The 107,221-nt window shown below is 36.9% G+C and overlaps 3 protein-coding genes across 6 annotated transcripts; 2 read left to right on the top strand and 1 right to left on the bottom strand.

Annotated features, from left to right (window-relative positions):
* Positions 1-912: 912 nt before the first annotated feature.
* Positions 913-19,649, top strand: LOC136830210 (mitotic-spindle organizing protein 1-like). Of its 4 annotated transcripts, none has more exons than XM_067089505.1 (4): positions 913-1,077; positions 3,571-3,642; positions 13,776-13,886; positions 18,368-19,649. In XM_067089505.1, the coding sequence occupies exons 3-4, from the start codon at positions 13,793-13,795 to the stop codon at positions 18,508-18,510; spliced, it is 237 nt and encodes a 78-aa protein (XP_066945606.1). In that variant the 5' UTR covers positions 913-1,077; positions 3,571-3,642; positions 13,776-13,792; the 3' UTR covers positions 18,511-19,649. The 4 variants fall into 4 exon arrangements, with proteins under 4 accessions (XP_066945606.1, XP_066945609.1, XP_066945607.1 ...); XM_067089506.1 differs by lacking the exon at positions 913-1,077 and adding an exon at positions 3,047-3,268; XM_067089508.1 differs by lacking the exon at positions 3,571-3,642 and having other exon boundaries at positions 919-1,077.
* A 3,192-nt stretch (positions 19,650-22,841) lies between these two features.
* Positions 22,842-62,596, top strand: LOC136830213 (DBH-like monooxygenase protein 1). Its single transcript, XM_067089510.1, has 17 exons — positions 22,842-23,030; positions 26,640-27,450; positions 29,822-30,005; positions 30,399-30,509; positions 31,293-31,439; positions 33,498-33,668; positions 34,013-34,099; positions 36,605-36,797; positions 39,519-39,623; positions 40,834-40,994; positions 41,263-41,380; positions 42,669-42,793; positions 44,306-44,454; positions 51,152-51,272; positions 51,411-51,553; positions 51,670-51,761; positions 61,407-62,596. The coding sequence occupies exons 3-14, from the start codon at positions 29,823-29,825 to the stop codon at positions 51,225-51,227; spliced, it is 1,626 nt and encodes a 541-aa protein (XP_066945611.1). The 5' UTR covers positions 22,842-23,030; positions 26,640-27,450; position 29,822; the 3' UTR covers positions 51,228-51,272; positions 51,411-51,553; positions 51,670-51,761; positions 61,407-62,596.
* On the bottom strand, positions 57,179-92,312 carry LOC136830212 (zinc finger protein on ecdysone puffs-like). Its single transcript, XM_067089509.1, has 17 exons — positions 91,727-92,312; positions 88,424-88,462; positions 87,746-87,811; positions 86,825-86,942; positions 81,566-81,637; positions 81,033-81,301; positions 80,344-80,443; positions 79,895-79,963; positions 78,715-78,816; positions 76,146-76,274; positions 75,598-75,693; positions 74,991-75,051; positions 74,661-74,768; positions 68,061-68,206; positions 66,586-66,822; positions 62,091-62,257; positions 57,179-57,672 (listed from the first exon to the last, which is right to left on the bottom strand). Exons 2-17 carry the CDS (start codon positions 88,459-88,461, stop codon positions 57,504-57,506), a joined length of 1,947 nt encoding a protein of 648 aa, XP_066945610.1. The 5' UTR covers position 88,462; positions 91,727-92,312; the 3' UTR covers positions 57,179-57,503.
* Positions 92,313-107,221: the final 14,909 nt, after the last annotated feature.

Below are 107,221 nucleotides of genomic sequence, written 5' to 3' on the forward strand. Positions count from 1 at the left end.
AACATGTGCAGTTAAAGATTTCATGGGGAACTACACATTATTAGACTCTGCTTTCTTGACATCAGTGCATTTCCTTTATTCTTCTTTTTTTTACGCATCTGGAGTATTGCTTCTCTTGTTTCAAGAAGACATTTAAAAAATTCATATTTATTGACTACCACACCATCGAAAGCAAGACTAGTGACGTTTGCAGAATAAACTAACATGAATTGTGATTTGAGGTGTGGTCCTGTAGGTCTCATTTATGTCCTCATTTACTATCTTAAATTATAATAAATGTCAACAGCGCGTTGATATCGTTCAGTTTCCACCATTATTACGTTTACTACAAATTTAACAAGTTTGTAACATCCCACGTACGAGTATTTTGTGAATATAAATGTGCTTACGGTAGTATATTTCCATAAAGTTACTTATTATATAGCTACAGCTTGTTTATATCAATATATTTTATTTTATAATCAAATATATTTTTTAAATCATTCTTTCATAATAAACAAAATGCCTTACTTTGCACCAAATCTTTTTCTTCTAAAGCTTATTACTTTTAGAGCAAAATTTCTCAATAATATTGATGATGTTCAATATATGCCGTTACTTAAAAGTGTATCAATACATTTACATATCTAATCAGCTTGTATTTATCAACACGTTTTCCGCTATGATAAAATATAGCTCTTAAATAATTCTTTCATAACAATGATACTGTCTTTTGATTTGCACCAAATAATTTTTCTGTTAAAACTTACGACTCTCAGAGTAAAAATTTCGTATTAATAATGATGGTACTGATTAATTTACAAAACATATACCGTTACCCGAAAAATGCACCAACATTTGAAACATCAGAGGAGATGCGCAGATGTGTAAGAGCAGGAATTAATAAGGAATCTTATCTTAATTCCGAAGTCTCCGCTCGATCTCGAAAGAAGAAGAAAGATCGCAAGAATCTGTTTGGGAGAATTTTTTTCACTGTAATCAACGACGCACCTTTGTTATTTTGTTATTGTGAGTCTTGGGAAAGAGGAGGAAGACAAGTAAATATTAACCACTGATCTAGAAGTTATAATTGGACCGGTAAGTGTGGCGTAAGGGTGTCAAATACTGCTAATAGCCCAACGGAAGTTAGAAATAGCCGAACTTACGGTAACGGTAGTAACCTAGTCGAGACACGGTCAAGTCTTCTGTAGAACAATATAATGTATCATATTAACTAAACGTTGCCAGTTCATACAGCTGTTTTTAATTTATATTGGACGATTTTTCATGGGCGTGGCCTAGGGCACGGTAGCCCAATCCACCTTATGTTTTTACGTTTCATTTTACTAGATTATGGGTATATTTGCCCCGTGAATTTGTGCCCATGTAACGAAGTTGTTTTTACACACCTGATGTTGAGGTATTTCCAAGTAATAGCTCCTTACGGACTGTATGGAACGGTTTGGCGAATACGAGACATTAGGGAGCCATAGGCTATGTTCAAGAAGGGTTTGGCCAAAGAAACCTATTGTAGGCTAAAAGGAACCATACTAACCTAACGTACACTAACCTAACCTAGGCTAGTAGGCCATGTTACTTAGCTGGGCTCTTCCCCCCCCAGACCCCCTGGTGAAGGAAACTCCACTTATTACTGAAAGTTCCCCCATAACACGGAACAACATTTATTCTGTGCAATTTTTCATTTAGAGTCGTTGTTAATGAGTTATGGGCGCGTCCCTTGGTCGTCCAAACTACCCTATTATTTGTTTGTCTAATGCTTACTTCCACAGGTATCGCAACACACTACAATGACTGCTCGTGGTAGAGGTGTTAGATTGTGATCTGAATCATTTTGGATTAACACTATCCGATGTGCCAGTCAGAACTTCCCTATATTGATACATGTTACCAAGCCAACATGGAATTACTTAGAGTTCTTTTATTTTAAATGTTACTTTCACTTCTTAGGGATTGTCAAAAGAGATTAATTTGGAGTATCTTTTTATGTTGTTGTCTTATTAATGTTTATCTTGAATTTGTAAAGTCTATTGAGGAACTGGGTCCTACTTTGGTTTCAAGCTTAATTTCACAGTACAGGGTCACACTATTTATGCATGTTTGAAGGAATTTTATTTTCACTATGCAAGGAATTTGTTCAGACCTGCTATGCTTTTTCATCATTTATTGGTACTGACTGTCCCTGACGTCTAAGATCTATTAAACTTGAATTTATTTTAATTGGTACGTAAAACTAATGAAATTTTTAAGAAATACGAGTAAAAAGTATTTAAATTTGCAAAAGAGTGTGATTAGTAAATAGAAGGAACTTGTTGGATATATGTATTTCACAGATGAAAGGATATGGAAAATTTATCATTGAATTGTTTATAAAAAAAATTAAAAAGCAAATGCTTAACTTTATACTGTACCTGACTTCCTATTTGTTTACAATTGTAAGAAACTTAACCTGTTTGTTTGTTGGAGACTTTTAGGTGCTTATACCATATGTAGCACTTTACTCATTTTTTTAAGAATGTTTGTAAGTAAAACCTCCCCCTCTGCAGCTCAGTTTATCTTGTACTTAGTGCACGCATCCTGTTAATTGCTCTGTTATTGTTGTGGTTGATCCACATTTTGAAATGTGCTATTCCTAAGGCTAGCCTTTTTGTGTGCGAACTTCTTACATTTGAGACTTTATTAAAATGAAGGCTAAATGAGTAAGGTTACTCTTCGATCATTTTCTCAACTCGGTAAAAACAAATGTATGAATTAAATTCTTATCAGTATGGATATCAGTAAAAGTGCAATGTGAGTCATGGACCAAGTATTGCGTTGGTTTGGGCAGTGGCTTGCAAAGTCAACATTAACCCGGGTGCAGTGAACAGTTGTTTGTAGTTTTCTCTTACAACTTTCAGGGGATTTCCCACAAAACTTTGAGTCAGAATGGGATCACTGTTCCATCTGATGCTAGCTAATTCTTGTACCAAAAATCTGGTGTCACAGAATAGGTGCTTTTGTACTAAGGCATAATAAAATGAGTTACAGGTAGTCCCTGGTTAACATCAAGGGTTCCGTTCCTGGACGAGCACAGCTAACCGAAAATTGGCAATAACAGCGCTAATAACCTGCTTAATGGCACTGTTAACTGAATATCTGCTCTGCTAACCGGAGATCGGCACTGTTTTGTGGAGATTGGTGCTGCTAACTGGAGATCAGCTCCCAAAAATCCAGTTAACAGCATCGCTAGACAAGTGCTGTAAAACCAGATCGCTGTTAATCAATGCCGCCAGTAAGCAGGGAATGCCTTATCATGCACTTTATTGAAAACTATGCTTGTTATTGAGAGTATGAGTGAAATTTGATTAATTTTGTACTGGGTTAAAATAGCTGCTAATTTTTTGTGCAAGAAATTGGTACAGTATTTATGCTTTTTCTTGGTTGTGCTAATATCCCCTTGTGCAATGACGACTGAATTGTCTCACTAACTTGAGTATTTACAGAAGATTATTTTGTCTAGGTTCTGTGTGAATATTGTTTATTAACTTTACACATGAAAGTACATTCTGACATTCTGGCTTTTATTTTTTTCAGATAACTGGGCAGACAAACAGCAAGACTTGAGAGGAAAAAAATTGAAAGGTCTTCCATCGCAGTTGTGTATTTGTAAGAATCTTTAAATCTTCTTAAATCATGGGTTACAGTCCTTATCAGATCGTCATGGCTTTTATTGTAGCCTTTCTTGCCTTCTGGTTATACATTCTTCATGCTGAAGACTAGCCTGTTGGTCAGGGGGGTAAGGTGGCAACAGTTAGTCCTTTTCTTTCCTATGTTTTCTCTGATGCTTAATGCTGTGAGCTGAATAGCATTTCACACTATGGTAGTTCATTCACTGCTATTTTTGTTTGGTATGTAACCTTTTTTGTTTGTTTGTTTATATATCACCCGCTGTACTTGTACGATAACACACACCTACAAACCATAGTTTCACAGATGTGTAAACTATTGCTGGTTGTGAGAGAGGAGGGTAATAAATTGAAATTCAGAGCCAGTTAAGTGGTTAACAGTTGGAAACCTACCTGCCTGTAGCTATAGTAAATGAGCTGAGAGGGATAGGGATATCTACAATTTCCTTAAGTCCTCAAGTTCTGTACAGTATTGTAATTTGCTCTTGTGTATAAAATTACTACATTAATAGGTACATTAATGGCTACTATGACATTGATTGCAAGTATTATTAATTGTATATCCATGCTCTTGGGTTCTGCCCAAAAGCAAAAAGATTCTAAATTATCAGCTCTATCTACTCTATTGTGGCTTGCACTTTTGGTTGCAAGACCACTAATGCTGTTACTCTTACACTTTGGCCCGTAGGCTTCATTATGACATATCACTGCTTGCAGCAAACTGCCAAGTTTTGTTGAAAGTTTTACAGATCAATGCTGCTCTTTTATCTGGGTTTGGGACTAGCTTGATTGTAAAAACATTTGATAGCTGTTGATGAATGAATGAATCAAGAAAGTTAGGCTATAAAGCCAAGCATTGGGGCATTTTCAGCCATTCAGCACTTACTACAGTGAAAAGATGAGTGGTTGGACAGCACAGTAAACAGACCTATAAAATGATTGAGATAAAATACAAATTCCTGAAGATGGAACTGGGAGAAAAGCCCACAGTCACAATTGCAGTAAGAAGGAATTGAGAGGTTGGACAGTAATATGGAAGAAAGTAAATAGGAATGTTCATAAATTAAAAGGTCAAATGGGTTATAGCTAGGGGCTGAAGGGATGCTGCAAACACCATTTAGTAATGCCAACAGTTTTCATATGAAGTACACTGACAACACATCCTTATACAAGGGATGCTGTTTATGAGCCTCATTTCAGTCTGAAAAGCCAGTGTCTTTTGCTCTTTCTTCTGATGTAACCACAGGTTTTTCTTGGCTTCTCTTCCCATAATCTTTGTTAGATGTGTGTAGATCATTACAGAGGTCCTTCAGTGACCCCTTTGATGATGGTACAATTCAAGAAACACATGAAACGTTGAATGGGACTGATAGAAATTTGGCAAGCTGTTAAGCTTCACAGCCAGTGGAGAGTTGATGAACAAGATAACCAACAGCAAGTGAGGTCAGCTAGACCATTGGTAAAGATAATTTAACAACTAGGGCAGCTGAATAAGGACAGTAAGAGAATCCTATGAGTGGCAGTAGTTCAAGGAGGGACAGTCACATGAAGGTTTTGTGGTATATTTATCAAATATGCTAGGCTCAAACAAGTGTGAGCAGTTCAAAGATGGTATAAAATTGCCTTAACATAGCCCAGTCATTTTTTCGCGAAGAACATCACAATTTCTTGATTGGATTTGATGTGTTTTAGTTTGTTATTAGATTCATTGGTCCTTAAAGTCTGCCATTTGGCAAAGGTAATGGGTTCACCGACAGGAATGTCTTGGTTTTACTCTATAGAGTTGCATGTAAGTTTTACAACCTTTTATGGTGTTGAAGAAAGTCTGGAATGGTTTATATATTAGTTCATCTTGGGGATTTTTATACCTATACCTTGCATGCTATTTGTTTTGTTGTTTGGTTTTTTTATCATTGATGTTATCTATTGTTTTAATCTAGAGGATTTTCCTTGAATGTGTTTAATTAGCTCTTCTTTAGTTAGTTACCTGATCATATAATTTTCTAGTTTAATCATGAAACATATGTTTATAATTCTAGAAACTTGAACCTATTTTCATGCCTATAAACAAAATCCAAATAGATCAAGCTTCGATCTAGTATAAATTTCATTTACCTTTCTGTTTTATCTTGTCCATCTTTAATTCCCCCTGTATGTTGTTTTTGTTGTTATTACTTAGGTTTATTTCTTAGTGAAGGGCTGAAAAAATGCTCTTGTTCATACCAAGGTCACCAACATTTATGGGATTTTTTTCACATTCCTTGCAATGAAGATTTTCTTATTACAGTATTATATTATGGTATTTTTTCCCTTCCGACCTTGCAGCCCTTCGTAAAGGACAAATGAACCACTGTCAAAGGATAAGTGAACCACTGTCGTAGGTAAAAGTAACACTCTAAATGCCTTTGGGGTTGTCAGTCCATCAGGGTCAGACCCAACATTGGGAGCAGAGCTCAACATAATACTCAGTTTTAACACACTTGAATTTTACTGGTGAGGAGTTATGCTACTCTAAGAACAATCAAAACCTTATTCAAGGTCATGAATGGTTCATAACGAAATGTTAGTCCAGGTAGCCGAAGAACAGAGAGAAAAAAAAGCATATGGGAAAAAAGATGAGAATGCGCACTGTATTGGTCAGAGTAGTAAGAGTCAAACTAAAATAATTGCCCTCTGATGCCCCTCATCCCTCATAAACAGAGGCTAAGAATCTTAGGGGGAGACATGTGAGAAATGTTTAACATTAAGGCTTTCCCAACTTTTCAAAAACCACACTTTCAACAGAGACCAGTTTCCTGTTCCTGGCAAAACATGAAAGCATTTAACTAAAGAGACCATGACTTTCTTCTTTGGAGAATAGCTCCCCAGGCTCAGGAAGCACTTTTGGTACTCTGTCAGTAGTTTTACGCATTTTGTGAATGTAATTTCTTTACTACCAGCAGATAAAGCATGTGCAAGAGTTAAGCTTTATACTGTTAGGAAACACTTGCAGTTTTGACTTTTTTTTTGTATTCTTGCATTTGTATACATTTGTCCTTAGCTTGTGTTTATGGAGATAGTTACCTTATATGAATGAATTTGTTGACCAGGTCTTTGATGTGTGTGTGTGTATGTTTCCTCCATGAGTTGGCCTGTAAAGCCAAGAATCATAATTATTTGCTGTTAGGCATGTAGAATTAAGTACAGTAACTTTAAAACATAGGTTATAGTGACTGTTATTATTTAAACAAACAGTGATTGGCAAGCTGGGTACAGATTCTCTAAGGAAATTTACTAGAATAAATTGATTAAGTTTGTAAACCATATTTTAAAGAATGAGACAATTTTTATTTATGCCAAAAATTAATCCTTTAGACCAGCTTTGTGAGTCATGAAATATATGCCCGTGTACCGTTGAAGCTATTAATTCATCCCTGAATTAGCTTTGTCTAGTCTAGTAGACAGTGAATTCTGTGCAGTAGGTTTATTTTGCTCACTCTAGAAGTACTGCCAGTTACAATGTACAGAATTTGTGTTAAGATCCATTGCTGTATTGTATTTACAATGGTTCCAGAATTAGCAGATTTTAAATATCTAACTTCCTGGTAGTTACATATATATAGCTTTATCCCGCCGATTAAATCATGCGCATACGGCAGAAATTCAAAATTCAAATAATCGCGATAGATGGTCAGGTGGCCATACCTGAGCGCCCTCTACCAGGTAACTAGAACCATTCCCAATTGTCCTCAGAAATTCCCTGCCGTCGTTCTATCAACACGTTGGAAATTCGCTCTACTTTGGTTTGCTTTACTACAATTGGTGAAGTACCCATTACTTGTTTGGTTTTTGTTGATGGCTTTCGCTGATTTTGGATCTTCCCTGGATTTTTCGTTTCTCATTGTTAGCCTATCTGTTCGATTTCTGACTGTTACAATTGTTCTTTGTACTTGCTTTTCAAGATGGCTGACCCTGTTGTTAGAATGTGTGTTAGGGATGCAAGAACCGGCTTTCCAAGGCTGCTCTTGATCCCCACACAGTTTGTAAGAAATGCAGAGATCATGTGTGTGCACTTGATGATAGATGCAAGGAGTGTGAAAGTTTGTCCGAGAAAGAGTGGAGAGAGTATGATCGCTATGTGAGGCGATTGGAAAAGGACAGAATTAGGAGAGCTAGATCTTCCAGTGTCCTTTCAGCTAGGTCTTCTGATAGTCAAGTCCTTTCTAACTTGTCTGATACTAATATTCCTGATCCTAACCCTAAGGCTTTAGTACCCGATCCTCCTGCGGAGTCGGGAGTAAGTAATCCGTCTTTAAAGGATATAATGGCTGCTATTTCGGCCATAGGAGTTTCTGTACAATCCCTTTCTTCGGATAGGGAAGTGATGTGGGGGCAGTGCATAGTTTGCAACAAAAGTTCGGTGACAGTGTTAGTGCAGTGGAGGGAGTGCGTCCGTTCGTGTCTGTCACGCTCCTAGCCTAGACCTCTTCCATGCTCCCCAACCCCTGGGAGAAGGAACGTCGACAGGCTAAGGGAGGTGAGGCGTTGAACAACGAGCGGACGTCCCCTCGGCGATCCTGTTGGCGCATCCCAGGGCGCTCCCCTCGCAGGAAAGGCGAGATGAGGGCGTGTTTGTCTTCCTCGGATGACGCAAGACCCAGACGTGGTTGGCGTCAGTCACAAGAGTCTAGACCTATCAAGAGACGCAGGTCCCCTTCCCGCTCCAACAACCCTCTTGCAGCAAATGGAGCTCTCCAGAGAGATTCCTGTCGGAAGAAGACGGCGTTTCTGCGCCTAAACAGAGGCGTAAGACGCATAGCTCGTCGGAGGAAGAAGACGTATACATGACTTCAGTTCACGCTTCTCCCCCTCCCCCAGAATGGGATGTGTCGCAAGCTGCGTCACCACCTCTTCATCAAAAGATCCCAGCTAGAGTCTCCGAAGTTGTGGAAGCTAGTGCAGTGCCATCTGCAGTTGTTTCCCAGCAGCAAGCGGCACCTCAAGTAAAGTTCTTGTCGGAAGTCCAGCAGTCCCTTTGCGTCTCTTTTGACTCTTACAAGTCGCAAGGACTAAGAGAAGAAACACACAAGAAGGAATCTAAGGACGTCAACAGACCCAAGAAGAGGTAAGGCAAGAATCAGAACAACAAGACGCTAACAACCAGCAAGAGGCGCAAACTCGCGGCAAGTTGCAGCGCTCATAGACGCTTCCCGCAACAAGCCGCACGAGTGACGGGAGGAACAAGGATCGCGGCTCCCTCGCAGCAAGTTGGACGCATGCGTGGCCGCAAGCAACACGATTCACACGTTTCCCCCTCTCGTTCGACATCGGAAATAGCGGATCCTTTGGAAGAGATCTCGGAAGAGGAAACTCAAGAAACTCTTCATGCCGCTGATCTGAAAAGACTTCTTACTCTTTTGGCGGACTTATTTCCTAATGATTTTCATCAGGCCGTACCTCGAGTCCTCCCTCCCAATATTTGATGGGTAGACCCCCAGAAGTCTTCCTCATTCAAAAAGACAGTGTTGGCCAAATCAGTGAAGAGCCTTTTTCGACACTGAATGATTGGATTTTTGAAGAAGAAGGAACAAGGAAAGACAACTTTTTCCTTTCCCCGACAAGATTGGCTTCTAGATCCAGCGTGTGGTGCGAGACTGGGAAGCTCTCGGTTTGGGAGTTCCTGCCTCCTCCCAAGGGACTTCTCCAGACTCGTTGACTCTTCACGGAGAACAGCCATGACTAAAGCCAAGGTTCTGTGGTCCACTTCGAGTTGGATCATTTGCTGAAAGGCGTCTTCAGAACTATTGAAGTCTTCAGCTTGATGGACTGGACTCTTGCAGCTCTTGCAGAGGTGTCAGATCAGAAGAATGACAACGCCAAATGCACCTTATTGCCTGTCTCGATAAAGCTGTGAGGGACGGGTCGGTCGAACTTTCTGCCCTTTTCACAGCAGGTGTTATCAAGAAACGAGCTATGTTGTGTTCGTTCGTGTCGTCTGGAGTGACTTTAGCTCAGAAATCTGAACTGTTGTATGCTCCTTATCTAAACAGCTCTTCCCTTCAGAGCTGGTTAAGGACTTATCAGCAGCCCTTGCGCAACAATCAACGCAAGATCTGATCACAAGGACTGCTAGGAAAGTTCTTCCGGCAAACTTTTTAGCCAGGAAGGACAAGGAAGCTCCTCTGCGCAGTCAGCCCTTTCGTGGGAGAGCCCTTTCGAGAGGAAGTCAGAGAATGGCTGCTGGAGGACAACTTCGTAAGAACCCCAAGCAGCAACCCAAATCCAAGAAATGATCACAACAACCTCCAGACACAAGTGGGAGCCAGGTTATCCCACTTTTGGCAAGAGTGGAGCCAAAGGGGAGCGGACGTATGGACAGTCGAGTTTTGAAGGAAGGATACAAGATTCCTTCCTAAGGAAGCCCCTCTTTCACAAGAACCGTTGGAGTTGACAGCTACTTACTCGGGAGCAAAGCAGCAGCTCTTCAAGAACAGGTGACCCAGATGCTATCAAAAGCAGCAATAGAAGAGGTAAAGGACCTCTCGTCAGAGGGTTTTTACAACAGACTTTTTCTGGTACCCAAGAGCTCGGGGTTGGAGACCAGTTCTGGACGTAAGTCCACTGAACAAATCGTAAGCAAAGTCAAGTTTGCCATGGAGACATCTCGTCAGTCCTAGCAGGCACCAAACAGGAAGACTGGATGGTTTCAATAGACCTACAGGACGCGTATTTTCACGTACCAATTCACCCGAACTACAGAAAATATCTGAGGTTTGTGCATCTCGGGACAACCTATCAGTTCAGAGCACTTTGTTTTGGACTAAGCACGGCTCCTTACGTTTTCTCTCGAGTGGCATCGAACGTAGCTCACTGGTTACATCTAAAAAGGGATACGGTTTCGATGTACCTGGACGATTGGCTAATCAGAGCCAGATCGCAAGCAAAGTGTCTGGAGGATCTGCAAGTTACAATGAATTTGACGCAACAATTAGGTCTGGTAGTAAATCTAGCCAAATCGCAGCTAACGCCTTCACAGGACATCATCTACCTGGGGATGAGGATTCAGTCAGTGGTTTTTCGGGCTTTTCCAGCCCGAAACGCATTCTAGATTGCTTAGAAAGGTGAAGCTCTTTCTAGGGAGATGGACCTGTTCGGCGAGGGAGTGGATGAGTCTGCTGGGGACCCTCTCCTCGATCGAACAATTCGTCTCCCTGGGAAGACTACATCTACGTCCACTTCAGTTCCATCTGTCAAGCTATTGGAAAAGAGGCCAAGATCTGGAGACGTGGATTCCGATCCTCTGGGAATCAAAAACATTTGAGTTGGTGGAACGACCCCAAAAAACTTCAAGTGATTCTCGAACTTCAACAAAAGAACCCCGACCTAGTGTTGTATTCAGACGCATCGGACATGGGATGGGGTGCAACGCTGGGGAAGGGCGAGATCTCAGGTCTATGGGAAAACCATCAGAAGAAATGGCATATAAATGTCAAGGAACTGGTGGCCATTCATCTTGCACTAGTCCACTTTCAGGAGAAGGTCCAGAACAAGATTGTACAGGTCAACGCAGACAACACCACAGCGTTGGCCTACATCAGGAAACAGGGTGGCACTGCGTTCGTTTTCCCTTTACGAGGCAGCCAAAGATCTCCTGCTGTGGGCAGAAACGAACAACTTAACTCTGATCACCGCTTCATAGAGGAGAGAAGAACGTCAGAGCGGATCTTCTCAGCAGAGGAAGACAGGTTCTCACGACAGAATGGACCTTACATCACGATGTGTGCAACAGGCTTTGGAATCTGTGGGGAGAACCGTCAATAGACCTCTTTGCGACACAGAGAACGAAGAGGTTACCAGTCTACTGCTCTCCAGTCCCAGACCAGGAAGCAGTGGCGGTGGACGCCTTCCTCATGAATTGGGAGGGACTAGACATGTGCGCTTTTCCTCCATTCAAGATCCTAGACAGAGTCATGAAGAAGTTCAGAGAGTCGAGCGACGCCCGCATGACCCTGATAGCTCCATTTTGGCCCATGAGACCATGGATCACGGAGGTGATGGAGTGGCTAGTAGACACCCCAGATCGTTACCTTGTCGGAACGATCTACTCAGACAGCCACATATAGAGAGATACCATCAAAATCTCCTCGCTCTCAACCTAACTGCCTTTCGACTATCGAAAAACTGGCAAGAGCGAAGGGTTTTTCAAGGAAGCTGCAAGAGCCATCGCGAGAGCGAGGAGAACGTCCACACTCAAGGTGTACCAATCAAAGTGGGACGTTTTCAGGAATGGTGCAGGAAAAACAACATTTCCTCTTCCAGTACCTCTCTAACTCAACTGGCAGATTTTCTTCTGCATTTGAAAACCCAAGAAACCTAGCAGTATCTACCATCAAGGGATACCGCAGCATGCTTGCTTCCGTCTTCCGTCACAGAAATATTGACGTGTCGGGAGACAAGGACCTCACGGATCTCATAAGGTCCTTTGAGACAGTTAAGAGGAAGGACAACCCGACCCCCTCTTGGAACTTGGACGTAGTCTTAAAATTTTTAACCTCGAATAGGTTTGAACCTCTCGACAAGGCTTCATGGAAGGATCTCACTAAGAAGACCCTTTTCCTGGTCGCTTTGGCTACAGCCAAGAGGGTAGGAGAACTACAAGCCTTTAGCAAGAAAGTAGGCTTCAATGGGGAAAATGCAGTATGCTCACTTCAACTTGGTTTTCTCGCTAAAAACGAGAACCCTTCTCAACCATGGCCCAGATCTTTTTCCATACCAGGGCTGTCTCATTTAGTAGGACAGGAAAAAGAGAGGCCTTTGTCCAGTTAGGGCCCTAAAATTTTATCTACAAAGGACCAGAAACATGAGAGGTCAGACAGATCACCTCTGGTGCTCAGTGAAGAAACCTTCGTTACCCTTATCAAAGAATGCACTGGCGTTCTTTATCAAGGACTTAATAAGGGAAGCTCACCAAGAATGTGACGAGAAAAGCTTTCCAATCCTCAAAGTCAAAGCGCACGAGGTAAGAGCGGTGGCAACTTCGATGGCTTATAGACACAACAGGTCTATGAAATCGATTTTGGAAGCGACTTTTTTGGCGAAGCAAATCTATCTTCGCAGATTGTTACCTGAAAGAAGTACAGACCCAATATGAGGATTGCTGTTCCCTGGGTCCGTCACGTTGCCTCCGGCGCCACGTAGTTGGAGAGGGTACTACTGCCTCTACCCTATAACCTTTTTTTTTTGTATTATACCCTTGCCTTTTTCTTGATTTGAACTCACAGGTTGTCTGTGAAGGTTGTTGCAACCTTCCACAGTCTGGGGTTGCAAGTCTAAGTTAGGTTTTATGGAGTGTGTTATTTAGTGATTTTAGTGGGTCAGGTGGTCAGCTCTTTGTCCATGGCTATGCCAGGATAGCAAGGGTGGTGGTCTAGTCATGTTAAGGTCGAGGACCGTGTGACAGCCCCATAGAGACTTTCTACAGCCCCCTGGATGGGTCGCTGGGTCTCTCAAGGAATGCAGGCGAATGAGGCAGGATAATTATGAAGCCAGCTTCCTTATCAGGTAAGAACCAGAGTATGTTTACAGCTAATTTTTAGTGTTTAGTAATTATACGAATTCCCAACGGTGTTTTGGTTCTCTAACCCACCACCAATGGTGTCAATCAGCTATATATATGTAACTACCAGGGGAAGTTAGATATTTAAAAATGGTATTTTCATTATAAAATAAGTTTTTAAATATACTTACCTGGTAGTTACATATATAAAAGGTCCCTCCCTCCTCCCCTCTGAGAACAGGGGCATGGAATTTCTGAGGACAATTGGGAATGGTTCTAGTTACCTGGTAGAGGGCGCTCAGGTATGGCCACCTGACCATCTATCGGCGATTGCCGCGAATTTTGAATTTCTGCCGTGTGTATGACGAATCGGCGGGATAAAGCTATATATGTAACTACCAGGTAAGTATATTTAAAAACTTATTTTATAATGAAAATACCATATTTATGATGAAACCTTTGAAGAATTATCTGCTCTAACAGGATTATAAAATAGAATCACTAGTTTGATGTATAAATTTAAAATAATTTCTATACGGTATGAATGGAACTAAATTGAACATCCTTGTGGCTTTCAGGTGTGTATCCTTAGGGGATGAGAGATTCAACCATGGCAATGGACAATTCTGTTGTTAATGCCAAGGAGACATTCCAAATACTCATGGAAATTTCCAAATTGTTAAATACAGGTATGATTAGTTTGTTCTGGGTTCTTAACATTTAGTTTTTACTCATTGATCTGATTAAAATAGTTAATAATGATTACTAATAATTTCTAATAATTTAAGAGAAAATTATCTCAGTCCTTTGAGTAGTTGCACCAAACTCTTGTCACATTTCATGTATTAACCTGCCATCACAAATAGGCACTGCTAAGTGCCCTTGATAATTGAAATCATGAATGTGAAGTTCTTTCACTGATTATCAGTGTAAGTACTTGGCTCCTCACACCTGAACTCTGTTTAACCCTTAAACGCCTATTGGACGTATCGTACGTCGACCAAAATTGTCTGTTGGGTGCCGAGTGGACGTACCGTACGTCGACTACAAAAAATTTCAACCTTCGGTCAACTTTGACTCAACTGAAATGGTCGAAAAACGCAATTGTAAGCTAAAACGCTTACATTCTAGTAATATTCAATCATGTACCTTCATTTTGCAACAAATTGGAAGTCTCTAGCACAATATTTCGATTTATGGTGAATTTTTGAAAAAACTTTTTCTTACGCACGGGCGTAACTCAGCCGAAAATTTCATAAATTCTTTTCGTCATTTTGTCGTAATTTTTGCACTGTTCTATATTAGCCGTTACATAAAGTTTTATATATAAAAAATGTGCGCAATTTCATGTACAATGCAGCAAAATACAACCCTTGGTTGTAGCTTTTATCAGTTTGGAAATATTTTCATATAAACCCACGATAACTGCCAAAATTTCAACCTTCGGTCAACTTTGACTCGACAGAAATGGTAAAAAATGCAATTTTAAGCTAAAACTCTTACGATCTAGTAATATTCAATCATTTACCTTCATTTTGCAACCGATTGGAAGTCTCTAGCACAATATTTCGATTTATGGTGAATTTTTGAAAAACTTTTTCCTTACGTCCGTGCCAGAAATTCTTTAATCACGTTGTCATAATGTTTGCACTGTTTTATATTAGTCGTTACATAAAGTTTTTATATGGAAATGTGCGCAATTTCATGTAGAATACAACAGAAAATAACTCATGGTTGTAGCTTTTATCAGTTTTGAAATATTTTCATATAAATCACGATAACTGCAAAATTTCAACCTTCGGTCAACTTTAACTCGACCGAAATGGTAAAAAACGCAATTATAAGCTAAAACTCTTACATTCTAGTAATATTCAATCATGTACCTTCATTTTGCAACAAACTGGAAGTCTCTAGCACAATATTTCGATTTATGGTGAATTTCTGAAAAAAAATATTTTTCCTTACGTCTGGCGCTGCAACTCGGCCGAGCATCTCAGAAATTCTTTTAGTCATGTTGTCGTAATGTTTGCATCATTTTACATTAGTCGTTACATAAACTTTTATATATGAAAATGTGCGCAATTTCATGTAGAATACAACAGAAAATAGCTCATGGTTGTAGCTTTATCAGTTTTGAAATATTTTCACATAAATCACGATAACTGCCAAAATTTCAACCTTCGGTCAACTTTAACTCGACCGAAATGGTAAAACGCAATTGTAAGCTAAAACTCTTACATTCTGGTAATATTCAATCGTTTAACTTCATTTTGCAATAAATTGGAAGTCTCTAGCACAATATTTCGATTTATGGTGAATTTAAAAAAAAAAACATTTTCCTTACGTCTGCGCGGTAACTCAGCCGAACATCTCAGAAATTCTTTCGTCTCATTGTTGTAATATTTGCACTGCTTTATATTAGTCGTTACATAAAATTTTATATATGAAAGTGTGCGCAATTTCATGTACAATACAACAAAAAATAACTCATGGTTGTAGCTTTTATCAGTTTTGAAATATTTCCATATAAATCACGATAAATAGCAAAAATTCGACTTTCGGTCAACTTTAACTCAACCGAAATGGTCGAAAACTGCAATTGTAAGCTAAAACACTTACAGTCTAGTAATATTCAATCAATTAGCTTCATTTTTCAACAGATGGGAAGTCTCTAGCACAATATTTCGATTTATGGTGAATTTTTGAAAAAAACATTTTTTTATGTCTGCGCGTTACCAATTCATGGATAATTTTGTGATAATATTTTCTCTGTGTTGCTTTGATCGTTTTAAAATTTGTTATATACCAAAATCATCACAATTTAGTGTACAATACAACTAAAAAAAATTAACTCATTAGCTTTAACCGTTTTGCTTACAGCGCAATTTGTATACAATTATATACAAGTTTTTTTTTTTTGTCATATATTCCAATATTTATATATGATAATGATATTTTTTCATTTCTGATGGTTGCATACTAAACTTCAGGCAATGACAAAAAAATGAGCCAAAATGAACTCTTAATCTAAAAAACTAAGCGTGCTGTGATTTTTTTAAAAAACTTTTTTTCCGCTTCGGCGCTAACTCACCGAATGCCGCTGGCATACGGGAGACGTTTTTGTAAATAGGGCTTCAGCGTTAAAGGGTTAACAAGAAAATTAGCATGTACCATAAAATGACATGCGAGAAGTTGATGTTGGTGGACAGGCATTGTCAGTTTTCAGTGCCTGTTGCCCACACCATCTGTGACAGCAACAACAAGGTGATAATCTTTCTATATTCTGTGTGGATGTAATGTTTTTATAATTTTCTTCATAAGCAGTTACATCAGGTGTTGTTTTCTGCATCCATTATATTCCTCTTAATTTTGTCGAAAATATACAAATGGTGTTTGGTCATAGAGGGTTCATAAGAGATAATATATGCTCTGTTTCTGAACTTTGTATGGTTGGTATGTATTGTGTGTGGAAATATAATGCATAAGCAGTAAGGGGTTACTAATACAGTGTACCTTGTGCTATAATCTGTAAGCAATGTTACAGATTCTTAGATGTGTTCTGTTGAGCTTCAGCTGGGCAGCTTTCTGTCTTACTCATTTATCTGTTCCTTTGACTTCTTCACACTTGGTTGTCCAACTTTTACTCATCCCTCATAACTTTGGCAGCTTAAGTAAATGGAGGGTACTTGTATGCATTGTGAAGGTTTCTGTAGAGCCTCGAATCCCTAAGAATTCAAAAGCTGACAGATGTTGGGATATAATAAAAAGAGCTTGCAAAGGATGGAAAGTTATAATCATTCACAAACAGGAATGTTGCCTTGGTTAGAACAGCTAGAAGATAAACACTTAGAGAGAACAGATGCTTCATTACGCATGCTGAGGAAGACTACTATCAGTTTGGGAGTGACATTGGAGCATATATTAAATCACATCTTTATCCAAGTTTTTTTTTTATACTTGTCAGTCTGATTGGAAGTTAGGAAGCTTTCTGTTTCCTTTGTTCACCTGCTTTCTGTACATGAGTTGAAAAATGGCCTTACTAGATTGTTTCCTGAGCTCCGGTAAAAGTTTTGCTACTTTGAAAGTGGTGGTTTTGTGACAGGTGGTAATGGAAAGTGAGAAAGAGGAGACTGGCAAAGAATTAAGAATGCAAAAAGAATAGGGGGGAAAGAGTAGCTCATTAGTAGTAGATTTGAATGTGAATGTAATATTTTGCCATGCTAATTTTAAAATGAGTATTCACCATACTGACTTTATGGTAGATAAGGCTATTTCATGACATTAAAAAGAAGTTTGGCCATATTGACAAAATATTCATCTTAAGTGTTGATGGTTGATTTTTTAGCCAGAAACTGAGCCCACAGCAGCAAGATTGGCGATACATGACTGACGTGGTCAAAGCAACTGTTCACTGTGCATGTTAGCATGAACTTTTGTACCACTGATCATTCTTCACAGTTCTAGCCCTCTCCCAAAGAACAGTTTCTGTTTTTAGCATACATAAAACTGTGATGTTGCAGCTTTCTATGTTTCTGGCTTGAGGAGTTAAATATTGATACTATAGGTCAGCTCTGAGGAAAAGGTTTTGAAATATTTTTATTAAAGTGACCTGCACATTATATCTTTGATCTCTACTCATAATGGAAAGTTTTTAACAAGTCTGGAACCATATACTGTACAGTATTCCAATTCATATAGCAGGGTAGGGTAATAGTGTAATATTCTTGGTACCAGTGTCTTATCTTTTTCAGTTTCCTGTAAAGGAAAACTATTGAGGTGACTGTGTCTGTTCATCCGCACTTTTCTGTCTGCCCTCTGGTCTTGAAATCTACTGAGGTTTGGGGGCTGTAGATTGTTATGCTGATCATTCACCCTCCAATCATCAGACATAACAAATTGTAGATCTCTAGCCTCACTAATTTTTATTTTATATAAGGTTAAATTTAGCCATAATTGTATTTCTGGCACAGCTATAGGTACCAACAACACAGGCCACCACTGGACCATGGCTAAGTTTCTTGGGCCATGGCAGAAAGTTTCATACAGCATTATACGCTGTACAGAAAACCCGATTTTGCCGAAGAAACTTTGGTGCATTTTTTTTTACTTGTTGTGTCATTCAAATTGATCTAGAGTCAGATTTATATTAACAGTTATTTGTGATTTGCAGGATTGGACGAGACAACGCTGGCACTCTGTGTGCGTTTGTGTGAGAGTGGGGCAAACCCGGAAGCCTTGGCCAAAGTGATTATGGAACTCCAGAGGGTCAAGAAAGAGGAAACGGGACACACCAACGGTCACAGAAGTCAATAGCCGTTGGACTCGAGCATTATTTTGTTGCAAATGGTCATGTTTTTGTACCTGAGGAACTTGAGTGATTGCTTTGAAAAGTTTTTTTTTTTTTTTTATTTTGTATTCTTAATTTGTGGTGCCATACCACTTTCTCATCGGGTAGATTTTTAGATATTTTAATGAGCTGAGTTACCAGGTTTTTCTATGTTTTACATTTGATTTGATTCTCGGTGTGCTGCGTATAGCTTGAATGCAGTTTGATTTAATTTATAATAAGAAGGGGGCAATGACAGGGAAAATGAAAGATTTTATGAATCACCAATTTTGATATTGTCATTTTTTTATTTGCAGTTTTGCTCTTTGATATAATGTAGCTACTTAGAGCTTTCAGCTTAGCTCTTCTCAATGATTTCAGTTTTACTCGTTGTGCATATGCAGGCTTCAACCTATTGCGCTGTATTAAATATCCCATTTTCATACACAGCATTGTTATCTTGTTACAGGAAATTTTTACTCTAAAGGTATACAGTAGAAAATTGGATAGTTGATGAGGCATGTCTATAGTCTGGGGAAAATGAATAAATTGGCCACAGATTTTTTAATTTACCCTTTAATATACCTAATACTTTTGTGCCTTGAGCCACAAGAAATTCTTAAGTGTTATTTATAGTCCAAAAATAACATAAATGTAGATTTTCACCTGTGTACACAGAATTATGTGATAGTATCCTTTTATGTTTGTAACACACATGCTGTTCCTAATCCCCAAGATGAAATTAGCATAGGCAAGAATTATGGCAAATTTTGTTACCATATTTGGAAATGCTGTTCAGCACTTTAGGGGCATATACTTTTTTTTATGCCTCTGGAGTAAAAAAAAAAAATGTTTTATTTAACCTGGAATATTTCTGCTTTGGAGTAAGCCATAGCTTTATATTAAAACCAGAATAAAGTTTCTTGAAAAAGCTCTTGCATCATTGTTGGGAGTGAAAATCAATAACACGAGACTAAACTTAAATTGGTTACCAAAAGAACTGCTTAGAAATCTTTTGGTAATAGCACAGGCCAAAGCTGGTTTTGCTTCTATTGTATAAACATTGTCACTTATATAAATGTTAACTATTTTAAGCTGTATTATATGTAAGACTAATGTGCTCTGAGGGTTTCAGTCACCTAGATTTTTCTTTTTATGATTAATTGAATGAGATTGAGTCATGTTAATAGATGCTTATATGACAGCCCAAATATGTCTCAAGCAATATAGGTGAAAGTTGAGCAAGAATAACAAGAGTGAAATGTTGGGCGATTAGGTGGGAAGAGAACAAAGGGAATGGATGAACAGTTAAAAGATAGAAAGCAGTGGAACTGGTGGTTAAAGAAATGCTGCAGAGAACCTTACAATTGCCAATAGTCTGCTCCCTGGGCATATTGTAAGCTGTAGCCCCAAATTTCGTTGTCATTTATTGACAGGAAAATTGAAGTGGGATGATAAAATATGTACCTGAAAATTAAAGTGGGATGATAAAATATGTACCTATCTGGATAGTGTAGTTTGAAAAGAGTGAAAAGCCACTGTAGGATTGTTGGTGACTTTTGACTTTACTGAGTAAAACACATCCTTTAATTTTTATTGGATGTGTCAAAAACTAGGACCAGCGAATCTGGTAGTCAGGACTTGAAACATCACAATCATCCTAGAAATTTGCTGCTGCCTAAGCTGTGGTTTGATTCATTGTCACCCAAACAGTGATAAGCTCCCCTAAACAGTTACAAAGCTCATAGGAGCCCCATGCATAAAATGTGGTTTTAGGATCCCCAAATTATCTGAGGATCTTTCAAGATGACCATTCCAGTAATTAATTTTTTAAGAATCCATATTTTGGTACAGAACTACAAGGCTGCTGTAGCAAACTAGGTAAACACAATAAAGGACTTTACATATAAATTTTTTTTTAAGTAAGATTAAATCTCAGAATTTCTTCCATGACCATACAATGACCCATTCAGTGGAGGACCTCATCTGTTGGGAGATAAACTGCCAAATTTAAGTAAACTAAACCAACCAGGATTCCCCAGGTAAGGGTGACTGAAAGGGAATCGGCCCAGCACATAACCTTGTGGTCGTCAAAAGGTGTAACATTTCGGTGGACCCATACCACTTTAACTTTTGTGTAAATCATTGCTTGAATACAACCCTAGGAGGGTGGCAGGCCAATGTGGGATGCCTATGAAAAGGTCTGAGGCAACTTGAGTAGAGGGTTCTTTACTGTAAAGTAGGATTGTTTAGTACTGCAGCTCTCAAATAGGTGTTAAGCTCCATCAAAGGGTAAATACAGTACTATCCAAAATCTAATGTTTGACATGCACCTTGAGGGACAGCTGATGAGTGTTCAAGAGAATGTGAAACCATTAGAAGTTAAATGGTATAATCTTAGTGGATCTTGTGAGAAAATGGAGGTTCACAGTGTTTAAAATTAATGTGTACTGACCTTGGACAAATTGCAAAATGACTGAACATTCAACTGAAAAGCTTTCATGTTGTGTCCTGCCTGATGCATCAGTTCTCATTTGTGTTATGACAACTGAAATGCATTTCTTTTGAAAATAATCCATAATCTAGGAAAAATGTAAATTCCCTCTAAGGGAATCAAGAATCAGAAAAATTACTTATTTTTATAACCATGCCATTGCAATCAATCTGTACCTCTGTACTTTTAAGTGCACCTCATGTGGTGCACTATAGGCATTATTTAAGTTTCTTCGAAGAGTCCCTTTGGCTCCTAGCTCCAACCCCTGTCATTCCTTTAACTGTATCTGTGTTCATATTCTCTTTTCTTCCATCCTACTTTCCACCCTCTCCTAACAATCGATTCATAGTGTAACTGCAAGTTTTCCTCCTATACACCTTCAATCCTTTCTACTGTCAGTTTCCGTTAAAGAGCTGAGTAACTTCGTAGGTCCCAGCGCTTTGGCCTTTGGCCTTAGTTTTCTATTCTATTCTGTATGGAAATAGGACAAGTTACAGCACAAATACGTCTACATGAAAACTAAATGTTGTAACGCTCACCATATTTCAGATATCACCATGTGACATGTTAGGGTACTGCTGGGGCTGGTTAACAGGAAGTCTGGTAATCATGAGTGGACTAGTTTGGCAAGTCTTTCATATCACTTAATTAATGAATTCCCATTCTGAGTAATAGCACTGAATGGCTGGAAGAGCTCCAGTAATGTTTGATTGCCTAAATTTCATAATTCATTCACCTATCTACTTAGTGAATTCATGTTTGTTGTTACTGAACAAAGCATTCCATCAGCACTTGCTGTGGTGGTCAAGCCTGTTCAGGCAACTGTCAGTTCCTATCTCTAAACAAGTAAAGCAGTCGATAGTTTGCCCCTAGGTGACTTACAAACGACCGATCTTGTCTTTGAGTCTTCATGTAAAACAGTAGATATTCCAGCATCCCTCAATGTGTTTACATATGCATATAAGCAGAAACACGCACACACACACACACACACACATATATATATATATATATATATATATATATATATATATATTCATTTATATTATATACATGTGCAGGTGTATATATATATATATATATTTTTAATATTCATTTATTTATTTATTTACATGACATGTGCAGGTGTATACTGTATTTCTAAAAGTGTATGTTTACTACATATACTCAGTTTACCACAGCTGAATGTTGGAATTAACATTCATAAATGAACAAGTCCTGAATGAATGTCCCACATTTGCAGTAAAAACTTTTCTATTCTATCTTTAGCAACGTTCCACACAAATTACACAGACAGGCACAAACTTAATAACAGTACCTATTTTGATTACTTCAAAACAAAGAAAGCCTATCATATTGGTGACAACAACTGTTTGAAAAAAATTTTTATCAAGCTCTAATGAACATGCCTGCAGCTTTCATTGCTAGTATCAATAAAACAGGAGCCCAATGGTTGTTTTTATAAATAATCAGAGGTGTTCGTAATTTGAATTTATAATAAAATGTAAATAACGTGCACAAAATGTTGACAGCGATTTAGAGCGCAGTAATGCTTCTAATGAAATGAAATTCGATGAATTTTCATCGAATCAAGATGCACAGTTGCGCTGTGAGCTCAGTCAAGATTTAGTTCATGTTATTTATATTTTATCATGCTTTCCCTTTACGAAAACTTCTGATTAGGGATAAAAATACCATTCTTAATTGATATTAAATTAAACGTTTTAGATTTTTCTTCGGAAACTTTCTCCTTGATTTGCATAAGTTCATGTTTTTCTGGCTCCCTCCGACTTTTTTTTTTTTCTTAGCATAGACTAAGAATGCGAATTCGCTCGAGGGAAGATGGCGGCCAACTTTCCGGCGTTTAGTGTGTAGCCTTTATTCAATTCAACTTTATGCTTTCAACCACACCTGTTTGTCCTTTGCATTCAGACACAGCCATTGCCCATTAGTAGCCAGTCAGGCTGGAACGGAACTCCAGTCATTCGCTGGAGTCTTATGCCTGTAAAGGAGGTAAGTTCATTTATTTCTGTTGTAGATGATTTGAAATGAAACCTACCTTGTGACGTTGTACGCTGGACAATATAAAAGGTTGAACTAAGAAACGATATAGGCCTAACTGCTTCGTTTCCCATGCATTTTCTTTTTGCTACATGGACCTATAATTGAGCTGGTCATTTGAAATTATAATTCCTTGGTTACCTCACCTTTTTGACAAGACTCCAACACGATTTTTATATGGAAAGGCTATTGGTGCTCAGTCATTAGCCAGTAAAATATAAATTCTCCACAAGGGGTAAACAAATCAATGTTTACAAGTGTTCGTTCTTTATACCTGAATTTCTTTCGTTCAAGACTTAAATGATTGTATAACAGAAGATAGCAGTTTATGACAAAATTGATAAATTTTGAGTGTTTATTGTATTTACTATTACAGTTGTTAGTAATTAATAATAAATCACTCCATGAAAATAAAGGTAAAACAGTGGCTCTCATCAGCAGATGAAGAACTTGAAGTAGTTGTGAATACCGATGTGGCCACGGCCTGAACCGTCCACACCGTGGATGTAGCTTAGCAAATAGGGAAGCAAACGGTAAAACAGAAGAGAAATGCCAGTGATTTTGGTGTGAATTAATTTAATTTATAAGAATTCAGGTTGGAAAGAATCATATGACAAAAACGACGTCGGATTATGGACGAAAGCTCGTTGAAACTATCCGAGATTTTACATAAGGATAACCCCTTCTCAGTTACGTAATTTGTGACGATGCACCTTTGAAAAATTAAAGTTAACGCATGTTGAGCATAAAATGTATAACAAATCACGATGGAAAAAGAAAATTTGATTTAAGCTTGAGTTGTCATTTATCATTGACAGAATCCGACTCGCCAAATGATATCAAATGATTCACACACACATATTTTTGATAAAAGTATTAAGCCACAAACATCACCTAATATCGAATTCATAATGCACTGGAGATTACTTAAACCTAAATGGAACTCTAAGTGCATCTTCCCTGGCCAGGTTTCGAACCTTGGTTTGGCACATTGATCGCCAGTAGAATTGGCCTTTCATCTTTCTAGGCCTAACAGAAACGTATGCTTGGTGAAATATTGACGTAGACTTTTTCTGTAGGAATTTTATTTGTACAAATTGATATCAGAATTTCTTTTATGAATACTATTGTTTGAATTGTAGTAGAGCTTAGGAAAATAAAAAAATATAAGCCGAAGCAGGTAGCTTGTAGGGCTTCGAAAATATTCGTATGTTCCAAAACTCTCGTGCGAGTGTTTGAATTATTATTTTGTTTTATATACTTAATAATTCGTAGATCGTCAGATTTGCTTATTTTTTGCATACACATTAACGTACGTATGACGATAGTCTTGTTTCTAACATTATGGCCAAAAGCGACACTATACATGCGTAACGCGACTAAAATTACCAAACAGCCTAATCTCTCTGATCTGACTAGTTGTTAAACAGACCCGTCCTTGTGAATGAAGATTCATATTTTACCATCTGTGACGACTGGTCGGCGTCTTTGTGTCGATTTCTTTGGGATAGATAAGCCATTCCACCATCAGTTCAATGGATGTGTATTTAGTGCTCTACTTTGTTCTTGAATGAAGTTTCAGTCATGTAATTTTGAAAACGTCATAATTTTCGTCTGCGCTATTGTGGATACGTGGAACTCCAAATGATTTTGGACTTTGAGTATGTATTTCGTTTTATGAATTTTATTTTTTTCATATTTATATTGATTTGTTTCAGTTGTTTATGGTATTAATGGTTATTAATTTTATTAGATTTGTTACTTCGATGGATATATACAGTACTTTAGAGTCAAAGGTTTGGAGTAGGGACGGTAGATAGTAGCCTAAAAGTGCCCTCTCAAACCTAACCTAACATAATTGGGATAATTTGGTGCGACGTGTCTTTTGTGGTCCTTGAGAAATTGTATAAGTATTGTGGAATGGGACTCATGATTTTTTCTTACTAAATATTGGGATAGGGCGGTTTGAATGTCGGATGATTATGAAAAGTTGAAATTTCCAAAGACTTGACACAAGCTAGATTTCATTGTAAGATTAGCAAAAGAATGTGTTGATGGTATTTTCTTTTTAACCCTTATACCAATGTTCGGGTGTGTAACAAAAGCCAACAAATTTGTTTAGAAATATACTGTAGAAAATATTTTTGAATTTTCTCCCCAAACCAAACGACGCAGGTTTTAGGTGTAGTTTCTATAACTGATAAAAAGTACCTATGCTGCGGAAAGCTAACAGGAGTTTCGGAAGTACAATAAAGCTAATTAACAATCGCAAATGTCTTAAATACATTAACGTCATCGTTTATGAATCGTTGACTCTGCTTAGTAGCCTCGCTACACCTGAGCTGCAGCTGAGGTTCTTCAAGTATATTTATATCTGAAGGACCTTGGCTGCACGGTCTGCACCATTTGTAGTATTTCGTAGCCACCTGTTTTCCACGTACCTATTTTGGCCGAAAGACCGGGTAAATAAACGGCCACATCTTTTTAAGGCCATATTTAAAGCCAACAAGTGATGGTTGGAAATAAAATGGAGTTTGGGAGGTTGCCATTGTCGAGAAATTTTCGACGACAGTCATTTTGACAAACTGAAGATCTAGGAGATTTCTTAAGTTTGGCATAGAAGGAAACTGAACAAGTCATTGAACCCAGTAATCAGCTTGTTACCGATTTTCACAGGGGAAATGTGCGCAGTGGGAAGTCAGTTGTGTACTCGCTAAATACGTAGAAGTTTTTGTTAGATAATGTTTTCACAATTCATTTCACGGTTGAAAAAGCAGCTGTATTCTTCATACATCTATATCGGATGGATTGTACTTCGAATTACAGCCAAAAGTCCTGTTAAATGGCTGGATATTGGTTTTTAATACCACTGAAATGCTAAAAATGGTATTCATGGTGCCCATACAATTGGTGTATACATATGTATCTGAACAGGCAGACATTTTATAAAACATTAGTACTGGTTGTCTGTACAGCGGATACAAGCTTACTTTATACTCCCCCATTTATTGTACGATTAAATACTTTTTACTGCCTAGTAACAAGTGTTACATGATTGTTATGATGATATGATTGGCAACTTTGCGCTCGTGCACGCATCCGTCAGCACACTTGACCCAGTCGTGTGTGTATACATACTTGCTTATATAAGAATTGGATTACAGAAGTTGTGTAGCGTTACTAGACAGTGTTTTTGTAACAAAAGATACGCTGCCGCAATTCCATTATAGGCTTTTGATAATCGTTCTTCCAGTACTGTCCATCCGGTATTTATATTAACAAAGAAAATTACGGAATTCAAGTCAAGACGTAGTAATTGGTATGTATGCAGGTAGGAGTGACTTCCTCGATAATCTGGATCATTACACAGTTATCCAAGAGTGTTCGTGAAGTGAGACATGGCAACCGTTTCTCTTTAAAAAGGGAGTAAAATAATGCGGGGAAATATTTAGAAAATGTTATCGTTGAGTCAATTTAGAATCTAGGATTGTAATGAAATATAAGTCTTTAGGATTTTTTTTGGGTGGTGTGTGTTTAACGTTCTCGTTTTTTTTTTTTCAGCACAGACGATGACACCTGTGGCCAGTTTGTACTGAAGACAGAGTTTGACAAAATGCTACGTGTGGTGATGGCGACTTAAGTGATTGAATTGAATTGAATATAGAGTTTGGCCAAAGGCCAAGCATTGGGACTTATGAGGTCATTCAACGCTGAAACGGAAATTGACAGCAGAATGTGAAACGAGATACAGTAAAAGGAACGAAATGGGTTGCAGCTAGGGGCCGAAGGCATGCTGCAAAGAACCTTAAGTAATGCCTACAGTAAGCCAAGAGAATGAAGAAATTAGTAATATTTGTTAATATATGGAGAAATTAGCAATATTTTCTAAACAATAAAGATCTTTGAAAAGAAGTGACGGGAGACAAAACTGAAAATAATAATAAAAAAAACCCACAAGGATGCGTAAGGGAATTGAGGAAAAGTAGGCTAACCTACACAATGGCAACGCAGATTGGTCTTTGTAATTGTCAAAAATTGCTAGGTAGTACTACTTCAACCCAACTTGAGTATGGAAACATGGGTAAATGGGGAGGAAGCTCATGATGACTTCACAGAATAAGGTTTATAATTGCAAGATACACGTGATACGCCCCTGAGGCACCCTCTTGTATTGTTTACACATGGCTTGAATCAGTCTATGGTGGGGAGGAAACTTCCGTGGAAGGTTAGCCTATGTCGCTTTTCTGCAACAAACTATGGCCACTTGGTGCCTGGTGTCGATCGCAAAGGTAGGAATACGTGTCTTGAGAAAGGTGATATAGCCAAGGGCTTCAGATGACCTGTTGCTGCTTTCCGAAGCTCCATAGAACAGGTAAGTTTATCGTCATTGTCAAGTAAATCCTGTGGAACTTATACTAACGCACAGTCAGGTACATAGCCTTTGTAATTTTAGCCTCAAAATTCTGACTAAACAGTAATAGTGTGGAAATATACTGTGTAGATGTTTTGTCAGAAATCTCATGTGATTTTTTAAAAGATATATTGAAAAATGTTAGTCTTATTATAAATAAAAAATAAAATTCAGTTGCTGTGGTCTCATACAAAACTCTTAAGACTTGAGATGATTATTTGATGTTAAAATTTAATTTCAGCGACCTGAAATCACATCAAGGCTGCACAAATCGTACTGCAAGAATCTTAGAGAACAGGAAATTATAAAGATTAACGTAACGTAAAAGTTTCAAAACCATAGTATAACCATGAGGATAAGACACATCTACAGTACAAATATATTGTCTCTAACAGTCTACAAAGATCTCCCGCTGTCTTAGATTACGGAAAGCTCAGTCATAAACACTACGATTATAAGATTAATTTTAAGAGCTTGAGAGATGGACAGAGCATAATCACGGTCTGTATTTACGGACACTTGAAGTTTTTTGTGTTTTAAAGTGTCAGTTTTCAATAAGTGTATTTTTAATTCGGTCGTAAAGTTGTACACCCTGTATTCCTAAATTTCAATGTTTTAAAAATCTCAGAATGGGCAGGTAAACTCCGATTATGACTTTACACGATATAATGCTTTTACTGAGTTTCTATATTCATCACTGTGGTCGTCTGTGAAATTACTAAATGGTTCTTATGGCGGCACATAGTCAGCCATGTCACAAATCTATAACTTCTTGTGCTTTAGTAATACATTTAAAAAAAACTAGTTTTTAGGTAACTTCTTTAAGGGTTAGTTAACTGGTATGCACAAAGCTTAAAGGTACAGTATTAGGATTGCAGCGTTTTTCTGTGCAGTATATGCAGATTGAAAGGGCAGACTTACGAAGGAAAGAGGACTGCTGAGAACTGAAGTTTAAAGAACTGCCTTTTAAGTAACGGGAGAATGTCAAGGAAAATAGAATCAGAATTTCGGAGGTTATGTATGGTAAGATAGGACTGATTTTCTTTGGCCATTTACAAGAAGGCAGTTTCTCTTCAGTGACTGGGCAGGAGGACAATTTCTCTTTAACAGCTTAACAGGAGGGCAGTTTTCCACTAGCCACTTGATAGGACGGCAGTTTCATTCCCTTTGGCCACTTGACTGGACGACAGTGTCTTCCTCTTAGTCCACTTCACAGGCAGACTGGTTCTTTCTCTTTGGCATTTGACATGAGGCCAGTCTCTCGAGCCAATTGACAGGATAGTTTCTCCTGAGCCACTTGGCAAAGGGCAGTTTTTCTTTGGTCACTTGACAAGAAGGAAGTTTACCAAACCACTTGACAGGACAGTTTCTCCTGAACCACTTGGCAGAAGGATAGCTTCTCTTGAGGCACTTGACATAGAGCAGTTTTTCTTTGGTCACTTGACAGAAGGACAGTTTCTCTTGAGGCACTTGACATAGAGCAGTTTTTCTTTGGTCAACATGAGGGTACTTTGTCTTTGATCACTTGACAACAGGAAGTTTATTACTTGACAATAGAAAGTTTATTAGGCCTCTTGACAGGACAGTTTCTTTTGAGCCACTTGACAGAAGGACAGTTTCTTTTTAGCCACATGACAAAAGGACAGTTTCTCTTGAGCCACTTGGCAGGAGGACAGTTTCCCTTGAGCCATTTGACAGAAGGACAGTTTCTCTTGAGCCACTTGACAGAAGGACAGTTTCTCTTGAGCCACTTAACAGGAGGGCAGTTCTCTCAGGTTGCTTGCCAAGAGGATAATTTCTCCTTAGCAGTTTGTTATGAAAACACTTTTATCTTTTTCTGTGTAACTACTTGACAGGAAAGCAGTTTCTCTTATTTACATTAAAGGCACACTGAACATTTTTCTTGAATTAAAGATGAAAGTACATATCATGATGGTATCAAATACTACTGGTTGTTAGATTTGTATAATTATATGTCATTACAGTACAGGACTCATAAATAGAGGCTTCCTGTAATGTAGCTCATGAGGCAGAGGGAAAGGTGCAGTCTGCACATTACATTATGTAACTTCGATATATGCTTTCAGCATTTGTGAAATCTTTGGTTGTATAGGGTATTTGCGCTGAAACCATTGAACAGTCTTAATTATATATCAAACCAGTAGAATTCTTTTCTGAAATAAATCATATTCTGTTAATAAATAGCTGGGTATTAAAATGAGTTAACTTCATAGAAAAGAAAAGTATTCATCCAGACTTTTTTCAAATTTTTATATAAAAGGCAAATTTCAATTTAGACTATTTTATAAATTAAATAATCATGAATTTTCAGAATGGTGAAAGTGGATTGCCTTGTAACCACCTTGATGGTGGTGATATCCTTTGTGCATGTTAGAGCCTCACCAACAGGATCTGTTCCTGAAGGAATCACGACTCACCATACAGTGCTTGATACAGAGGCCAACTATGTTCTTTTCTGGACTCCCCGTGATCATGATATTATTTTTGAAGTTCATGTAAGTATAAAAGTTCCTATTTAAATGGTTTTTCTTTGCATGTTTTTACTTTTCAGGGTGAATTATTTTCTCCCGATAAATTATAAATATTGCTTTTCATTATCAATTTTCATGTAAATCTCTACTTACAGGTCAAAAAATTAACTGAATTTTATATATGTTAAAACACATTTGTTCAGAATTACATTTTGCACATCCAAAGCATTAATGATTTCACAAGAAAAAATAAGAACATAACAGCAAGAGGTAGTAGTATTGTGCAGGTAAACAAATTGACAAAAGACAGAATGTTTACTCCCATTCTATGTTTATTAGATGGTGTAAGTAATAAGATAAAAGCATGATTTCCATAATAATCTAAAGTCCATATGCTTTGCATATTGCTTCTTGCAGGTTGCAACCACAGGATATGTTGGACTAGGATTCTCTCCTGGTGGCGGGATGAAAGATGCTGACATTGTCTTGGGATGGGTCAAGGATGATACTGGAGAAGTCGTATTGCATGTGAGCTCTGCTTTTTTTTTTTATTACAAGTCATCCACAAAAATATGGTTTGTTGGAATTCAACAATTCATTTACCAGTGTTTTAATTTTCGATAAATCTTTTAGATACATCTCTGCATTAAACTAGCCTTTTTGAACATCCTAGTCGTATTTCAGGGAGTTTGTACTGTATTTACGTACTTCCTTAATTGCGTTAGATTTTAGAATTATTGGCAGCTATTTCTTTCTGGCAACCGTAGATGGGAACTTTGGAAGATTAGTGGGTGAGTGTGTGTCTTGTAATTTGGGATTTGAGTGGTTAGGTAGGTTGCAAGCACGCTCTCAGTCTGCTGTGTTTACTTCTCTAATTAGGCTGGTTAAGTTAGTTGTGTGGCCATTCTTCCATCATAATAAGGTAAGAGAGCACATTAGTTTCCAACCATAAATATCATTCTACTTCCTTAGTGTCAAATTATGGATGTCAGAGTTATCTATTAGAATCTAAATAACTTACTTGGCATTTGGGCTCCACTATAGCCTATTGCTACTAGTATTAGATTGAGGCTTGTAAGGTTTGGTAATGCAAAGCAGGGATGTTAACTCTACGTCAGTGTTCCTTCAGAAGGGTTTGGCCAACATTAGTGTATAGACACATTGCAGATGATATTAACTATTTCATTTATGTAAGTACTTTCCTTTTAACCCAATTAGGAAAGAACCCAAATAACACACTCTCATTCATGTTCCTTCACTAGATGACTTACGAACAAGCATATCTCATCATTAAATTGCATATGTTCACAGGATCGGTACTCTCCAGGCTATGGAATACCAGTTATTGATAAGTCCCAGGATGTGGAGCTTCTCGGAGGTTATCAGAATGACTCTCATACAGTGCTAAGTTTTAAAAGACCTTGGAACACCTGTGATCATGAAGATTTTAAGATAGCTGTAAGTAAACAAAACAGTTTGTCATTATCAATTAAAAACATCAGAAATATTTTATGTCCGGTTGTCTTCTTTCCTGTGCACTTTCTGCCTGATAGTGCATTTGGTCTACTGTAGGTCTTTAGCTGGGACTTTGTTTTTTTCCTTGATTTTCTGTGACATCCGACAGTTTCTTATCCTTTTGCTTCCAAATCTACTATTTTCAGGACCATCTGTTCCTCGGTTCTTGTCATGTGCCATGAATGATTTAAGTGTTTTTCTGATCTGCTTGTTTTTAGTCACTTACCACATCTCTGCAGTGTCTTCATTTATGATCTTCCCATCTCACTTCAGCTTTAGATAATTCCTTTCAATAATTACACCTTTTCAGCATAGTACTGGACTCATAAATTCATCATGAATAGTTGATGTCATCCTCCAAGTCTAGCTTTCTCTCTGCAATTCATCCAGGCTGTTACTACTCTCTTTCTTGCTCTCTTTTCAGTGACAGCCAAACAGTTCAGTGTGTCCCCAGATAACTAAAACATTTTACCACTGCTAAGGGTTGAACTTTCATTACAGGATCAGCTCTTCCCTCCTTTCCTAAATTGCTGTTAAACGTTCCAAGCATTGTGAGTCTCTTGATTTGTTTTGCATTTTGACCATCTTTGATACTGTCTGTTATATTTCATGCTTGTTACCGAGTTCAAGCCCACTTTTTTCACGGTATAGACTTTATATTTTTTTAATCATGTTTACTTTTCCTTTTTTTATACAGAGGTCTGGTTAAACAAATCATTTATAACTAACTAACTAATTTTTCCTTTTGTTTTATTCTCAGTTACTATATGCTGTGGTTTTTCACTTATAACTACAGTAATCTTGTATCAGTTATATTTTCAGTGTATACTGAAATATACAGTTTCAAGATTCTACTTGGCATTCAAATCCTCTGCATTGTCCTCATCCACTTTGCTTTTCTGAGTATTTTCCCTCCTCCCTCCTATGTGTTGACAGTCTGATTCCATTCTTCCCAAAATCTTCTGGCATTGTACGTTAACTGTTTCATATACTGTAATTGTAAAAGCAACACTGTTATTGTGAGAATTTATGCGTAAGATATTATCATAAAGAAACTCAATCTGTATCTCATCATATTTTGTATGTATCAAGAGGTTTGTAGATATTAATAGTTGTGATTCCTACATAACTACTTTTTTCAATTCGTGAACTAAATTAGGTGACTTGCAATTACGATCAAATGCCAAAATTTTTACAAGAAAGATAGGGATTTATCAAATTAACCAACTGGTGTATAAGAAATACTTCACTTAAATAATTTGGAATATGTCTTCAATGCTACTTCATCACTGGCTGCACTTAAAAACTTATTCCATCAACGGAAATACTAGTATATGTGTTCATTATTTTCTTTATTGACTTATTGACTAAATTTAATTTTGACATAATCCTTTTATTCTGAAATTCTTTTCTTCATAAGTTGCTAGAGAAACTTGAAATTTTGTAGCAGGGCATTAGTTAGATTAATATTGGATTAGCATATTAGTTTTCTGTAAAAGAAAACCATTTACATGGCTATGTCTGTGTGTCCACACTTTTTCTGTCTGCCCACACTTTTTCTGACTGCCCTCAGATCTTAAAAACTACTGAGGCTAGAGGGCTGCAAATTGTTATGTTGATCATCCATCCTCTAATCATCAAATATACCAAATTGCAGCCCCCTAGCCTCAGTAGTTTTAATTTTATTTAAGGTTGAAGTTAGCCATGATCGTACATCTGGCAACGCTATAGGTGCCAACAACACAGGCCACCACCAGGCCATGGCAGAAAGTTTCATGGGCCAGGGCTAAGAGTTTCATGGGCTGTGGCTGAGAGTTTTGGCACATTTTTTACTTTTTTCATTATTACTTTTCCAGGAACTGCAATCATTACAAACATACTTATGCACATTTTGTTTTTGATGTTTGCTCAGAATGTTATGCATTATTTTTCATAATGCTTACTTGCATGATGCCCGCGCCAGTTTTTTGAATGCTATCCACTTTAAACATGACTTTTCAGAATGACACTGTACGAGTTATTTGGTCATATAGCTACAAGGACCCAGAGGGTGAAATGGACATGATGATTCACTACAAGAGGGGAACAAAAAGTATGTACCTGAATGAACCACCTTTCTTGATGCCTGAACTCCCTGATGACGTCAAGACACTTGATATCTTGATCAACAATGTGAGTAAACCATAAATTTAACCCAAAAACACTGAAAGGGAAATTAGGAGTATGGAGTGAATAATTTTTTTGATTATGAAGAACTTTCAAACCTTTCATTAGACTGAGATGGACCTCAAAACAGTATGATGGTTTGCAGAAGAATGACACATTTAGTTTTATTACATTTTGGGCAGATATGTCAGCATATCCACTGATTCCATCAATAGCTTGTGAATATCTAAAGTATCTGAGGCTTTGATACTTACTATTTAAGTGCTATTGTTATCTTTAACTACCTTGGACAGCACATAATACCACAAGAAAGGCAGAGTTGAATTAAATTATAATTGTTTTTATTACAGGTAAGCCTTCCAAATACTATAAACACAGTTTATTGGTGCAAAATTTACAAAATGCCACCCCTAGAGAAGAAAGCTCATATCATTGGGGTAAGTGTCACATACTAATTGTTTACTCCATTTTTCATTGCATAATGCATTCTTACATATACTGTACTATTATGGTGAGAAGAACTCCTCCCATCATCGGAGATCATTAAAGGGGCACCTCTAAATAATTCTCAAAGTGCACTAAACTAGGAATTTAATGTTGTGTATATTTTTTCAAAGATGTTTATATTTGAGGATGTATTTGACCTCCAGAATTTTATCACTTTACAAATCATCACAATCATCAATGTCTTCACTTAGCTGCTTGACATTTCGCTTATGCGTACCTTTTATCCATTATTCTGTTCTCTATCATTGTCAGCACACTGTGGACATTATTAAAGGTTCCTTGCAGCATCCCTTCGGCCCCTAGCTGCAACTCCTTTCATTCCTTTTACTGTACCTCCATTCATATTCTCTTTCTTCCTTCTTAATGCCCACCCTCTCCTAACAGTTGTTTCATAGTGCAGCTGCAAGGTTTTTCTCCTGTTACACCTTTCAGACCTACCTACTTTCAATTTCCCTTCCAGCGTTGAATGGCCTCATAGGTCCCAGTGCATGGCCTTTGGCCTAAACTCTGTATTCCATTCTATCATCGTCTACATCTAATTTCTATAATTGTTCCAATTTTCCCTAAAAAAGATCAGTCCGGCCAGCCATATTTCTTGAAATGACAATGTTTTCAGATTAAATTACATTACTGGAGCATTCAAGTCCTCCTTAAACAAATCTGTTAAAAATTTTTTTGTGCATGGAGAATTAGTAACCATAGGAAGTGCAATAAAGATTCATGCAATTAGAGAGATATTTGTAAAAACAATCATCAACTACCATTCTCAAGAAAGTATGATAGATTTTTTGAGTCATTAAATGTATAATAACAATTCCTCCTTCGATTATGCATAAAGTAGCATGATTATGTATCCAAACGTTTTGCATATACTGTACCCCTGAACATCATAAACAGCATATAATAGAGCATATACGTAAGATGTAAAGGTGTACATTATGCATTCTATGTACAGTAGATGGATTTAAATCTGCTGGTGTGGAATTTACTGCAGGTTCTTCCAATGAAACAACCTTGTTTTCATTACTCAGTACTACATTTTTTTGATAAAAGAATTGTAGTTAAGATTATTATAAACATGCTGACCCACACTACTCAATCCCTGAATGTAGGGAAGTTAGACCAACATGTCTGTAGTAAATGTACAGTTTTCAGCCAACAACATGTATCACAGACTGGAAATGAATCTTTAAAGAAACTTAGTTAGAATCTTCAACTTTTGGAGGTTATACAATAAATAAATTTATAAGATGTAATCTATTAGAAAAGAACTGGTATATTTAATCAAAAACAGATCCTTTGGGCCAGCCCTATAAGAGTTAAGAATGTTAATTCAGTGGTCTTGTTGAAGTATTTATTAAAAATAATAATAATAATCTGTAATAATAAAATCCAAGTGGATCTTTCCTGTTTGTCCACCCTTGGTGGGGGCAGGGTAGGTAGGGAATTGGAAGGATAGGGGAGACATGACACATCCACCCTCCTCCTGCAAACCAGTTTGTCTGCCCCAGGTGGGGGCAAGGTAGGTAGGGGAGACATGACAGGCAGCGCTGGGTTTCAGTTCAGCGTAGCACATGCGCCATCAAGCGTGTAATAATAATAATGATAATGAAAACCAGCAAGCTTCATGCCATGTTTTGATATGGGGTTATTAATGGTTTTATCAAAGTGACAGGTGGTGATGATTTGCTTCAGGCACTAGTTTCTTATTTTTATACAACAAATTGAATGTGACATAATACATCTCACCAAATACCTTGCGGGTACTATACAGTACACTCACTATTATTAAGAACAACAATAAAAATAATTATATTATCTAAACTGCAACGTGTATCGATGTATCTTTTTTGTCTTTTAACAACAGTAGCTTAAAGGGAGATTCTGCATTCAGACTTGCTGTTTTTTTGCATTGATACATGATACAAGGGTCATTATGATGTTACTATCTTTTTGTTATGGTATGAGTACATTGGTACGTATAGTCTGGAAGATACAATGATGATATGTACTGGTTCCAGCTGGTATTTTTTTTTAGCCCACATGCATTAAGACATCACAGTGAAGCACAGATGCAATAATTGATAATAGCATGTACAGTACTAATGCCAAACCATTTGCAGGAAAAAATTACATCTCTGCTCAGATACCGACTGGATTAGCCATGAACTTAATGCTGTACATCATAGATCCTGTATTATGTATTAAAATTATTTTAGTTTTCAAGATTTGATCTGCAGTTTTGCACAGTGGTTAATAACCAACATTTCTGGGAGCTATCAACTAATAATCCTGAATGTTACTTTCTTTGTAATATAGATTCTTGCAATTGACTCCCTAAGAATTAATTTTACTTGTGAGAAAAAAATTACTGGTAATTTTTCATGAATCTTTTGTTTCAATTAAAGAGTTAATTAAATGAAATTTCTTTACAGTTTGTCCCGTTGGTCCAGAAGGAAAATATAGAGCATGTCCATCATATTGTCTTCTATGAGTGCCATTTACCAGAGCCTGAGGTCATGGAACCCTGGCTGGAAGTTGATGGTGCCCAGTGTTACACCAAAAATATGCCTCCCTCATGGAAATACTGCAGAGTTCCTCTTCTAGCATGGGCTGTGGGTTCTGAAGGTAATTATACCTACTACTCCCATTAAGGGAGGTGGAAATATCATGTTCTTTAGTCAGGTACAGTATAATGTAGTATATCCAATCATGGCAGTAGCTGTTTACATAATGAAGTACTGTAGGTTAATGCAAGGTACTACCAGCTAAGGTAGTGTTTTCAACCTTTTTGGTTCAAGGCACATCTAGGTTCTAGTCTAATATGATATATCACGACCCATTAGTGCCAATGACTGGACAGTAATATGTAACTAATTACATATCTTTAAAAAAAATTTATTTGTGGAAAACAACTTTAATATACTGTACAGTAAACCCCCTGTATTCACGGGGAATGGGTACTGCACCCCCTTGTAAATAGCTAAAATCCACAAATACTTAAAACCCCTCTAAAAACACTTAGAACTGCCTATTTTGATAGTTTAAACACAAGAAAAACCCTCTAAAATTGATTATACCTGAGTATTTTAATAGTTTTATCACAAAAAATGCATTTAGTCATGAAAATGTTATGAAAATACAATAATTAGTGAATATTTCTCTGTGAAAAATACCGTGAATGGGTGAATTTTCCGTGAATACTAATGGGTAGATACGTTCCACAGAGAAATCTGCAAATACGTGAGTCCGTGAATCATGAGAACGTGTATTGTATTGTTAATTCAGTAATTTGTTAAACATGAGTTTTTTTTTTATTGGAAATAGAATGCAAGAGAGAGAGTGTCAGAAAAGTGTGTCTTGTCTGGCAACTTGGTGTTGCCCACCTGTGGGCTACATTCTATTGATTAAAAACTACTGAGATAGGACTTAGACTTCATTGTATTAATATTAACAAAAATATAACAGAACTTACTATATATTACACATTGAATACATCCAGTAAGAAAACAAATTTGTAAATCTGTGTTATAAGGGCAATCTGCACCAGCTGAATGGTCAGTTATTGTTGCTATAAGGAGTTGAATCATGAAATGTAGTTTTCAGTTGCTGTCATTACAAATTGCCATTAACAGCTTAGAATAGTTGAATCACTCTGTTTACAAGCACCCTTACACTGAGTCATTTATTAATGACTTTAAAAATAATTTTTTCAGATTGTCTAATCCTCACGTAATTCAAATACAGTAGAGATCATAATGGAAGTTTATTTAAGCTCGGAAAAGTGCTAATGATATTAATCCTATAAGTCTTGCAGACTCACAACTGGTAGTTTCTGCCAAAGATGACAACTCCAGTTTTGCTACAGTAGTTTGAATATTTTTTCCAGATATAATTGTAATATCTTTATAATGTAATTGTAATATCTTTATAATGTTAGTGATCCTTATACAGTATTCTTAAAATTTATCTAAATGTTGCTAATAATTTGTGAATTACAAGCCATTCTTTACCTAATTTTGATGACTGATTTTTAAATGTTTTCAAGAAGGCACAAATCTGTTTTGATTGAGATATCCACCTACTGCAAAGAGTATTGGACATCTGATGAGAAGGGATGACGAATGGTTGGTCAGAAAAGTGGTAGATAAGGAGGTAGCAGGAAGAAAACCAGTTGTGAGGCCCAGGATATCATGGCAAAAGGAGATAGGAGTTTTAGCAGAAGATCGCAGAGCGGATGAATGTTGAGAACTCATTCCATGTCTAACTCTAAGAAAGGAAAAATTTGCATAAAAATGTTTAGGGTGATCTTACTACCAAATTGAGGCTATCATCACCAAAAAACTTGGTTGTTAAATACGGATAGGTATAATTCATCATTGATAATTCATCATTGAACCTCTAAGGTATGGGATGTATTGTTAGATCATTAGTTACTATTTTTCTCTCTTTCACAACATGAATATTTCATTCGTAGCCTTCAATTAAGAATGGTGTTTAGGTAACTGAGGTTATTATATGCTGAGAGATCCCTGTAGATTACTGTGGATAGTATTGTATGCTTCAGTTTGACAGTACGGTAAAATTTTCTGGGCTTTTTAACAATCACTCAAGCAAAATGCAGATAATTTTATACCTGTGACTTATGATTTTGAGAACCAGTCTTAGGTTAAAATGAACATGAGTTCTTGAATGGCATTTATTGTTTGTTATTTATGCTATTAATGAATTACTAGTATTACAATGAAAATTTGTTTTTTTGCATCTTAAACATTTAAGAGTGGTACATACTAGTTCTCTTAATATTTTTCGTACCTCACATTGCAGTACATCTGCAGTATTAGAAATTTTCATCATAAGTGTGGGGTGATGTGTTTTTCTATATTCTGGAATTAGCCTGTAGTAGTATAGGAACATGATAGGGATCTTATTATTCTTCTTTTCTTCTAGTTCTACTTCAGCTTAAACCCCAGTTAGGGTTGCTGCTTTTAATGAGCCTTTTCAGGCTGTTTCCAATGCTCATTGGATGAAGAGTGATGAAAAGTCTCTTAAAAAGATGGTAGGTAGTTGAGCTAGTAAATCAAAGTGTAAGGAAAGAGTTCATTTGGTATCCATTTTTTATTATGACCCTAGCGGCTGACAATAGGAAATTGTTAATGTTAGATTATATTAGATTATAATGTTAGTGTTAGAGTATAAATGTATTATCATGTTCTACATGCCATGCTTGATATTTACACCCATAAACTACTTTATTTTATTATGTAGTAATGATATTAAAAACTGTTTTGTTAGGTCATTATTCTCACTGAATCATTATCATTAATCAGTAATCATAACAATGCTCAGGTGAGATGTATCCGGAACATGTTGGGTTTCCGATAGGGGAGAATCATGGAGGATCTACATATTTTCTTATGGAAATGCATTATGACAATGCCAATCTAAGACAAGGTAAGGAAGAGGTTTTGTTCCCAAATGATTATTTTGATGTAACGATACGTGGTAATGATGGTGAGCTCAACAAAGGCCTTAAGCCACTACCAGGTTTAGTTGTCAGATGTTCATGCTATTTTGTCTACTGTGCTTTGCACTTACTTTGTGTAATTGTAAGCTTGATATTTGTTATACAAAGCTAATACGTCTTGTTTTCTGTTCTCTTATTGTACAGTAATATATATGCTTTCCTATATCTTTTGTTGCTTGATATTTTTAACTAAGTAGATGCAAATTGCCCATTTTGATAGCTTTAGCAAGCAAGCAATGCCCTTTTAGTGTCATTGGTTCCCATATCTCTTGTGAGTGATGTTAATCTGGGTGTATTGAGATTTCCAATGCACAGAAAAAATTTGATTCTGTATAATGACTTCACTTGTAACACTACTAGCAAAAGCTCTTAAGTAACTTAAAACACATGCAAAACAATTTTCCATTTACAGTATCTTAAGTACTGGTTGAATAACTTGTACTAGATTAAAATATGTAATCTATTCATATAATTCTACAAAAGTGTTGTGTAAAATCCAATATAGGGTACGCTTATGGAGCAGGAACCCATATGGGTAAAAGGCAGACTTAAACTTTGGAGATTCCAGGGATATCTCAAAACTCATCTCTAGTAAAGATCACACATTGTTTTCTTAAGGGCGTAGCTGTATATTTCTTTTTACAGTGCTGTAAATTAACTTTTAATGGCACATTGTAGCACTCCTAGTATTGTCTCAGTTTGTTGATGTATATTGTACTTGTAATTTAGTATACAGTAGTATGTTCAAAAATGGAAAGCAACTAAAGTAAACAGTCAAAATAAAGATTTGAAGTTAGCTGAAAATTTTTTATGGATGTCATCATTTAAGGTTGTCAGGTTCTTAAGGATTAAAATTTTTCATGACGGGAAATGATGTCAAAAGAATCTCAGAGAGCTAATCTTAACATTATCAGTTTAGAAATTTGGTTGACATATGATTCTCCCTCAGTTCCCAAATATTTAACAAAATTATCCCATTAAATGTTGAACTTGATGCAGTGACACTACTGTACTGTACTGTAAATTGTAACTAATTCATCGATTCAAAATTCAAGTTTTTGTACTTCTGACGAGTCAGTTACAACACATACCATAATAAGTAGTCAGTTACAGCAAATAATGTAATAAATTTTCCAGATGTGGTTGATAATTCAGGTCTGAGGATTTTTTATACTGAAAAAGTACGTAAATATGATGCTGCCAATGTGGCCGTAGGCCATAATCTGAGCCCTCAAATGATCATCCCTCCAGGACAGACCTGGCTTACAGTTGGTCATTGTGTTAGTGAGTGCACTGAGGTAAGTATACAATATTACAGTAAGTACAGTCCACACTGTGCCATCGTTACTGAAATACCTCCAAGTTGAACTGAAATGAGAAGTAGCTGTTACTCATTTGAAAACTGGTGAAAAATGGAAAATTCGGAGGAAAGTGCTGTATAAACACTAAATACAGCATACTGTAATCATGAAATGCTCATTGACATACTGTATAATGATATAATGAATTGTCTTCATTTGTACTTGGGTGAGGTTCCTGATTAATGCTAGTAAGTTTTAACAACAGATGCTGCCTCCAGAAGGTATAAATGTGTTCCATGGATTGCTGCATTCCCACCTCCTTGGAAGATCCTTAAGACTGCGGCATATTCGAAATGGTCAAGAACTTCCCACAATCTTGGAAGGTAAAGATAAGATTTTTTGAGTTTTTACACAAGATATATCTTGCAAATAATTTCAGTCACATGACAACAAGTTTAACGCAGTTAGCAAATTTTACATACAGTATTTATGGCAGTTTCATACCTTGCACAGAATCCTTTTTAAACTGTTTCACGGCAATTATAACCTCTTAACAAGATTTTTTTTTGTTTCATTTGTTTGTTTGCATGTCTGTTAGGTGGATTACACAAAAAGCTATGTCTGGATTTTTACAAAGATTTTATCGGAAGTTGGTCATTATGACAGGCAATTAGACTTTGAGAGAGATAGGAATATAACTTTTGGAGAGAGGATACCTTCTTGTTGGTGGATGGAGTTGTGGATTGTTCAGCCCTTTTGCAGACGATTCAGGTTTTATAAACCAGTCTTTTGCATCAAGAAAATAAATTATGGTAACCAGACTTGGTAATTTGTGATTAGCAACAGGAGATTGAATTTTGGGAGTAATAAGTATACTGTATAACTTTGCTATAAGGGACATTTTGGAGGGTAGATTGCTCAACCCTGGGAGAAGTTTCGTGATCTCCAAACACTATGTCTTAACATGACATTAAAGTGTCTGGTGTGGCCTCTTGAATATTCAGGAATGTTTTATACACAAAATTATCATCATTTAACAGGAACAATGATTTCACCTAGGACAAACTCAGACATGCATTGAGTTGTTTTTTATATGAATGTTTTTGAAGTGCAGGGCTATTAATATAATTAGGCCTGAATTAGGGTGGAGATGTCAAATTAAAACACTTGTATTTTGTATTTTTATCATATCACTACTATTGATTTTGTTTGTGTTGTGAATATCGGTATTCTAACAAATGAAGCACTACTGTTTAAGGTATCATCTGAAACAATTTGAAACGTTGAGGCCTGCTACAAAATTTCATTCAGCATCCAGGTATGTCATTTGTTTATGGCAACAAGGAGACTTGGGTTTGAGATCAGTGGAGTGCAGTTATTTCAAATTCTTTCACTTAAATACCTGAACCTAATTGCAATCAAAGGAAGCACAGTTTATATAATGGATGTGTAATTTTTTTCATACTGAGACTTTTTATCCCAAAACTAGTAGGCCACCCTATTAAAATGGTCCTGTTCCCACCACCACCTCTATTAAGTGCTAAATACAGTTCCAATATTTTAAAATAATCTCTGTCTACTCTGTAAAACAAAAGTATTACCAAACTCATGCTGAATTAATACTAGATATTATGTAACAATAACAATATATCTGCTAATATTATTTTTCAGATATGAGCTATGACTTTGATTTCCAGCAGAATCGTGTTTTAAAAAAGGAATTGAACATCCTTCCAGGAGACAGCCTGATAATGGAATGTGTTTATGATTCTACTAAAATCAAAACTCCCACTTATGTAAGTTTTGTCCTTCATTTTAATTTCAAGTTTGGTCATCTCTTGACAAAATCTGATGTCAGTGCAGTAAATAAGAAAGTAACTGCTATGTTTCTATTCTTTCAATACATTTACAAGAAAAGTCTTCTAGAGACTTCTGTTGAAAGTCCTCGATACAAAAGAAACCAAAATTAAGATATTAAGTATTAATCAATGATTGGCACTAAAGTTAAGTATACCTTAGTTTTACCAGACCACTGAGCTGATTAACAGCTCTCCTAGGGCTGGCCCGAAGGATTGGACTTATTTTACGTGGCTAAGAACCAATTGGTTACCTAGCAACGGGACCTACAGCTTATTGTGGAATCCGAACCACATTATAGCGAGAAATGAATTTCTATCACCAGAAATAAATTCCTCTAATTCTTCATTAGCCGGCCGGAGACTCGAACTCGGGCCTTGCGAGTGCTAGCCGACAACTCTACCGACTCACCCAATGAGGAACTGCACTGTAAAAGGTTTAAGAGACAATGTACCCACAGCTAAGACACTGAATTCTGATTCTTAAATTGTATGAATATCTTGAGTACAGTTTTTGTAATAGCTGTTCCTGTAGTTAGAAAGTTAACTTTTATTTCTTTGCCAGTGAGATTCTATGTGAAATAATTGTTGATTAATGATAAAACAGGTTTTGACGTAGGAAGAACCTATTTTTGGTAGTCGCTGTTGAGTCCTCAAGGAGGAGTTACCTTCCATGGTCTACTAGAGCTCAGTGGTGACCAAACTAATATCAAAGAATTCTCTTCTAGTTGGTCTTTTTGGCCAGGTATTGCGTCTTAATGATTAACATTATAACACGTGATGGAGTATATAATGGACTCAAAGATAAGAGGGCACTTTCCTTTATCTTCAGCAAAGCTAAACCCAGTTTTTTCAACGTCAAAAGAACCTGCAAGAAAGAGAAGTGGCTATTGCTCATGCGCATCCGCTCTCTTGTTTACAACCGGGCCATCAGTACCCAAATACTTAGCCAGAGTACTCACTTGAAAATTTAGCCTCTCAAACCATTTAATTTAATGAACATCTGATCTAGTTCTGAAAGGATAAGAATTCTCATCATTGATATAAAGAACAGATGGGCAAGTAGCCTAGCCTAATTTACTTAAATTTGTTTTTAATGATTTGAGATCATAAAAAAATAGTTTGTTTCCCCTTCATTTTTATTTGAATCATTGTTTAAGAAAATGCACCACAGGGGTATACTTGAAGTGTGCTTGTGTAATGGACGGTAGGCAGTAATTCCCAAGTTTTGTTGGAGCATACCTTCACCTACAGTGTTACTCTTGACCTTTCATTTGTCCATTTTGTTTGGTCACTGTGTTCCTGGGTGTTCAAATTCTTATACAGTAACTTCAGTTTTTTTTTCTTATTATGAACAAATCCTTCATGTTAGTCTTATGGGTAGCATAATAATAATACACAATTAAATTTATTTTTTTGAAAGAGAGGATTGTATGTATTTTATATTTGCAGGGTGGGTTTTCAACAGAAGAAGAAATGTGTCTAGCTTTCCTGGCATTTTATCCACGAATTGAGTTTGCCATGTGTGGATCACAGCTTCCCATTAAAAGCATCTATGAAAGTGTTGGTTTTGAAGAAATCTACAGTTGGGATGACATGAAGTAAGTATATAATTTTTCAATTTGTAAAAGTATAGGCTGATTTCTTTAGCTTTTAGTTCATTAGCTATGCAGTTTTTCAGCAGCAGCAGAGTACCTCATACCATTCTTATTCATTAAGCATATTGGTAATTATGCCTTAAAAGTTAGGAGTTCTATACTGTACAGGTTTGTGATCTACAGTATTATCAGTAATTCTAAAAGCCAAAAATTTTTGTGGAGGGAGGTATTATTTGCAAATGTCAAACAGTACAGGTATATTTTAAATAATGATGATTTTAAGAAAATTTGCTTTGCTTACTGTATCCAACTGCAGTATATTTCATGGATTACCATCACATTATTGTGTTACATAGTATAAATCATGCAATCATGTGCCATTTGCTTTTGGTAATGTTTACATCTGCAAAATCTCAGCTGAATGAGTACTACAGTAAACCCCCTGTATTTGCGTTCTCATGATTCGCGGACTCATGTATTTGCGGATTTCTTTGTGGAACATATCTACCCATTATTCGCTGAAAATTCGCCCAGTCACGGTATTTTCCACTGAGAAATATTCACTCATTACTGTATTTTCATATAATTTTCATGACTAAATGCACTTTTTGTGATAAAACTATTAAAATACTCGGGTATAAGCATTTTTAGAGGGTTTTTCATGTGTTTAAACTATCAAAATAGACAGTTCTAAGTGTTGGAGGGGTTTTAAGTATTTGTGGATTTTAGCTATTCGCGGGGGGGTTGCATTACGCATCCCCTGTGAATATGGGGGATTTACTCTACTGACATCCTCATTACCATTAGTTGGTAGATAAAACATTACTCAGTGACATCCTCATTGCTATTAGTTGCTAGATGAAACATCATTCAGAGAGACACTTTTCTTGTAAATTAACACACATTGTGTTTAAAAAATGCAAATTATTTTATTTATAAATGCAATAAATTTTAAAAGAAGTCAAGGTGTAATTCTGCTAGTTTCGGACATCACTTTTGTCTAACCAGAATATTTGGCAGCCTGCACATTATTCGTTTTATTCAGTCCCAGCTATAACCTGCAGCCTTAGTCAAGTGGTATTCTTCTTTACGACTACCTTCTCCATTGCATAAAGGATGAATAAGAATGTATTTAATTTTTACATATGGAAGGTACATTGAGAATTCACAAGTTTTTACAGGTTAATAACTTTACTGCAATTCTCAACAAGAATGCTATAGTTACAGTAAATGACATCGGCAATCGGCTGTTTCTCGATTTGGTTGTTTTATTTCAATTGCTATTGTTTATAGCAGTGTATTGTATGAAATACTAAGTGGTTGTTGTTCATAAGAAATAGTAATGAATTATTAGAGCCACAAGTTTGGTAATATTGATTGACTAAACCTATTACTTAGTCAGTTAGTCAACTTGGATGTCATACGTATGCATTACTAATCGAATCTATCGAAAGTGAGACAGGCATAGGAAGCTAGCCTACAATAATCTACCAAAATGAAACTTGCACACTGACAGTAGCCTAGTGTAATCTACTGGAAAAGCAGCTGGCATGATAGCCAATATACAGTACAGTATATATAATGAAATCAAGTTTTGGCGACAAAATTTTGAGAGTTGTATACATAAGGTCAGATGATATGCGAGTATATAGGTTAATTAATGATATTTTGATGCTGTATATTTTAGAGCTTTACAAATGTTTTTGCTGAAAATAAAATGTGTAAGTGTATATATGAACTAAGATTCAGTCCTGAAATAATCTGAAAACCAAAACACAACTGGCCCCAGATAAAGGGTACAGGTTCACAATCTCAGATAAGGAATTGTGAACATGTATCCATTTTGGAAACTGATAGGGGAAATGGTGCAATTGAAAATTTTACACAATTGTATTTCCTTCCCTTTAAAACCTGTTGAATTCCAAATGTAAACTGAATTAGTTTATAGCCCATGTACTTAAGAATAGAAATATACCCTTTTTAATGTTGTAATTTAAATATTGCTAAGTTTAAAGTGATTCAAACTTGAGCTTGTGACAAATTAATCAAATATCTTATTTAAACCTCCCAAAAGATGTTGCTTAGGTACATAAGCACATTACTCTAATGCTTATTTACTGGTACTTGAGCATAAGATTGATTGATTTATGAAATTCAGGTTGTCAAGGCAAGCACTGGGGCTCTTTCAGCCATTCAGCTTTTTTAAGTATGTCAGAGATAGCATTTCATTGTTCTATCCACCAAGATTCCCAATTGTAGAGCTTTCAGAATTTTTTAGTCATGAAATATAAAGATAACACATTCTCCAGCACTAGTTGTCACTCCTTGGATTATGTGTAAGATACTGTACATGTCTTTACATATGTATTGTTTATCACAGAATTATGCATGTACCCTTAAACATGTGAGACAAAGGATCCAGATCTTTATCTGGCTAAGATTTTCAGCAATATCCTCTAATGAAACATACCACTTTTCTTTACTAAATGATTTGAGTTTTCACAACAGAATTGTCTGTAATGTGGTCAGCATTTTAGAGTATTAAAAACATACCACCACAAAATTTTTAATTTTCAGTGACAAAAGTGCTTTAGAAGCCCTCCAAAGTTTTTCTAAAAGTATCTTTGTTCAACAAATAGTTTTCAATAAACAATTTATATGAAGCTCTCAAGTGTTGAAATGCAGTATGTTGTATCCAAGCATGTGTAAGTAGTAAAGAAAATGGAAGATTCAGAGAGCAGCCACAGCAAAACTGACTAGATTGAATATACCTTTAATTATCCCTGTCAGTGACATTTTACTATCGCTAAAACCCATCATACAGTACATGTTAGGTAAAGGCTAGACATTTGGGAATAATGAATGTGACAATAATAAATTAGAGCAGAATAACCAACAGTTAGCATTATGGTGTTATTCATTCCAAAGCGCATACCATTTTTAAGTAAGACTGTCCTGTTTTGAGTTGCTCCTACTCATTTGATCCATGGGCATTAAATTTTGATGTATATCCCATTTGTCGTCAGATGCAGAGAATGCTGGAATTACTGTAAATCCTTAAAAAATATTGTTAGAATCTGCAGCATTTTCAGTGTATCCAGTCATATTAAATTGTTTTGATGTGGTTAAAATACTTAATTATAACTATTTAGCAGTTGCAGTATATTAAAATTAAAATCTAACATACATTAAAAACTAACCCTTCGTATCAGCTCTGTAAAAGTTAGGAATGTGAACTCAATGATCTTGTTAAATTTTTTATTAGTAACATTCATACTGTACATAATTACAATTGCCTTGTATTTTTAAGCCTAAAACAAGACTTTCATGAGCTAAGGCAGTTTGTTGAACTTGAAGGAATACTTTGCTAACAAATACAGTATTTAGAATCTTGATCAGTGTTATGAATGAATATTTTAGCTTGTGAACTCCAGTATTATTTCTTGCTTATTACCATGCCAATATGGAAGTCTTAGGTCAACAATGAAGGTGTTCTTTTTTTGCAACAATGTAGCTTTAATTTGACAATAACATCTGTCTTGGTGTGTCTGCCTATAATAGCCTTTTAAGCAGTATCCATTTTCTTATCATTTGTTAAAAACTCCTGGGAGGGTAATTTAAGATCCCTTCTACATCTGTGCTGTAAAGCTCCTCAGTCATGATTTTTTAATTGCCCTGCTGTTTCCTTTGAGGTTAGAATAACATTTTCTTTGTATCTCCCTTATCTTCTCTTATTTGAAAACTAGATATGTCCATGGTAAGTGCTCTATATAAGAGAGCCCTTTGAACCTTCATCTTTTGTGAAACCATAAAATTTTCCATTCACCGTATTGATTTGTGCTAGTTCATACTAAGAGGGATTCAGGCACTTTAACCCCTTCAGGACTATGTTGTTTTTAAAATGTCCTAAAGGTACGTATTGGTAAGCTATCCAGTGATGTTTCATAAACATTGTTCAATGCAAACATCTCAGAGTAAGATGAAAGTCAGGTTATGCTCATAGAGAGTGTTGAGACATCTGGAATATCCCTTACTTATATTCAGTTCCTCCCAGCTAATTGGCAACTTCAGAGGAATGGAGTTCATTGTACCACAATTCTTTTTGGAGCACACCTCTGTTTTATTATTTTTATATGTTCTTAATTTTTCATGTGTTTTTTCTTACACTTTCCATAATGAGTGATATGAGCATTCAGGTGATGATTATTTGTCTAGTTTAGATATGAGTAGTCTATTAAAACACCCAAATCACAGGTGTTTGGAGAGTTTCAGACAAAAACTAAGAAATTCTTTTAATATGTATTTTGTAATATAATTGATGGTGAAAAATAGTGGCTAAAAGCTGCAGGAGGACAAGACATTGAAGAAATAAATAAATAAACACTGATAACTGCACATGAAGAGAGGGGACCTGGAGAGTTGGAAGATTTTTGTCACATTAAAAAATACGGGATGGACTTTGATGCAAATATTATAAACAGTATGTTTAATTAGATATGCTATGAAATATTGGAGAAGGTGCTGGAGAGGCCCCCCACCAAAAAAAAATGTTAAAATTGACTGTTGTCAGTATGACTTTATGCCAGAAAAAAAAAAAAAATGATCATGTTTAAGGATATGTAGATCTTGAGTTCCTTGTTGGACGAATAGTTCTCGGCTTTGATTCGAGCCTCCGGCCGAAAAAATTAGAGATTTCTGAGAGCTAATGTGGTTTCGGAAAAGCTGTAGGTCCCGTTGCTAGGTAACCAATATGATCAAAATAAAATCCTTCAGGCCAGCCCTATGTTAATCAGCTCAGTGGCCTGGTTAAACTATTTGTTGAGATCTTGAGAAGGCATTTTAATGAGTATCAAGACAAACAATTAGACTATGCAATGTAAAGGTAGTGGATACTAAAGAGACTTGTGCTATAAACACCATATCTATAGTAAAGAAGTGTCAGGTGCATCAGAAGAATTTGGGGTAAATGTTTGTTTCCATCAAGAATAAGCATAAGTCTTTTAATCCTTTAATATACTAATGGAGGAAACTACAGATGATTGCAAAAAGGAAGGCTCTTGAGAGCTGCTTTATGCAGAAGACCAGTATTAACAGTCAGAAGAATGGGTCAAAGAACTGTTAAAAAGATGGAAGAGTGAAATGGAGAAGAGGGAATGAAAGTAAATACAGTATCAGTAAAACAGAAGCATAAGATAACTGGAAATACAGATAGGAAATGAGCAATGTGGATGTTGCAGGAGAGGTTTTGGAGTAAGCTCAATACCATTTATGAAATGTAATGGATGCTACTACAAAAAAGCACAGGATTGCAAAATATGTATGGAGTAAGAGATATTCAATGCATGAAATGCATAAAAGAAACCTGGGAAAAGGGGCACCTCATGTGTGTGAATAGATAGGCCATAGAAGAAGTAGAATACATTTACAATTTTGGGCAGTTACTGAGAAAATGGAGATTTGTAGAGGTTTAACTACAAAATGCTGAGATACATGGCTAGAGTGCAGTGCAAAGGTCATATTACAAGTAAGGAAGTTGCAGAAAGATGTATGTAGAGGTGGGAAAAGCTCAAAGACAGATGTGCTGAGAAGGGGAAAGGAGTAGATTATCCAATAAGCATATAAATATGGGAGTTGCATGACAAGACCACTGGGAGGTCCCAGAAAATCATGAAAGACTTTTGTCAAATTACTGTATATTATGATAAAGGTGATTATAAGTGATATATTATTATAATTGTTATTTTTAGTTTAACCAGACTGCCAAATAAAATTTCTAACTCTCATAGATTAGCCCAAAGGTCTCCTTGTTAAACTGTACATAAATTAAAAGAAAATTTCTAACTACCAGGTGACTGAGAGAAATAAAATGGATATAAACTAATAGATGTGGTTGGAAAAATAAAGTCATGCTGTTAAACTGATACAAAAATTAGGTGTAATTGGTAGACTGTAGTTTTAAAAGTATGATTCTCAACAAGGTGGAAAAAGGGAATGGATAAAAAGTAATGCTGTTAGCAGTGTATTTTCTAAATGAAGTCGCCTATTCAGGTTCAGATCCCCACTGGCATGATCTTAGGTATGACCAGTTTTAAAAATTTGATTCTCATGAATTTAGAAACCTTACTAAAAAGTTCCAGGTAAATATGCAGTTTTCAATGTGTTGTTTTAAGTCTGGATTAGCATAAGAATGAGCATTTCTCAAAGATTATCATCAGGAATCTATCGACAAAAGGTGACAAAGATAATTCTATTTCTGGGGAGGGTTATCATGCACAATACATGTTTTCATTCTCTCCCAGTGATAAACTGATTGAACATTAAATGCTGTTTGCCAACAATCTACTGTTACTGATGCCAGAGTGACCTCTCTCGTAATTTTAGGGCAGGGTCCCGTGAAGGTAAAAATCAATTGCACTCTGGTTTAAATCTCTTGAGAGTCTGTGGAACATTTAACTCAATGGTATCCTCTTAGTCTATTTTTTGCTGATGTTTTTTCATGGTGCTTTATTAAAATAGATTTTTCCTTTGTCAAAATGTGGTTTATGACAATTTTTTTTAGTTTGATAAAAGCCATCAAGACTCCAGTAGTCTGATTCTTATATTTATAATACTCATAAACCAACCCATATAGTAGACATGCACATCACAATTTATCCAGATGTTTTAGCAAATACAATGTAGGTAATACATCTAATTTCAGACCTCCCAAAAAAACAAAAGGGAAAGAGCAGAAAACTTTAAGCTTCCCAACAATACCTCCAAATACGAAGTTTTAAAGATATGGCACGGCTTTAAAATGGTAAAAGCAAAGTCGCCCAAAAGTAAGTCCTTGAAAACATGAATGTATCCATAGTTTGTGATAAATAGTAGTAAGTACTGAAAATTTACAGAGTACAGCAGTGTATGTCTGCATTGAAATTAAATAAATGGGTGCTGTTATATTCTTTTTCATTTTACAGAATATGAAGGAATAACCCTATATGATGTATTTAACAATGCATCATTGTGGCTCGACTCTGAATGGGTAAGCCAGTTGCAGGAAATGGCAGTTTACGGTAAACATGAGGTGCTCTGTGCAAGAGGCTTAAAGAATTTTGTGAAGGTATGTATAAAAAGTAAAGTGCAATTTAATGCTTCTTTAAGATTTTTGTTACAGTTTGTTGAAACATTACAAAAAGCCATAGACTGAAGGAGAACTTTTATTACTTTTATTTTCAGCATCACAACCATACACCATCCATGACTGAGTACCCAGACTTCATTCCTTTAGAAGAGGATAATACAATGTGCAGTTCTCAGTGATAAGTCAGGTAATCAATAGATTCTTAAAATTAAGTTGTCAAAAGTTAATGGACAGTATATACTATTCATAACTGAAGGCTTAAAAGACAATGGTAATCAGTTTCAAGTGTATTGGTACTGTCTTAATAGCTTGCAAGTTAAAAAACATACTGTATTCCCCTTTATAGTGCAATGTTACATTCTGGGCACAAGACAGTTAAGGCTATTGAATTTTTTAGGCTAAGGATATCCTTTTTACTTTTCATGCTTGCTTTCTTCCATAAGCTATGTTAATGGTAGTGTGAAAGAGAATAAAGAAATAATTTTGTTTTTAACATTTTGACAAGCTATTGATTTATGATAATTCTGCAGAGATTAGAATTGGGACTAAAAAAAGCGTCTGAACTTACCAAACATGAAATGTGTATAAGTATCATTCAAAACCTTTCAACACAAATTACAAACCCTGTATTTTGTAAAGAAAAAAAGTTTACAAGAATAAAATGTGCACACTATACATTTAAATGACTCTTGAATAATCCTTCTGAGTGTAAATCTACGTGGAGAAGAATAGATTTATTTTTAGTTTGGGCTGTTATTTGTCATTGACAGCCTGTCTCATACCACAAGAAACAGACAGATATTTTCAACACATGGCTGTTGACCTTCATTTACCTCTGTTATTGAATTTGCTTAGAAAGTTTGAAATACTTAGTTCTGGTTACTTTCACAAGTACAGTGAACTGTACAGTCTTTGGCTTTCTTAGTTGAATTTTTGTGGAAATTAAATAAAATTCATAAGTAAAGGTTTCTTTATGGGTAGTCAAACATTACAGAACATAACATTGTATTCCAGAGTAATGTTTGATACCAATGTCTGACTTCATTTTCCTGTCAGTTGGATCTGTTCAGAGAGAAACCTTTGCACATGGCTTATAAAGGTAGAAAAAGTAGCAAAAACAAATGGTGTGACATCAAGAAAGGTAAATAGCAGAAAAATGCAGTGTGGAATCAAGATTTACAAAGGACAATTGAAGAGAAGAAGAGAGTGTTCAATCTATAGGACAGGATTAAACAGGGAAGTGGACAGGGATGTATACAGGTAGAAGAGACAGAGTACCCAAAGGCAGCAGGCAAGGGCAAAGGTTAAGAGGTGAAAAGATTGGAATCAGAATCTAAATGCAGTAGAGTAAAAAAGGAGAGAATATTCATAGTAGAAAAATGGCTAAGGAAACATGGAAAAGATGCAAAATGGGCAAACTTTATAAATGGTTAAAATGGACAAATTAAGAGATAATTGAATAATTGTGGTACATGTACTGTATTTTAAACATCTGGATGAATAAATGAATAAAAACAGGAGGATATTGGTATGATAGAGAGATCAAATGAGAATATGAAATATGAAAAGGTTACGGAAGCCCTTGGAAAGATGGAATGTGGAGAAACGACTAAAAGTAGCTGGAGAGCTTGTCATCAGTGAACTGAATACTGAAAACCTGACAATGAAAAGGACTAAACAAGAAGAGTAGGAAGAGTATAAATAGTAGTATAGTAACGTACAAAGGAAACTGGTATTCTTTATTACATGGAAATTATGGTGGAATAAGATTGGTTGAATCTGATATGAAAATACTACATAGGGTGCATGATGAAAGTTGAGAAAAATCAAAGATAATTGTCATTTTGGCTCCATACCAAAGGTCAGCAAGAGAAGTAGCTTTCATAATGAAGCAACTTCAGAAATATAATTCAGAGGAAAACATCTTATCATATACTGTGTTAACAGACCCTGAGAAGGCATTTGACAGTACTGAGAAATGATTATATACAGTACTATATTGTCATTATTAAAGCAGAGGGTACCAGGAAGACTCATCAAGCAAGTGTTGCTCCTGAACAATTATGCTACCTGAAATGAAGATGGTGGTAGATGTATATCCAGATGATTAAAGGTAAAATATTAGTTTCCATTAAAGATAAGCCCTGAACACTTTGCTCTTCATCATAATTGAGTTTATCACAATTGAGGGGGCTACAAAGGAGTGCAGAAAGGGAAGGCCCTTGGAGCTGCTATATGCAGCCAAATTGGAGGCTTAAAGATGTTCTCAAAAATTTCAGTTTAAAAGAGTTGAATGTAGATGAGAGGGTTGAAAATTAAGCAAAACAAAGCTTATGGTGACTGGAAAGAAGCAAATAAAAAAGTAAATCAGGAAAGTTATCATGCAGATGCTGAGGGAAAGGTTTGGGGATGAACTCTTAACAGAATATTGAATGTAACATGTAGTGCCACAACTTTGAAGAGGTAGACTGTTACTGGTGGGAACACAAGAATGAAGCAAGTACTGAGAGGGCTGCAATATTGCAACAGCCTTGATGAATTGGAGAGAGATAATTGAATAACAGGTAAATGTGAGTACCCCATTTGTAAACAGCAAAGCCTGTGATGTATGCATAAGGCTTATAATATTCTATGCAGCTGAAGCATGGTCATTTGACAAGAAAAATTGAGATTTTGAAAAAGGAGTGTTGTAAGGATAGTAAGATTTATGACCAGCGTTCTGATCGTTTTACAAATGACTATGTTGTCGAGTGATGTGCCCAACAGTAGAAAATGGCTTGGACTTTGGATGAAAAATAACTAATCAGGAAAAGTACAGTATATTTGGAATCAGCATAAAGATGACCTTAAAGATTGCTTGGATAATCGTGGGAAAGTGCTGTGAGAACTACCTTATGGTCCTCAATTCTGTGGCAGCCACATCATCTGAGGCATGTCAATCCTGGGAGCCACTTAATCTTAAAGGCCGGAGAAAGAGGGCTTTTCTAGTAGGGCTGTGCAGATGTCAGGTACTGTTAAGAGATCCACAGCAGTTGGAGCTCTTTTCAATTTCCGTGGTAAAGGGCTACTGCTCAGCCTTTCCTTGGTCTTCCAGCTTAAGATCTTGGACCTCTTTGCCTTGGTTGAGGTTTCCATGACCTTGGTTGAGGCTTTTGCAAACTAAGCACCTGAGTGAGTCTTCATACAGGGACATCACACACAAAGACTTCTTGCAAGCTTTGCAAATTGTAAAGAGAGTTGTGAGCTACACAGTCTCTGTTACTTGTGCAGCACTTGGAGGGATGGGGATTCTCTCATCCATTTCAGAGTTGTAGTGAAGACTCAGAATCTATCAGTACCTGACAAGAGATTACTGAGACATCATAGGTGATCATCATTAGATTCTGTTACATCTAGTGGGAGTTTTGGTATACTGTCTGCACACGACTTGTCATCTTGAGCCTGAAAGTTAACTATATCTTAGTATTGGCAAGAATGGAATGGAATAGAATATAAAATTTAGGCCAAAGACCAAATGCTGGGACCTATGAGGCCATTCAGCTCTGAAAGGGAAAATGAGAGTAAAAAGGTTTTAAAGGTGTAACAAGGAAAACCTCGCAGTTGCACTATGAAACAATTGTTAGGAGAGGGTAGACAAAAAGATAGAAAGAAAATATGAACAGAGGTACACTTAAAGGTTTGAAAGGGGATGCAGCTAGGGGCCGAAGGGATGCTGTAAAGAAGCTTAAGTAAAGCCTATAGTCCATGTGAAGTGCACTGACAACACTACCCCCTATGGTGTAGTACTGGTACGCACAAGAAGGAAATATCCAAGATCACTGCCTCGTTCTACCTTGGGAGTTTATCAGATGGGCATACATGTTTGGTGGGAGTGATGGCTCTTTACCATGGGTGGAGACTTTTGAAGTCTGAGGCATTGCTCTGCCTCTATTCATGAGGAACTTCTTGGTATCACAAGTACTGAGAACAGATGTTTGGTGGTACCAAAACACTTTACCTTTCAGTCTGAGGTACAGTGCCCATAAGCCCTTGAATATTTTATCCTTAGGATTTGTGGTGGCTGTTCAACAGGTTGTGCAACTGCCTGAGCTCTGGTAGGACAAAACAGCATCTTGCTTAAGGTTTGTTAGTGAAAGGTTTGATGAAAAACAAAAATGACTGGTATTATTCTTTCTCTGTTATTCTGCCCAGCAGCCAACGACCATATTCTGCCTGGTTGGGTTAGATGCAGGCGTGTTCCATTGCTTCCAGGCTCTGGCTTATATGTAGTCTGTAGACAAAACTCCCTCCCAATCCCTCATTGAACAAGAGGTGTTTGGGTGAAGGAGCATATTTATCTGGGATTAGCAGTAATATTCTACCTTCTGAGCTGACCTTGCTCCTCAAATGGGAAACCAAAAGCCCCCTCCTACTTTTTTATAGTAAGGTTTTAAACAAGTCATACTCTGGTATATGATCCTTTCATCTGTGGCATTGCATATGCCAAACTGTTCAAGTGCTTACAGGAGTCATCCTTTTGCTCACACACATGACAAGGAAGCTGACTCTGCTGGGTTGATGATCAACAAGTCATGATCTTTGGTCAATACCATACTGGCACATCACTCTCTTCTTGCTAGTGCTTGCATTGGTAGTTGTGAGCTACACATTCTGTTATTTAGTGCAGCACTTGGTGGGGCGGGGATTCCCTTGTCCATCCTCGAGTTTGTAGTAAGACTCAGAACCCATCAGTCCCTGACATGAGATTGTCGTAAGATGCTGTTGCATCTAGTGAGTTTTGCTCCTCTGGGCTCCAGAAGTGTAAGACCCAGATATATCTGCCAGAATAAAAACTGTAGAGACAGGAGGCTAGAGCTGAGTGGAGATTTGTTGAAGTGAAAGCACCCGTCCTGAGAGAATGAATTTTACTGAAGCCTTTGTTTGTTGCATGGAGTTGGAGATAATAATGAAGCTGTATGCTAATGTACAGAAATTGCTAGCATTTGCTTCATGCTGCTCATACCTAGTAAAGTTAAAGCAAGGTCTTTAGCTTTTGTTTGTTTAGAGCTTTTCAGGCTTATATCCTTTGGAAATGAAAGGAAAATTTGCTTTGCCTTTGCCAGAAATGAGCAAAGGAGTTGAAGTATGTACAATCATCTCTTGATCCCTCATAAGCTGGTTCTCTAGATAAAATGAAAAGGATAATAGGACCACCCTGGCTGGTTCAGCTTCCAGCAACAGGGTAGTGATGGTGATAACATGCACTCACCTAAGTGCCCTTGAGACTGTCTAGGGCTCTCTTTGGACATTATTCATGAGCCTTGAGCAGGTGCAGAGTCGGCTACCTTGGCCCCCCCCCTCTATGTAGGTAGAGGATCCCTGAGTCAGTTTTGGATGCTGCTATACCTGAGGATCCTTTGCCCTCTAGAACCAATACAGGCAAAGTTGGAGAGGCATGTTTGCAATTTCATAGCTCAGTCATAAACATAATGGCTTTGTTATAGTGCGTGTTGTGCATTCAGCTCCTTGAAAGCTTCTAAAGTAAGTCAACAGTTGGTTACATTTACCATTTACTTTGTCTCTATCTGGAAAATGTCCTTTGTTTCTGTCTGGGAAAGAAAAACATTTACTTTTACTGATATATTTGTAATGTTCTATTAATACTCTTACATTTTCAACCTACATGTAATTAACATTTATTAAAATAAATGTGTTACTGCTAGGAATTAAGCATTAAACTTATTGTTTTTGTTTTATTCCACTTTTAATCTTTAGAAATCTGAAAAATCAACAGGTTTTTTCTGGCTTAGAATATAAACTGCAATAATTACCAATCCACACCTACTTTGAGTCCTCCTATATATAACTATGTTGCTTTGTGGTTTTCCAAAGAGAACAGTGTCAATACAGTATCACCAAATTTTAATAAAGATACAGATCATTTAGTGTTTTAAAAATGTTTCAGAACACGGGCCCTTCTGGCTCGTGAAGGTCTTCTCTTCACTTCTTGTTCTGGTTCTTCTTCCTCAACAGTTTCCACAGTTGCTACAGTTTCCTCCTCTTTAGGTACTTCTGATGAGACCAGTTCTTCTACTGCCTCACTTTCTTCCTCAGGGGCCCTGAAAAAATAACTTCCACATTACATATAAGCCAAGCATATCAAACATGAATCTAATAAGTTTAAAGTTTACACGCTACATATTATTTGAAGAATATAAGTAGAAAATAGTGTTTACAAAAAAATGTAGCACCAAACATGCACCCAGTATTTTTTTAAGGCAACCTCAAATTTTTAGATCTGAAACTACACAATACCAATTCTTTCGTAGGACCCCAGCCTCCCCAAAAGATTTCTATTAAAGAATGAGTTGAATCTCATGATAGTATTTTATTGTCCAGTGAAGGGATAGTGAGGAAATTTGGTAAGACAACCACTGTAAAAGATTTTTCTGTATAAATCATCTATTACTACACTGATTAATCTAGCATCTTTTATTATAATAGTGCTGTTGGCTGTCACATTCATAGGTACACAGCATTTTGTAAGTAAGTTTGCTCTAACTTGAGAAGGTTCAGGTTCAGACTCCTTGGTTCAAGAAGCTACTTCACAATGTTAAATAAAGGATTCTGCAACAAAACCAAAGAAGGTTCAGGTTTAGTCTCTTTGGCTAAAGAAACCTCCTTTACAATGTTAATGGATTCTGCAACAAAACCACCACTACCAGCCAATATACCTAAATGGTTTCTGCAACACCACCACCACCACTGCCAGCCAATATACCTAAGTTTATTCTTTAAGCCTACCATTCATACCATGTTTGGTGGAAGTCAACAGTACTAACAAAATGACTGGTTAGAACATGAAACTTTTAACCCTTCTAAACAGAAGTATTGCTACATTATTGATAAGACATGATGAAGGGATGAGGTACAACTGGAAAAGCAGTAAATATGGAAATAGCAGGGCAAAGACCTGAAAGAATAAATAAATCTTGAAATTAAGGATATAACACCAAGCATTGGGACACTTTCAGCCATCAAGTGCCCAAGACAGAGTAAAGAGGGAGTTCAACTGGTTATACATGAATATAAAAATACCCAGAAAATGAACGAGAAGTAGTACAATGGATCTGAAAGTGAAACCGAGAGAAAACCCCCCACACTTGCCTCCTTTTGGAAGAAAGGAAGAACAAATGGAGGTAAAATGAAAGGTTATTTTTAGTGGGTGTAGCCTGGGGCTAAATAGATGCTGTAAACACCCTTTCATGCATTCAATGGACCAAGTGAAGTGCACTGACAACATTATCCCCTCCATGGGGAAGACCTGTAAGAAGGCCCTGGAAATTTAGGAAGGGGTAATCACATTTGAAGATCTACACCTGATGCAAGTTGAACCAGAAAGGCCAAAGTAAACTGTTCATGTTGATGACAACTGGATTGCCATTCAGAAGTGCAATAAAATTAAAATATGACTGAGGAAATTATAGGTTGTACTTGCAAAGGCTAAACAAGAACAATATATGTTGTATGAAAACAAAAACTATGTACTAGCAGAAACCTGGTGAAACAAGTTTGCTATGTTTGACAACTTTACACTTAAGGAGTAATTATGAAACATGATACCCCTAGCATCTAATTCAGTTTCAGACTGATTTTAGGCACTTCTTTGTTCCCTGTTACCTTTGCTGTAACTTTATCCCCATGCCAACATGACATGCTAAAATGAACATTTTCAATTAGGTAACTGGAAACCTGTTGTTGCTGGATGTTTTCTGTAAGGGAGCTCTTCAGAGTTAACTCTCATATTGAAAGCAAAGAAGCACAAACAACTGCATCTGGTTCTCCCTGGCTTGGCTTTGTTGATTGCTTTATGCTCTTCAGCCAAATGTCTAGCAAACAAACAACTGACAGGAAAAGAGGGAAACCTGAAAAACACGCAGCTCATTCTTTTAATATGGAATCCAGTTTGTGTTTTCCGTAGAAGTTAAATTAAACTATAACTGCATTGCACACATCTTTTCATTCTTAGTTCTGCATACTTTAGTACTACTACATTGGTAAACATACTCCCCCCCGCCTCTCCAACTGAGGTTCAGGCAGAGGACAGAAAATATACAGTTTACCAGTACTGTACTTGTTCATTGGATCAAGGCAAGTCCAAAAAGGAAAGGATCCACTTGATGATGACCTGTATCACCTTTTCCAACTTCTGTAGTTTGACCTGAACAATTGATGAAAGCTTGAAAATTTATTTTTGTGGTAACCACTGCAGTCCCTTCCTTACTTGTGCTAGTTCTTCACTTTGGTGCAATATTTTCTAAACAGTCATAGACTTCTAGTGGTCTTTCCTCTGGACTAGGAAGTCCACAATCCTCCAAGCCTTCTGCTGTTATGTGCTTTGCTGACCTGCAATATGTCTTCTGATTAAGAAGACTGGGCATTCTGCAAGTATTGCTTAAAAAGCAAAACATGTTCAATACTGGGCCCAACCAACTCCTCTCTAAAACATTCTGAATGAAATGTTGATGATACCATTACAGTCTTTGCAAAGTAGATAACTTACAATCTTCTGACCAGATGTGTTTATGAAACATGAAGGGCCCCAGTGACAGCATTATTTAGTAAGGTCAAAGTCAGAAAGCTACCAGCCTTTGTATCATCTGAGAGAACTTCATTAGTAAAGTTTTCAGGTCAAATATGAAATCTATTTCTTACAGATTAATATTAATGGTTAGAGTTAATTACAGTACATATGGAATTGAGAACCATATTTCACTTTTTAAACAGGTTCTTACATAACAGTGTGACATATACTGATGAACACATAACTGCCAATCTTCCCTCATACATATCTACTTAACAATCTACTCTCTCTAACTTTGTGGGAGTTGTAATTACATAATTGTGACAAGACAGACCAACAATCTCCCTTCATGCAAACCATTACACGATTGTCTACCTTAATCCTTTCAACTGTGAAAGAGTTGCAACACCAAGGTGGGAGACAGACACAACAACTGTTGGACAAACAGGTTATCCCTCTCCGTGCACATCTATGAATAATAGTCTACCTTTGTAGACTATTATCCATAGATGACACAAAGGCTGGTAGCTGTCTGACTTTGACCTTACAAAATAATGATGTCATTGAGGCCTTTCATGTTTCATAAGGTTTGACTGAATTCTTTTCAATTGTGTGGGAGCTGCAAGGACAAGGCATGTGTTACAGATGTTACAAAAAGACAAGCCCTCTGCCTTCTTGCCCATCTATACATAATGGTCAACAAATTTGACTGAAATCCCTTTAAATGACAGGAGGGGTTGCATTAACAAAATATACTGCTGCAGTAAATTTAAGGTTGTAAGAGTATCTTACAACTACAAACAAACAATTACTTACATTCACATCCATGTACAGCAGTGGTATACCTTTGTACCAAGTTTGACTGAAATCCCTTCAACCATGCAGAAGTGTAACCAACACAATGAAAGCTGATAGACAAATGGAAAATCTCATTTCATACAGATTTATGCATGATCATCTATCCTTGTGCCAAGCTTTCAATCACAGAAATCCATTCATCCACATAGGAGTTGCAATGATAAGTATAACACACTGACAACCTCTCTTCATGCACATCTTATTCACTGCAATCTACCTGTACCACATTTAACTGAAATCCTTCAACTGTTCATCAGTTGCTTGAACAAGGTAAGCGTGACAAACATTCTGACAGACAGATGAACAAATGGAAAAAAAAATATCCCTTAACTCCTTCAGTAAGAGAATAGAATGTTACATGAAGAAAGCAATTGATAAATATATGATGAGCCTAATGAAAAATTTATTCAGGTGCAGACAATGGTGGTCCTACAAACTTGGAGCTCCCTTCTGTTATCACATGACTTTCACCTCAGTGTAATAGGTTCTAATGAAAGGAAACTTGACTTGCATGAAAATCAGGCAAAACACCTATAAAAACTATGTATACAGTATTTCCCTTTAACATTGGATAAATTATAATGAACTATAATAATTCGGCACAGTTACCAAGGTCAATTATTGCCCATAATGAAAGTGTAGAAATGGAGAGCAGTCTATTAATTCAATCAATATGACTTGTTTGTTATTAACTAATACCACTGAAATTTCATTTTAAAATGTCAATAAAAAAAAACTAATACAAAATTTTCTTACCCTATTATGAACAATTTGAATTACCTAACAGTCTAAAATGGAATGCACTGCTTCTTCATTTACCCTATCAAGTGGTGATGAAGTGTGCCTGCTAATATAAATATATTTCTACCAATATATCACCAATTGGTAAAATGCAGATCCTCTGGCAACTGCACTCTAAAACAAGGTAAATCCCAATTTAAAGTTGTCAATTTCACAAAAACTTTCTCTTCAATACTAAACACTGCATTGGAAAAGTTAGAGTGCATCCATAAAATCAATTGCACATTTTTTTTCTTTTAACTCTTGCTATGAAATCCATTTCTCTTCAGAATCTACTACAACCACCAGTCTTACCCATCATCAACAGGCTCCTCATTTTCTTGCCCATCATTAGACGCTACATCATCTTTGGCATCTTCCTCAGGAAACTCATTATCAGGTTCCAATGCTGCTTCTTCATCATCGACAGCTTTCTCTTCTAAATCAATGGCTCCTTCATCTAGTGGGGGCATATTTTCTCCCTGTAGCAATATAAAAATGAGAGAGTGGTCATGTGGATGCAACAGAAGTATGGAGGTGGACTTGGTACATTATTTATTTAAAATGTAACATATGATATAAGAGATGAATAGGAATGCAAAATACAGTATACAGTAAACCCCCAGTATTTGTGTTCTAACGATTCGCGGACTCAATGATTCGTGGATTTCTCTATGAACATATATACACATTACTTGCAGAAAATTCGCCCTGTTGCAGTATTTTTCACTGAGAAATATTCACTAATTACTGTATTTTCATATTTTCATGATTAAATGCACTTTTTGTGATAAAACTATGAAAATACTCAGGTATAAGCATTTTTAGTTTTTTTTTTTACCATCAAAACAGGCATTCTAAGTGCTTTTAGAGGGGATTTTAAGTATTTGCAGATTTTAGCTATTCGTGGGGGGGGGTGTGTGTGGTATGCATCATCCCAAAACACGGGGTTTTACTGTATTACTAATTGTTTGGAAAAATCAATATATATGAAATAACAGATAAACAAACAAATCATAGTGAGTCTCATGCGAGTCTACTTAACAGAAGACCCAGTTTGAACTTATCAAATTGTCAGATTGCTGGATAAATTGAGATTAACATCAGTCCATTACTTGGTCACAGCTGGAACAAAATTTGACAGAAAATTGTTTGGTATGAAACATCAAAAAAGAAAATGTAAGGGCATCACCATCCACCTTCCAATACTAGAAAGGCAGTTAATTGTATAGCCTAAGATGATCTGCATTCAGAGGATCATAATTATCAAAATTCGTAAAAAGCATGACAATGGGTTAACTGAGTGAAAATGACAGATTAATACCAAGATCTAGAAAAATAAATATAATAGAACGTCAAGTTTTTGCCAAACAATTTAGGATGAGTCAACCTTGTGAAATTGAAGAGGAGATAACAGTTTCTCATGAGTGAGTTTGTAATCAAGAATGAAACCTATAGTTCGACAAGTTACATGTAGTTATGCATTACCATTGAACAGTATGGTTCAGGTTTATTACATCTCCCATTTCCCCCAAGCACTAATTTTTTTAAATACTTGGATCAAGCTACCACGTGTAAAATAGGGAGATAATGTTGACGCAAATAGAGTAGCATTATCTGCATAGCAACTTTGTTTTCTATGTTAAACCTATCATGCCTATACAAGGTAATGGACCAAGAACACTATCCTAAGGACCACCAGAGATTGCACAGTACTCCTGTAGTCAATACAGTGCAGTAAAACAACATATTGCAATCTACTGGTTAAAAATTGGCTGTACGAGATGCATCCCCAAAACTCCAAAATGTTCATTTTTGAAACCAAAGGCTTCATGACCAGTAGGGTAAAAAACAGCATTAAAGCTTAGGTCAATCATAAAAGAATCTACAGATTTCTGTACGATACAAGAAACTGAAAGAAGTGCATCACATGCACTCAAACCCCTGTGAAATTGGTCAACAGTAATCAGCAAGACAGGTGAAATTGGTCAACAGTAATCAGCAAGACAGGAACTATCATTTTCACATTTAGCTAATGGGGTAAAATTACTCAACATGTGCGAACGAACCCCTGTTGCTGACACAAAAGCAACCTTCACAAAAACCATAGAGAATTACCATTTGGGTGTACTGCAATAAGCATCAAGGTCAGGTAAAAAAAAAATTAATTTCACAAGCTGAAATAGCAAAACTAAACAGCTGAGCTTCAGGAAATCTCGACAAGGCCTCTTCTTTCCCAAAATCTACACTGAACCAGATTGTATTTAATAAGACAGCTCATCATGTTCCTGATTTGCCAATCAATTCTGTTGATGATACTTTCACTTAAAGGGACAGGTTCAAATAGTTAAGATCTACTCTAAGCTAGGAGGGAAGGTGTGAAGATGGGGTTGAAGTTGGATATAAGCGGCTTGGGGGAAATGGAGGGAGGTATCAAGGGTAGCATATGACAAAAGAATGCCAGATAAATTGAAAATAAAGATCTACTGTACCTAATCAGACCAGTAATAATGTGTGGTTCAGAAACATGGGCATTAAGACAAGAGGAGGGACAGAAGCTGGAGTTAACAAATGAAGATGCCAAATTGGACTTTGAGGATCTCATAGCATGAGAGGCTGGTAAATTAATAAATCTGAAGTGCCAGGGTAGTAAAAACTAGCAAAATGATGAGTTGAGACTGAGATGGTATGGGCATGAGTTTAAGGGTGAGTGAGGAAGGCAGCAGCAGGAAGAGGGCTGCAGTGGAACCAGTTGGAGATCGAAGGTTAAGAGGGAGGCAAAGGATTAGATGGTCTGATAAAGTGAAAGAAGATTTGGAGAATGGTTTAGCAGAGGAAGTTGCTTTCAACAGAAATGGTTGGTGAAGATGCATTAAAGCAACCAACACCTTAACTTTGGGATGGTAGTGGGGATGAAGTTCAAATTCTTTATACAATTGTGATCGACCTTGATGGAAAAGACAACTACCTAAGATATTCTATAAACTGTTTTATCCTCCCTTTTGAGTACACCTGGCAAGGAAGTCTGAGTTGGTTTTAAGACCAGGTCTACATTCAGTTCGCTATTTCCTTGATTGCTTTATGTATTTTTTTTCTGTTGTTCCTGATCTAATATTTCCTTGCCATATCCTTGTCTTTCCCAGATGTTTCTACTTTGGGATATTTATCAAATTTACAAGAGTAAGCACATATATGAAGTAAGAAAACTTTGATGCCCAAAAGTATGAGAGAGAGAGAGAGAGAGAGAGAGAGAGAGAGAGAGAGAGAGAGAGAGAGAGAGAGAGAGAGAGAGAGAGAGAATTGAATTATTCGAGTATAAAATTTAGGATAAAGGCCAAGCACTGGGACCTCTGAGGTCATTCGGCGCTGGAACGGAAATTGACAGTAAAAGGTTTGAAAGGTGTAACAGGAGGTAAACCTTGCAGTTGTACTATGAATCAATTGTTAGGAGAGGGTTAAAAGTAAGATGGAAGAAAGAGAATATGAAAGGAGGTACAGTAAAAGGAACAAAAGGGCTTGCAGCTAGGGGGCCCAAGGCATACTGCAAAGAACATGAGTAATGTCTACAGTGCACCGCATGAGGTGCAATGATGGCACTACCACCCTACAGGGGAGAGAGAGGAGAGAGATGGGACCATGCTGTGGTGGAGGGAGTAAAAAACATTATGCATGCTAGGTACCTGTACTACTCTGTGTACCAGAGACTGGCAGTGCAGAGAAAATAGAGGAGGCTTTGAAGAGATTTCTCTAGAATATACTAAGACACATGGCTGGAGTGCAGTAAGGCCACATTTTAAAAAAAGTTGCATAAAGAAAAAAAGAAGCTACATAAAGATGTGTCCAGAGGAGGGAAAATTCAGTAAGATCTACGACTGAAATGGTTTATACATGTGAAAATAAGTGGAAAGGACCAGTTAGTCAAAAGTAGCAGATATGGGTGTAAACCAGGTCAGAATTCAGGAAGTGCAAGGCAGAAGTAAGTGCAAACCAAGAGAAAGTGAACAAAACCCTTTTCATGTCTAACCCTGTTCAGGGGAAATTTGTGCTGACATAAAACCTTAAATTCCCTATTCATAATACCTAAAGAAACCAAATGCTTTGTGATTAAAATATCTTGAAAGAGTTTTCACAAGGGAAATTCATAACTGCTCACTAACCTGGTTTTGAAGCCAGCACCAAAATGCTCAAGAAAATATGATACAGTGCTTACAACCATACACTGCAAGTTTCTTTTCCAATTTATTCCACTTTAAGCAATGACCACTGTATGTGCTATCACTTAATTCATAAATAAATAATTTATGCATTCAAGAGGTAACAGAGGGGCTATTCTAGTTCTATAATAGGCAAAAGCTAACGAACTGAAATATATCTTCTTGAAAGAAGTTGCATCAAACCTTAGAAGTAAAACCCTCTGATAGTGGGAATCCCATCAATTAAAGAAATTTTGACATTTTACTAATGTTAAAATATGTAATTAACTTGGCCACTGAAAAGTTTAATTTTTATCAGAAGCCAAATGTGAGTTTATTTATAATTTTGTTAGTAACTTACCCAATACCGTTACCACCTGTTAAATGAATTGGGACTTGATACCATTACCACCTGTTAAATGAATTGTGCTTCATAACTCGAGCCCAAACTAGTATTTTAAAACAATTATCAAAGTTCTCGTTTTAAGGTGACTTGTGATTATCATGGATTACTTTGTTACATTAATTTCAAAATCAAGGCTACACTTCAACATACAAATATTCCCCAATATGTTGCAACAAACCACAAAAAATGAAAAAATTTTATCAGCGCTTACCATCTCTTCATCTGCCACCATGTCCTCTTCAGCCTCTGCTTGCTCATCTTCCTTGACTTCTTCTTCATTCTCATCTTTCCTTTCTTGGCTTTCTTCTTCCTTCTCATCTGCAGGACCACTGACCTCATTTGTCTCTTCAGTATTTTCCTCCTCATTTTTAATAACAGTTTCTTCATCTTCCTCCTCCTCCTCCTCCTCCTTTTCTTCTGCCTCAGGCATTTCATCATCCTCTACCTCCTAAAAATTCAAGCATTTAAACAATGTTGACTTCCAATATTTGGGGAAAAAACTTTTTAAACATGACTTATAGATGAACATTTCACCAAGGCATAAGGATTCCATATAGTATTTTGTTCTAACCATTAAAATCGTGATAAAAATTATTTATGATAACAAAAACTCGGACATCCCAGGTGTCTAATAATGACAGAATTTTGGTTCCTGATGATTCTTATTAATAATTTAACCAAACTACCGAGTCCAGATACTTAGATCTCGTAGGGATGGCCTAAAGGGTTTGTCTTTAGTGATAACAAAATTTAATTTCTACCTCTGCATACGTAATACCTGGATAAATTGAAAATGATTCTGAAAAAATATTCTCAATTTATTTCCAAAACTTGTTATTCACTGTTGGTTGGGAAACTTGAACATTCATATGAAATATGTATAATGTATCTATTAGCATTGACCTGCATTCAGGGATTCAGTTATTTGACCTATTCATTAAGTGTCCAGGAGTTGTGATTGTGAACAATCTGAAGACAAGATAAAACTACTTACATGTGATATTCTGGTTTGAAGAATGGTGAAATTCAACCAGGGGTCTAAGCTGCTTTCATTTGTCGTTATCAGGCACACTATATCATAATGTATGCCATTTTTTAAACATTAGGGATATTAGGTGTTCAATAATTACTGACTGGGATGGATATGTTTCATCTGGTCATATAAATTGCAGCTTTAGCTGCTTTATCAACATCCTTACTTCCCTTTGTGACATATTTTACGCAGTAAATTAATCTCATACTAATTAATAGAGCATAGACATTCAGCACATATGAGGGATACTGGTAATCAATAAATTGGAATAAGTCTCAGCTGTTTTTAGATTTGAATCCTTTGTCATCAGTCAAAAGGAGAAGGTGAATCTATCAGGACACCGGAAAATGTATTTCAATGATGAGTTAATCCTAACACCCATTCTTAAGAGAAAAACATTGATATACAGACCCCTTCATTACAGGAATACAGTACTCCCATTTCCAATACCACCAACATTGTTATTCCACACCTGCATATTCCATATAAACACACTCATCACTTACCAACTATCCACATTCACCAGGGACCAGAACTGAAGTACCGTCAGTCCAAAACTATGGTTTTGTTGTTTTAATGGTATTTTTATGGGCTTTCAAGCTATATATTTCAACTGCTTAACAACAAAAATGATTCGGAGCATGTTCTCTTACCTTCAATTTTGTTTCAAGATGCTTCATCAGCATCAAGTAATGATTAAATGACCGACAATGAGCAAGGGCCATATTGTTATAGGAAGGGAAGCTCTTATTGCATACAGTGCAGTTGTATCTCCTCTTCTTGTGGACATAACCTAAGCCTGCAAAAAACACATTCGTCTAATTCCCATTTATAAAAAACAATATAGGCAACCACTACACTGTAGTGATTAGCAAAGTCACGCATTACAAATCCACACACTTTTATAACTTGTAGTATCATTAAAATGACATTTTTCAATAAAATGAAAAAAATGACATTTTTTAATAAAATGAAAAAAAAATGACATTTTTTAATAAAATGAAGTTTTATATTTACCCAGTAATTACACTAGCTAGAGTTTCTCTTGTCTCGGCAGCTTAAATTAAAAAATTCGTGGGTTAATGCTTTAGTTTAGTGCAGGTGACTGGTCTCACCCATTAACGAGAGTATCAGGAACTACTCAGAATATACTTGCCATTACGTTTATGCTTTATGTCCATGTGCGGGGAGGAGGGAGGGCTCCGTCCGTAATTACTGGGTAAGTACTTATAAAACTTCATTTTATTATAAAAATGTCATTTTTATATATGCAACTTACCCAGTAATTACATTAGCTGATTCCACATTGACAAGTGGTGGGGAATCACGGACAAATTCTGATCCTAACCATTAATTCATGTAATGATTTGGGATAATAGATAAGTTGCCAGCATTGGGTACAATGCTTGTAGTTCCTTGTTAGTTAAGAGAGCCTGTAGTATAGAACTGCCTCTGGTTGTTGCTCAACTTAACCTGTAGCAGCGTGGCAGTAAAGCCAGGAGTGCTTCTACTGAAGTGGGACACTTCGCAGCGAAGGAGTACTCTGGTGGCTGACGAAGCATAAGATTAAGCTTTGCGATGAAGGTGTACACCGATGGCCGACAAAGCATACATAATTGCCCTTGCCCTGGGTGCAGTACCAATAAAAACAACCAGATATGACTGTCACTTGCACTGAAATACAGACTATGACCCATTCACTGACCGTGATGGGTGCTCCAGGTAAACTGTAACCTCCGGCTCTCATGTCTCGGCACTTTACTACAAGGTGAATAGATAGTATGAGAGAATCCTATGCTTCCTTAGGATGCCATGCCAGTTACTAATAATGATCGCAAGGTACTGCAAGAATCTAACACTGTTTAAACTCTCTTCAAAAGGCGAGTAGTGAAGATCGATTACACTTCCCGAAGGACAACTGTCGAATAGATGTCAGGGGCATACAGTGCCTGAAAACCTCCCTAAAAAGGAGCAAAATGCTTTCCTACTTCTGATGGTGTTTCAGAGAAGGTTGATCATAGACTGGACGTTAGGGGCACACAGTGCCTGAAAGCTACGAGGGGAGGTTGTACTGATGTCTAGCTTCCACTAAAAGTAGGCCAATAGCTCTCCAGACACTAAGAGTGGCGTCAGAAAAAAAAAAGTCCATTCACAAGAGAGGACCATACGTTCTTAGACAGAGGGTGCTAGAACATTAAAGGTCATGAAAAAACCTCCTATGTTTCCAATCCTATTCAGGTGATACCGTAAAACTCCAAAAGAAAACGAGCTTCCAACTCTTCTCCAGAGCCAAGGATGCAGGAGAGTTGGTGTCAGACCACCAGAAAGCTGGCGCCGGGTGTACTGAGCTGGTGCCAGGCTGTGGGTGGGGCCAGCAGAGCTGGTCATCAGCTAACTAATTGGTTGAGAGCTGGTGGGCGCTCCTAGAAGCTCGGGGTAGAGCAGGCAAGGAAAAAACAATTCAGGCTGTGGTATTATCGGCATGTACCGCTATTGACTTGTTGTGTACCTGCGTCACAAAATGTTGTAGACCTACTCCATCATGCTGATATGCATCTCTTTCTCCTCTGAAGAACACTTTCCCGAGACTTCCAGATTCCCCAGGAGCACTCCACAACCTACATCCGAAGCTTCGGAAAAGAAGTCTAGGTTGGGACCCACCGGAGTGAGCGACTTCCCTTCCGAAAGTCTTTCTGCGGACCTCCACCACCGCAGATCCTCCTTTATTTCTGAGGTTACCGGAAAAACATGGCTGTCCTGATGAACTTTCCGATCCCAGCAAGCTCTTAAATAAAACTGGAGAGGTCTCATGTGAAGTCTCCCTAGTCTTACGAATTGCGATAAGAATAGGTCTACCTTCCTCAGACAGTCTTCCACTCTCCTGAGTGACGGAGAAGGCCGAAAACTCAGAGAGTCTATCAGAACTCCCAAATAAAGAATCTTCTGAGTGGGAGTCATTTGTGACTTCTCGAAATTCATTGTTAGTCGTAATTCCTTGGTCAAGAGAAAAAGTTTTTTGTAAGTCTTTCATGCATTGATTCTTTGTGGGTAATCGAATTAGCCAATCGTCCAGATATAGCGAGATCCTCACTCCCGCTAAATGTAGCCAACCTGCCAAAGGAGCCAACACTCAAGTGAAGACTTGCAGGGCTGTCGAGAGACCGAAACAAAGAGCTCGAATTTGAAAGATCTGGTCCTCGAAAACAAAACGTAGGCATTTCCTCGAATCCGAGTGAGCCGGAATATGGAAATAAGCACCCTGCATGTCCAGGGATATCTACATTTTTCACTAATTCTATTGCCTTTTTGTTCAGAAGAGAGGACGCTTCCTTTGACAAGGCCGAATACTTCTCCTAGCCGATGGAGTAAGCTGTCAATAGACAGGAGTGTCAGTCAATGGCGGATTCTCCTTGAAGGGGATAGAGTATCCCTCTTTTAAAAAACTCTGACTACCCACTGATCCACTCCTCTTTTGCTCCATCTCTCCCAAAAGAGACAAAGCCTGACCCCCAGAGGAGCATGAAGGACTAAATCCTCACTTGCGAGAGGAAGATCTTGAGGAAACAAATGCTGTTTATCCAGAGGGGAAAACAGGAGAGCCGATTTCTGTGGGGTCAAAACACCCTTTGCTGTACACGAGAGCCACAGTTCGCACTTCATCAGGACGCCCATGGCATACAAGGCAGCTACTTCATGCGATCCATCTCTGATAGCTCTATCTGTGCAAGGGAGAAAATTCTCCAGGTCTGCGGCTTCAGCACACAAGGAAGGAGATTCTTGAAGCTTCTTGGCGACTGCTCCCAAACACCAGTCAAGAAAACTCAACACCTTGAAGACCGTAAAAATACTCTTCAACAGGTGATCCATCTCCTGAGCTGAAAAGAACGTTTTTGCCGATGCGAGAGCCGATCTCCATCCCGGGTCAATGAGCGCATTAAAGTCCCCCCGGGAGGAGGCAGGCACTCCCCGGGAAGGAGCTCTCCTGTTGTATACTACAAGTACCACCTACATGAGAGATGAGGGGGGGAACAATAAAACAGGCCCTTCCTTGATCCCTCTTGTCAAAAAGCCATTCCTCTACTTGGCGAAGAGCTTTCTTCGAAGATTTAGAAAGAACCATCTTAGGAAGACTAGTCGAATCCACAGGCTGATAGCTCGTCATGTAAGACGAGCCTGGAGAAGGAGAGGACGGAGTGTAAAAATCTGGGAACTGCTGAAGTAGGCACTTAAGGAGTGCCGCATATGGCTTAAAAGACCTTTCCTGCTCCTCCTCTTCCTCAATAGAAGAAATCGGAGATGTCACCTAACCTGATCCAGGGGCAGTCTGTGCTGCAGGTTCCTGTAAAAGATGAAGGATATTATCCAGTTTTTTGTTGAAAAGGTTCGAGTGCTGGGTCCAAAACAGAAGAAGGCTTATCCGAACCTGCAGGGCGCTTGGAAACTTGATGAGGTTCGAGCGCTATAGGAAGTCTGGCAGCTTCAGGGTGCTCAGACGAAAGAGAACGTCCGACCCTCTCAGGGAGCCTGACTGCGTCAGGGCACTTGGCTGTATCAGGGTGCTTGGCTGCAACAGGGCACCTGGCTGCAACAGGGCACCTGGCTGCTACAGGACACTTGCCTGCTTCAAGGCGCTCAACATGACGTCCCACGTAACAGGATGTTCCGAGGAAACAGGGCACTTATGCGAAACCTGGAGCTGCTCGCCCAAGAGGTGCAGAGAACTAGAACCTCGCTCCTGGCGCTGAGGAGAGGAGAAAAAGCGCTCCAGAGTGTCCCACTTGCTGCACGAAGGTTGAGGACTGAAGGAGGGCTCCTCATTCTCTTGTAAGGGAGTTGTGGAGACTGATCTTTACCTGAGAAGCGTCTCTGAGCGAGCAAGCATCCTTCGTGAAATGACGAAGACGGCTCCTACGAGGCAAAGCCTCTTCAGAACTTAATGAAAGCTGATGCACTTCCGAGATGCCTTTCCAGTGGCTGTCCCTAGTTGCAACCTGGGATGCAACAGGTTGGACTGGGGAGACGACTGCCTGTGGGCAGACCCCACTGACCTCCCTTGGGCTACTGGTATGCCTCCTCCCAGGTAGAGGGGAGTATGGCAGTGACCTGCGCCTAGGAAAATCAGCCGATGCACTTCCGAGATGCCTTTCCAGTGGTTGTCTCTAGTTGCAACCCAGGATGCAACAGGTTGGACTGAGGAGACGACTGCTGGTAGGCAGACCCCACTGACCTCCCTTGGGCTACCGGTATGCCTCCTCCCAGGTAGAGGGGAGTATGGCAGTGACCTGTGCCTAGGAGAATCAGCGGGACGAGCAGCCGCCCCTCCACTACACATCCAGAAAGATGCCTGTCCAGGCTGTCTGTTGATACCTGAGACCAGCAACAGGCTCAACTGAGGGGGCAAATACCTGTGTGTAACCCCCCGACCTCCCTTGGGCTTCCAGTATGTCTCTTTCCAGTGTATGGGAGTATGACAGGGACCTTTGTCTAGGAGAGCCAAGGGACAAGTAGACACCTCCTCCACTGCACAATACTTCACTATCACAAGGTTAACATCTTAACCTAAAGCAAGACTGGCAATGGCACAACAAGGAAGTGAGGGAGCCAGGCGTGGGAGCAAGTAGATAAAATGGGCAGAAAGGTTAGCAGTGGGAGAGAGATGACTTAGATGGCGCCAGGGTACCTGTAACTGGCGCTGAGCACCTGAGAGTGAATGCTGAGGCCCCAAAGAGTGAGCCCCGAGTGCCCGAAAGCTGGTGCCGAGCGTTCTGCAGTTGGCGGTTGTTGAGCCAGTGGCTCGAGCAGGCACCAAGCCTTCTGCAGTTGGCGGCCGTCGAGCCAGTAGCTCGAGCAAAAGAGCGCTACTGGGCGCTCGTAGAAGGAGCTAAAAAATTTGTAACTCCTCACAATTCCTGTCATCCTCCAAAAGCGCATCATAACCAAAACAATGAGCACAATTCTCTCCCACTGTATTCCTGCCCTTATACTTTTCAGTTCTCTGCAAAGGAAAGTGTAATAGTATGTTCAATTAATTTTTTAAGAACAAATTTATGAAGTACATAGAGTAGCATTATACAGATATCACAATTCCTTTAACATACATATCTCAATACCCATCAAACATTATTTGAGACTCGCTGGGGCATTTCATTCTCAAAAAATCGGTCCGGAGCAAATACAAGGTTACGTTTATTACACTATTCGGAAAAGGAAAGTTAACCTTTATGGACCAAGATGAAGTACATAGAATACCATCATATCCACGTCTCAATTCCTGTCACACGTTTGAGATTTACAGTTATGCTTTTCAAAAACGAAAATATTGGTTGGGTAGATAAAGCAACATTAATATTTTACGCTCAAGAAGAGGCAGCGAATGCAAAAATTTAAGTTTCTTTACAAAGGAAATTCAGTTTGGTAGCAAACACATTATACGCTATTCGGAAAAGGAAAATAACTTTTAAAGACCAAGACGAAGTACACACAGCATCATCATACATACAAGTCTCATATTCTAATTAAGACCGAGACTCGCAGATAAGAAAGAAAATCATGTTACTGGTTCGGCAACGAACACAGTTTTTACAATCATCGGTTAAACTATGCTGTCGGTAGCTAAACAATTGATTATGAGTTCGCTACTGTTGTGAAACATGACAAATTAAACAAAACAATCAAAAACTGTCCTGAATGCTGTAAGCTTGAAGGCTCCCGAATTCGGCGATAAAACTTCACCAAAATCTGGTCTCTGACCAGCAAATTTAAGAACAAAGCTGACAAACAACGCTCTGTGTTGACTCGAGCATCGACAAAAACGTAATAACGAATGTTTGCCGAGTAGTTCCTGATACTTTCGTTAGTGGGCGAGACCAGTCGCCTGCACTAAACTGAAGCGCTAACCAGTGAATTTTTTCATTTAAGCTGCCGAGGCAAGAGAAACTAGCTAATGTAATTACTGGGTAAGTTGCATATATAAAACTAACTTATAATAATAATAATAGAAATAGCAATTAACTCATAAACAGCCATGCTTGCAAGAATCAATTTTTGCTGTAATCATAAGACCCTCTCAAAACACATTATCACTGCCAGAAGACAGCAATAAAAGAAAAAATAAGGTTAAGCACACCACCAGATCCACTTAACAGATGTTTTTCCCAAGTCCTTGCATTTAGATACTTGACAAAAATTTAAAATACTAATGAGACACTAACTGTCAACTAAGTTTATTTCAACCCAGCTGAAACAACACTTGCCTATAGGTTTCTGTGGATCGTAGTCAGGGAAGTCAGCTGGAGACTCCAAATCAAGACGATGCTTGTCCTTGAACTCACGCAGAGTGCTAGATGCTGCTTCTTCTTCCTCTGCCACATTAAAAACAATACAGTAAATCGTAATGACATTTTATTACTATTACATGTCAGGGAAAACATATATTACCTTTATTTTGCTAAGTCCTACCATCTGACATTGCTTGGTCCATCAGAAGGCCATACATGCAATGTATAAACATTAGTGTAAAAAGAAATCTGAATTTCACACAAAATGTTAAGACCATTATGGAAAAAAAAAAAAAGATTAATTACCTGTGTAGGCCATAACAACCTTTACATCAAGAGGATTCTCCGTTTTTGTTTCCATTTGCCTCTGGAAGGAATAATCAAGCAAATTGTGAGTTAAAAAGACAATTTGCTTCACACAGCAAAGTACTGTTATGCAAGGAGGCAAAACATTTTCAAATACCATGTTATTTCACTAATCATATCTTGAAATATGTTGTACTTGATAAAAGAGGGAATCCTTTCTCCCCAGAGAACTCTTTAAAAACCATATTATGTTAGACAACACAAGACATAGATGATGCTCAGGGCCATTAAATAATGTTCACAAGAAAGTATTTATGGTCAAAGAAAAACAGCTACAGTGTATATGTATCTTGTTTCTCAACCAGAAAAATATTAATATTGGTAACACTGGTTTTATTTGATGGTTAACTAGCTGCATCACACTAACACAAATCTCTACTGAGATCAGATACAGTGAGAAAAAAATAGCATTTGCTGGAAGTATAAATTTTAGGAGAACTATTCTACATCAATAATGGTTTGATTTAATCACAATTATGGAGATTTTGATACCCTAACAAATAAAATAAAGCAAAGTAATGAAATGAACTAAATATCATGGACTTACTTTTAGATGTGGGATAGTAAGACGATGGTCTTCAAACTCCTTTCTTCTGATGAAGGTTGAACCACAGCATTCTCGAAATACATGATTATCCACCAGCTATAAATACACAAATGTATAAGAAATTGTATTCTGTTGGTAAAATAAAATTACATATACATGAATATAAATCAACATATGCACTTTTCGAAATACTTCGAAATCAACACATGCACTTTTAGAAATGCTTCTAATTGTTATGCCACAAACATGATACTAATCAGCATAGTCAGTTTTTTAAATTATTCTAACTGTATTACATCCCACTCTTTTTCCGAGATGTCTGAATGCTTACACAGTTACCTCAAGCAGATAACCATTTTGTAAGAATTAACCACTGGTTAATTCTTACAAATGAATAGACTGAACTAAAAAGTATAAAATACAGGTATATCATTGCAACACTGATTGTATTAGGAGAACTTTTCTAATGTTAACCTATTAGGTTTGTTCCTATACAATGAATCTGCATTTTTAAAACTACAAGTAAAACTGGATACAATTCGTCTTACCTCATGCTCAATGGATTTCTTGTGGCTCTTGAATGCATCTGCCACAATACAGTCGCATTTTGGACATCTTGTGTAAAATGACTCTCTGTTAGCATTCCCAGATTTCTCTCTCTCTCGGTTTGCTGCCAACTGGTCAAGGGAAAAGTATTTTCTTTATTAATATTTTACATATAAAATTGTGGATATTTTAATGTTTATCATCTCATACACTACAGTAAACAACAAATAAAGAACAAAAATAGGCAACTAGTTTTACAATAAAAAATAAAACTGGCTATGTTTTGCATGTTTAAATTGTATGCCTTGAAAGAACTTAGCAACTGTACAAAAGGGGATGTTGATGAATCAACCACTAAAATTATGCATGTGTCATAGATTGAAAATTATTTATTTAATAAAATAATGCATCACTACTTTTAATATTAAATCTTCATTTACTAATTGACAAGATTTAGCTTTTTATAAGTTCTAAAATTTAATTTACGAATGTACACTGAAACTGGCATGCTACACTAAGCTGACTGTGGATGAATACTGTATTTGTTGCTGTGTACCTACTGATATTTTATTACTTTATAAAATATAATATTGTTATACCCTGTTCCTTCTCTTATCTCCTTTACGTATCCTTTTTTCATGTCTAATATGTATGCCTACACTGCATTCTACTGGAATACATTAGACATAATGCCAAGCCTGATAAACAGGCTAGGTAGAACACTTATTCCTTATATGAAAACTTACAACTTGGCAATAGAGATAGTGTATATGGCAGGCATACATCTATATGAAGGGTCTCTAATCCGGAGGCAACATGGTCTTGCACTATCGTAACCATGTGGGATGTATAATTGTCCCCTATGCTAAGGGTGCCAGATGTCCTGTATATCTCAGACGTCTTGAATTTGTTTAATTTTCAGTAAAGTTAACTACTTAACTTTACTTTATGGACTTGATCACACTTTCTTTTCCACTGATGAAAGTAACCTACATGGAATACAGCATTTCCCAGAACTTACAAGATTATTGACTCATTGCTGGAACTGTTTCAACTTTAAGGGTTGGCTGCAATGTTGGCAAAACTATGTTGCAGTATGCTAGTCACTCATACAGTTCTGCATCAGCATCCAGTTTGTACACTGATTACAGACTGTTATTCTAACCAATACCAAAATAACTGCCATGTTTTTTCTAACTTAAAACCTTAACCCTGAGATGCTACAGTAAGTGTAAACTTCATGATAAGTACAGTACTCCAGAGAATGGACATTTATCAGGCAAGAGAAAAGCTGTTTTGAAGCCAAGTGTGGAATATGTTACTACATATTCACAACTGAACACAGCAAACAGAAAAAACAAAACATCTAGCAACCCTGTATTATGCAACTATCACTGCTGGAATCATGGAAAGTTGTGCTATACAGTTGCCGAAAAGAATCTTAGGATGCAATAACACTCTGGACCTGAATAGCGGTCCTAAAAATATTCACGTTGTCCACCCACTTTAAAGCCGGTAAAACGTTGCTATCGTCCATCAAGCAATGCAGCTTGGGGCAGAATATTCTGCCTGCCTACTGAACAGGGTTCCCAGATTTAGTAGTGCCCAAATCAACCCATGAACCACCAGAGAAGAGGGGGGGGGTGTGCTGACCCTCTGCCAGGCAGCTGATTACTGTAATTTTACACCTGCATGTCGAGCGCTCCTGCGCACCCTACCAGCTAGTATGCTGGGTAAATCACTTTCCATCGTCAAGAGGACACAGACTGTATAAAGAGGGCAAGTCAATGACAGCCATAGCGAAGTACAAAGGTTGGACTGAGGAAGACTGGTACACAGTGGTATTCAACAATGAAGCATGTTTCTAAGTAACCAGGAGTGCCAAGAAGGTCAGGAGACCTAGAGGGTAGAGTCGATCTGACTCCAAGTATACGGTCAAGACAGTAAAGCATGCCGCTTACGTCATGGTGTGGGGGAATTTCAGCAGAAAGGGAGGGAGTTGGGGGTTGTATTTTTTACCGAAAAATACAATAATGAATGGGGATCGTATGTAGATGTGTTGAAAGATCACTTGTCCTTCAAGGAAAGTCTGCACATGCGTTTTTATGCAAGATGGGGCACCATACCACAGGGGGAAGAAGGCAAAAAAATTTATTTGAGGATAATGGAATTGAGCTTCTGGATTGGCCAGGGAATTCCCCTGACCTTACTCCAATAAGAAATGTTTGGAGCTTTATGAAGAGGAAGATAGGCTCTATGGATACGTCCTCTGTCCCGAAACTGATTGCTGCCATAGAAAATGTGTGGCGTAATGAGCTGGATGATAATTATTTTAAAGAACTATCTAATTCAGTGAAGAGAAAAACTGATTATGTTTTAAGGCATACTGAATAAAGAGTATTGAGCAGAATATGTATTTCAACCTTTATATTTTATTTTCAATTTTTTTTTTTCTCCCTGTAAGAGTACTAAGATTTTTCAGGTATCTTGGTAGTACTAAGATTTTTTGCAACAACTGTACACACAACAAGAATAACTAGTGACAATGAAAACAAAGTCCTTAAAACATACCTTAGCATCAGCCCTCATCAGTTGTAAGGCAGCCTCACTTCGCTGGTTGTGAATTTCTAGAAGTAATTTGTGTTCGTCACTCCTCTTGTGGTTCCTAAAGTTCTGCAGCCCAAATAATTAAAGGTAAAAAATATGTACTCTGTAACCAATAACCTGTATTGTGTACAATGCAATGCACAATAAAAAAATTAAACAGTTAAGTTTTGTTTATAGTGGAAAAATTAGGAAACTTTAATTTGTTTTTAAACATTCAAAACATTTCTTAAAGCTGAAGTAAATCAAAAGTAACTTTTTTTTTTTTTTACACATGTAAGAACCTAACTTGATAACATGACAATCAGTAAAATGAACTCCACCTGAGTTATCTCATATACAGTACTCAGTTCATGGACTGTTGCTAAAGACTTTTAAAATCTAGCATGGCTAATCTTGAGGCCATCGTAGACCATCACTTTTACAATCAGTTGGTTATACAAGATAGTTTAACCAGACCACTGAGCCAAAAATATTAAAACTCAGAGAACTGGTCTGAAAGGTTTATTCTATGCAAAGGAATAAATTACATATTCTATAATAAATTATAAACAAACATATAACTGAAGCAACTGAAAATGAAGATTCTGCCAAAATTTGTTTAAGAGATTTATGACAATAAATGCAACTCTTGCTGTAAGGCTGAAGACATCTGCAAAAAATAAGGTACAAAACTATGGCAAAATCTAGCTGTGCTTCAATGACAGCCTTTGCCCTGCAGCAGTTTTTTCCAGGAATATAAAATGCAGTTCTCAAACTTGCAGGTCTGCCATCCAGCCATTCCAGCCCAAGTGATGCTTTTGTTTTACATACCAATTGCTGTTCCCAGCTTTGCAATCTTTTGGCTCATGGGCACATCATGCTTTATAAAAATTTGCATGTGTCTTTATTTCCAGTTCCCAGGGTTTAGCGCTTGAAATGGTACAGGTTAAATGATTCCAGAAATAGGAGACAGCAAAACCTACACTTTAGAAGAAATAAATAGTTGTGGCAATGTAATAAGATATTTAATTGTGGCAATGCAATAATTTCCAAAAACCATCAACTAAGTAAATTACAATTAAAAAAAATTATAAACACATAAAGATACTCCTCGTACTATGTAACGTGGCAACAACAACCGCAACTGGAAAATTCATATTCTTACCTCAACACTTTCAAATGAATCAACCTCACAAATGTGGCACTTCAAACACTTGACCAGTTGCTCTTCATTCTATGGAGAATAGATAATCAAACATTAACATTTTAGCCATCAAGTAGAAGAGATGGATACAAATGAAATAGGAAGTTAACACGAAGGATAATTATGAAAAGTTAAAGAGTATTTCCCATATCAGAAAAAATACAGTAATCTTAATGTGACTAGATTTATCTTAACAACTACATACAAAAATCATAATCTACAAATAATTAAGTTAGGGCTTTAGTTCATTCAACTAAAAATGTAAATTTTCAGTGTTCCACAACAATCCCCAAAAAGTTGCCAAAAAAAATGCTACATGTTATATAAAACAACCAAAAAAAGATCGGATACAAACTAAGAATGCAAATTCATAACTGTACTGACAATTATGTTCCACAGCAATAACTTACCTCTTTGTCCATTACTAATTTTTCTTCAGAAATTTCCCCTTTCTGCTTATCAGAATCAACATCTTTCCCTTTGCTGTCTCCTTTAGTACTCTTATCCTCACTGTAATAAAAATTTAGTACAGTAGTCTGATGTTCACAGCAATAAAAACTTTAATCAAGTGTCATGAGTACAGGCAGTCCCCGGTTATTGGCGGGGTTCCGTTTCTGAGGGTGTGATGATAACCGAAAATTGCCGCTAACCGAAAATCAGCAATTTTCAGGGGTTATCGGCGCCGAAAAGCGCCGATTTTCAGTTATCGGCGCCTCTGTTAGGTATGTATCGGCGCCAATACCCAATTATTGGTGCCGATAAGCAGAAATTGGCGATTTTCGGCGCCAAAAATTGCCGATTTTCGTCGCTAGACACACGCCATAAAACCGGATCGCTGTTAACCAAGCCCGCTGTTAACCGGGGACTGCCTGTACTGTACTTTACTTTAGTGACAGACGTTACTAAAAGAGTACAAGGTATGAATAAAAATCTTTGCCTACTTTTGATGCTCTTTTCATCATAGTGAAAAGGAATTACTCTGAGAACTGTTATGTTTGAAGCGGTAACAAATATATTATACATTGTAAAATCTCAAGATTATATATAGTGCACTGAATACAAACAGCAAAAAAACTAACTTCAAAGACAAAACCTTTACCTGCTCTGCCTGTCTCTAGACTTCCTCCTTTTATCAGCAGGTGTACGTTCTTTGCCCTTCTCCTTAGCAGCCTTATTCTTTTCTGGAACTTTCCCCAGTCTCTCCAAAACAGACTTCCTATTGCGGTCGGTGCTGTCTCGTCTTGAATTTGAGCGATTATCTCTTCCATGGGGTGACCTTGATCTGGACCACTGACGTCCACCGTCTCCCCTGTTTCGGTTGGAAAACTGAGGAGACTGACCCCTTCGCCGATCCTCTAGGCGACCTCCCTGTGCACGAGTGAAATGAATGTGACACCACCAGAGTGTAACCAAAAGCATGTTTTCAAATATGAAGATTAAGTAATTTAAACACATCATAATTTAAAAGTCGACTTCTTATAGGGTAACCTTGAACTTGTACAAGAATCCCTCTCCCAGTATATGGACATATTACAAAAAACTTATCCCAAAACAAATAAAAAAAAGAAAAAATGGCACAAAGGACTGTAATAGTAATCAAATAACTGTACTGTATGAGACATCAGCACTTACCAAACCCTGTCTACCTTTCCTATCTTGAAATCCACCAGCTTGATTCAAACCAGTGTTCATCATAGGAGTGTCCTGCAAGAGAAAAAGAAAACTGTTTTCAGTATAAATTCTGTCAACTAGCAAATTAAGAGGTTTGTTAAGGTAGAACTGTTCTATGACTCTAATCAACATTACCTAGCAATGTGCTATCAACACCCAAAGATCAACAAACAGAATTACTAACATAGTGTGACACTTATGACTACATAAATGCCCTACTTAATGATGAAAAGCAAATACGTTATTAAGCCACAGCTATCCAAAAAAAAAAAATCAGTCACTTCCAAATTTCAAGAGCTCACATGTAATGTTGCCATTTATTTATGAATACTGGTTTACCTGAAATATATGTTAGCTTTCACTCTCAAACCAATAATATATTTTCTCCTCAGTAACACCTGACTTCTTAAGCTTATGCTATCCAAAAGCCTTGGAGAACAACACGTACAAGCATACAACAATGCTTATGCTTATATCTTTCTTCACAGAAAGGTACAAATTGCAAAGCAAAAGCCCACTCTAAAACTTAAAAAAAAAACATATCTGATACTACTATAAAACAAAAGTTGCCACAGTATCAATAAACCATTAACACACCTATAAAAAAAGAGATCCAAGTTGTATACAAAAACAGTACTGCCTAAGTACAGGTCCATTTATGGTTAATATAAAAAAATAAAATTAAAATTTTTCACAACATGCCATTATTAAAATGCACTAAAAAGCAAATAATAATTTTTTGATAAACACTAGGAATATTTTTTATTTCTTGTAGCATTTCCTTCCATGTTGGGCACCCACACTTTTATTTTTGTAGACATGATTAATTGTAAGAAAATCCTAGTGTCTCAGAAAATTATTATTTACTTCTTTGTGCATTTTAACAAAGCATGTTGTAAATGTTTTTTTTTTTTCAACTTTTTAGTTCCGACAGAAATTGCAACATGAAACTGAACGTGATATCCTGTCAAGCCAAAGAAGGTTTGAAAAATCCACAGATATTAACTTATTCTACCAAGTCAAAGAAGGTATGAAAAATCCAAAGTTTCATACAAATCCTGAGATACTGGGAGAGGTTATTCTACCAAGTCAAAGAAGGTATGAAAAATCCAAAGTTTCATACAAATCCTGAGATACTGGGAGAGGTCACTGCTGAGCTACTGATCATGTAAGGTTGCATTGTCACTGGGATTGAGTAATTGAGTAACCATGTAAAATTTCAAGTCCGTCAGACGAAGGGAACAAGTTGAAAATTAGTTACAAGATTTGACCCAAACAGATGGACAGACGCAGAAGTCAAGTTAAATAAAAGCATGTAAAAACCCTTTGCTATTTTTACACCAACCTTGATAAGCTCAGAAAAAACTTCTTCATCTTTTAATCTCTCATATAAAATATCCTATAACCCTCACTCTTATCTTATTTCTTTTCAGGTACTTTAGGAATCCTGTAAGATAACCACTCTTCACATTTGGTGCCCTGTACCTTCTTTATGAAGTACTAAGACTCATCACTTGAATTTTTTTTAAGAGATAAAGTTGATCGGTTTCTTCCCTCACTATCCCAAGCATATTGGTGAATATTGAATATGCATTATTTTTACAATCATGAGAATATTTATTCATTATCATAAAATATCCCTAACCCCTAAGTAGTTCTGTTATCCCTATTTTACTTGTTCTCTATTCTTGCTCTCACAGAATCAAGCATCCTCTCACAGAATCAAGCAATTAGTGTTCATTTTTCTTAACAGATGACAGTGAGTCTTGTTTACTTTTACTATGTGGCTTTAGGCGTCAAATGTGCAAGGCATTTGCCGAAATACACTGTTCATTTTTGCAGTTTCATTACTATCCACAATCAAGAAGTGATGTACAAACTTGTAGCAATAATTATTATAACCTAATAATGGATTCAGATGAAAACAGCAGTAAATATTTCTTCATATTCCAAAGAAAGTTCAGAAGATGCTTTACTAGATGCCAGTGGGTGGGTAGAGAAACATCTTTGTTACCTGCACGGTCCTCTCTCCCTTCTCAGGGAATAGCACAATTCATTTTGTACATGATGACATTGAGACTATTTTACAATATTTTGACAGCTGAAGACACACACACATGAGCCAATCAAAAGGTTCAAGAGAAACCAGACTCAGAAAGAGAAAGTGGCCTGTGGTTACGCTTGATAAAATTCATGTTTCCCTAATAATATAGGTGGTAAAAATTATGAAAATGAAACCAGAACAAATGATTGTTAAAAAAACTATTAATGTAACTGCAATTTCATCCTTTAAGAAAGGTATGTCCGTCCTACTGTATGTTTTGTCAAATATAACATTACTGTACCTATATTTTGCAAATAATGTGGAATTTGACCGTAATATACATTCTCACCCTTAACTATACAATAATTCACTTGAGAGAAAATTTTAACTAAATTTGCAACAATGTATACATCTGAAAAAGATGTAACAATTGACTAAAGTCTTATGTTATATAAAGGGTGCCATCTAGACTACTGTACAGAAGAGGGTTCAATTTGGAACGAAATATTACATGCTCTGTAAATAAGAGTCTGGGTATTTCATTATACATACAGGGAAGGGAAAAACTTAGACAATGAGTATAAGAACCTTCTTGTTTCACCACCGGTAGTAATCACTCCTTTAATTAAAGCCCTTGCTAAATAAAGGCTACCATCTCACAGCTGATACAGTAATTATTATACATCACCAAACTTGGTAAATATGTTTATTTCTCAAGAGACTGATCTACTTGGGGCTATAAAGCTTATGAGGAAGGAAACACCAGTGGGTAAGAAAAATGAAAAGCTGAAGATTGGTGGAATTCTGTCCTACTCAAGAGGGGAGGTTATAGCAATGGAAAAAAAAAAAAAAAAAAAAAAAAAAAAAAAAAATGTCACAATTGTCTGTCATTCACATTGCAGATATGGTGGAAAGTGACAAATGAGAAACTATCGTGGACAAACCCAAAGCTGTTTTGGACTCGCACAAAGGCTGGCAAAGACAAAGTTGACCAGCACCTGCCTAATTACCCACTTCCAAGAAAAAGCTACCTAATTCACATGAAAGAATGCATAACGGAAATACAGGCAGTCCCCGGTTATCAGCGGGGTTCCGTTCCCGACGGCGTGACAACAACCGAAAATCGCCGCTAACCAAAAACCGGCGATAATAGCACTGATCCCCGGTTAGTGGCGCCGCTGATAAGAGGCGATCAGCGCCGATAACCGGTTATCAGCTACGAAAACCTGGTTATCGTCGTCGCTAGACAAGCGCCATAAAACCGGATCGCCAGTAATCGAGGCTGCCGATAACCAGGGACTGCCTGTATTCCCCACTTCTAACCTAAAAAGGAGGAAAGCCAGGAACATCACCACAGCCACTCTGTTTGACAGGGAAGACACTTCCCTAATATAATACCCCCTCCACTGAAGTAAGGCAGATGCTACATGCGTGTGTGTGTGTGTGTGTGTGTGTGTGTGTGTGTGTGTGTGTGTGTAGTGTGTGTGCAGGCACAAAAGAGATGTGTCAAGGAAAAGTTAGATGACAGTGTAGGTAATTTTGTCCTAACTGTAAACTTGGGATGTGTGTGATATCATTTTCCAATATTTGTCATACTAGAAATTACATAAAAGCTCACAGGAAGGAAATATCTTATGATGTTGCATGAAAAAAGTAATAAAAATTATTTAGAATGACCTAGAAATCATAATTCTTTTTTTGCGTGAATAAGAAATACTGTGACTTTAAAGTATTATTTCAACCATAAAATCACTCTTAAAACCTAAAGGCCATGCTAAAATAAGTTTGTCAATAAATATACTCAGGGATTTTTGCTGATTTTATTTCTTATTTGCTATCATAGTATGTGAATTGTAATTGTAATTTTGCAAAATAAAATAAAAATATCAGAAAGAACATGTATTACTCGCTAAAATTAGGGTATCTTTATAAGTGTCACAGAAAAGCGGCCCTACTCAGGGTTGGAAACATTCACTTTCAGCTTCCCGTAGAAGGTACATACAATTGTTTTAATTTTTTTCTTTGTACCATGTACCATATGCACTTGTATATCTTCCTCTGTCCATGTTTTTTTTTTTTTTTTTACTGGCAAACAAACTTTGCCCAGTCTTGGGGTGTTGTTAATGTATTTAAGATATGTACTGGGATAGGGAGATATAGTACCTTTTACTGTACTGAGTTATACATGTTCTTTTAGTATTTTTTTGTACTTTATTTTGCAAAATTACAATTACAGCTGACATACTATCATAGAGGATGAGAACTAAGACCAGCAACAATCCCTGAGTATATTTATAGGCAAATATATTCAAGATGTGCTGAGACAGGGAGATGTAGTACCTTCCCCCATGGCATCTCACGGGAAACTCTTCCTCATACCATCAGCTGTGGTGCGAGTGTTGTCATACGTCCTTTTAGTCCATTCAAGTAATTTGAACATTTTCCTGCAAATCTCGTTCAAACTGCAAGGCACGAAATATAAATTCTCACCTGAACCGGTCTGGACAGCACACCAATTCTATTACTAAACCTCACATCACCGTGACTGGACGCAAGGAGTTAATACGTTTAGGTCTGCAGATGTTCATAATATTTCGTTTACTTTTCCATCTGTAGGCTTGATGTTTCTTAAATAAATGGTTTATACTTTGTATTCATCTGTTCTGCCATATGTACTTTGCTTTCTATACCCTCTACTATTTAACTAGTAAATAAATGGTTTATACTTTGTATTCCTCTGTTCTCCTTTGTGCACTTTGCTTCAAATACCTTTTACTATTTAACTAGTTATCTTATATTTTGCTTAATTTTCACTTAAAAATGTAACACCGAATGTTCTGAAATGAGGATGAAACAAAAAAAATCTCAATAATAAGAATCCTTTCAGTGAACAGATCCTTGACCCTAGCTACAATCTAAGCTTGAACTTACGAAAAGATGCCATGTTCACAGGTTGTTGAAGGCAATAAAAATAAATACAAAAACAGTTTTTGCAGCAACAAATAAGCATAAGGTTAGGAGTCCTACCCTTTCTTATTTTACTTTGAACTGTTCTGATTTGCCCTGGCACTTCATCACATTAATATAAATACAAATGTATCAAAAGATAATTCAGTTTAAAATTAACATGACTTGTAATCTACTGTATTCCTCCTCAACAAAAAATTTCAACTTACAGATGCCAGAACTTGATTCAAAATGTTGAAAGCCAAAGTTGCTTCATCAGCTCTGCCAGACTGAAGTCCTCCACCAACTGGCATTATGCCACTCTGCCATGGGTTCATCATCTGCTGTCTGTGTACAAAATATTAATATTTAGATGAACAAAAACTGTAGCAGTAACAAAACCATATTTAAAATTCTACAGGCAGGTTTATTCACTAATACAAATGAATGTAAAAGTACTTATGCACTTATTATCCACCAAATTAAAGTAGTTTGTGTTATGTTACCTATTCAACAGGTTTACGTTTTTCATATGTGAAATTTTGATGAAAATGGTTGAAAAATAAGGGTAATAACATTCCAAATGTACATATGTAACATTTTGGGATATGGGATCCTCTAGTTGGCATAGCCTGACTGTGGGCTCATGTATCGCAAGTTACTTGGGACAAGCTTTCAAGGCTACAGAGTTATGCTCTGATGTTGCCATCTAGTTTTGTTGGGGAAAGATCTCAATAAATTTTTACAGTACTTTTCAATAAAAGCTATTAAAACAATACATTGTACAGATCAATACAAATTAAATGTTCCAGTTTGTGGGTTGGTTGTGAGAATTCTCCCGTAACTATGAGACTAAATGAATTTTATTATAATACTCCATATTAATATTGCCAAATATGATATTTAGCTATTGATAGTCAAAATTTTTTCTTTCAATTTCCAGCTTTCAATCCTCAGATGACCCCTTTATAATCTTAACTTGGAAAATTTCTACCAATTACACAGTATTCTCACTTGACTTTGGTACTGAATGGTGTAGTGTACAGTAAAATCACAAAAATGTGAAAAATCCAAAAAATATGATTTAAAGAAAGGAGGCTTCTATCCCATTAATAAAAGGGAAAATTCTGGAATACAATATAAAACCTTACCTCCCCAAATTACCCTGTGCTTGAAATGAACCCTGATTAAAGTTGCTTCCACCAGCATCCTGGCCTCTGGAAAATCAAAATAAGGTATCAATACATGGACTAAATATCTATTCAGCATCACAATAACAAGTGAACTTATACTAAAACTGTTATAAATTATTACTACTAATCAGAAACTGACAATGTCTATGTACGGAGGTGCTATCTTGAAAGTACTGTAGCCTTGTTGTGGTTGCTCTTGGTGTTATGCAAAGATGAATTCAATACTCTGTTTTGAATGTACAAGATGGTGTCACAAGACACATTCAAAACAGCAATATTTAAATTGAATATGGGATTTTTGGGATTCAACCTGAATACCAAGAGCTAACTGATAAGAGATACCTATGGAAAGGGATTTCAACTTTATAAGTTCACACAAAATGCTAGAGATATGGCATAAATGAAGATGATGATATATGACACCAAAACAAAACACTAACTTGTGTCATGTGCACTTGGCAAATTTTAATTCCATTCTGCAAATTGTTTTATTTTAAAAAATCCAGCAAGAAAGACACAAAACCTTTTAGATCAAAGGCATGTAGGTCAGTAGTTAACAGTAAAGTTGTTCAAATATCCCAGTTTACCATCTGACCTCATACTTTTACATTAGTATAGTGCTAACAGACAACCTACCTGAACTGGCCTCTGTTTCTTTGAAAAAACCCGGACATCCTGGAATGAGAAAGCAAGAATTATACAGTACTGTATATGGGTATACTTCACATGAAACATTACAACAAGTGTACTATACTGTACTTCACTAGTAACTCTTTCCCCTACAAATAAGCATATATGAATCATGAAGTTGAACCCTTATACAAGCACTCAAGTGTACTCTGATACAGTTTCCCATATAGTACAAAGATACTAACTGATAAACTTAGTCCAAACTCAGTCTTCACACTATTCAAGGCCTCGTACTTCACTCAGTTAATGATACATCAACCAATGACAATTTCATCTTTTCTTTTGGTTTCTCTAAACTAGACTGATATATTCCCCTGGTTGGTACCATGATATAAATGAAAGATGACTTAATATAATTCTTTTAATCTACCAAAAACAAGAATGATACAACACGAAAAAGGTCTGGCATACTTCAGATTTTCTATAAGTAAAGGTCAATTTCTGTAAATCACAGGATGAGTGTTCACCAATAGGTTAGGATGGGATATAGGCCTATTAATTTTTATTCAGATTTTCACAATTTATTTTACTGATATCAACTATTATCAACTGATTATTATTGGTGCAAACCAATCATTTCTGCATCTACCTTATCCCTAAATCAAAGCCTTACAAAAGGAGTCCGGAGGGAAACAAACATTTCGGCGTCTTTGGTCATCTGGTCATTAGCCTAGTCTGGTAAAACTGAATTAGGCTGTCAATACACACCCTAACTCTGATGGAATGGCCTGTGTAACCCTTCTATTGTTCAACTTAGAAGCTAGGCTATATCATCAAACTACAAAATATATGATGCGATAACAAATTTTGGAAAAATTATGTGCACAAAATTAAAATGTAACAAACAGGCTTCTGCAGCCTACAAACTGAGGTCCTGGCCAAACTAGTTTCAGTCTTGACAGGTAGGAGGTGAAGCTGAACTCCTTAACATATTAATAAACCTAGAACATGGACAGTATACTGACAGTGGGGTCCCAATTCACTTGGGGAGGCCCAGGGGTAGAGCGAGGCACGCCCCTGGACATGTAAGGACATGGCATCCTAGGTTGGGTTAGGTACAGGTAGTTCTGGTTAGGCTGTATACTCTCTGAAATGCCTACTGGAGTGAAGGGTCAGCCTAATCTGGCCATCATCCCTCCATTTGCATTGGCTCCTTTCACTAATATTAGCCTAAGTAGACTAGGCTAGCCAAGGGTATGGAGTAAAATGGTAGACTTCTACCATGCCCCTCTGGTTTAGGCATCTTTGCATACAAAATGGGTGCTGTCTTTAGTACCAGCTCCTTGGGAATGAATCCCCCCACAAAAAAATAGATGTTGACTAAATATCTTAAACATAAACAAAAGAGAGATAAACATAATTAAAACCATAAATAACAAGGGGTAAATACTCCAATCACCGTCTACCGCGAACCAGGCCGCGGCAGTAGTCTTCAGTTTTACCGGTAGTATTCCCCTCTGAAATGTGTACTATACCCTATTGTCTCCTACATGGCGATATAGGCATTTACCCCATGTTGCCAAATGTACTTGTCTGGAGGTTTTAAAGGCCTACCATTCCCATTTACCCGTTTTAATCAGTGCATCTACTGATGTCTCCTGGGAGCAACATTCTTCTGGTTGTTCCCTATTACCGTGACATTCCTTAGAAAATATTTCCATTCTTCCAGGTCTCTGTTTTTCATATAGGCCCAATTAAATCTCTTTTTGGACCTTTCTTGGGATTATATCTCATGCTACTGGACTTCCACACTTTTAATTTACTTGTTTTTGTGCTAATTTACAAATATATATTGGTAAATTAGCACAAAAACAAATAAATTAAAAGTGCTGAAGTCCAGTAGCATGAGATAATAACCCCAAGAAAGAAAAACCCAAAGAAGATTTAATCAATTTATAAGAAAAACAGAGACCTGAATATATAATATATAATATATTTTATATATATAATATATATATATATATATATATATATATATATATATATATATATATATATATATATATATATATATATATATATATATATATATATATATATATATATATATATATATATATATATGAGAGAGAGAGAGAGAGACATGGGTCCATGGTTTGCCTTTTCTTTAGAAAAGTACTTAACGATCCTATGAACAATTTCTTGAGCCTGGGGATGAAGATTATTGCGGGAACGGGGACTGCCTTCCATGGTGTTTGTAAGGCGACAGACTCCTTAATGAGTGTGTGTTGACTAAGCCTCCCGGTAATTCTGTACATTAGCTCCGCGCCTGTTTTTACCTTTTCAGCTGGTTTTTTCTACACTTTTAGTGGTTCTGATACTGGCGGTGCAACTGTTTGTTGTCGGCCAAATGGAATGTCCCTTCGCCATGTTTAGTACTGGCCCGGGGGTACCCATACGTTAACAAGTTATTGCGCTTGCCGGACGGGATATGAACCGTTCGAAACAGACGTACCCATGCTCTGTCTTGTGAGGATCACGTATGGAAACCCCTTTTTGGATGGACTTCACGGGTTAATTACAGGTTAATTAGGCTCGAGCGCCAAAAATGAAAGGTAAAATTCATAATTAGCAACCAAAATACTGTAGAAAAGTCAAGTTATAGCGCCGTCGGCTGCGCGGAGCTACTATATAGTTCTACCAGCCTCCCTTGAGGGGGTACGGGCTGTGCGACATCTTTATGCCCTGAGGTCAGCTTAACATCTGAGAAAAGAACTAGAAGCGCTGGAAAATGTTTTTGACAAGTTTAAGAAACATGTTGTTTTAATGTTGTTAAAAGCTAGAAAATTACGAGGGCTTTTAATAATCGGCAAAAACTGATCAGAAACCAATTATTATATTTACGATGTATAACTTATGCTGCCTTCATATACCATACGATGTGAGTGGGAATATTACTTGTGGCAGCGCCGGTCACCGCCCATGCCCTACCCTTTCCGCCACGAAGCGGCCGATAAGAGTATAGAGTTAAGGTGTAGCCTAGCCTAGGCCAGACTACGTGTCCCCTCCTCTGTCTGGGCGTCACCCCTTTGCCTGTTTTGGCTCCTTTCACTAATTTTAAGGCGCCTAATGAGTCTACCATACCAAAAAGGGCAGGATTTACGGAAAGATAGTAAGCTATGTTTGGGTAACTTGCCTGTCGTAAGTTACGCCAGCATTTCGGCTACCATGACTCCTTTTTATCTCAGTTGCGTTACAAGGCCGTAGCCTACCATCTAAATAGAAATAGATACGTCAACTTATAATTACCTCAAGCGTCTGTTTTAATGCCAATAAGCAGAATTAAACGATGGGCAACGTAAAATTCTACAGTCGTGGCTTCACCTTCACACGGGATCACTGACAACAACAACAATGGTGTGTTCATCAATGCAGCAAGGCAGTGCAAAATCAGTTTGGCGTTGTCTTGGTTCTTAAGGAGCCGTTTATCCAACAATAATTTAATTTTAGCTCTCAAAAAGCTGCAGGTTTACTACAAAAATTATTCGGAATTGCACAAAGTGATATATATTTCCAAAAGATTATTTCATTTGGATTTGCCATGACTTGTAAGCTGGCAGTGTGTACTTTTCCAATATGTCTGCTTGTTTTCCTTACTGAACGTAACCTTATAACATGGTTATGCGGAATAGATGACGAGTTTCGGCATTATTTTTACAATTAATAACGGCAATTTAAAACTTAATAACGTCTTATTTTATAAAAACTAAACATATCAACGTTAGGAGAGAGTCAAGATTTCTTTAATGGAAGGTTCCGTAATACTTCCGGCATAAATAAGCTCTAACAATTCCTAATATCTTGTATACAAAAACGTGTGCCACTCTTCTTCTTTAAGATTTTAACAACTGAAATAAATACAGTTTCTCTAAGTATTTCAAATTCCCCTCCAAATATAGGTTAACAAAGAGTGACAAATTCTTTGTTTCAAGCTTCCATAAAAGACATGTGGTTAATTGTTTCTAGATTATGCAGTAAAAACAGCAACAGTCGTATAAGATTTGAATGTGCAGCAATCCTTTAAAAATTATGTAACATACAATTACATTAATTTATATGCCCGAATAACTCTTTCATAAATATCTTTTTACAAATACAACTCTTCATCTACAGGTAATATGGCACAAACAAATTCCTCATACCGTACATTTTGATCCTATGTAATTTACTTAATTAAAATTACTGGCAAAATGGTATAGGCCATCCAGATAAATTTTAGTTAAAAAACACAAATATATGCAGGTTTTTAAAACTTGCAGAAGAAAAATTCTGTAAATATCTTTTTACTCCATTGCTACCTTTCAAAGTGCAGAAAAGGAGTGGTTATTTGAATATAAAAGACATGTAGAGCCTTGAGAAGTGGGTCTTCTGCGACATATTCACCTATGCTACACTTTTTCCTTCTTTTTAATCACCCTTCTAGACGACTTTTGATATCTAACACTCTTCTATTAGAATTTCTATTCTTCTGATTTCAATTGTTTTCTAATTAGCGGTCTTTTACCTGAATTGTTCCCAACCTGTGTCTCACTCCCTTCCACTGAAGCCCATACACCTATCAAGTGTTCTTTAATCATTAGATAAAAGCATCGGGTAAACTACAAAGAGGTTATCTCCTCTTTTACCTTGGCTTCTTAAGAACGGCCCATAAACCTTCTCAAGTTAATTCCTTCACGATTTCAATCTAATTCAAAACACCCAAGTTGGCGGAGGCAGCAAACGGACACTAAGGAATCATTCCCACGTTGTTTCGAACATGGAAGTCTCTCTCTCTCTCTCCCTTTAGTTTTGTGACAGGTTCCCGCTAAACTGTGCTAATATGAGGTTATCAATATACAAGAGATTCAAAGCCCCGTGTATCCACTCGGTCAAAGTCCCCAGTCCCTACTGGCCCTAACTCACCTGTGCTCTTTCAAAAAAAAAAAACAGGCGAACTTTAACCTGATTCTAATTTCTATTTGAATAGAAATAACAAAATTATTTTCCTTGAATAAAATCCTTCGTATTAAGTTTCCGTCCAAGTTTATCAATGTCTGGTTAATACATGGTGCCTTTTTCATTTCCCCTTTTCAGCTGGAAATATGGGTCATGAACTCCACATTGTAATTTGTAGTAACAGTAAGGATATCAACTGATGTCAGGGGTTTACATGGGACCTTAAACAGCCCTTGGCATCCCGGTTCCGTCCGCTACTTTAGTCTTTTGTGAATAAACCTCCATTGTCAAGTAACATTTGTGAGTTTATTTTTCCAAGTGACTGAATATCTTCCTTGAAAATGAATAATCAATTTTAAAAGTGACATGGATACCAAGATCACTGAAGTGATCCATCTGTTGCTTGACATGTTGATGTCATGATTACGAGATTCCTGAAGCTTTTCGAAGGAATTTTTTTAGGCTGTAGGGGGCAGAAAAATGTGTTCAATAACTCCTCTAAAATTTATGTGAATTCAAACTTTAGGTCATGGTTAGTAAACCACTTTTCCAGACATCTTTCGAACTTGTCTCCTTTATCAATCTGAAGACTCGAGGCATGCCTAAAATGATGAAACTCTCTGAAATGTTTGAAATGAATCTGTTTCCGAGTTGCTTTGATACGACTTACAAAAAAAAAAATAGTACATGTTTTATCATGGAAACTGAATCACTTGAAGAGAGAAAGTCTTAGGAAATAGTGATATATTATATTGATCATACTTGTAACAGGATGAGGCATTTCCCTTGTTTAGGTGGCTATTAGGCGCCTTACGAATACGTTATTGAGGGCCGATGATAAACACATTTCTGATATCTCAGGTATATCTTCCACGGAATTCGCTTCGTGATTCTAAGAACCTAACTTGTATTTACTGTGAATCGTCATGTTATTATCAATCCTGTGTGAAAGTTGCTGGGTGAACAACGTACTGATAATCTATTTTTTTCTAATTATATATGCAAGTGATATGGATAAGATTATAATGATTATCAAAGTGACACTGGTACACTCTTACAACTTAGCCCTTTCTCGATGATTTGTTTATGTATGGTGTCTGCGATTGTTTCGGTACCGTTTTATTTTGATTAATAATTTACTTTCATTTCTATTCATTGGTTATTTCCATTCATAATTTACGCCTCCTCTATTAGGGACTTTGGGACTTTTCTTTCAACTGGGATATTTCTTTTTCTTTGTTCTAGATTCCGATAAGTCGAGGTGGGTCCTTGACACTACATTTCAAAACATTAACCGCATAACCTTTTTCTCTCCAAACATTACCACATAACATTTTTTTCTCCAAACATTACCACATAACATTTTTTTTCTCCAAACATTACCTCATAACTTTTTTTCTCCAAACATTACCTCATAACTTTTTTTCTCCAAACATTACTGCATAACATTTTTTCTCCAAACATTACCGCATATTTTTTCTCCAAACATTACTGCATAACTTTTTTTCTCCAAACATTACTGCTTAACACTTTTTCTCCAAACATTGCCGCATATTTTTTTTTCCAAACATTACCGCATAACTTTTTTCTCCAAACATTATCGCATAACTTTTTTCTCCAAACATTACCGCAAAGCTTTTTTCTCCAAACATTACCGCATAACATTTTTTCCCAAACATTACTGCATAATATTTTTTTCTCTAAACATTACTGAGTAACATTTTTTCTCCAAACATTACCGCATATCTTTTTTCTCCAAACATTACTGCATAACGTTTTTTCTCCAAACATTACCGAATAACATTTTTTCCCAAACATTACTGCATAACGTTTTCCTCTCTAAACATTACTGCATAACCTTTTTTTCTCCAAACATTACTGCTTAACTTTTTTCTCCAAACATTACCGCATAACATTTTTTCCTTCAAACATTACCGCATAGCCTTTTTTTCTCCAAACATCACTGCATAACCTTTTTTTCTCCAAACATTACTGCATAACCTTTTTTTCTCCAAACACTTCACATAACCTTTTTTTTTTCTCCATACATTACCGCATAACCTTTTTTTCTCCAAACATTTCCACATAACCTTTTTTTCTCCAAACATTACTGAACAACCTTTTTTTTCTTCAAACATTACCACACAACCTTTTTTTCTCCAAACATTACCGCATAACCTTTTTTTCTCCAAACATTACCGCACAACCTTTTTTTTCTCCAAACATTTCCACATAACCTTTTTTTTTCTCCAAACATTACCGCACAACCTTTTTTTCTCCAAACATTACCGCACAATCTTTTTTTCTCTAAACATCACTGCATAACCTTTTTTTCTCCAAACATTTCCACATAACCTTTTTTTTTCTCCAAACATTACCACACAACCTTTTTTTCTCAAACATTTTTTTTTTTTTCTCCAAACATCACTGCATAACCTTTTTTTCTCCAAACATTTCCACATAACCTTTTTTTTTCTCCAAACATTACCGCACAACCTTTTTTTCTCCAAACATTACCGCACAACCTTTTTTTCTCCAAACATTACCGCACAACCTTTTTTCTCCAAACATCACTGAATAACCTTTTTTTCTCCAAACATTTCCACATAACCTTTTTTTTCTCCATTCATTACCGCATAACCTTTTTTTCTCCAAACATTACCACATAATCTTTTTTCTCTAAACATTACCGTATAACCTTTTTTCTCCAAACATTACCACACAACCTTTTTTCTCTAAACATTACCTCATAACCTTTTTTCTCCAAACATTACCACATAAAATTTTTTCTCTAAACATTACTGCATAACCTTTTTTTCTCCAAACAGTTTCACATAACCTTTTTTTTTCTCCAAACATTAAACAACCTTTTTCTCCAAACATTACCACACAATCTTTTTCTCCAAACATCACTGAATAACCTTTTTTTCTCCAAACATTTCCACATAACCTTTTTTCTCCAAACATTACCACACAACCTTTTTTCTCCAAACATTACTGCACAACCTTTTTTCTCCAAACATTTTTTTCTCCAAACATCACTGAATAACCTTTTTTCTCCAAACATTTCCAATAACCTTTTTTCTCCATTCATTACCGCATAACCTTTTTTTCTCCAAACATTACCACATAATCTTTTTTCTCTAAACATTACGGTATGACCTTTTTTCTCCAAACATTACCACACAACCTTTTTTCTCTAAACATTACCGCATAACCTTTTTTCTCCAAACATTACCACATAAAATTTTTTCTCTGAACATTACTGCATAACCTTTTTTTCTCCAAACATTTTCACATAACCTTTTTTTTTCTCCATAATTACTAACCTTTTTTTTTCCAAACATTACCACATAACCTTTTTCTCTAAACATTGCCCTTTTTCTCCAAACATTACCACATAACCTTTTTCTTTATTGCAACATAACCAAATATTACCACATAACCTTTTTCTCTAAACATTTCCGCATAATCTTTTTATCCAAACATTACTGCATTTTTTTTTCTCAAACATTACCGCATAAGCTTTTCTTCTTCAAACATTACCACATAACCTTTTTTTCCTCCAAACATTAAAGCATAACCTTTTTATCTGTATAACGTTTTTATCTCCAAACATTACTGCATAACCTTTTTTCCTTCAAACATTACTGCATAACATTTTTCTGTCCAAACATTACCGCATACCATTTTTTCTCCAAACATTACTGCATAACCTTTTTTCCTCCATACATTACCGCATAAGCTTTTTTTCTCCAAACATTACCACATAAGCTTTTTATCTCCAAACATTACCACTTAACCTTTTCTTCTCCAAATATTGCCTCATAAACTTTTTTCTCCAAACATTACCGCATAAACTTTTTTCTCCAAACATTACTGCATAAACTTTTTTACTCCAAACATTACCGAATAACCTTTTTTTCTCCAAACATTGCTGCATAACCTTTTTTTCTCCAAACATTACCACATAACCATTTTTTCTCCAAACTTTACTGCATAACCTTTTTTATCCAAACATTTAACCTTTTTTTTTCTCCAAACATTACCGCATAACCATTACTGCATAACCTTTTTTCCAAACATTGTTAACCTTTTTTTCTCCAAACATTACAGCATAAGCGGTTTTCCTCCAAACATTACCGCATAAGCTTTTTTTCTTCAAACATTACCGCATAACAACCTTTTTCTCCAAACATTACCACATAACCTTTTTTCTCCAAACATTTAACCTTTTTTTTTCTCCAAACATTACCGCATAACCTTTTTCTCCAAACATTGCTAATAACCTTTTTTTCTCCAAACGTTACCACATAACCTTTTTTTTCCAAACATTACCACATAACCTTTTTTTCTCCAAACATTGCTGCATAACCTTTTTTTCTCCAAACATTACCGCACAACCTTTTTTTCTCCAAACATTACCGCATAACCTTTTTTCTCCAAACATTACCACACAACCTTTATTTCTCCAAACATTACCACATAACCTTTTTTTCTCCAAACATTACCGCATAACCTTTTTTTCTCCAAACATTACCGCATAACCTTTTTTTCTCCAAACATTACCACATAACCTTTTTTCTCCAAACATTGCTGCATAACCTTTTTTTTTTTTTTTTCTCCAAACATTACCAAACGCATAACCTTTTTCTCCAAACATTACCGCATAACCTTTTTCTCCAAACATTGCTGCGTAACCTTTTTCCAAACATTACCGCATTTTTCTCCAAACATTACCACATAACCTTTTTCTCCAAACATTACCGCATAAGCTTTTTCTCTCCAAACATTACCGCAACCTTTTTTTCTCCAAACATTACCACATAACGTTTTTCTCCAAACATTACCGCATAACCTTTTTCTCCAAACATTACTAACCTTTTTCTCCAAACATTACTGCATAACCTTTTTTTCTCCAAACATTACCGCATTTCTTTCTCCAAACATTACTTTTTTTCTCCAAACATTACCGCACAACCTTATTTTCTCCAAACATTACCGCGTGATCTTTTTTTCTCCAAACATTACCGCACAACCTTTTACCTCCAAACATTACCGCATAAACTTTTTTTCTCCAAACATTACCGCATAACCTTTTTTCTCCAAACATTACCGCATAACCTTTTTTTCTCCAAACATTGCCGCATAACCTTTTTTTCTCCAAACATTACCACATAACCATTTTTTCTGCAAACATTACCGCTTAACCTTTTTTATCCAAACATTACCGCATAAGCTTTTTTCTCCAAACATTACCGCACAACCTTTTTTTTCTCCAAACATTACCACATAACCTTTTTTTCTCCAAACATTACTGCATAACCTTTTTCTCCAAACATTACCACGCCTTTTTCTCCAAACATTGCTGCATAACCTTTTTTTCTCCAAACGTTACCACATAACCTTTTTCTCCAAACATTACCGCATAACCTTTTTTTTTCTCCAAACATTACTGCATAACCTTTTTTCTCCAAACATTACCAAACCTTTTTTTCTCCAAACATTACCGCAAACATTACCACACAACCTTTTTTCTCCAAACATTACCACATAACCTTTTTCTCCAAACATTACCGCATAACCTTTTTTATCCAAACATTACCGCATAACCTTTTTCTCCAAACATTGCCGCATAACCTTTTTCTCCAAACATTGCTGCATAACCTTTTTTTTCCAAACATTACCGCACAACCTTTTTTTCTCCAAACATTACCGCATAACCTTTTTTTCTCCAAACATTACCGCATAACCTTTTTTCTCCAAACATTGCTGCATAACCTTTTTTTTTTTTCTCCAAACATTACGGCACAACCTTTTTTTCTCCAAACATTACCACATAACCTTTTTTCTCCAAACATTACCGCATAACCTTTTTTTCTCCAAACATTACTGCACAACCTTTTTTTCTCCAAACATTACCACATAACCTTTTTTTCTCCAAACATTACCGCATAACCTTTTTTTCTCCAAACATTACCGCATAACCTTTTTTCTCCAAACATTGCTGCATAAACTTTTTTTCTCCAAACATTACCGCACAACCTTTTTTTCTCCAAACATTACCGCACAACCTTTTTTTCCCCAAACATTACCGCACAACCTTATTTTCTCCAAACATTACCGCGTGACCTTTTTTTCTCCAAATATTACCGCACAACCTTTTACCTCCAAACATTACTGCATAACCTTTTTTTTCTCCAAACATTTCCGCATAACCTTTTTTTCTCCATATTGACATCTGCAAACGATTCTTACAGAATGCATGACCTGTGGGATTTAACCAAGACCAACGAGAAACAAACGTCCTTCAGCCTGAAAGACAGATGAGGTATCCTGAAAATCATTATATTAAAAACATACCAGCAAGGTCATAACTTGTTGAGGAAGCTTCCTGGGAATAGAATACCAGAATGCAGAAAAAGAGAGGAAAATGTCACAAAGGGAATTTTCTCTCTTTGTGGCTGGCTCCAACGGAATGTACTTTTAATGACCAAGCAAAGTCTAGACCCTGAAATAGCAAAGTGTGTAGCACATTCTCAAGCCAAGAGGCTCAAACTCCTACAGACTTATAACATCTATAATAAAAAAAAAAAAAAACAGGTAAGCCTAGCTTGTTTAATAGGTTCTGGTGGAAAGCCACTGCACTTTATAAACAGCCTGATTCCTGGAAAGACGTAACCGGCTCTCAAGAATGATCATTATTATAATGGCAACCTTATGCAGCAGAAAAGTTGTGGTCATTTTTCTTAATCAAGAAAATGCATATGAGCCTGACCAAAATAAGACTGAGAACATACTCGGAACAGAGACCAAATGGGACACATCAGGTTCTATTTGGACTTGAAAATGGTACTCAACAAGATGGTGTTTCCAAAACCCCTTTTTTTTTATTTTTTATATAAAGTCTAAACACCTGAAACTAAACTACTTGTGGAAAAATCTTCACTGTCTGTATGAACATAAAGTGGCATTCACAGGGAAAAAATCATAGATTCCTGAAATAATAAGGAAATAAGTCCACAGAACTGTGGATTTATTTCCTACTTATTTCGGCAAAGTCTTACTTAGAGAGCACCAAATGAGTGGGTTGACAACCACACCTACCTAGTAACAATCAGCCCAAGATAATCATCGATCGAAGAAACAGGAGTAGGTTAAGTGAGCTCAGATGAATGACTTGCCTCCATCACAGAGCTCTGTATCATCTGCACACAACGTTTCATGCTATCAAGTTGCAGTTGAATAAACACTCTGGCTTTGCATTCCTAAGAGAAAACCAAGAAAAGATCCTAGGTCATCCAATCAGGACCATCATAGAAGCCTCTATGTAAACAAGATCGTGTCTTCCCAAAGAGGAAACTAAGCCCCCAGCTCGTGTCCACAGATCTGGTCGAACAAATACAGTAATCATCCTCGATCTCATCATACACAACAGAAACTGCCCTAGAATTAGGAAGTAACTTGACATGCTGCTATCAGAGATCTTTGTCACACTAAGCAAACACGATTAGACTTACAATTATAGCTTTGCATTAGGTTAATGCAAAGCTGCACTAAGATCTAGACTCTTTCAAAACTCATAATGGTAGCCTCCTAGTTCCAGTGCAGAGGATTGGTAAGGCAAAAGATAACTGCAGGGCTGACTAAATATACTCCCATGCCAAATACAACGAGCCAGCCAAGTGACACCTGCATTTTTAAAATACTGTATAACTTTACAGTCCTTTGAATAAGCAAAGCCATCTGCACTAGACCTTGGTACCACAGCTGCCCCACACTTCTGAATCAATGGACACATGTATTCCTGCAACGGCTGCCGATGTCTTTCTCTCTTTAAAGGCAGCTAGAGGACATCAAACAATGCATCCAGAACCAAAAGCCATCGTAAAGACAATGGAGGACCCTTTGGATAAATGGACACATCCATGCCTAATGACGTAAGTGGTGCAATTCAAGCCCCCAAAACTAGCAACCTTGCAGACCACGTAAATCCCATTACAAGTGTAGAAGTGCTAGCCCCATTTTACCAAAGCAGAGGAAGAAAAGTCACTCTATACTATGAAATCCAAGGAAAAAACCGGTTTCATATAAAAAACACACTATTGTAACACAGTAAACCCACTGCCAGCCTGTCCGTTATGCAACTCCAGCAGATGGTCATCAAATACTGTCTACATCAAGAGGGTATGTCTGTCTTAAGATCGGCCACATGGCATACATTTGCCACACTCTTAAGTTTCCAAGGGAACTCCCAGGATATCATCAGTTCTAACCTACAAACTGAGGCTTCACAGTACCTGCAACCTGGAGGTGATAGTTGTAGAAGGTACAAACACTTACTGTTAGTAATGGGCTTCCGTATGGCCCAAAAACTACTGCAGCGTCCATAAACAATCTCTAAGGAAAATATACGCTGATCCACACATCACCTACAAACACTTGCCACACATTTTCATACACGTGGTACTACTTCGGATGTCCTCCGTTCCTTCCTCCCCACAACACCTAATGCAATGGAACCTATAAGCCAAAAAGGTCCACATTACGCAATATACACACACACAGACGGATCTGAATCACAATACGGAGTGCGACATGCAGCATATCCCAAAAGCTGATAAAGCAGACAAAATAGCAGCCCATATGTCACGATCAAATGTAAATATCCCTGTTAATGACTATATAATGCATATAAAAATAATTAACATAAATAAATGGCAAAATACGTGGAATGAAGAACCTGAAAGTGATAATATAAAACAAATATTCACCGTACCAAAGAAAGAGACGCGCAAGTAGTTCTGACCAGTCTCTGAATAGGCCATTCTAGTGTAACACAAGGACACCTAATGAATAATTCACATAACCCTGCCCCTGAATGCTCTGAGTGTAAAGTAATGAAAAAAATAAAACACTTGTTGTGTGAATGTCCAAAGTATAATCAGCAGTGGCTAGTTTTAGGAATAGGTCGATCAGTGAAATTTTGTGAGAAACTTCAACATTTACAATTAATCCAGTTATAAACTTTCTGAAAAAGTGTAATTTAATTGACAATAAAATAATAAAAAAACAATATAAGTAAAAACGAATCCTTCGGGTATAGCACTGTGAGAGCTGATAATCAATTCAGTGGTCTGATAAAACTATTTTAATAATAATAATAATCAACGAAAGCCTTGAACTGGAAAGATCACCACAGTTAAACGTTACTTGTGCATTAAGCAGATGTATCCATCCAGCAATTCCTTCATTAACAACCGGACTACAACTCTAATCCTCAACCTGAATGACCACTCATTTTCCGTTCTTGGTTTCTCAGAAATTCATTCGGGACTCTCTATCATCACACTTTCCCATCTACTGATGTGCATCAAGAAGTTTTAAATGGTTTGGAATTTTACCCATCTTATTTTCTTTCCTTTATCAAGGACCATTCAATCTTCAACAATTGAAATACATTTATGGGTTGCTAATATGAACAAGACCGTGTGGTGGCACAAAACCAGGTTCATCTCACAAGTAATACCACTGACCTCACTAATTAAACCGAGATGTGAGAGAGCAGCAAGTGGATCTTTTCCATCGTTTTCTCCTCTTACCTACTTCACCTTGTCTCAGTGTCTTCCTTTCACTTAGTTGAGCAACTGGCTCTGCTCTATTCTTCATTTTATGAAGGAACTTACTTCTGATTTTTCTGAGCTTTCATCTTTAGCAACTTAATTTTTCTTTTGTTTGGAAGTGGTTTTTATGCTCGTGATTGCATCTTTTGAGTTCCACAATTTCCTGTCCTCTTCTATATTATCACTTCATCAGCCTCTTTTGAAAAGGCATCTTTGGCATAGTCTGAGAAAAGTAAATCAACATTTCTTTCTTACACTGACCGAACTTGATTTGGCTAATAATAATGACCTCTTTTTCCACAAAGGCAATTATCTTTCCTGAAATTTCTTATTACAATCCCCTGCACTGGGTGCCTTCTTTCGCCTTCAAAAGGTTAAGAGGTTACTCATTCACATTTTATGGTTCACCTCGTTTCTCAGAAACAAGGGCTGAAATAAGACACCAAAATTCTATGGTTCTTAACAAGATAGTAATTTTACTTAGATGCTTAAAGGGTGTCTCACCAATATGCCATTTTCATATGCTAAAATGAAGGTCTGCCTTTCGGTAAAGGTACCACAGTGATAGACTTTGTTACAACTGGGTGATAGACTTTGTCATAACTGAGTGATAGGCTTTTGTTATAACTGGGTGATAGACTTTGTTATAACTGGGTGATAGACTTTTGTTATAACTGGGTGATAGACTTTGCTATTGCTGGGTGATAGACTTTTGTTATAACTGGGTGATAGACTTTGTTATTGCTGGGTGATAGACTTTTGTTATAACTGGGTGATAGACTTTGTTATTGCTGGGTGATAGACTTTTGTTATAACTGGGTGATAGACTTTGTTATAACTGGGTGATAGACTTTTGTTATATCTGGGTGAAAACAGGTGCTGAACAATGAAATTAGATCACAATTTAAGAAATAAATAAGGATTTTTATTAATGCATCAAGACACTTCGTTTCTCTTAAGCAGAATAAATATGATCCAATTATCCCTTCATCAAAAAGTTCTATTTACGCATGGCATACACTCTGAAAGTTATAAGGCCAAGAGAAAGATGATGACAGGGTTCAATCATCTCAGCAATGGATGGGCGACATTCAATGAGAAGAAATATCTGATGTAATGAAGCCCCAACTGGCACTGTCTGATTGTCCTGAAAGCCCTCTCGTCCCTTAGGGTCCTGTCAGCCCCCTTGTAGTCTTTCCCCAACAGATTTCTGAGGGTTGTTTCCCTCACAGGCACCCGGCACTGTTTCAGTCCCCAGACAATGCTTCTGACGACGTCGCCGAGTTCGAGGTAGATTTCGTTGACGTGAGACTGGAATGTGTCTTCGTGGAGAGACTGGTCGAGAAATACGATTTCCAGGGCGTAAGCATACTGCTGCGAGTACTCCAAGATTTCGGCCATCAGCTGCCCAGCGTGAGACTCGGATGTAGGGACGCTGTAAGGAGGAAGTGGAACCACGGGCAGGACACGAGAGCACTCGTCCGATTCATTGCATACCAGGAGGGAGTCGATATCTTGGTTGGTCGATATCTTGGTTATCCATCCCTCCAGGAAGACACTTGTAAAAAAGGAACAGAAAGAGTTAAAGTTATTATCCATCCTCATCATCTAAAACAGTGGTTCCCAACTTTTTCCTGTCAAGACTGTTTGAAATAAAAAAACACTGTGACGACTTACTAACAGAAAATATACTGATAAACAAATAGAGATAGAGAGCGGTTAGTTAATAGCCAATCCGTGAGCCGAACCTTGCAATACATCTGATTTTTTTTTAGTTAGTAGGTAGTGTAATTATTTCCCCTTATTCATCTAAAATATAAAGCAAGGAGTTCAGTTAAATGTATATCCTTAAAAAATACAAGGTAAAAGGTTGAAAATCTACATGGGGGTAGTGAAGGATCTAGAGGGTGCAGGCAAGTCTAGGTTTCTTGGAAAAATTACTAGCACCAACTTTAAAGAATATTAATCATAAATAGTGCAAAGGCAGGACGTGAAATAATTCGTTTTTCCCTCCTTGAGTCTTGTGGGTTTCTACTAGAGGTATAAAAGCTAACACAACTGAAGAAAAGCAGTTTAAAGAACAAATCAGCAATATTAACATTGTTCTGGGTTCATTTACTTTTGTGAAGGCTTATAGCCATCGTCTAAATAAAGTATACTTACAAAGTTTCTCTTGAAATGATCTATAGCAGCCAGTGTACGATTAATCTGTATTGAAATATGCGTCTGGAGTTGCTGGTTGCATCCCATCGCTTGAGGCGCAACCTCGTCAACAACAGCCAGCACGCCCGCAGTCATCAAGCACACGACGAGGCCGCGTCGCAAACTAGCTTCTGTAAATAAGTAGGAAACAATATGGAGAAGAAAACAGAAATATTGTATTCGATGTGGAAAAGAGGCAATAAAATGAAAGAACTGGACATGCTCAACTGAGGGGCTGTCGTAAAGTGCTTAAGATTTTATGAAATTTATATAACTGCTGCAAGAAAACAAACTAGTCGGATGAGGGGTGGGAGAAAGAAAAGGCCAGGCGGCACACAAAAGAGAAATACCAAAAGCAAAGAGAGAAAGCAGATGGATAGACCTATCTGCGTGATATTGCAATGATATTTTGGGAAATGCATTCTACTCGGATGTGAAAGAAGAAGAGTTATGAAGGTTATCCGTAAGTAAAAGAATGTTTTCTCGATGGATAATTCTGTCAAGTTTGTAAATACCAATATGTGCACCTACTGTACAGTCAAGGTATGAGCTTGTTCGTAGGTTCATATTTACATAAATGATTATATATATATATATATATATATATATATATATATATATATATATATATATATATATATATATATATATATATATATATATGTGTGTGTGTTTAAAAATATTTTAAAATCTCACCCATCTTGCTGAAATGACCAGTCGCACGGTTTTCAGGTTCTAAGATGAAACACTTGTCGGATCTCGCAACTTATCCAGCGAAGGTATCTTCTCCAGGGTCTCTTTCCTGCGTCTAAACGGGAAGGTGAAAAATATCGAGAAAAGCGTGAGGAAACGTCCAATGCTTCGAACAACCGTCACTCAGTCACGAGGCGTTTGTGTCAAGGCGGGGATCAGCAGTTGTTTGTCTGGAGTGCTGTCGTATTCCGCCTTTATATCAGCAGCTGAGAGGCTCCTCATCCTAGATAGCGACTGTACTTCTGATCTCGACGGTGATTGGTTGTGCCGTTTTAGAACAAAAAATGCAGAAAAACGTTTCAGTAGATTAATTAAGCAATACTAATCTTGAAGTACCGATTCGTTAGCTGCAAGCGGGCGACATGTTCGTGTTTCATTTTTGTACATGAATCTTTCCTTTGCGTTTCGTAGGTGGTGGCATGAGTGTACTGAAGTAGTCAAATGGTTCTTTTAAAACAAAGGGAAAAAAACCTGGATCCGAGAAATAATAGAGGCATTTACACAAAAGTGAACTATTCGTAGATTAGTTCCGTCACTGTCGTTCAGTCTGATTCGAAATTCGTGCGTATCCATTCTGAACAAGCCAGAAATGTACGAGTATAATTCAAAAGGACAATCAGCAGTTGAGTAACCTTTCGCAGAATAACAGAAGGACCATAATTTACTTGTAAAGAAAAAAAAAAGAAACGATTATCGCGCATGGATAAACACAGGTACATTGGCATATAAAAATAAATATACATCAATACATCTGGAATTAAGTTAAAAAAAATAAAAAAATGCTCAGAAATTTCTTCCGCACAATTGAGTTTTCTGTACAGCTTATAATGCACTATGAGCCGCTCCCCATGAAACTTTCAGCCAAGGCCCCTTGATGGCCTGTCCTATAGTGTTGAAAGACGCACGATCATGGCTAACTTTAACCTCAAATAAAATAAAAACTACTGAGGCTAGAGGACTGCAATTTGGTATGTCTGATGATTGGAGGGTGGATGATCAACATACCAATTTGCAGCCTTCTAGCCTCAGTAATTTTAAAGATCTGAGGGCCTTCTCAATAGTTTTCTTTTACAGAAAACTAAAAACGATGCACTGGGAAATGGTGGTTCAGTGTAGCATTTCGTTTCAGTTAGAAGGCTAAAATAAAAGGCAAAAACCACAAATGGAATAATGACAGCTGCTCCGGTTCCGTAGGAGCACGGGAGCGTTAAAAAAAATAACCTCAAAATGA

This window comes from Macrobrachium rosenbergii, chromosome 46 (assembly GCF_040412425.1).
Source record: "Macrobrachium rosenbergii isolate ZJJX-2024 chromosome 46, ASM4041242v1, whole genome shotgun sequence".
NCBI classification, from domain to species: Eukaryota; Metazoa; Arthropoda; class Malacostraca; order Decapoda; family Palaemonidae; genus Macrobrachium; species Macrobrachium rosenbergii.

Bases quoted from the DNA above. Each gene is read 5' to 3' on its own strand.
- LOC136830210 (XM_067089505.1), top strand. From the start codon at position 13,793: ATGAGAGATTCAACCATGGCAATGGACAATTCTGTTGTTAATGCCAAG. The intron at 13,887-18,367 runs GTATGATTAGTT...TGTGATTTGCAG, and splicing joins TTCCAAATTGTTAAATACAG to GATTGGACGAGACAACGCTG.
- LOC136830213 (XM_067089510.1), top strand. From the start codon at position 29,823: ATGGTGAAAGTGGATTGCCTTGTAACCACCTTGATGGTGGTGATATCC. The intron at 31,440-33,497 runs GTAAGTAAACAA...ATGACTTTTCAG, and splicing joins ATGAAGATTTTAAGATAGCT to AATGACACTGTACGAGTTAT. The intron at 36,798-39,518 runs GTAATTATACCT...AACAATGCTCAG, and splicing joins ATGGGCTGTGGGTTCTGAAG to GTGAGATGTATCCGGAACAT.
- LOC136830212 (XM_067089509.1), bottom strand. From the start codon at position 88,461: ATGTCCGGGTTTTTTCAAAGAAACAGAGGCCAGTTCAG. The intron at 86,943-87,745 runs GTAAGGTTTTAT...TTTTGTACACAG, and splicing joins GCACAGGGTAATTTGGGGAG to ACAGCAGATGATGAACCCAT. The intron at 74,769-74,990 runs GTAATTAATCTT...TTAATGTGGCAG, and splicing joins GGTTGTTATGGCCTACACAG to AGGAAGAAGAAGCAGCATCT.